We start from the raw sequence: 118,010 nt of genomic DNA, 5'->3' as shown, positions 1-118,010 counted from the left end.
GACTGGGGAGCTGCCCTAAGCACCTGGCCCGGGTCAGGCCAGGAGCCCCTCATGGGCTGCAGGGAAGCCGGTGCTCTATGCTGGAGTTTGGTGGTCTTGGCTGGCTGGCACCTGGGCCCAGTGCCTGCAGGTGTCCAGTATGGGTTCACTGTGGCACTTAATACTACCCCCCAACGTGGGTCCCCTCAGGACATTTCCAGAGCCTTTCTGTGTCTGCTGCTTGGCTCCGATTCCTCTCGTAGAGGATATTTTCTTTCAGCTGAATCCTTAGGAGCCTTGGGCCCCATGCCACTGCTCGCACGCCTGCTGCACATGCCCACCCAGTCTGCAGGAAGAAGCCTGGAGGAGCTGCAGCGCCCCCTGCAGGTAACCACAAGCCTGCCACAAGTCCAACTTTTTCTGTTTAACGCCGTGATCATCCCTGCCAGAGTCCAGCTATCCTCCCAGGTCCTGGGGTGAGGGCATCCTTGCAAGGCAGCACATTCTCCCAGGAAGTCTCCCTGCAGGGCTCAGTGGTGAGGAAGTAGCTAGGATGGGTTCCTGGAAGTGCTCACGTAGCTCCCAGCCTGGGCATGGCAGGGCCATCCAGGTCTCCATGGACCAGTGCCCTGGGCTAAGAGGCAGCAGGGGCTCGCCAGCCTTGCCGCCCACGACCCTGTAGCCTGGGTGGGTGTGCCAGCAGCTTCTCCCCTTGGATTCACGGAGCCCTGGTCTGTGCAGCCAGGGAGCCCCAGCCAGACCTTTGCACCCAGCCTGCTGGCTCCGTGTACAGGGGCGACCCCTGGATGACCCATGACCCCAGATTTCTTGTGAGCCTAATGAGCTGAGTGGTATCTGCCCTTCCTGCCCCTCCCCCCATTTTGTGTCTACTCAGAGCCTAGGAGGAACTTTCTGGAAAGAGAGCCTTTGCAGATAGTCATTTGCTGGTCTGAGGATGCCCTCGTCCCAGGGTGGACTCTCATCCGAGTAGGCGTTAGGCCAGGGCTGGGGTGATGCAGGAAGACCCTGGAAGGCGTGAATGGCAGAGACACCTGGATCCAGAAGCCACGTTGTTGCTTGAGATCTCCCTGGCATCAGCAGGTGGCCTCGTCAGAGCTTCAGAGCACCCGGGAGTCTCCTGCTGTGTGCCCTTGGGGAGATGTGCACACTCCCTTGCCCTCTTCCCCCGCCCAGGTGCCCTTCTGGCTGCAGGTGCCCGTGACGATTGTCCCTCTGCCTGTAGCTGCTGAAGACAATGTGCAGCATGTGAGTACAGGGCCATTCCCAGTGCCACTGCCTCCTTTGTCTCCTTTCCATCAAGAACCAAGCCTTCCTGACTTGGGTCACCTGAGTTCTGTCCCTCCTGCACCCCTAACTCTGCCTCCCCTTCCCACCCCCAGAGCTGCTTCCTGAACAACACACCTGTCAGGCAGGTGATGCTGGGACACCTCCCGCGTGGCTCTGGCCTGGGGTTGGCAGTGGAGGCTGAGGGGACTCAGTGGGCTCTCCTGGTAGGAGCAGGGACTAGGGAGAGGAGAAGCTGGGGGTCTCTCTTGCTGGAAGTGTCTCTCATACCTCCTGGTTGTTTCTGTTCTGGCTGCAACAGCGTTGGGTTGGCCACCTCCCCCTTCTCCCCAAAGAGCCTTGGGACTGGGGCCGTGGCTGTCTTCTGTCCGTGGAGCACAGGCTGTGCCACCAAGCAGGGATCCTGCCACAGAGGCAGCTGGTGAGGGAAGAAAGACCCACAGAGGGGTCCTGGCCTGGCCCGGCCCTGGGGCTGTACCAGGCACCAAGTGCCTCTGTTCCCCTGGCAAGCCCCACCCTCCCAGTTAAGTGTCCAGAACACCAAGTGGCAGGCCAGGATGCTCTGGGACCATGAGGAGCAAGGTACCTCCTGGCCCTGACTGAAGACATAGCCATGTGGCTGTCATCCTGGCACTTGCTGGTTGGCCTCTTCGGCAATCTCATGATTTGTGACAACCCCCCCACACAAGGTCCAGAGTGACCCCTGACTGCCTCCTGGCGGTGTCCAGGCCCCAGCAGAGTCCTGGGAGAAGTGCCCCAACCTCACCACGCTGCAAGCTCATGGCGAGTCCTTCCCGGCAGGCACCTTGGGCTGAAATGCCGGGCTTTCTGTGCCGGGTTCCCCCTCCCTCCAGGCACGCAGCCAAGCTGCACGGGGAGAGATACAGAGGCGGAGTTGGCCATACCTGGGAAACACCTGCTTGCACAGAGCTGGACGGCGTGTCGGGGTGGAGCTGCAGGTGGTGGGTGAGGCAGACAGGGCCGTGCTCAGTGTGTGGGGATGAGGAGACACACAGGGGCGAGGGTCAGCTGTGCGATGGAGTCAACTATCAGAGAGGCAGAGTGCCAAATGGGAGTCGGGTAATGTCAGTGTTGTGACTGTCCACTGGGCACGGGGAGTCGTTTGGGCAGGGCACTTGCTGCCTGAGGCAGGCAGTGCAGGCTCAGTGCCATGGAAACAGTGTGGTCAGCAGGGACCCTGCCGGTTGTGATCTGAGCTGGCTTCTGGGAGAAGGAGCTGTTTGAATCTTGTCTTTTTTTTTTTTTTTTAAAGATTTATTTCTTGGGGCCCGGCGGCATGGCCTAGCAGCTAAGGTCCTCACCTTGAATGCGCTGGGATCCCATATGGGTGCCGGTTCTAATCCTGGCAGCTCCACTTCCCATCCAGCTCTCTGCTTGTGGCCTGGGAAAGCAGTTGAGGACGGCCCATAGCTTTGGGACCCTGCACCCGTGTGGGACACCCGGAAGAGGTTCCTGGCTCCTGGCTTCGGATTGGCGTAGCATCGACCGTTGTGCTCATTTGTGGAGTGAATCATCGGACGAAAGATCTTCCTCTTTGTCTCTCCTCCTCTCTGTATATCTGACTTTCCAATAAATAAATACAATCTTTTTAAAAAAGGCAGATTTTACAGAGAGAGAAGGAGAGACAGAAAGATTTTCCATCTGCTGTTCACTCCCCAAGTGGCTGAATGGCCAGAAATGAGCTGACCTGAAACCAGGAGCCAGGAGCCCCCTCGGGGTCTCCCACGCGGGTGCAGGATCCCAGTGACATGGGCCGTCCTCTGCTGCTTTCCCAGGCCACAGGCAGGGAGCTGGATGGGAAATGGAGTAACCAAATAAGAACTAGCATCCATATGAGATTCTGGCGCTTACCAGGCAAGGATTTAGCCATGGAGTGACCATGCCAGGGCCAAGCCTTGTCTTCAATGATGATTGGGAATGGCTGGCAGGTTGGGGAGAAGATTATTGTGGATAATCTCTGGAAGATGACTCAGGTTTGCTTGTGCAGGGCTTCTGGACACTGGCTAAAGAATTTGGACCAGTTCCATGGGTTCTAGGGAGCCACTGAGAGTGAGAGAAGCGGTAATCTGTGTTCTTAGGACAGGAGGGCAGCATCGGAAGTGATGATGTAACCTTGGGGCTGGGGCTCTGAAGAGCTGAGTTGGGGTACCACCTGGAGAGAGCTCCAACCTGGGGCATGCTTAGTTGTCCAGCAGGGGGCGATGTGCAAAGAGGGCTGGGGCCTTGAATACAGTGTACACTGGGCCAGGGTGGGTTATTACCCCAGCCCTGCGGGGAGCTGTACAGAGTCAGGTTGTTGAGGCTGTGCAATGACGCTGCCTCTAAGCGACGGCTGGTGGAGGACTCACCAGCCGGTTTCAGCGCCCACATTGCATGCTAGTTCACAGGAAATCAGGGGAATCTCCCAGGGTGGTGTGGGAGAGTGCTGGTCCCAGGCCAAGGTTAATAGTCTGCACGTGCAAGGCAAGGACTTTCGCTGCTAGGCCATCATGCCAGGTCCCAGTCATGTTCTTTAACTCGGCTTTTACTCCCTCCTTCATGAGAAGCTCTTGTCCTCCCTCGTCCCCGGGTAACACCTGTAGCAGGTCCTGGGCAGACAGTGGCTGGGGACTGAAGGGACCGAGGGGTCTGGTCCACCATGGTCCTTGCCTTCCCCAAGTGCTGCTGCTGTTATAGGTGCCTTGCTCAGTCCATCCTCAGCCTGAGCTATAGCACAACTGTGGGACAAGGGTGACACCCTGCCCTTCCCTGCCCTGCCACTCCCTGCCTCCCTCCCCATGGCCTGCCTGTGCTCAGTGTAGGGTCCTGGAGGTGGGTGTGCCCCAGAGACCCGATCTGGGCCCCAGCCCTGGCATCACAGGCCTCAGGGTGACCCCGTGTGTCACTGCTTCACCTCTCTGAGTCCCTGCCCTTAGGGAGGGTAACATGAAGGAGACAGTGATGTCTCCCTTCCTGGTGGGCTGAAGCAGTGGCTGGGCCTGTACACCTGGGTCCGCTGCATCAGTGTTTGTGTAAACCTAAGCTGCTCTAAACTAATATAATTACGGCTGGCACTATGGTGCAGTGGGAAGAATTGCCACCTACAATGACAGCATCCCAGATGGGTGCTGATTCAAATCCTGACTGCGCCACTTCTGGTCCACTCCCTGCTAATGTACCAGGGAAAGCAGCAGCAGAAGTTGGCCCTAGTGCTTGGGCTCCTGCATCCATGTGGGAGACCCAGAGGAACCTTCTGGCTTCTGCTTGACCCAGCCCCAAATGGCTGTTGTAGCCATTTGGAGAATGAACCAGCAAAAGGAATCTCTCTTCTCTTTCTGTGCCTACCTGCCTTTCAAGTCAGTAATTTTTTTTTTAAGATTTATTTTATTTTTATTGGAAAGGTGGATATACAGAGAGGAGAGATAAAGAGGAAGATCTTTCGTCTGATGATTCACCCCCCAGGCAGCCGCAACGGCTGGAGCTGAGCCAATCCGAAGCCAGGAGCCTCTTCCGGGTCTCCCACGCGGGTGCAGGGTCCCAAAACTTTGGGTCGTCCTCAACTGCTTTCCCAGGCCACAAGCAGGGAGCTGGATGGGAAGTGGAGCAGCCGGGATTAGAACCGGCGCCCATATGGGATCCCGGGCATGCAAGGCGAGGACCTGAACCACTGTGCCATCGTGCCGGGCCCAGTAATGTTTTTTTTAACATCTATTATCAGGTAGGTATTATCATCCAGCATCTTAAAGTGCAGGTTAGTGTGCCAAGGGTACCTGGTTTGTGTCCAGGCTACTCCACTTCTAATCAAACTCCCTGCTAATGCACTCAAGGAGGCAGTGGTGAAGGCCGCAGGGCTTGTGCCTGCCACACCCATGGGAGACCTGGTCGGAATTCCTGGCTGATGGTTCAGCTGACCACACTCCAGCTCTGGATTCCTCCTTTGGGACTAGCGTTCCCTTAGGCTGTGACTCCTCTTTCTCTGTCCCCTGGGCCTTAGCAAAAACAGGTGCTCAGGAGGTGTGTCCAGGTGTCCAGGTGTGCAGGAGGTCCATGTATGGAAGTTCTCTCTTTGTGCTACCTTGCCTTTCAAAGACAAACAATATCTGAAAAAAAAATCCATAGTTGGATGTCAAGTTCTCCATCTTGGGTTTGTCTGCAAATGGCAGAGCTTTCTGGGTGCCCCCTGTCCTGGGACATGCTGGGTAATTTAGGAACAGAAGTTGATCTGGTTCGTGGTTGTGGGTGCTGACCGAGGGGTCATGTCTGGTGAAGGCCTTCTGGCTGTGCCTCACGAGGTGGGTGGCATCATAAGGTGAGAGGACCCATAGGAGATGGCACTAGACAGGGTGGGGTGATCTTGTTTTTATGCCAGACCTGAGATGACTCCGCAAAGGACCCAGACAGCCCCACTAGGTCACCCGGCACTGCTGCATTGAACGTTAGGTTTATAGCACCTGGATTTGGGGAATAGTCAATCCAGAACATTAAAAAATATATATGTATTTCAAAGGCATAATTACAAAGAGAAGGGTACACAGAATCTTTCAGCCACTGATTAGCTCCTGAAATGGAGACAAAGACTAGGATAGGGCTGGGTTGAAGCCAAGAGCTTCATCCATGTCGGCCACAAGAGTGCCAGGCTCAGGCGCTAGGACCATGCTCTGCTGACTTCCTGGGCACGTTAGTAAGGAGCTGGGTCAGAAGTGGAATACTATGAAAAAAATGAACGGATTTTTTAAAAAAGTTTTGCATGTAAAGAAAATTAGATTTCAATTTAAAAAAAAAGTAAAAAAGAAGTGGAGCAGCCCATACTTGAACCCATGCCCGCAGGGAATGCCAGCATTGCAATCAGCTTAACGTGCTGTGCCACAATACAGAGGCCTGTCCTTCCAGTAATGCAGCTGGGAAGACACCAGGTGATGGCTCAGGTCCTTGGACTCCTGCCACCTGCATCAAAGACGGATGGAGCTCCTGGCTCCTGGCTTAGCTCGCCCAGCCCTGGCTGATACGATAGAGGCGTTTAGGGAAGAAAGTGAATCAATGAATGGAAGATCAATCTCTCTCTCTGTCACTCTGCCTTTCAAGTAGTGAAGACAAATAAACCTTTCAAATCCTGCAGCATTTCCTACTGGAGGTTTGGGAGTTTAGGTCACTTGTCACGTGGATAGGGAGAGATGGCCAAAGGCTTTTAGAACTCGCCAGCGTTGTAGCGCTGGAGGAAGGGGGCAGGGCGGAGTCACAGGAGATGACTTTATTCCTCAGAAAGTGGGGCAGCATTTCCAGAGAAGAAGAGGTTGTATGGGGGCTGCCAGGATGTGTCCTGAGGAGGGCCCTGTTTGGGTGAGCGGGTGATGGGTACCAACACCAGGAGGTGGGAGGGCACGGCCTGACTTGAAGGCCACACTGGGGAGTCCCCCAGGCCTGGGAGAGAGGCCGGTACTCCCCATGCCCGCCTCTGCCGATAGGTTCATGGTGGTGTGGGTGGTCTGAGGGGGATGTGGCTCTGATTTGGCTCTCAGCCTCAATTTTCTGAAGTGCAAGCTGGTATTGAGTTGAGACACCGAGTACATGGCCTGTCACCAAGGAAGGGAATCAGTTCAAACCACTGGCACTCTCCTGGGGCACCCAGCCCAGGTCTGTGCCAACAGGTATCTGATGAAGCCACCAGCTTGTGGGTGAGGGAGTGGGAGGCCGCGTCTCAGGCACAGTCCCAGGAAGGGCCTGGCTCTGGGTGCCCATTGGGCCCACAGCAAAGAATGCTGTGACCTGTAATTAACCCGGGCCGAGCTTGGCAGGCAGGCTGTCCCTGGTGCCCACATGATACTCCATCAGCCTTAATGAGTGCACGTGCCGCAATGTGAAACCAGCCGCGGGCGGGGACCGGTGGCACAGAGAATAGAACTGTCACAACAGGAAGGGTGCGTTTGGAGCCTGCTGGAGGGACAGTGGGAGGAGCCAGCCTGCTCTCCTGCACTGAGGCAAGGCACTGAGGAGCTGCCAGGGTACGGCTGCCTGGGGGCTGGCCACAGAGCAGGCTGATGGCTGCACGCTACAGTCAGACCTTTGTGGCCACCCTTGACCTTGGTCTGGAGGCTGTTGGCCAGCCCTGTCCCTCTCACTGCGCCCATTAACTGTTGCTCATATGTATCTTCGAGGATCTGCTCCAAGTTCTCTTTCTAGAAAACTCCCAGGACCACCCCACTCTGGAGCCTGGCTCGCGGCCTCTCCTCTGGCCCCTTACCGTGCATGAAATCACTTGGGAGGATGTGTGTGTAATCCTCACTGGTGCCTGTAGTATCACAGCACCTGCTGTCCTGGGTCTATTGGAGTCAAGTGGAGGGAGAAGGAGGGCTGGCTTAAGGGGAGAATCCTGGAGAACAAGCCAGGGCCCTGAGGGGGCCTCTGTTGTGGACATGTTGATGTGGGGGTTAGATCCTGTAGCAGTGTTGGAATCTGAGCGGCTTAAGACAACAGTTCTGGGGGCTCCTGTCCAAGGCCAAGGTGTTGGCAAAGGCGTCTGGCATGGAGGGGAGGCCCTGGAAGCCACAAGGGTTCTGTCCCAGTTCCCGTATCAGCTTGGTGGATGGGCATGCCAAGACTGGAGCAGGAGGAAAGCAGGTCCCCAAGGAGTCCCCTTTGGGGTCACAGGAGGGCTGGGCTCAGTGAACTCTTCATTCAAAGCTTCAAATCAGTCAGCTTTGAGTTTGTGCTCGCTGGGCACAAACAGTGGTAACCCTTCCCCATGAGCTTTCCCTCGTGTTAGAAGTCAGGTTAACGCATGCATGTGGGATGAACGCCTAGGAACCAGTGGAAGAACTCATGAACAGTGGGGTGTGCCCGACCCAGAGCATCCTGCTGGCACCTGCTTGGGAAGCCATGGCCACACATTGTACCCTATCCCGCTACTTGTGTGTAGGGAGTGGGGTAGGCTGCAGCTGAGCGTGCTGGACACGAGTGGGCTGTTGTACTTGCTGGGACACTTCTACGTGAGCAGATGTGCTCAACGTAGAAACAGAACAAAATAAAACCAAGCCAAAAAGGCCAGCAAAACTACCTCCTAATCAATGACACATTGATGAGGAATTCGGATCTTTCCACGGCTTGGCCAGGAGCGCTGCGTTCCGAGGTGGGTCCAGAAAGCAGAATCTAGACCCAGCCGTGAGTGCTGTGGTGCCTCCCAGCCTGAGCAGTGGGCACACAGCGCACCTTCCAGGCCGGACGCCGTCCCCAGGTCCTTTTATCTGTCCTGAAGTGTGCCTGCAGCATGGGTGGGTGAGTGGGGGGCATGGGGCCCACTCCGAGTGACCACAACGGACTCTGGGCCTGGCAAGGGTGAAGCTGGCACTACTCTTTCCTCACACGAGCTTCTGCCCTGATCCCTGTTACACTGCTGGAAGAGCTGAGGCAGGGAGGCACGTGAGCATGCGCCCGGCCCCCACTCGCTCTCTGCTTGGCTCATTTCTCCTTCCTTCTCCCCGGGCCTGCCGTGCTCTCCAGGCAAGGGCAACCCGTGTCTCTCTCAAGATTGGGATTTCTTGGGCCCGGCGCCGTGGCCTAGCGGCTAAAGTCCTCGCCTTGAACACACCGGGATCCATATGGTCACCGGTTCTAATCCCAGCAGCTCCACTTCCCATCCAGCTCCCTGCTTGAGGCCTGGGAAAGCAGTCGAGGACGGCCCAAAGCCTTGGGACCCTGCACCCATGTGGGAGACCAGGAAGAAGTTCCTGGCTCCTGGCTTGGGATCGGCATAGCATCGGCTGTTGTGGTCACTTGGGGAGTGAATCATCGGACGGAAGATCTTCCTCTCTGTCTCTTCTCCTCTCTGTATATCTGACTTTCCAATAAATAAATAAATCTTAAAAAAAAAAAGATTGGGATTTCTTTTGGAATGGCGAGATTGGCAGCAATTCGTAACTGTTGAACTATCCAAACCACTTGAGCAAGACCCTAGGAGCTAGCCCCACATGAGTCCTGGGATGGGTGGGAGACTGGGTGGGGCTTCTCCCTGTATCTCCCCCTTTACCCCAGATACAGGAAAAAAGAATGTGGAAATAATAGTCTTACCCACTTTCCTGTAGCCCTTGAACCTTTTTGCCCTAATTGACTATGTAAAGATTGTCAAAAATAAAGAAAAAATAAAGATTGGTGTTTTTAGCTCTGAGCGTCTGCTGTCTCCCTGGATCTGTCTTGCCTGCGGTCCCCTGCCCCATTCCATTCTAGACCATGTTCTTGCTGGGTTTTCCCAGGAGCGCCCCCTGTCCTGCTCGACACATTCCAGATCTTGGCATTAATACTGAGCGAGTGTAGCAGATTTCTTTTTTTCTTGAAAAATAAATATATTACCACATAAGACTTTGTGCTGGCAATACATGAGGCTGTTTTCATTGTTTTGACAAATGTTTATTTTTCTGTGGAAGCAGGTGTTACTCCGGCTGTGGCAAGTGGCCAGGAGGGGACTGCGCTGGTGAGCCTTGTATGCGGCTGCAGGCACGAGCTATGGGAAAGATGGGATGCAGAGATGTGCTCACTGCTCAGACCCTGAGCACCCCAGCTCCACGGGGTGGGCTGTGTCCCCACCCTGTGGCACAGGTGGCACAGAGGTACAGAACGCGGTAAGGAAGGTGACTTGTCCGAGGCCCCTCAGCCTCAGGCCTGGTGGAATCAGCCTGAGGAAGCAGGCTGGGTGCCCTTCTGTGGAGCAAAGTTTGGGTGTTTACAGCTGGCACAGGGGGCCCCCTTTGGGAAAAAGCACGGGTGAGGTGCCAAGACCCAGAGTTCAGGCAACAGTTTCAAACCGCTGGGCCCTGTCAAATAACAGAATCATGCTTTTGTAAATATATATATGTGTACATTTATACATGCATATTAGAGACAGTGAGAGCGAGGACTTCCATCTGCTGGTTCAGTTCCCAAGTGGCAGCATTGGCCGGGACTCTGCCAGGCTGAAGCCAGGAACCTGGAGTACACGTACTTGGGTCATCTTCCTAGGCACGTTGGCAGGGAGCTGGACTCATTACCATAAGCGCTGCTGGCATCACAGGCTACACCCAACGTGCCACAACACCAGCCCTCCAGGAAATGTATTTTGGAAAAAAGAGGGGGCGTGGAGGGCACTAAAATGTAGCGTGATTACATGACTAAGTAGACCGCCCGCCCCCCGCCCCGTGGGCTGTATCTGGGCTTTGAGCAGCCTCTTGTCCTGGCACCGCGTGTTGGCACTTCCCTTTTTTTTTTTTTTTAGATTTACAGAGAGATGGAGAGGCAGAGAGAAAGATCTTCAATCTGTTTCACTCATCAAGTGGCCACAATGGCTGAAAGCTGAACCAATCTGTCGCCAGGAGCCAGGAACTTCCTCCGGGTATCTCACGCGGCTGCAGGGTCCCAAAGCTTTGGTTCGTCCTTGACTGCTTTCCTGGGTCACAAGCAGGGAGCTGGATGGGGGGAAGCAGATTAGAACCGGCGCCCATATGGGATTCCGGCGCTTGCAAGGAGAGGATTTTAGCCACTGGCTACTGTACCTGGCCCAACGCTTTCCTTTTCAATTATGATCCTGTGACCACGCTGCAGAACAGTCTAGAAGGTGCACAGCCACTCTCTGGCTTTTCCGCTTTCCACATTTTGGTTTCTGTGTTGCCTCACGGGGGAGCCAGCCTGGGCCGGGGAACAGGGGTCGGGTGGGGTGGTGGTGTGTGTGTCGGAGTCACCCCTAGTCCAGGCTTAGTGTCTTCCCTCACCTGGGCAGAGCTGCACCGCCCTCTCCCCGGGTCGCCGGGAAGCAGCGCCCGGGAAATTCTGACAGAAATCCGTGGAGCGGCGCTCGGACCCTGGGAAGCGAGGTCGTTGTGAGCGCGACCACCCTCTTTCTTCCCCCGCCGCTTGCTCGGTTTAAACTGTGGGGCCTGTGGGGTCGCGAGTCGTGGGGTGCGGGCCTGAGGGGGCCCGTATGGCGTCAGCCCAATCGCCCAGGAAAGGGCACTTCCGAAGGACTCCTCTAACTCCCAGCCGGGTGCAGAGCCGCCCTGCCTTCCCCGACCTCGGGGAGCCGGAACACCTTGCCAGACGGAATCCCACCCCACACTTCTGAAGAGTGACGCCCCCTGGACTTTCAGCCGGTCATATGGGCATTTCTGCTTTGATGGACAGGGCAATTCACCAATGCACGCTCAGAGGAGTTCTCTTGCGCGCGCGAGGGGCGTGCCCCCTTCCAGACGCCTTGGTCCAATCGGGAGCACCGGCGGGGCCGTGGGGCGGGGCCAAACGTGCAGCAGCCAATGAGGCGAGCACAGCGGGGGCGGCGCGGTAGCGGCCGGCGGCAGAAGCGGCCGCGGTGGGTGTGGGCAGGGCAGGGCAGGGCAAGGTTGGGCGGCCGGGCAGCGAGAGGACACGGGAGCCGGGCAGCGCGGCCGGAGCCGGAGCGTCGAGTCGGGGACGCCGTCCGCGGCTGGCGTAGGGGTGCGCGGCGGATCCGCAGGCGAGCGGCGGCCGAGGTGAGGGGCGCCCCGCGACGGTTGGGGCGCCGAGGGCGGGACGCAGGGGCGCTGGTCGGCGGCGGGGCCCGCGCTCTGTCCGGAGGCCGCCACAGCCGGGCTCGGCGCCCCCGGCGCGCGAAACTTCCTGTCTCCGGGGAGAAGGGAGTGTGTTCGGGGACCGGGCGAGGACGTGTCGGCGGAGCGGGATGGGGTCGGCTGCCCCGGCTGAGGGAGCTGGCTCGGGGGCGGAGGACTTGCAGGAACCGGGGTCCGGGAGGGTCGCAGGGCTGCGCACGGGGCCGGGGGAGGTGCAGGCGGCGGGCGGCTTTGGGGCTTTGATGACCGGCCTCCATTTCCTTCCTTCCTTCCCTCCCTCCCGGGTGCGAGTGGGGAGGGTGGGGGAGCAAAGCGCTGACCCCCGCGGACCGCAGCAGCAGCCGGAGAGGCCGGGCCGGGGACCAGGGGGAAGGTGTCCCTTCGACCCTGGGAGTTTCCCCGCCTCATTGAGTCAGCAGTGCGAGCTCGCTCCCTCCGCGGCCGGCGGCTCCAGGAGCGGCCCGATTCCTGCTCCAGTTCAGGGATTCTTTGGGTTTTGGTTGCATTGCGAAGGTCGCTGTGCTCCCCAGGCGGAGCTGGTTGCGGGGGAAGGGGCAGGCAGCGGTGGACACGCCCTTGGGGGGCCCTGGCAGGGCCGGAGGCCTCCCCCTGGGTGGGGCGGGTTTTCCCTGCTCTCCTCTCCCCGCGCTGTCCGGTGTTTGTGCGGTTGGGGACTGAGAGGGAAGGCTGGGCCGAGTCTCCACGGCCGCTCCTCACACTGTTTACCAAACACTCCCCGGTTATGCCGATGGAAATGTAGAGAATGTCTAGCCGGGCTGCACAGGCGCTCACGCCTCGGGGCCCTCCTCTGCGCTCCCACCCCGGTAGTTCTGCCCCGTGTGACCCTGCTGGCCTGGCATGGACCAGAGGCCGGGTCAGGCTTGCCCCCACCCCCGCTCCTCTTCCTCTTGTTTCACAAGCCCTCCCTGCAGCCTTCTCGTATAGGTGTTTAGAATGGGCGCCGGTGCAGCTTGGGTCACCTGCAACTCGTGGTCCACATGCGTGCACACTTGATGGTGGAGTTGGACAGTCCCCCGAGGAACTGTTCGGCTGAGATACAGCTCCCCTCCACCGCCTTGGATGCGCTCTGTGCTATCACAGGCCAGTGGTCCTGGGCTTTCCAAGGAGCCGGCACTGGGCTGACCTGCTCTTTATTGCCTGGAAAGTGTTAAACGGAGAGTGGTTGAGTGATTAGGCGCCCAGCTTGTTTGGGTGAAAGTGGTATTCTTGGCACCTGCTGTTTTGCCAGCTGGAACTTTCCTACTTTTATTCTCAACGTGAAGAGGTCACAATATTTGGGGAATCCTGTACCCAACAGGACGTGGGCTTCTGGCCTAGCCAGCCCTGATGGGGGAGAGCAGCTTTTCCTGGCCCCTCGTACCCAGGCCCTAAGGGGCAGAAGTTTCGGGGTGGGTGCACACAGCCGCGCTGACTTCAGACCAGCAGCCATCCCTGCTGTTGGAAGGAGACATCGTTTGAGCGCCAAGGATGTTAAGGAATATCAATCAGAAAGATGGCAACAGTATGAATCATGGAGTAGCTTCCAGAGCAGGGGGTAGCATCTGCTGGGTGTTTTCTGGCCACTCTGGCCAGAGCTCCCAGCTGGCTCCTGCTGCCTTATCTGCCACCGCCTCAGATGATGTCCTGCCGGGGCGGAGCTTTTCCCGTCAGGTGCTTTAGAACCACCTCTGCATGCCTGAGGCCAGGTTGCATTCCACTGGGAGCACTCCTGCTCGAACCTGGACGCTTGGCCCCCTGCCTGTGCGCGCAGCACGGTCACTGGTCACTTGCTGCTTCTGCCGGGAGTCTGCGGGGTGGCCGCCTAGGCCCTCCTTTAGATGCTTAGGGTTCTGGCCTGCTGACTGGAGACAGGCCTCACAGGAGCCTTCTGCAGCTGGTGACATTGCTGGTGTCTGTCTGATCCTGAGGTGACCACTTGAGGGACAGCAGCCATCTGAGAGGATGCGTTTTAGTGTTTTGATGACAAGTACCAGTGAAACCAAGATGGCTCCCTGCCATGCAGACCCTGAGGGCAGCAGGAGGCTGCTCGAGTCCTGGGTACTGGTCACCTGCGAGGGAGACCTGGTTACGGTCCCAGGGCCAGCGTCTGCCCAGCCTGTTCCAATCCCAGCTGCTGTGGGCCAGTGGGGAGAGAGAGCCATGGGACAGAAGGTTGACCTCTCAAAGGAGTACAAATGGAAAAAACATGATTTGCATATTTCTTGGCCCAAGAACTGAACTAGACAGATGTGTCTGTGGAAGTGAATAAAATTGTCTGTCTTCAAAGATTGTAGTGAGAAGCCTTGAAGAGCTCACAGGGCTGGTGGCTGCCTGGAGTGCCACCTGCTCTGCGCTGGGAGGCTGTTGGCATTGTGTCCCTCCAGCTTTCCGTCAAGCAGGAAGAGCGGGGCTGGAGTGCAGGTTCCCAAGACTTTGGGCCGTCCTCTGCTGTTTTCCCAGGCCACAAGCAGGAGCTGGATGGGATGTGGAGCAGCCGGGACAGGAATCATCACTCATGGAATGCCAATGCTACAGGTGGAGGATTAGCCAGTTAAGCTAGCGCTGACTCGGTTAAGAGATTCTTAACCTTTTGAGACTCTGATAATGACTGTGGCCCCTTCCCAGAAGGTGCGTCCATCCGTGCGTCCATAATGGACCCACAAGGGTCACAGGATCCCAGCGCTAAGCTCCCTCCTGCCTCTGCTAGTCTGTAATCCAATTTCCCCAGTCCTTTTTTGAGCTAATGATAATGATGACTGGCATTTGCAGAGGACATGCATTCCGAAGCTCTCTCGCCTCTCGGGTTTCCGGTCCTTCCGCTACTTCTGGGCGGTGCCACTGGCAACAGACGCTCTTTTTGGGGTGGAGAGCGGGCAGCGACTGGCCCTTGCCTTAATGGAGTGCACCGAGAGCTGTGCTCTTGGTTGCCCATTTGGAGTTTTTTCCATGATGTTTTGTTGCTTGGTGGCTGTCGTGTTATGCTTGGCAGGGACGGACCACAGACCGTGTCGCCTGCGGAGGAAGCTGCCCGTTCACCTGCTGAAGGGACCCTTTGCTGCTGTGTTTGGGTCAGCAGCCACCTTCCTGTCCACCTGTGAAAAGCTGCCTTGTTTTCCTTTTTCTTTTCAAGATTTATTTTATTTTCATTACAAAGTCAGATATACAGAGAGGAAGATCTGTGCGATGATTCACTCCCCAAGTGAGATAATGGCCAGTGCTACGCCGATCCCAAGCCAGGAGCCAGGAGCTTCTTCCGGTTCTCCCACACGGGTGCAGGGTCCCAAGGCTTTGGGCCGTCCTCGGCTGCTTTCCCAGGCCACAAGCAGGGGCTGGATGGGAAGTGGAGCTGCTGGGATTAGAACTGGCGCCCATATGGGATCCTGGTGCGCTCAAGGTGAGGACTTTAGCCACTAGGCCATGGCACCAGGCCCAACTGCCTTGTTTTCACTGTTGCTTTTTCTGCTCTGCTTTCTGTGGGACACGTTTGTAAGGGCTCGGAGTTTGGAGCAGGTTTGCTTAATCCTGACGGATTAAAGAATACATGGAAATGCTTGCCTCTCAGTGGCTTGGCACTGAGCGAGTTGTGAAATAAATGTTAAGTGAAAGTTCCAGAAGCTGGGCTTGTCGCATCCACAAGTGTCCTCCTAAGCAAGACGCTCTTTGCTGCCCGGGAGGCCCCACCCTGGGCAAAGCCTTGGGGTGTGGATGGTGCTGTGCCCATGACCATTTAACAGTGGCCTCGTGCAGCCCCTGGTCCCATTGCTAAGAGCTTAGTGTGGTGGCAGGGCAGTGTGTGCTCCCGTGTGAAGAAGGTGGCTGCTGAACCTTCGGGGTCCATAGTGGCACCCAGAGCGTGCAGTCGGGCTCACTTGACACCCGGATGTGGCAGGTGGCAGTGTCAGACCGCAGGGATCAGGTGTGGGGGTGGGTGGCTGCACCCCCCACGCTTCTGCTGCATAGCGGCTGCTCATCATCTGGGGGGGCTTGGGAGAGGCTGTTTTTCTTTCCAGTGTGTTCTAGGACACTTGAGAGGCACAGGCAGACACAGAGCCCCACGGGTGTTCCACGGGAGGAGCTGATGTCTGTCAGCGCTCCCAAGGGAGGGCCTCACCCTGCTGGAGGGAATTGGCGGTGGCTCAGGGCCGGCAGTGAAGTCCAGCGTTACGCAGTAGAAAATCTCCCAAAGTACAAGGTATCCGAGGCGCGGCCGGAGTGGGCTGTGAGCACCTGGCTTCCTCGCTGGCCCCAGAAAGCCATCAGGGACCTTGTGAGCGTGAGCCGGGACCTGCTTCCTGCATCCTGCATCCCGCAGCTGGTGGTGGGGAGCAGGAGCCTTGCCCAAGCAGGGCTGGAGACCGGGAGAGCTCGCTGTGCCAAGTGCCGGTCGCTCCTCCCGCGGGAGTGCGGCGGGCAGCGTGAGATCGCAGACCCCAAGCTCAGTGCGCATGTCTGCTGGGTGGTACCTCCTGCACTCGCAGATTGGGTAACATACATTTTACAGTGCCCCGTGTGGTTTTATTCTGTCCGGGTTAGCCCTCCTGCAATGCGCTTTTCCAGCCAGTGTTTTGCCAGGTGGATGATGTGCTGCAGGCTCAGGCCCTGCTGCAGTCCCCTCAGGTTCTGGAACTCGCTGTCTCACCTCGCTGAGCTGCTCAGGCTGCAGTCCCCTTGGGAGCACAGTCACCCCTCTGGGTGTGGAGGACAGCTGTGGCCAGTGGAGACCTCACTTGGTCCAGACTTCACGAGGTGGTCAGTGAAAGCCTGACGTGGCTGGGACAGCGCTTAATGGCTCGGGTGGAGGAGAGGGTGTGAGACGGATGTGACTGCGCGTGCATGGGTGGTGAAGAGGACTGGACGAGCGGAGTGAGAAGGCTGCAGGTGTGAGATGCAACCTCACGTGTAGGATTATGGGAACTTTCTCATTTCCTAAGCAGTACCATGCCCTTGTACTTTTAATGTTTAAGTCGTAACTCAGTGTCATAATTAAAGTAAGTATGAAAACTACTTGGTTGGGACCAGCACTATGGTCTAGCAAGTTAAGCTTCCACTTGTGGTGCTGGCATCCCATGTAGCCACTGGTAAAAGACCAGGTTGCTTCACTTCTGATCCAGCTCCCTGCTTAGGACCAGGGAAAGCCGTGGAGGACAGCTCAAGTGCTTGGGTCGCTGCACCCACGTGGGAGACCCAGAAGAAGCCCCTGGCTTCAGATCAGCTCAGCTGCAGCACTGCAGCCATGTGAGGAGTGAACCAGAGGACGAGAGATCTCTCTGTCTCCCCTTCTCTCTGGGACTCTGCCTTTTAAATAAAATAAATCTTTTCCACCTTCCCCCCACCAGCTTAGTTGTATAGGCATTTTCAGGTACCCATAAAGTTCCATAACCCTGATTTTAAGAGTAGCCATGTTCGGGTGGGTGTTGTGGCACAGTGGGTTAAGCCATGGCCTGGGGTGCCTACATCCCATCTCAGAGTCATGTTTTGAGCCCTGGTTGCTCCACTTCTGGTCCATGTTCCGGCTAATGCATTGAGGCAGTAGATGACGGCTCAAGTACTTGGGTCCCTGCTACCCTTATGGGAGACTTGTCTGGAGCTCCTGGTTCCTGGCTTCAGCCTGGCACAGCTCTGGCTGTTGCAGGTCTTTTGGGAGTAAAATAGTGAATAGAGATTCTATCATTCTGCCTTTTCAGTATATGAAAATAAGGATTTTAAGAAAGAAAGAGGAGCCAGTGCGGACGAGTTCAGCCGCAGCTTGGGATGCCAGCATGTGGCATGGGAGTGCCAGCTTGAGGCATGGTGTCCTGCTTCGCTGAAGTAGCCGTTTGGGGAGTGAGCCTCATGGATGGAAGGCCACTTTCTGCCTCTCCCTCTCACTGTCATTCTGCTTTTCAGACAAGTAAAATAAACCCTTAAAAACAATTAAATAAAAAGAATAGCTTTGGTTTGCTCTCTGCTCTCCACCGCTGTGAGGAGAAAAGCAGGTGAACTGGAAGGGCAGTGGTTTTGCCTGAGGCCACCAATCTGGTCCCCGCTGTCCTTGAGCCCAAGCCTGGGCCCTCCCCGGGGCAGGTTAATTACAGGGCAGCTGGCCTACCGCAGGATGCCCTTAAGCATAGCAGAATCCACTGTAGTTCCTATTTTGAAGTTTCCTATTCAATTAGAGGAAAATTTATTATCCTAAAGCAATGCCCAGCTGTAGTTTGTGAACATCTATGTGTTTAAAACTACCTTCATGTTCCATTATCCCAAATTATATTGTCGCCGACCGAGCCTGCCAGGGTATGAATTGTGGTCTTTGGAGGAACCACGGAGTGGGCTCTGCTGCCCGGGCAGCGCTCTGGGCCTTCTGTTAGTGGCTTTTAGAACTGCCTGATTGGCTGGAGCTGGCCTGGTAGAGCGCTGTTTAGCTTGGACAAGATGATACTTTAATTAAGCAGTTGTGACCTCTGCACCAACAGATGTGTTGTCAGATAAGGCTCCTGGGCCTGTGCCATCAGGTAGGAAGTGTGGGGCAGGATCTGTGGTGAGGGGTCACCCACTGGGGACAGTACCTTCCCCTGGGGCAGGTTTCCATGTTGCTTTGGAACCTGCTGGAAACTTTACATTGCAACAAGATTACGTTAACCGCATTTTACCTTGCTGTCCAGTCACTGGCAGAGCAGGGCCTGGGCTCTTTCCACCCGCTGTGCCGCCTTGATGGTGAGTCACTTGTCCTCGAACGTGAAAGTCATCTATACAAGTTAATCTTCCTTCCCCACCTCAGAGAATGCTAAAAAAGAGGCAAATTATGTTTGGTTTAAGGCAGGATCTACATGTGTAATTAACCTGGTGGAGATAATCCTGCAGGGAGATAAGAACAGGAAAGGGAGGGCAGCTGGTGTGTGGTCAAGGTAACCTGGGCATTTGCATTCTGCTGCCCCCAGCCTGGATGGGGCTGGAGAGTGTAACCCCGCACCTGTGAGTCCAGAGGCCCTGGCCCAGGGTGTTGTGGCTGTGCCTTCCACAGCTGTGTTCCCGGAGGTGTGGTAGGGCGCGTGCATGGCACCTGTGAGTCCAGAGGCCCTGGCCCAGGGTGTTGTGGCTGTGCCTTCCACAGCTGTGTTCTCGGAGGTGTGGTAGGGCGCGTGCTGTGGCATAGTAGCTTCAGCTGCTGCTGAGGACACCCACATCTCGGGTTTGAGTTCCAGCTGCTCTGCTTCTGATCCAATTCCTTGCTCAAGTCTCTGGGAGGCCAGCTGAGGATGGCAACCGGAGTCCTTGGATCTCCGCCACCCGTTTGTGAGACCAAGCTGGACTTGGTGGCTCCTGTCCTCAGCCTGGCCCAACCCTGGCTGTTGTAGCCATTTGCAGAGTGAACCAACAGGTGGAAGATCTTTCTGTTCCTCTCCTGTGTTTCAAATAAATATATTTAAAAGTAGGTATACGTGCAAATAAAAAGCAGGAGAAGAAATGCAGGGCTCAGTGCTTTCGTTTGGCCAGGGCTGTGCTGCTGCGAGGGCCTGCATGGCTGTTGGACGGCGGCTACTGCGTGGGCACATTAGAGCAAATGCTTGTTTTTAAGCTGTGGTCATTGCCATTTTTGTGCCAAGTAACTTTTTAAGTTTTTAAAATACATTTATTTTTATTGGAGAGGCAGATTTATAGAGAGGAAAGACAGAGACAAAGATCTTACATCCGCTGGTTCACTCCCCAAGTGGCCACAATGACCAGAGCTGAGCCGATCCAAAACTAGGAGCCAGGAGCCTCCTCCGGGTCTCCCACATGGGTGTTGGGTCTCAAGGCTTTGTTCCATCCTCGACTGCTTTCCCAGGCCACAAGCAGGGAGCTGGATGGGAAGTGGAGCTGCTGGGATTAGAACCGGCACCTGTATGGGATCCTGGCATATTCAAGGTGAGGACCTTAACCATTACACTATTACGCCGGGCCCCAAAATATTTTTAAAATAAAGGTTTAGTTGTTTTACTTTAAAAAGTTTCAGAGGAGAGAGAGGGAGAGAGAGCTCTTCCATCCACTGGTTCACTTCCCAAGTGGCTGTAATGGCCAGAGCTGGACCTGGCAGGAGCTTCTTCCGCGTCCCCCATGTGGGTGCAGGTTCGCAAGGCATTAAGCCATCATCTACTACTTTAGCAGGGAGCTGGGTGGGAAGTGGAACAGCCAGGATTAGAGCAGGCACCCATGTTGGGATCCTGGTGCCACAGGCAGAGGGTTAGCTTACTACACCGCCAGGCTGGTCCCATGCATTGGAGTTTTCATGTCTCTTCAGAGGGTGTCACAGAATCCAAGCTGGCACCCTTTGGCTGTCCGCCTTGTTCCAGACATGTCAGGCAGCACCAAGGAAGGCAGCTCCCTGCTGCACTTTGAGGCTGTTGGATGGAGCACCAGGAAGCTGCAGGTACTGCGGCTGTGTGTTTCGTCCAAGGTCGTGCGAAAGCGAGCGGGGAGAGGATTTGAAAGGGGCCAGTGTTCGTGTGCTCCTGGGAAGGGGGATGGCTTCAGCATAGGGCTGCATGACCCGGGAGGGAAGGACGTTCTCGGGGGAGGGTCAGTTGCTTCATAGCACGGGGATCTGACAGAGCGGGGGACTGTAGCTTGCAGCATGTGACCCTAGACTGGCCACCACCTGTCCCATTTCGTCCCCCTCGGATTTCTGACCCTTAATCTGAGGTTTACCATTGTCTTTAAAAAGATTTTCCATGGTTGTGTAATCCTGCTGTTGAGATGAAAGCAGCTTCTTATGCTGGACATTTTAGGTTATTTCCACTTTTTTTTTTTGCTAATGTAGATGAATTTGTCATTTAGAATTTCATTTTTCATTGCTCATCTGTGTAATTAGTTCTTGCAAATAGCTCTCAGGAATCAAAGTCTGGGGCTCCAGGGCCGCTCATGCCATTTGAGAGTCTCCTTGGCTGCTCCCGAGTTTATGTTTTGGGCTTTGGGTGGGAGGGTGGGAGATGCCTTTGTTGGACAGCAGGTGCTGTGCCTTCAGCGCTTGCAGGCGTCTGGGTCCTGGGGACCCCCTCCCTGGGCAGCCTTCTGGGTGTCACTTCCCTTCAAGGAGCAGGGGAAAACTGCCCTGCTGAGCTAGAGCCTTTCCCTCGCTGTCTGTGGGCACTTGCTTCCGGTGTGTGTGCCCTCGGAACAGCCGGCACCCACTGGCCTCTGGGCTCCAGCGCTGCGGGATGGTGCTGTCACGCGTGCCGTCTCCACCCCGGGGGACACGCTGGGAACTTTACGTGATGTGCACCCTCCTCGTTTTCTTGTTCCTGCTTGGCAATCTGTGTCCCTCCCTGTCTACTGATGCCATTATGGTCACACTGTAGTCTGGTGGCTCAAAGGACAAGGCACTGTGCTGGGTCACGGAGGGGCTGGGGGGTGCTGTGGCCAGGCCGTCGCCCCTGGGCTCCCTCCGTCAGAGGCTTGCTGGGTCCACAACCCCCACCCTGGGCTGTTTCCCCTTTAGTTATTTGGCCTCACTGGATGTAAAACTTGCTTTTCTTGGTTCCTCTTGTTCAAAGAAAAGCTGACGTAGCCAACAGAACAAACGGAGTTTACTACATTCTAGGGCAGAAGTAAGAAGCACCTGTCAGGGACCTAAGAGGTGTGCTGTTTCCCTAAGAGGTGTGGGTTTGCATGGCAGCTTTCTGGCTAGCCTGGCAGCTTTGGCTGGCTCTGTGAGGCACAGCCCTGCTTCCTGCCTCTCCCCTCCACCCCTGTTTATTCTGTCCATAAAACTGAATTTGAGAGTCATGCTTGGCTCTGTTGACAGGCTGCGTTCTTACCACAAGCAGGGAAATTGTACTTTGCCCCGGTTCGTACAGATGCCGCAACACGTCCAGGGTGCTGTTGCCCAGACAACCAGCCAGCCTGTTGCTGCGTGTGGCGAGGGCCCTGGCAGGGGCCTGCTGGAAACCCCACATCAGCCTGGCTTCTCAGCTGAGGAGAGCGGCCATCGCCAAGGCCCAGGGGCAGCACGCACTCAACCTCCCCTGGCCTTCCCAGCCTTCCTCTTTCCTTCCCTGGAGATGTCCCTGCTTGGGAGAAAGGCACAGTATGGAATGGATGGATTTATTCCGAGACTGGGCTTTGGGAACTGGCCGTGAGGCCTGGGCTTGGCAGCCCCCTAGTGCGGCTCTCTGTCACGCTCTTCCTCCAGGTTTCTCCTCACACCTGGGGCTGCTTGCTGGAGGCCAGAGCTGGGCCGCACCGGAGTCGCGCAGAGCCAGAGCCCAGTAACTTAGCACTTTCTGATGGGGAAAGTGAGGTGGTTGGATAACAGGGAGACAGTGTGGAGGCTGCCCTGCTGTTTCAGTCAGATGTTCTCTGTTCCTTTGGGGCCCCCTTGCTGTGGCATGGGTGGCCTGGGGCTGCCGCGTGGGGCTGGCTGCGGCATTGCTTCTTCTGCTGCTAGGAACAGTGCCTTGCTTGGACTCGTGTGTGCTCGTTTCCAGAAGTGCTGTATACCTGTGCTTCTCTGCTGCTTGTACCACGAACGTCCAGTTCATGGAACACAGAAACGCTGTGAGAGAACATGCCCTGTCAGCAAGAAGTAAAGGGGCGGCTTAGTGGAGGCTGCTCCTGAAACCCCGTCCCCCACAGACTGTGTCGGCTGAGCACTCGGCAGAGGTGGGGACCAGCTCGCAGCCTCCCTCGCTGGATGGAGCGCTGTCAGAGCCTGCACCCCATGCCCCTGTTAAGGAGGGCCTGATGTTGGGGCCCTGACCTGGGAGCCAGGTACTTTCCCCTTAGGAGGGCTTCCCTCGGAGCACAGGCAAGGGGCAAGGGGCAAGGGCCCCCTACTCCCACGTGAGCCCTGGCTGAGACGCTCAGTGGCAGCCGGCCTGCCGGGGCTCGAACCCAGCCCTGTAGCTCATGAGACCTCCGTCACCTTCCGGGCATGATAATGGCAGGGTTGCAGTGCAGATTGGCTGTGTGGGATGTATTCGGAGCTTGACCCAGAGCTGGCTCGAGGAGCTCCGTGCACACGCAGCCTCACAACCCCTCGGCTACCTGCCGTGACCCCACAGTCCCACACATGGGCTTAGAGAAGCTGGCGAGTTCTCAGGCGTTGGTGGTGCCCACACAGGGCGTTAGGGAGAGACTGCACAGGGACGGCTATGACCAGCAGGCATCATTTATACACACACTTGAAAACATGTTTGTTCGCTTTATTTAAAAGGCAAAGCAAGACAGACAGGGAAAGCTCCCATCCTCTAGTTCAGTCTCCGCTGCCTGCGACAGCCAGGGCGGGGCCAGGCCAAAGCCAGGGGCATGCAGCTCCAGCTGGGGCTCCTGTGTGGGTGGTAGGGACCCAGCTTCTTGGGTACCTGGTGCCGTCTAGGGGCTGCATTAGTAGGAAGCCGGCCCTGGGGGGGGGGGGGAGCCAGGACTTTGGCCCCTGGACCGCACCATGGACCGCAGGGTGGAGCATCTGTCCGGCCCACCCTCACCAGTGTCTCCTGAGTGCCTTCAGGGTGCCAGAGGCTTTTGAATAAATTCCTGGAATTGTTTCACCTTGTTCCCTCTTCCCTCACCCCTGTCCCTAGGCTCTGGGGTTTTGTTTGCAAAGTCTATTCCCAAATCAGCCAGGCTTAAAGCTGGAGTCCTACCCCTGGCCAGTCCAGAGAGCTCTTGATGACTGGCCAGCCCTGGCCAGCATCTTTTCCAGCAGACTTCTGCTGATCAGGGCTGGCTCAGTGAGTTCCTGGCATTGGTGTTATATATAGCAAAGTCAGATATACAGAGAGGAGGAGAGATGAAGAGGAAGATCCTCCATCCAGTGATTCACTCGCCAAGTGACCGCAACTGTGCTGATCCGAAGCCAGGAGGCCGGAGCCTCTTCCCGGTCTCCCACAAGGGTGCAGGGTCCCAAGGCTTTGGGCCGTCCTCGACTGCTTTCCCAGGCCACAGGCAGGGAGCTGGATGGGAAGTGGGGCCACCGGGATTAGAACCAGCGCCCATATGGGATCCTGGTGTGTGCAAAGCAAGGACTTTAACTGCTAGGCTACGGCACCAGGCCCTGTTAGTGTTTGGTGTGTGGGTAAGACTCAGCAGTTTTTTTGCTCTGCCTTTGGTCTCATGTCTCCTCCAGGAAGTTGTGAATAACAGTCTCTCCCAGAAATAGATGCAAGCACTTTTGCATACATTACAAATCTCCATTCATTTATTCAACAAACATTTGAATATGTGCCAGGCACTGGGGTCACGTCAGGAAGGAAAGGATCTCACAGCCTGGCTTGGGAGGCCGGTGTGGGCCAGCACGGAGGCGGGCAGCCTCAGTGGGCCGGAGTGTCTCTGCGTCATCACACCCCGACCACAGGTTCCTTCCAGTCTCTTCCTGAGTCGTTCTAACTTCACGTGATTATCATGACAGTTTTCAGATGTGTTTGTCAGTTGAGGCCTGCGTTGTGCCAGGCACCCTGCTTCTCACCGGGTTCTGCTGGTCCTCAGGCAGCTTGGTTTTGCAGGTGAGAAGGCGGGGCTTCCAGGCCTGAAGGCAGGCCTCGGGGCTGGGGAGTGCAATGTGTGAATTTGATCAGCGTGTGCTGGGGGCTGAAGGAAGCCTGGTGAGGCAGGCCCAGGGATACCATCAGAAGGACCACGGGAAGTGGGGTGTTGTCATGTCGGCTGTCGTGGGTGTGTTTTGGTGATGGACAGGGAGTGTTCACTGCTTGTCATGTCAGGTTGCCTGGCGCATGGAGGGAAGCATGGTGGCAGTGTACTCCGAGGCTGTACGTGGAGTCCGCTACAGGTACGCATTTCCTGTTGGCAGATCTGTGTGGTCCCCCCTCAGTCCCTGAGGCCACCTGGCCAGGGGCACCTGCAGTGCAAGTGACTGGGCTCTTGGTGGAGGGGTTTTGAGCACACTGGGTTTTCTGTACCAGATAGTTGCTTTCTGGTGATGTTGAAGGAAAGTTTTCACTGCGCAGAGCAGCTTGCTGAGAAGTGGCCTTCTCTGCTGTGGAGGAGGAATGAGTCAGTGTCTGTAGTGTGGCTCCGGCCTCTCCCGCGAATCCTTCTGCTGCCTGGCAGTCGGCAAGCTGCCACCCTCTGGCACCTGCAGCTGCCAGCTCTGTAAATATTTGCATTGAAGAACTGCATAGCTACCTTTTTCCAAGGCTTGCCATACTTCGGCCAGAGCCAGGGCTGTCCCTTGGGAGTTCCTTGGAAGCTGACCCATCACCGGAAGTAGCTCTCAATGATCAGCTCACGTTACGGATAGACAGTTGGACTGTGATGTGCTTGCTGCTAATCAGACATGATAGTGTGCCCACCTGGCAGCTGGGGTCTGCAGCAAGCTCCAAGGATGGGCTTGGGGTGCGGCAGCATGTGTAGGTTTCACATGGGACCCCCTCACTGTCACTGCCCACGGAGTAAGGAAGATGAGGCCAAGGGATGGTGCCTTCCTTTCCTTTCTAGACTGCATGTACACACAGGCTCTGGAATTCCCTGTCCTGGCGGATTCACACAGTCTTTTTCCTGGGTGACTCCTGCTGAGACTGGACACTGCCACACTGTGCACGTGCCTGGGGCTGAGGGAGACCGGGTAGTGTCCCTGTGCAGTGTGTATGTGCGTGCAGCTGGGCTGTGCTCCGTGGTACAGGTCAGGGCTCTGAAATTTTTTTTTTAATTTATTTTTTATTTTCACAAAGTCAGATATACAGAGAGGAGAAGAGACAGAGAGGAAGATCTTCCATCTGATGATTCACTCCCCAAGTGACCGCAATGCTGATCCGAAGCCAGGATCCAGGAACCTCCTCTAGGTCTCACACATGGGTGCAGGGTCCCAAGGCTTTGGGCCGTCCTTGACTGCCTTTCCAGGCCACAAGCAGGGAGCTGGATGGGAAGTGGAGCTGCTGGGATTAGAACCAGGGCCCATATCGGATCCTGGCGCGCTCAAGGCGAGGACTTTACCCGCTAGGCCACCACGCTGGGCCCAGGGCTCTGAATTTCTGTGTTTGCTTGCTTTCCCTGTTCTTTCCTCCCTTCCTGTGTTCTTTACTGTATTTCTTAATTGAAAGGCAGGGAGCAATCTTCCATCTTCTGATTCATGCCCCAAGTGACTGCAGTGGCTGGAGCTGGACCAGGTTGACGCCAGGACCAGTATCTGGTTCTGTGTGGGTGCTGCAGCTTTCTCATGAGCGTTAATGGGAGATGGACCCAAAGTGTTGCAGCCAGGACCTGGATTGGCACTTAGATGACCTGCTGTCATTTTAGGTGGCGGCTTTGCCCCCACACCACAGCACCAGCCCCTGTGCGCTTCTCTCTTCAAAGGATTGGTCCACATGGGTTACTTGGCATGCTTGGCCATGTCCCTCCCTGTCTGACAGAGGGCTCAGGCTGGTCTAGAGGCCCCAGTGTCTGGAGAGGCGGGTTGGAGATGAGGCCTGCCCCAGCACAGTTAATCTTACCAGTGAAGCAGTCGTGGGAGCAGGACCACCAGTCGCTGGGCCTTCCGGGCCCGGTGATACCATCCAGGGCTTTTCATTCTGGCGCAGCAGCTGTGGAGTGAGTCCCGCTTGCACTGTGGTCTGGAGAACTCGGCTTTTATTCCTGCTATAGCTCAGCAGACTTATCCTGGAAGAATCTTCATGTTAACTGAGCCTGACTTACAGTGAAACACAGGTGAGCGGCAGCCCGGGAACCTCTTGGGTGTGATGTGGTGCATTCTGTTCCCCGGTCCCCTGGTGCACGGCGCTGCACGTGGAGTGGGAGACACTGCCAGGCTGAAGGTTGGCTGCCCTGAGGACAGTGTAGTCTTCGCCGTCCACACTGCTTAGTGTGATCTTGGCGTGTCTACCTGTCCTTGGGAAGACCTCTCTCCCTGTAAAATTGTGACTGTTGTGTTCATGTCTCTTAGTTCTAAAATGTCTTTTTTAGTGTTGGTGATAAAAGCTTTTTGTAAAAGAAAAGAACAGATGTGTGTATATGTGAAAGGCAGACGCAGAGCTCTGTCTTGGCTCACCCTCAGCTGCTCGCACAGCGGGCGAGTGCTCAGAAGGGTGCGAGGAGTCCTGTTTCTTGGCCGTTATTTTCTGCCTACCAAGGTGTGCCTTAGCAGGAAGCTGCATTCTGGAATGGACACTCCGCCTCCCCCGTATCCTGAGCAGTGCTGTAACCACTGTGCCAAACACCTGCTCTTGAGTGGTATTTTTTCATAAATGTTCTTTTTTTTTAAAAGATTTATTTTTATTAATTTTTTTTATTGGAAAGGCAGATATACAGAGAGGAGAGACAGAGAGGAAGATCTTCCGTCCGATGATTCATTCCCTAAGTGAGCGCAACGGCCGATGCTATGCCAATCCGAAGCCAGGAGCCTCTTCCGGATCTCCCACGCAGGTGCAGGGTCCCAAAGCTTTGGGCCGTCCTCGACTGCTTTCCCGGGCCACAGGCAGGGAGCTGGAAGGGAAGCGGGGCTGCCGGGATTAGAACCGGCGCCCATATGGGATCCCGGGCGTGCAAGGCGAGGACCTTAACCACTGCACCACCGCGCTGGGCCCCATGAATATTCTTACTTGGCAAAATAGAAAGCTATTCGCCTTGGGTTGTTTTTCTCCCCATAAACCTCTAGCAGTTTTACCGAGTCACAGTGAAGAGAGTGAACTGCTTGTGGGTAAAGTGAACAGCTTGGCAGTGTCCTTGTGGCACAGTGGGTGGTGACATCCCATATTGTGACTTTGGTGTCCCATTTCAGAGTGCCACTCTGCTCCAGCGTCTGGCCTGACTCCAGCCTTGGCTGTGGTGGGCGTTGGGGGAGGAATCAGCAGATCGAAGATTGATCCCTCCCCCCCTGCCACCCTCCATCACCCCCATCTCCCTCTCTCTGACGTCTGCCCTTTAAATATATATGTATTTTTAAAGTACAGTTTGGTAAGTTTTGGCAGTATGTGTGTGCTGTTGACCCATTACCATAGACAAGCCTGTGAGCACAGCGCTGGCACCCATGGGTCTCCTGCTGCTCCACAGTCCCTTTGCCTGCTCCACCTGCCACAGGCAACCACTGCATTGCTCTGTGCTCTGTACCTTCTAGAATGCTGTGTGAATGAAACCACACACTGGATACTCTGCACTGGCTTCTTTTATCTTACAGCGTTATTATTATTAGTTATATTTATTTCCTTGTTTGAAAGGCAGAGTTGCAGAGTGAGGGAGGAAGAGACAGATCTTCCAAGTGCTGGTTCACTCCTCAAATGACCAGGAACTCCATCTCGGTCTCCCACAGGGTGGGATGGGTCAGGAGCTTCTGCCGGCTTCTGCTGCTTTCGAGGCTCAGCAGCAAGGAGTTGGGTTGGAAGCAGAGCAGCCAGGACTCGGGTTGGTGCCTGAATGGAAGGTGGGATGGGTCAGGAGCTTCTGCCGGCTTCTGCTGCTTTCGAGGCGCAGCAGCAGGGAGCTGGGTTGGAAGCAGAACAGCCAGGACTCGAATTGGTGACTGAAGGGAAGGCTGGTGTGCAGGTGATGGCTTAACCTGCTTCCCCATGGGCTCGCTGCTGTTTGTTTTCTTGATGGGGTGATGGAGAGAAGAGAGAGGAACGAGCAGGTCACATCCTCCAGCTGTTGGTTTGCTTCTTAAATGCTGGCAGCGGGCAGATGTGGGCTGGGAAGCCGGAGGCACTCTGATGTAGGGTAGGACGCAGGTGTCCTAACCCTAGTCCTGAACTACAGACTTGAGGAAGTCCTGTTTTTTTAGTTTGTAGTTTAAAAAAAAAAAAAAAAAGCATTGGTTTGGTTTTGGCTGGACTCACAGCTAAAATCTTTACTTAATCCAAGGCCACAAATGTTTTCTCAATTTCTTCCAGACATTTTATAGTTTTAGGTTTTATGCTTAGGTCTATAATCAGTTAGGAGCTACTCCTTGTATATGGTATAAAGTGTGAGTTGTGGTTGTTTTTCACCCGTGACTCTGCACCTTTGTCGGAACTCTCCCACATTTGAAGGACATTTTCTGAGCATGGGCTCTGTAGTCCAGGAGTGATGGCTTCGTCCCCAGCCCTCTTTCCTTTCCCCTTGCCTTCCTGGGCCTGGCTTTCTGTTCGCTTCTCCTGGAAGTCCTCAGCCACTTGACGGGGGTTGTGGGCAGTGGCGAGAAAGGGCCCAGCTGGTGCCCGCTGAAATGGCTCTCTGGACCACACAGGGCCTTGGACACAGAGGCTTAATGAGTTCCTTGTTGGTAACTCCTGGGCAGTGTTTCATCTTGGGAGGTGGCTGTGGAGCGCCAGGACAGACTGGCCAAGAAGGGACAATAAGCCTTCTGTGCCTGGGTGGGCGGGGTGCGGGCCGTGGCAGAGGAAGGAGGGAGGGGCTGTTCCTGGTCCCGCAAGGGCTGTCGCTGTGTCACCTCTTTGGTGTGCTGTCTGAGCCTGTGTGTGGTGTACTGTGTGTTAATGGACATTCACAGAGCAGCTTGGGGCAATCCTTGTGCGCATTCTGCTCGTGGCCGCCGCTGCACACAGCTCAGTGTATCTGCATTTGGACCGGTGGACACTGGGCTTTGATTTGAGTACTGTAGATCCTGCTGTACTAGAGTCAGCACTCTAAGTACTACGTGTGCTAATACAATAATACTAGCACTGAGTACTCTGGGTCCTGCTCTACTGGAGCTGGCGTTGTGAGTAGTTGCATGGACTAAACCATGGAATTTTCCCTCTGTTTCCAGCACCTGATCTGTGTCTCCTGTTTAGTTCCCATCAACCCTGTGAGGTGTCTGCAGCCTTTTTCGGATCAGGAAATTGAGGCGCAGAGAAAGCAACCTTGTATAGGAAGTCTTTGGATCGTGTTTTCCATTGTTCAAGCGTAGAATCCATTGCACGTTTACCCTCAACCTTTGAACCGGATCTGAGGGATGGTTTACGTGGCTGTTTTCTGAGGCCTGGTGAGTTCCCTGCCAGGGGAGGGAATTGAAATTCCCAAGTAGTTCCCTGTCTATGCCTGTTTTGGTTGGCTGCCCTTCTGGGATCTGCCCACTTTCCACAAACATGGCTGCCTCTGCTGCAGCTACTCACCCTTGGGCTTGTCTGCTGAGCTCCTGTGCAAACTTCAGTGTTCAGGGGATGCTGCCTCTGGGCCTGTGGAGTGTAGGCCTCTGTCCCTGTCCGCTCTACCCGACCCCAGGGTACGGACTGCCTTGCTCCCCTTCCCCTGCAGGGCTGGGAGCTGGCCAGGAGGGTGGCAGGTGCCTCCTTTCCCGTCTGGAGCCACGGTTCTCAGGTCATGCTGGTGAGAACCTTTCAGTGCTGCTGTGAGCCATGTTCCTGAGGAGGGGTACCAGTCCTTAGCCGAGTCTGCCGGCGTGGGGCCCTCTGTCACTGCAGGGGCCTGCGGCTGCCATCCAGCAGGAAGCAGCAGGGATTAACCGCAGCAAGTCGGCACGTTTAAAAAGCATCCCTCAGCACTTTGTCCAAACCCTGAATGGCTTGCCTAGCTTACTTTTTCTCTTTTGGAGAAAAATAAGTCTTCTGCTGTGTTCAGAAATATGCTGATCTTTAACCATATTTCAGATTATGGATGAGTTTCTATATTTCCCAAATATGTGTGATGCAACTGTAGTTTTTATGATAAACTTGAAGAATAGTTTGTTTTTGACAATTTTGTTTTTAAAGATTTATTTATTTTTATTGGAAAGTCAGATTTACAGAGAGGAGAGACAGAAAGATCTTCCATCTGCTGGTCCCCAAGCGGCTGCAATGGCTGGAGGTAAACCAAGGGAAGGGGCCAGGAGCTTCCTCCAGGTCTCCCACATGGGTGCAGGATCCCAAGGCTTTGGGCCACCCTCTGCTGCCTTCCCAGGTCACAGGCAGGGAGCTGGAAGGGAAGTAGAGCATGAATTGGTACCCACGTGGAATCCCAGCAATGCAAAACGAGAACTTTAGCCACTAGGCTACCACGCCGGGCCAAGCACTATTTTTGGTTTGTTTTTGTTTTTATTTTTTAAGATTTATTTTTATTGGAAAGGCAAGTTTACAGAGAGAAGGAGAAACAGAAAGGTTTTCTGTCTGTTTGTTCACTCCCAAGTGGCTGCAACTGCTGGAGCTAAGCTGATCTGAAGCCAGGAGCCTCCTCCAGGCCTCCCACACAGGAGCAGGGTCCCAAGGACTTGGGCCGTGCTCCACTGCTCTCCCAGGCCATTAGGAGGGAGCTGGATGGGAAGTGGGAAATCTGGGATATGAACCAGTACTGATATGGGATCCCAGCATGTGCAGGGTGAGGATTTAGCTACTGGGCCGTCCCACTGTGCCCTTGCCATTGTGGGGGCTGGCCCCACTGTGCCACCAGAATGGTGTCTGGTTAGGTGGAGGCTCGGTGGCATCTGTGAGCTGAGTTGGGTTTAGCATTAAGAGCTGTTGAGCAGCGTTCACTGCCTGTCCTCGTACGCGTGGCTGCAGTTCAAGGAGCAGGCAGACTTTGGAGCAGTGGACCCTGAAGCCGGACTCTGTGGATTGGAACCTTTGAACTAAGGACTGGTTTGCTGCATAATGCATTTTCCCTTTAGTTAGTAGGAGGCAGGATTAATTGCTGTCCCTTCTCTGCAGGGCAGGAAGGGAAAGGAAGTAGAAGGCTGGGTGAGCTTTACTCAGTGGTGCTGCAGTCCTGTTGCTGGCCCCTGCTGGTCTTCTGAGTGTGTCTCCCTCCTGGGGAGCGTCCTTGCCCTGGTTGGCTCTGTAACTGTGAGGGGCTTGGTGATATCCAGGAATGGAAAGTGTCTGGGGACCCTCTGCTGTCTTGTCTCAATGTCTTAAATAGTTTTTATCTGAATGTTCTTGGGAAACAGTGTTTTAACATGTCTCTCCTGGAGGCTGTAAGATACAGTGTGAATGTGCTGCTGTTCTCAGCAGGATGCCGTGGGTGCTTCTGGACTCACAGGAGATGGTCTGAATCAGCAGGAGCAGGGGTGGCCAGTGAGGTCCCTCGGGGGAAGGGGCCTTGGTGGAGTGCTCTGTGACAAGTGAAGCAGTCGCTGTGGAGAGCGGAGTGTGAGCACTCCCCAAGTGGCAGTGCCTCGCGTGTGGCGGCTGCAGGTCTCCCTGCAGCTCCGCAGGGTCCCAGCACTGTGACCTTTGAACAGCTGGAGCAGTGGTGAAGATGTTTGCTCTCAGGTGTCAGTGTGGTGTGCAGCGAGTAAGGCCTGCTGCCGCGGTGCCTACATCCCTTATGGGCACTGGTTTGTGTCCCAGCTGCTGCTCTTCCAGTCCCGCTCCTTGGTAACATTAGACCTGGCAAAAGCAACAGAAGATGACCCAAGTGCTTGGGCTTCTTCCATGCACGTGGGAGACCTGGATGATGCTTCTGGCTTCAGCCTGGCCTAGTGGTAGCTGCTGAGGCCATCTGGGGAGTGAGCTAATGGTTGGAAGATCTCTCTCTTTCTCTCTCCCTCTCTCCCTTTCTGTAACTCTTTCAAGATAAATGCTTACATACATACACAGACACATCTCTCCCCAACGCCCCAAATAATAGCTGGGAAGGGCACGGTGAGAGTTTGAAGCCCGCATGGCTGACCTCGGGTCCTCAGGCGTGCAGAATGTGTCCTGTTGACTAGGGCGGAGGGTCTGGCGGTCACAGTATTACTGCTGGCCCAGCAGGCTCGTGGGAGGAAGCTGAGGGTCTCTGTCTCTGTGTGAGTGCCTGCAATTCACATACAGCATTCACTCACCAAGTTTGGATCCCGAGGACTTTATCTTGGATAGGCAGTGGCTGTCCACAAAGGTTTTCAAGCAGGAAGTTGAAATGAGTCCCTGGGTTTCAGGAAGGATTTTCTGCAATGGATAGGAAGGAATAGAGATTGGACTTAGACAAATGTTGATGCAAAGCTTCTGCTTAGAATGTTCTTTGCCTGGCTGGCTCCTCAAGGCATGGAGCCTCTCTGCTGCGACCACTCAATGGAACGGGCTCCTGTCTGCTGCTGCTTGCTGCTGTGTGTCTGGTCACTGTGTCCCTACCTGGAGCCCAGTGTGCTCACTTCACGCCCCCAGCAGAGGCTGCCTGCTGAGGCCAGGGTCTGTTTGTGTGTCCTCTGCTTTCACAACAGGACCTTGGATAACACGCCGTGTGAATGAGCGGCTGTGTGGGGAGGTGGAGTGGGTGGAGGCCAGGCAGCGGGGAGCCCAGCCGGGTTTTGAGGTATTCAGTTTCATTTGAGCAGATCAATGCTGCCCTTGTTTCATACTTGTGGCTATTTGAGACGGGTGGCTACTGCTGTTTCCTAAATAGCCGGGCCGCTGGCCAGCCACGCTGACCACTTCTGCAGTGAGCGGCTGGCAGCGGCTTTGCTTGGATCACTCTGCCTTTGCAGTTGGGCAACTTCTCCTTTGTCCACTGTCGTTTCCCTCTTTTAGCTCGCCCAGCATCGTGCCTGGTCTTCCCCCTTGTCGAGTGCCTGCTCATTCTGTGTCACTGCCAGGAAACGGTTGCTAGACGGAGACTGCAGAGCAGGAGGACTGTGTGCGCCGGCCCAGGACCCTGAAATGGTCTTGATGGCCTTGCTGTGGCCTCTGCTGGCAGGGGGGCTGAAGCCAGAGGCTGCCGGTGGCTCTGGGGTTGAGTCCCCATATCTGGGGGCAGGCGGGCTCGGAGCACTGGGATCCCTTCCTGAGGAAGGGGTAGGAATGTGGACTCCTGAAATTCCTGGACAGGACCGGGTTGAGGGGTGGGGCACTTCTCAGCTTTCCAGGACTTACTTTCTAAAGTTTATATATTTGAAATTTTCAGCAGAAAGAGAGAGGGAGAAAGCAAGCCACCTGTTGGCTCACACCCCAGATGTCTGTAGCAGCTGGGGCTGGGGCTCGCCAAAGCCACAAGCCTTGAGCTCCACCCACGTCTCCCACAGCGGTGGCAGGATGCACAGCTGAGGTGTGGCTGCTGCCCTGCCGGAGGCTGGCATGGAAGGGAGGCAGGCTAAGAGGTGTCTCAACCACTGTGCCCAATGCCCACCCCATCCGGGACTTCTGTAACCTTACCTCTCCCTTCAGAAGGTGATTGGGTGAAGAGGCTGTGTGCGTGCATGCGCTGTTCTTTCCACATTTGTCAATATTTCAGGACAGCGAGTCTGTCTCAGGGGCTGACGGGCTGGTGGATGGTGCTGGTTAGTGGGTGACCCCGCTGAAGCTGGCGCTGTGTGTGGCTGTGAAGGGAAGTCAGCAGGTGTCTGGGGATGGGGCGCACCAGGAGTGGCCTCTGGGCGTGAGTGCCCTGTCCTGAGAAGTGGGCAGCCCAAAGAGGCGAGGGCCTCTGTTGGTCACGTCACCCTGCACACTTCCTGATTGCAGTATTTGTGGGAAGTAGCCAGCCTTCCTGACCTTTGGTTACAAAACAGAACAAAGCAGCCCTCCTGCTCACATATTCCTCTCCAGGAGTTTATCTGGAGTCAGAAAAACTGAAGCATGGGCCCCGTTTTTGGTTTCCAGCCCCTCCCCCAAGCATCTTTTGGAGCAGTTAGTCAGAACTGCTGCGCTGCCAGCCTCCTGGCTATTGAGGGGTGGGTGTTGTGGATGTGCCAAGGAGAGATCTCTGTCTGCAAGGGGGAGGTTTTCCACCCTTCTCCAGAGTAAACCAGTCTTGGAACAATTCAGCAGGGCTCAGCGTTGCAGCCTCATGGCGCAGGCGAGGTGGAACAGTTTCAGGCCTGCTGTGGTAGAGGGTGGGGTGTCTGCACTGTCAGGTGAGCTGATCTGATTTGGGTCAAGTGCGTGGTGGTCTCCGTCACTGTGCTGCTCTCCCTGGCTGGGTGGTGCTACCGCGCATTTGGCAGTGAGAGGCAGGAGTGGTGAGACTGGCATCAATGTTGGTGTCGCTTCAGGGGAACCTGGGATGTAGAACTTTTCCTCTAGGCTGCACATTAGAGTGCTGAATTATGTAATTTTACTAGTTTGTCCTGGTCTGTATGCAGATTAGGTACTTTTTCTGTTCCCACTGCGTTAGCCAGGAGCTGGAGCTGAGATCGCACCGAGTACTACTCTGACAGGGGACACATACCCTTTCACCTAAGTGCTCCCTGCCACTGCCCCTTTTGAGTGACATCTCAGCTGTCTGCTTGAACTTGTCTGTGCGTGGGCCAGGCAGTGCAGCACATCATTCTTAGTGCCTCCAGATACACGGCCAGACTCTCGCTGAGTCCCCAGGAGCCTTTCCTGGGCTCTGCCTGGGCGGTGGGGGTGAGCTGCCGCAAGGAGCCATCGTCCTGTGGGCGCCAGGAGCCCAGCCTTGCTGTTAACGGAAGGCGTGTGGGCTGCTGGCTGGTCCCCAATGCCAGTGGGCCGCCATGCTTCCTGTGTTGTGTGTAAACAGAGGCTGTTTGCAGTATTTTTGAGTTAGATTTCCCAAAGCGCCAGGTATTGCATTTGTTACCTTCTGTTCCTGCCAAGTGAAACAGAAAGGCATATAAACAGCGGGGTGGCTATGGAGCTCGGGCGCCAGCCCGCAGACGATCCACAGCCTTCTCTGCTTCTCTGGTGTGTGTGCTTCAGAAACTTGGAGCACTCTGTGTGTCACTCAGCAGCTTGGTGTTTTAGTTCCCACGAGCTGAGCTGTCTGGAGAGCAAAGATTTCAGCGCTCAGCCTGGTGCAGCTGCACACTGCGGGAGCGCTGCTCAAGCAGGCGGGCCGTGGTCACTGCTGCAGCCTGCCCGTGGACTTGCCCCGCCCTGGCTGAGGACACCCCTCTGTGTGTTTGCAGCAGCATTAGGTGAGTTTGAGCTGGGCTGACGGGCGAAGCAGTGTTCTGTAGTGCAAGCTGTTTTATTCCCGAGTCCTGTGACCTTGAGCAGCATTTGCCATGTCGGTCATTTGTATTTTTCTAGGAATAAATCCACATCCCTTGTCTTCCCCCTCCACTGGATTTCCTTTTCAAATTTTTAGGAGTTCTTTGCATCTCAGGGTTATAATAATTTATTTTGTGTATTGTAAATATGTCCCTGTAGCTATTATTCTGTAGTTTGTTATTTTGTTTAGGTATACTGAGCCATAAAGTTTTCAGATTTTTATGTAGTCAAGTCTCTTTCCTTCCTTCCTTGACTTACATATTTGATAGGCAGAATTACATAAAGAGAGAGACAGAGATCTTTCTTCCACTGGCTTATTCCTCAAATGGCTGCAACAGCTGGTGCTGGTTCATATTGAAGCCAGGGGTCAGGAACTTGAGCCAGATCTCCCACGGGAGTGACCACACTCCCAGTACTGGGACTATCTTCCCTGGCGTGCATTGGCAGGGAGCTGGACTGGAGGCAGAGCAGGTGGGACTCGAACCAGCACTTACAGGATGCCAGCACTGGCTTAATCACCATGCCATAATGCCGACCCTTCTATTTCTTTCTTTTTTTTTTCTTTTTAAGATTTGTTTTTATTGCAAAGTCAGATATACAGAGAGGAGGAAAGACAGAGAGGAAGATATTCTATCCACTGATTCACCCCCAAGTGGCCGTAACAGCTAGAGCTGAGCCGGTCTGAAGCCAGGAGCCTGGAGCCTCTTCTAGGTCTCCCACATGGGTGCAGGGTCTGAAGGCTTTGGACTGTGCTTGACTGCTTTCCCAGGCCACAAACGGGGAGCTGGATGGGAAACGGGGACACTGGGATTAGAATTGGCACTCATATGGGATCCCAGTGTGTGCAAGGTGAGGAATTTAGCTGCTAGGCTACCACACTGTTCCCCTGTTTTTGTATATAAGTATTTTACTTTCCTACTCCATCTGTACAGAAACTGTGTTTGCGTTCCTGCCTGTGTAGTTTCGTAGCATTTTAAAATAAAAGGAATTTAAATATAGTAGTGCATTAAAGGATTAATTCTCAGGCCCAGGGTAATAGCTTAGTGGCTAAATCCTTGGATCCCATATGGGTGCTGGTTTGTGTCCTGTCTGTTCCAATTCCCATCCTGCTCCCTGCCTGTGGCCTGGGAAAGCAGTTGAGGACTGCCCAAAGCCTTGGGACACTCATGTGGGAGACCCGGAAGAAGCTCCTGGCTCCTGGCTCCGGATCGGTTCAGCTCCACGTTGTGGCCACTTGGGGAATGAACCAGCAGATGGAAGGTCTTTCACTCTATATCTCCTTTCATCTGTATCTCTGGCTTTCTGACAAAAATAAATAAATCATAAAAGAATAATAAAGGCATACATCACTCATTTTATATATATATGTGTGTGTGTGTGTATAAAGATTAATTCTCCGCAGTCAAGCAGAGTTTATTCCAGAAATGCAAGGCATTGTGTTAGTTGGAGAAAGTTCTGGCTTGGCTCCTGGTGGCCCAGCCCTGCCATCTGCTAATTACCTGTGTCTCCCTGAGCCCTGATCTCATGAATCTGCCACTGTATACAGGTCTGAGAGGACAAACAGAATTTTTGTCAAGTGTTTAGAACAAAGCAGGGAGCATAGTAAGTGCTCAGTGTTAAACATAACACTTGACTACATCAAACCGAAGACAGTATTAACTGGTATTTAAAAGGCATATAATTAAAATTCTCCAGCTAATCCTAGTGAGAATCTAAATAAATCACTCACGGGAGGCATTGGTGTAAAAGCAGAATTTGTCAGCAAAGCCCAGCGGCAGGCATGGGAAGTAGCCATCCCATCTCAGTGGCAGGTTGGCCCAGATGTGTTTCCTGGTGGCTAGGGACTTGCTAGGCTTGTGTGTCTGTGGCCTCTGCTGCAGCTGCACCTGGAGCAGGTGACCACCTGTGCCCCGAGGCATGCACTGCCCGTCTGCCCTGCCTGCTGCTCCTGGAGGGGTGACCACCTGCGCCCCGAGGCATGCACTGCCTGTCTGCCTTGCCTGCTGCATTTCCAGTGGCTTCTGGCCTCGCCCTGCCGGAGCCAGGAATGTCTGGGGTTAGGCAGGAAGATTTCTGATGTGGCCCAAGGAGCAGTTTTGTCGCTGGAGGAGTATTGGAGGGCAGGTGTGATGTGCTGCACCTGAAGGGTCAGTTGGTCAGCATGGCAGGGGCTCTCGTCCTGTGCTGTCCTTGGCGAGGCGTCAGCATATGCACCATTTCCTCCTCTGCCCTCCTGTCCCTCTAGCAGGGGAGTGCTGGAGTGCCGATGCGCTCCACCTGAGCAGCGCGGGAGGCCTGCTGGCTGCAGATCAGCGCGGCCTGCCGCCCTCGGCCTGGGAAGCCACGGTGGGTGGAGTGTGCCCTAGCCTTGGCTGTGGGCTGGTGTATGTGGAGCCACCTGCATTCCGTTCCCCATGTTTATGGCGTGCATGTCATTCACATCTAGTTGAGAAATGTTTTATGAGACAAAATTCCTAAGGACAAAAGGTGACAGCTCTATATTTTGAAATGAAATGGTAACGGCCTGGCTGTCAGCCTTCGCACCTGACACCCAAGCTGTCATGCCCAGGGTAGCAGCGTTCCCAGGTGTGCGTCACGTCGTTTCTTGGCCTTTTCTTCTTTGGATGAACACCTGCAGGTTTGTGTATCTGTAACACATTCAGCTTTTGAATGTGACCTTTATGGAGAAGGAGCCATGAGTGTTAGGGTTCTCCAGAGAAGCAGAACCAATAAACAGACGTTTAGGATAGAGAACTAGCTCGTGTGGAAGCAGCGAGGGCTGCAGGTGTCAGGCAGGTCCTGCCCCAACTGTGCAGGCCGAGAATTCCCGCAGACCCTGGTGAGGGCCGCGGCTCAAGCTGCTGTCCTTCCGACCCTTCCGCTGATTGGATGAGGCCCACCTGCAATAGGAAGGGCGGTCTGCTTTACTCTGCTGCTGAAAGCACCCTTGGGCAAACATCCAGAGCATTTGGCCAAGGATGGGGGCCTCATGGCACGTCCACGCCGACAGAAAGCTGTCACGCGCTGTTGACAGCTGATTTTCCTGCAGTGAGTAGATGCGGAGTGACTTCCCATCTGGCCCTCTGAGCACTGTGTTTCTGCCCGCTTCGTGCACAGACATGTTGATTTTGCTGAGGTTTGTCCTCGGGCTCTGGCTCGCTGGGAAGTGTGCACTCCCCGTCGCCTGGGATCGAGTTCCATTGCCCACATGCTCTGCTGTGCTTGTTTTGTCCCCTCTTAGGGGTGCCCGTCTGCCTGGCATGATCCCCTCTGGCTTTCATTCACTGCTCCCGGCTCTGTGAGGCCACGTTCTTCTCCCATGGGTGCTGCAGATCCAGGGCAGTCCCGGTCAGCTCTTTTCCTGCTTTTCTCATATGCTATATGTGTGTGTCCTTGCTCCGTTATGTGTACCAGTATATTGGTTATAAGAAATACAGGTACTGGGCCCGGCGCAGTGGCACAAGTGGTTGGGTCCTCGCCTTGCATGCCCAGGATCCCATATGGGCGCCGGTTCTAATCCCGGCAGCCCCGCTTCCCATCCAGCTCCCTGCCTGTTGCCTGGGAAAGCAGTCGAGGACGGCCCAAAGCTTTGGGACCCTGCACCCTTGTGGGAGACCCGGAGGAGGCTCCTGGCTTCGGATTGGCATAGTATCGGCCGTTGCGCTCACTTGGGGACTGAATCATCGGACGGAAGATCTTCCTCTCTGTCTCTCCTCTCTGTATATCTGCCTTTCCAATAAAAAAAAATAATAAAAATAAATCTTAAAAAAAAAAAAGAAATACAGGTACTGTCTTCTAGTTTTATTTAATTTTTTAAAAAATTTATTTATTCATTTTTTTTGTTGGAAAGGCAGATATACAGAGAGGAGAGACAGAGAGGAAGATCTTCCATCCGATGATTCAGTCCCCAAGTGAGCGCAACGGCTGGTGCTATGCCGATCCGAAGCCAGGATCCAGGAACTTCCTCCATGTCTCCCATTCGGGTGCAGGGTCCCAAGGCTTTGGGCCGTCCTCGACTGCCTTTCCAGGCCTCAAGCAGGGAGCTGGATGGGAAGTGGAGCTGCTGGGATTAGAATCAACACCCAAATGGGATCTAGTGCGTTCAACGCTAGGACTTTAACTGCTAGGCCACTGCGCTGGGCCCAGTCTTCTAGTTTTATGAGATACTCATTGTTTCCTAGCTTTAATATGTATGTTTTTCACTTTAATTATGTTGCCATTTAAAAAATATTTTAACTTTCAGTGTAGTTGACTATATTAATCTTTTATAATTTCTTATATAAAAAAATGTTTGAAAAGCAGAGTGTCACACAGATCTTCCATTCCTTGATCACTCTGCAATTGTTGCAAAGCCAGGACTGGGCCAGGCCAGAGCCAGGAGCTCAAGCTGTCCGGTCTCCCATAGGAGTGACGGGCCTAAGTACCCGAACCATCACCTGCAGGCTCCCCGGAAACAAGAGCAGGAAGCTGGGTCGCAAGGAAATTAGCTGGGACTCGAACTGACACTCGGTATGGGAAACTTCCCTACCTCAGTGTCATAGTGATACGCACACACCCCACGCCCTCTGTATTCTGGCATCTCCCCAGACATCCACAGCCGCTGGAGCTGGGCTGGGCCAAAGCTGGGAGCAAGACCTTCATACCTTCATGCAGGGAGCAAGCCACTGGAGCCACGACTGTTGCCCCACAGGCTTTCCTTTGGTAAGAAGCTGGGAAGAGGCACCAGATCTCAAACCCTGTTATGTCGGCACTGGATGTGAGTGTCCAGCTGGCTTCTTAGCTGCTAGTCGCAACACTTTCCCCTAATGCCATTTGTAATTTTTGTAAAATTTGCTTTTCAAGTGAAACCCTCATGCATCTGGAGTTGATTATTATAATGAGTGATTAATTACATCTGTTGAGTAGACCTTCCTACATCTTTGGACACAATTTCTATGGAGTTTAGAAATATGAAGGTGAACTATGTCAGCCAGTGGATTCTGGAGAGATTTCATCATGCTTGGAATGGCGAGATTGGCAGCAATTCAGAACTGTCGAAGTAAAATAATAATTAAGATGAAATTTAGAAATATGTATTTTTTTCCTTTCTCTGTAATTTTTGTTATAGTGGAACGCATGTATAACATTTTCATTTTAACCATTGAAATGTATAGTTCTGTGGCTTTAAGTGCATTCATATCCTTGCCATTGACACCATTTCCAAAACTTTTTTTTTTATCTTAATGGAACTTTGCATCCATTTAGTAAGGAGATTTCATTTGTCTTTCCCTCTAGCTTATGTTTAATGCATTTCTTTAATGCATTTCTTCCCCTCACCTACTTAATTTTAAAAATTTATTAGAAAGTCAGATTTACAGAGAGAAGGATCTTCCATCCGCTGGTTCACTTTCCAAGCGGCTGCAGTGGCTAAAGCCGAGTTGATCTGAAGCCAGGAGCTCGGAGCTTCTTCTGGGTCTCCCATGCAGGTGCAGGGTCCCAAGGCTTTGGGCCGTCCTTGACTGCTTTCCCAGGCCACAAACAGGAAGCTGGAAGGGAAGTGGAGCAGCTGAGATTAGAACCGGCGCATTCAAGGTGAGGCCTGTAGCTGGTAGACTACCATGCTGGGTCCACCCTCACCTACTTAATAAAGGGTAGGGTCTGGGAGGGGGAAGAGATGCATTCAATTAATTCATTCACTCCCTAAGTGTCTGTAAGCGTTATGGGTGAAGCCAAGAACCTGGAACTTCCTCTGGGTCTCCCACCTGGGTGGCAGGGACCACATGCTCCAGCCATCAGCAGTGGCTTCTTAGGAGTCATTAGTGCGGAGCTGGATGGTAGGCAGAGCAGTCTCAGTCTCAGCTCAAACAGGCATTCTGGTACTGGACGCGGGCATCTCAAGTGGCAGCTGCTAGTGGTGAATTTGTAATGTCTTCATCTTCCTTGGTATTGAAAGTTATTTTCTTGGGTGCATAATTCTATAGGGATGGAATTTCAGAGCATTTTGAACCCCTGGTGGGTTCTTCCTGAGGCTGAAGTCCCAGGCCAGCTTTCCCACAGTGGTGTCCTGGCCGAGGCTCGGTCCGTTCCTGTGGACTCTCGCTGTTTGCGTTTGTCGCCTTCAGCCTGGTTCCTTCCTTTTGTTCCGACAGTCCCCCTGCCCTCCACTCTGAGGTTTCCTTTGCATCCTGGAAGCCGAACAGTTAACTTGTGTTTATGTATTTTATCCAGGGCCCGTCATAGTTCATGGTCAACTTCACCACCCAAAGAGGAAACCTTCTTCCTTATTCTACCTTGTAATAGAACTATTACTCTTATTTTTCTTAAAAGAATGGTTGCCTTGTCTCGTGGGTTTCTGTCTCTTCAAAGCATTGACCTTTTTGTGGGCCTGTGTGGAAAGCTATGCCATGAACCAAGTATTGGGGTTGGGTGTGATTGGGTCAGTAGGTTCACCTTATGAAAGAGACATAGGCATGTCTGAGCAAAAGCACAATACCACCGCTACTACAGGTTTGGTCAGTGGTGGCCCAGAGCCCATTGGGGGTGCCAGGAGGACATCTTGCTGAGTGCACATTACCACCTTGTTGCAGCCTTCTCCAGTTAGTGTAAGCTGCAGAGTGGGTTCTGGCTCCACGGGCTCTTGTGCTTTGTTCTGAGTGGGGGAGGGGTAACTTTCCTCCTGCCTGCCTGGACAGGAAGGCCTGCCTGGTCACTGCCTGCTTTCTACCAAGAGGAGGACTCTGTCACACTCTGTTGGAAAGAGTTAGGTGTGGCCTAGCCCTGGGATATTGAGAAATTCTTCCTCGTCATCAGTGGAGAGAGGCAGGCAGGTTTTCCTATGCTTTGGAAGTGGGTGGGGTAGAACTAAAAATCTTATCCGTTTAAAGGTGAATGTGCTGGGGCTCTGTCTGCCTCTGGTGCTCATGGGAAGGGCTGTGGGTACAGAGTAAAGGAGCTGTCTCATCTGTGGAATGGGCTTTGTCCGCTCACTGTGCCATGCTGTTGGTGGGCCAGTCAGGGGTGTGAAGGAGATTGCTGTGGAATTTGGAGGGAAGGCATTTAGGTGATGGTGTCAGGCACCAGGTTGGTGTATTATCTTATTGGATTTTCTTGGCGAGCTGTGAGGTGGGCGGTGCTCGTCCTCTTTCTGACAGCTGAAGAAGTAAGTGAACTTGCATTGCCTAGCTGGTAGGACAGGAGTTGGGGGTGAGCCGTGAGCTGGGGATGAGCCCTGAGCTGGGGCTGAGCCGTGAGCTGGGGGTGATTCATGAAAAAGGGGTGTCGTGGCTCTGGTCGAGGCTGCACTTCCAACCCTCAGGACTTGGAGTCTGCATTTGTGCGAGCAGAGGTAGGGCTGTCACTACTGCTACCCTCCTGTGCCCACAGGTGCTAAATCCTGTGCTGGGTACCCAGGGAATGGGCAGCGGACATGATGGAGACAGTGTGGACAAGCACAGGCCTGTGGCATGTGGCAGGTCAAAGAAGGGTGCCACCAGTCCGGTTTGGGGGACTGTGACTGGCACCATGATGAGGTTTGCTAAACCTGTGTAGAGAACAGACATGTTGGCTCAGGAGACTACCCCCCAGCTCTGCAGTTGTCACGTGTGGCTTGAGGAGCTTCTAATTAAACACTTGAGAAATGATTGGAGGGGTTGTGCTGTGGTGTAGTGGTAAAGCTACAGAAATTGATTCACTAATTCATTTAAAATGTAGAATCTTCCATGCACTGGTTCACTCTCCAAAAAGCTGCAATAGCTGTGCTGGGCCGGACTGAAGCCAGGAGTCAGGAGCTGTACTGTGTCTCCTGTGGTCGGCAGGAGTGAGTGAGCCCCCACCTGCTGCTTCCCAGGTGTGTCAGCAGGCAGCCGGACACGAAGCAGAGTGGTCAGGACTTGAACTAACGTTCTGACATCCCAGGTGTCAACTGAACCCACTTTGTGTCGATGCCCACCTTTTAATGCTTATGTACTTAATTTTCATGTGTTGAAAGGCAGGTCATGGGGGCAGAGGAGAGCTCTTCTGTCTGCTGGTTCATTCCCCAAACACCAGCAGGAGCCAGTTCTGGGTCAGGCTGAACCCGGTAGCCCCAAGTGCTTGTTTGGCCCCATGCTAGCTGCCAGAATCATGAGCAGGAGACAGGGTGGGCAGTAGCGCAGTGGGGACTGGAGCTGGCATTCTGAGGGAGAACACAGAATCAAGAACGGCAGCTTAACTTGATGTGCCACATTGTCTCTATGCTGAAGTGTAAAGGAAATGCAGAGGGAAGTCGGTCTGTTGGTACAGTGGGGTAAGCCTCTGCCTGCAGTGCCAACATTCCAGTCTAGCTCCCTGCTGATGGCCTGTGAGAGTAGTGGGAAATAGCCTAAGTCCTTGGGCCTCTGCCCCCTATTGGGAGATATAGAAGCTCCTGGCTTTGGCCTGCCACAGCCAGGGTTATTATGGTCATTGAAGGTCTCTATCCCTCTTTGTAATTCTGCCTTTTAAGTGAGTCAGTTAACATTGGTCCAGTGTTACTAACCGAACCACAGACTGTATTCAGCCAGACGCCTCAACCTCTGCCGGAGTTCCCCCGACTGCAGTGTTGCTCCTGGAGCCCCTGTGCTTCATTTAGCTGTCATATTATGTCTCCTCTGATGTCTCAGTTCTATGACAGTGTCTTAGATGTGCCTGCTTTTCATGCCCTGGATAGTGAGGTGTGCCGACTTGGTTACCTCAGTGTAGGTCTGCCTGATGTTTTCTCATGGTTTTGGTAGGTCTGTGCTGATGTGTTTTGAGAAGGAGTGTCACGGAAGTGAGATGCCCTGGTCACATGGCATCAGGGGCTCATGCTGCCTGTTCTGTGTGCCTGGTGATGCTCACTCTGCAGGTTTACTTACTGCTGTCGTTACTTGGGTACGTGGCTCTGGCTGCCATGCAGCTGGTTGCATTGGAGCAGGACTCCTGCTGCTGGCTCTGGGCTCCTTTCCCCGTGATGGGGATAAAAGAGTTGAGGGAAGCCTGCCAGGTCACAGATACACTTTGGTGTATGATTCTGAGTAGTGCTGAGTTTTCCCATCACAAATGTGTTGGTTGACTCCCCAAATGGCAGCAATGGCTGGAGCTGGGCTGTGCCAAAGCCAGGATCTTCCTCTGGCCGTCCTCTGCAACTTTCCCAGGCATATTAGGAGGGAGCTGGATCGAAGGTGGAACAGCTGTGATTTTAGCTGGTATCCATATGGGGTACCAATGTTACAGCAGCTTAACTTCCTACACCACAACATTAGCCTCATGTTGTCAGTAACTTTTGAAACATTCTTGTCTTGACTTTCCATCTGAGACGTTTTAGAGAGCAGACATTTCCAGTGTCCAGAGGGAAGCAGTCCAGACGGCCTGTGCGGGCCAGGTGTTGGGCTGTCGAGTGTTTCCTGGGTTGCTGAGGCTGTTACTCATTGTGAGTGTGTTCGACTCTTCCCCAAGGCTCTAAGAACTTGCACCTAAAGCAGCATTAATTGGACATTGCTCATAACAATGTAGTCATCACATTCCTGAGCAGCTTTGAGGAAGAAAAAAAACCCTTGATGTGCCATCAGGAAAGAATTCCAATGAAAAGGAGATTTAAAATTAGTTGGAATACATTTATAGACTAGAAACACACAAAACCTTTCCCGTGTCATGTCATGTTGAAGAGGAAGCACTGCGGTCCACTACTGCTCCCACAGCAGCCAACATGGGAGCCAGTTCAATGCAGATCTTCCTGTGGGTGTCAGGAGCCAGTTTCTTTCTTTATTTTCAACGTCTATTGATTTATTGAGAGGTAGTGATTTATTTATTTTAATGACAGACATACAGAAAAGCAGAGATTGGTTAATTGATCTTCCTTCTGCTGTTTCACTCCCCAAATGACCACAGGAGTTGGCTCTGAGTCAGACCCTGGCCTGGATGGAGAAGCATCTTCAGTGTCTCCTGGGTACCTTCGCAGGAAGCTGGGTTACAAGTGGGGACTCGTGCTAGCTCTAGTTTGAAATGCTGGTTTTACAGCAACAGCTCTACTGACTATAGTGCACGTCTAGCCCTCAGGACCCCAATTTCCCGAGCTGTCAGTGCTGCCTCCCAGGGTTTGTGTTAGCAGCAAGCTGGACTCAGAAGCTGGGATTTGAAACCTGGGACTTTGATGTGGGATGTCATGATTGCTGCTTCCCAGGAATATTAGCAGGGATTGAATCGAAAGTGGAGCAGCTGGGACTCAAACTGGCACTTTAATGCTAGAAGAGGGCTTCCAAAGCAGTGGATTAACTCCATCTTTAAAAAATGTCTGTACATGTGTGAGAGCTGAATGGGATGTGGGACAGACTGGACTAGTCTGCTGCACATACTGGCCAACCAGGGCAGGGGGCGGGCCTCGGGGGGTTATTGTGGGTCGCTCTGACTGGGCTGTAGCTCCCAGTGGTTTATGTGAGGGCCAAGTATGTGCTGGGCAGAACCAGGCTGGACTGCAACATCCATTGGTTCCAGTGGAAGTCAGGGCTGGAAACAGAACTGACCCAGCAATTGCAACCACCAGCTGATTGGGCCGATGGACAGTATTGGGCCCTGTACTTGCAAGTACACACAAGAATCTGGTCTGGGAACACCTCAGACAAAGTTTCTTTGGGGATCTCCCCAACTGAACTGCCGGACTCAGAAACCTAACCATGAAAGGACGCAGGATAGAACAAGTCAGTCAACTACCTCAGCCACATGCTGGCAGCGAAATACTGGGCAAACGGAGACTGTAAGATGGACTATGTCAATCAGTAGATTGTTCAGTGACCTCACTGTGTGGAGAGGTTGGCAGCAATTCATAACTGGTGAATTATCAAAACCACTTGAGCAAGACCCTCGGAGCCTGCCCCACATCAGGGACCTGGAGTGGGGCTTCTCCCTTTATCTCCCCCTTTACCCCAGATACGTGACAAAAACAATGTGGAAATAATAGTCTTACCCACTTTCCTGTAGCCCTTAAACCTTTTTGCCCTAAGCAACTATGTAAAGAATGTCAAAAAAAAAGAAAAGAAAAAGAAAGTGTACATTATGAAAAAACAGTGCATGGGTTTCAGAAATTTCTGTACCAACATAAACGTATATTTTAATTTCATTTTCCAGGAACTTGTTGAAATACTCTTATGCAATTATAATGTGTTAATTAAAAATAAAACTTGAAAAAGGAAAAAAAATGTCTGTAGAGGTGGGGTTGGCACCAGGACATGTTAGGCTAAGCCTCCACATGAGCTCTTTGTCCCCATCGCAGCCCCCCTTCAGCCCTCTCCCCACAGAACCCTGCTGTAAGTCTCTGGTCTCTTGGTGGGCCTCTGGGTGCTTGTCCGGCTACTTGGCTGGACTGGACGCTGCCGGAGGACTAAAAATGCTCACACTGTCACACTACTTGCTCACTCTCTTTTGAATAAATTTTATTTATTTGAGAGGTGGACAGCAAACCAAAGATGGCGCTTGCCGCTGTAGGCCATTCCCCCGAAGGCCCGAGAGCCATCACTGTTTGCCTCCCACATGCATGTCGGCAGGAGGCAGGGCCAGAGCCTCTTGGGCAGCGCCCAGGCCGAGTGCCTGCGCCAGTCTCCTCCAGGCGCATGTCCTGTCTCCGGAGTGCCATCTCTAGGACTGTGGGCCTGTGTGACGTCTTCACCACTGAGGTGTTGTGTGAGAATTCAGACTTTGCTTCTCCCAGTGACATTTGAAGATATTATATAATGAGTAAGAATGTTTCTTATTACATTGCTGCTTTGAAATCTTTCTTCATTTGGACTTCCTGCTTTAATTAGTGTGGCTTTTCCCCTGACATCTTTAGACAAGTGCCAGAGAAACAAAGACGCTGCGCAAGGGTGTCTGCTTCCTGACTTTGTCAGAGGTGGAGCTGGTACTCGGCCTCCCTCTTGATGGTGGGAGTGAGAGAGCTGCTTCACTGAGTCCTTCAGGGGTGCTGAAGAGTAAAGGCAGGGTGGCTGTTTACATCTCGGTGCGTGAGAAATCAAAAAGCGAACAAGTGGGGCCCGGCGCGGTGGCGCAAGTGGTTAAGTCCTCGCCTTGCACGCCCGGGATCCCATATGGGCACCGGTTCTAATCCCGGCAGCCCCGCTTCCCTTCCAGCTCCCTGCCTGTGGCCCGGGAAAGCAGTCGAGGACGGCCCAAGGCTTTGGGACCCTGCACCCGTGTGGGAGACCCGGAAGAGGCTCCTGGCTTCGGATCGGCATGGTATCGGCCCGTTGCGCTCACTTGGGGAGTGAATCGTCGGACGGAGGATCTTCCTCTCTGTCTCTCCTCTCTGTATATCCGCCTTTCCAATAAAAAAATAATAAAAATAAATCTTTAAAAAAAAAAAAAAAAGCGAACAAGTGCCTTTGAAAAGAATAGTACCTTGTCCCCTCGACGTCTCCCTTGCCATCCCCCAGTGTACCCCAGTAATCTTATATAATCTGTGACTGTGGTTTCTAGAACTTCAGGTTCATGTATCGTTTGAAGACAAATGCTAATGTGTTCGGTTTTAGTGGTGTGCTGTCTGTCAGCTGCCGTGGAAACTAACCACCAAAAGTCTTTGCTGCTAAGTCACTTCCTGGCACTGTCACACTTTTTGTTGCATGACAGTAGAAGCCTGGAGGTGGCCTGGTGAGAAAGTGGGTTATCTGGGTCCACGAGAATCACTGTGTACGGAGGCTCAGCTGCCTAGAACTGCAGCTGATGTGCTGTGACGCCGCGCCGTGGATCTTGTGCTCCCCCCACCGCACTGCAGCCACAGGTGCCTGCCCTAGGCAGAGGTTTTCTTTTTCTCTCCTCTCCCACTTGCACCCTCTCTCCTCCTTCGCTGGTTGACATATTAGTTTATATAGTGGAATGCTGTATAAACCCTTTTAGGGACTGGGACAGGACAAGATCCCAGTCAGAGGAGCTGTTGTGCCAGCCAAGCCAGACCATTTCTGCTGCTCCCAAAGTTCCTTGTGCCAGGGGCCAGTGTTGTGGCTCAGTGGCTTAAGCTGCTGGGTCGTTGGCATCCTGCATGAGTGCCAGTTCAAATCCCAGCTGCTCCTCTTCTGATCCAGCTCCCTGCCGATACACCTGGGAAAGCAATGGAGAACGCCTAAGTGCTTGGCCCCTGCACCCATGTGGGTGACCAGGCCGGAGTTCCAGGCTCCTGGCTTTGGCTGGGCCCAGTCTCATTTGTTGTGGCCATTTGGGGAGTGAACCCACAGATGAAAGATTTCTGCCTCCCTCTCTCTGCCCCTCAAATAAGTAAATAAACCATGAAAAGTTCCTTGAGCTTCCTTGTAGTCACTCTGCATCTCCCCTCTTGGTCCCCACATATATGGATCTAGTGTTACAGTGGCGTTCCGCCTGGTTTGGGGTTTCATACACAAGTAGCTAGGCATAGGGTGCCGTTGTGATTCACTTGGGTGGCATCTGTCCAGGGCTCATCCCTTTGCGTTGCCCCATTGTCTGTTGTCCTGAATGGAGACGTCCGACAGGCATCTGGGGGTGTAGGAATGTGCACATGGGCTTTCTGCAGTCACCTCCCCACCGGGGCTTGCACAGCGTTCGAGGGCAGTTGGGAGGATGAGCAGATAAGCCAGGTCTGGGGAGGCATCTTCTTTTCCTCCAAGCCACAAGTCTTGCTAGTTCCTGTACAGCCTTGCCTCTCAGAAGCGTGTGGTCCTACAGCAGCTCTACCCTCTGGCTGCCCACCCCTCCATCAGCCTGCTGGCGATGGGCCACCTAACTTGCATTCAAGCCTTGCTGTGTTTGGGAGGCAGTACACAGGCCCTGTGGGGTCTGCTCTGCGCCAGGCTGACATCCATCCCTACCTGCTCTCCAGGCCGCTGCCACCAAGGTGTCGTGTTAGCTCCTGCCCTGTCCGGAACTGCTGCCTGCATGCTGCGTTAAGTCCAGTCAGTGTGGACTGTAGCCGCTCTACAAGCCCCTTTGGGAGACGGCAGCTATCTAGAGCTGGGGAAGATCAGTCGGTGATTGTTAAAGAGCAGTTTATTTTTGAGATGATGAAAATATCTCTAAAATGCTGTTTCCACCTATCTGTGTGTCTATAGAATATTATTGAATTGTGTACTGTAAATGGGTGAGTTTGCATGGTATGTAAATCATGTCTTAGTGAAGGGTTTTTTTCTTTTTTAAAGACAGAGTGGTATTTGAGTGGAGGTATTGGGTGAAAAATGACGTAGTAAAAATTTGCTTGCTCTCTGACATGTGCTGCAGCCAGGGTCCGGTGCCCGGGGGTCTGCGGGTGCTACAGGGGTCTAGAGTGTCTGGTGGATGTGGGTTTGAATCCAGTGTGCCTGTATTAGCTGGACGTTAGTGGCTCTTTTAAGAGAGCGAGGTGAGCAGCCACTGTTCTCAGCATGTGACAGTCATGACCGGAGCCCTCCAAGAGGTGGCCTTGTTGGTCCCTGTGTGCATGGTCTCCCTGTGATGTGCTGACGTGTGTATGCAGCCGCTGTGTAAGGGTGAGGTGATGGGAGGGGCTGCAAGGCTCCAGCTGCCTTGGTGGGCTCTGAATTATTATTATTTTTACTGTTGTCCACGTGGTTTGAGCGTGTTGGTGACAAGCTCTTGGTGGTCCAGCTCGTGTCCTTGCTCTTGGACACCTTCCCTGACTTCCCCACCCTGGGTCATTGCTGCCCTGACAGTGTCACCTGGTCCTTAGGACATGCTGCATTCTAGCAGTTATCCATATGTACTTTTTTTTTTTTTAAAGATTTATTTATTTTTATTGAAAAGGCGGATATACAGAGAGGAGAGAGAGGAAGATCTTCCATCCGATGGTTCACTCCGTAAGTGGCCGCAATGGCTAGAACTGAGCCAATCTGAGGCCAGGAATCTCTTCTGGGTCTCCCACACAGATGCAGGGTCCCATAGTCTTGGGCCACAGGCAAGGAGCTGAATGGGAAGCGGGGCCACTGGGATTAGAACCGGTGCCCATATGGGATCCCGGTGTGTTGAAGGTGAGGACCTTAACCGTTGTGCTATTGCGCCGGGCCCCCATGTGTACTTTTTATTTATACTTGGGCAGATTTGGGTGGAGACCTGGCTTCTGGTGGAGCACTAGGTACCCAAGCACCGTGCCTAGCACGAACGTGTATTGAAGGACTGCCCGGTGATTTCCACTCTGACGACAAGCCAGCTCAAAACTGGAAATACCGGTTTAGGTACAGAATGCCTGCCAAAGTCGGCAGGTGAGTTTCCTGGAGCCCTGTTTCTGTCCTGGGTCTCCTGAGTGGGTTGTGCCCGTGCCCTGGGGCAGAAGGGCTGCTTCAGGAGATGAGGAAGGGGCAGGGTTGTCTGTACCCCAGTGCCGGAGTCTTCAGGTACAGTGCAGCTGACCTGTGGCTGGCAGAAGATGCCCCCCCTCCCCACCCCTACTCCCCACCTTACTAGGAATTTGCTCTTGTTATGTCATGGCCCTCATTCTTAGTTAACGTTCAAAGGTTTATTAAACAGCAGTTATCCAAGAGCCAGTTCTGATCCTTTAGGAAAGCCAAGAGCAACAGGGTGTGGCAGCCTGGGTTAACTCCTTGGCTGTCACAGTACTGGCTGTGAAACACCGGGCAATTTACCAAGGTTCTCTGAACCCCAGGCATCCCGCCTAGGAAACGGAACAGAAACACTGCAATCTTGATAGAAATGGTTATTGGATTGCCTGGCTTGTTGGGTTAATAAGAGAGAATTAGATTGTTAAAGTGACACAAATTAGAGGGAAACACGAATGGCTGCACCTCACTGTGGAGTAGCCCTGTTGGAGTCCGGCCCTCTGGCCAGCGGACAGTCCATTTCCTGACCACAGCCCGGGGCCTCGCGCCTGCTCTGGGGACGCAGTGCTGCAACTGACTTAGCAGAGCTGCTGACAGAACAGGATGACATCTGCATCTTGTCACTTCTCTGCTTTTGGGGTATGTGTGTATGTTTGGGGGTGGTGAGGATGTAATTTTCCAGGTAGAGTAAATTATCATGGGTCACATGACGGAATCACATTGCACTGTTGGTGTTGTTTTTTATTATGAAATTTCTAGATCCAGGATTTTAGAAAGAGATTCTTAACCTATTTTGTTGAAAAGTGAGACCTACATGGTTTTTTTTTTTGAGCATCCATTCATTTATTTGAAAGACAGATCTTCCATCTTTTGCTTCAATCTCTAGATTATTACAACAGCGGGGGTGGGTGGGCTGGGCCATGCCAGCTAATGTCAAGAGCTGGGAGCTTCATGTGGTTGTCCACCTGGGGGTCCGGGACCCAAAGTCTTGAGCTGTCACCTGTGGTCTCTCCGAACGCACATCAGTGAGAAGCTGAGCTGCAACCTGAGTGCAGACACTGACATGGAATGTAGGAAGCAGCGCATGCCTGCCCCGCACAGGCACCTGAACCACGGCCACACGACACGTGCCTGCCCCACACAGACATTTTTAACCTAACGTTTTTGGATGATAGAGTGCTGGTTAGGTGTCATGTGTCCACTTAGCATGGTTTCCCCTTGTGTATTCTTTGTCACTTACACGTTTTCCCTTTGCCCTGTGAGAGTACTTCCCTTGTGTTCATGTGCCAGGAAGAAACTGCCCTGACTCATTGGGGTCCCCACCACTTAACTGGAGCATGTGACTCAAGGCAGTGCTGGGTGTATCTTTTGGGGAGTCCATGCTGGGTAATTAGCCCTCACAATATTGTTTTTTGTCTGTTTTTGCAGGTTGGTTTCAGTATTGACTCCTACACAATTATATTACAATGTATGGAGTTTGTCCATGACAGTGCTAGGCCAGGCCAAAGCCAGAAGCGTGGAAATCCATCCAGGTCTCCCACGTGGGTGGCAGGCTGCAGCTTAACTCACGACGCTGGAACACCAGATTCTAAGGACTTACATTTTTAAGCGCCCCATTGAAGTTACACTATTACCCTTTTCGTCCACTTTCTCTTCTTTTGAAGAAATAGGGGGGTGTCTTTCCTTTCTGCCTCTCAGTGATCACACTCGCCTATTTGAGAACCCCAGCGACCAGAGGGTCCTCTGCCTGTCTTCCTGCCCACGGGCTGCTCTGCCTCGTGGCGTGTCTTGCAGTCTTGTGTGTAGGGACAACGAGCGGTCGTCCCGTGCAGTGTGTCCCCGACGCTCTGACTTCAGTGTCTCGGGTCTCTTAAGCCTGGAGTATCTGGTTTTCCTCTCCCTAAGCAGGAGGAGTCTACATAGAAGAGGTTCTGTGCCCCTGTAAATTTGTAGATGAGTTTATCTTCACATTGGTTTTTTGTGGGGGCAGGATGAGGGGTGATATCAATTTGGCAGTCAGGCCCTTCTCTCCTTAAGTACCATGTTAGCAGATTTTTGTAAGAGCTCGTCAGCACTGGCCATGGCAGGCAGGAGCCAGCGAGCTGCCCGGGCACCTAGTGCCTACGGTGAATGCAGCAGCGGAGGGAATGACCTTATCTGGGCATCTGACAGGAAATGATGAAATGTGCTGGGAGAACTGGCCAGGAGACGGAGGTCAGGCTGAGCAGCCTGGTCGGAAGGAGGCAGGTACGGAAGCTGGGCCGCAGCCGTGGGCCGCAGCCTGCGCTTGGCAGAACCTGCGAGTGTGCTGTTGGAAGCGTGCACTTCCCCTAAGGTATTCCTTTTTGAAAATGGACTTCCATGGATTTCTTCCCCCTGCGAGCAAGTGATCTAACAGAGGGCTCACCTTGCAGCTCGCACGCCGAGTTTGAGTTGCTTGACGGAAGTGTCGGACCAGTTCAATATTAACCAGTGGGGGATGTTGTATCCAGAAGGCTTTGAGCAGGTGAGGCAGTGTGTGGCTTTCTCAGTGAAATAGTTTTTGGTCTAAACAAATGAAAACTTGTGCTTTTATAATTTTCCAATGCTGGTTTTAGAATGTGTGTGCAGGATTTCTGTCAAGATAGACGGGTGACTGGCACTTGCTTTCCTGTGTTTTAGACTACCTTCCAAGCTTCTGGCTGTGCGTTTTGTTTTACTTGGTTACTGAATGACTTACAGAGCCGCCCCTTCCCACTAAGACATTGTGTTTACCTGTGGCCGTTTCCTTGCGTCCCAGGCAGGTCTCCCCACTGCATGTGCGCAGGGCTGGGGAGGCACTGACCCCAGTGCTGTTTGGTGACCTCAGCCCCAGGCTCCCCAGGCAGCAGGCTGCCAGCTCCCAGTCCGCCCCACAGGCTCCTCCCTGGAGGCCGTGCCCAGCCTCTCCTTTCTCAGCTCCGCTGGACCCTTGCCCTTGTTCTGTCTTCAGGCTGTCACTGAAGGTGTTGTGTATGTTGTTATATTGGTTAGTGAGATGTTAAAAGCGTTAATAACTGAGCAGTCTTGTGTGTGTTTTGAACGGTTTCTTCTTTTGAACATAGTATTCTGGACTGGAGGAACCCGGCCTCCCCTCCTGCTTCGACGTGTAGCACCGTAGTTCCCGTTAGACTTTGTAGGAAGCACTCCAGATGGCTCAGTGAGCTGTGGTTTGGGTTACTTGTTTCTGTGGCTTCTTGCCGGGTGGCACACACAGCGGTGTGGTGGGTGGGCTGGCTGCTGCGTGTGCCCTGTGCCTTTCTGACACGTACAAAGCTGAGTGTTCTAGAGGCCCTGTCTGTAGTGTGGCCTTTGGGCCTCCACCAGCCCGCCAGGTTTGTTACTGCTTTTGTAACTCTGAATGACTGAATTCTGCATGAACTCTTAGATGTATGAAGATAATAGAGATGTTATAACTTCAAAGCATGTCAGTAAGGTTTATGCAACTAAGTAAAAATCGGTCTCCTTTTATATCTCTTCCTACAGCTTTAGTCCTTGACGTCTTGCCGTCAGGTTATTCCACTCTTCATTTGACGTACAATTTACAAGGCAGGAACCTCTAGTCCAAACTGTAGTGGCTCTGAGCCTGTAAGGCCAGGTCTCCTCATCGAACAAAGGAATCGCGAGGGAGAGGCACGGCTTGTCCAAGGCCACAGGGCTGTGTTGGCTGAGTGCGCCAGGAACTGCGTCTCCTGCCAGCCAGGTCATTTCCCATTCCCTGTGGCTGGAGACTTTTCCCACATTGTTAGGTCAGGAGTAACATAGCAAGAGTGCCTTTTTCTCCTGATGAGCTGATTTGAATTTGTTTCATTTTCTTATGCTTAGCTTTTCTTCAGTTACAATTTCCTTATATGTGCTATTTGCATAGATGTAACGTGAAAAATACATGAAGTCTAACGAAATTGATTTATGAGTCAAAGAACATAAGATTTTTTTTTTCTAAAATAATTTCTCTAGTTTTCCTTGCCTGTTCCCTAAATTAGGTCTTAGTCATTTGTAATTGATGTAAGTGGCCTCATTATGTGATTATTTTCTGGACAAGAACTCAAGACTTAATAAAATCAAACTAATAAAAGAAGTAGACAAGTCCTGAAGGTCTTCATGGAAAGGCTTCTTGTGGGTGTGACAGCAAGCCCTACCTGGCCAGCCCCACCCCTGAGCAGCCGTGGCTCAGAGTCCTCCTGGTGACAGTGTGAAGTGAACTGAACAGATTGGAACATATGGGTATGTCCAAAATAATACATTGTAATGGAGTTAAAGGAGGAAATGGCTGAAGTCGGAATTTATTCATAACTGCTCTAGAATCCTTAAGAACAGTCTGTTGGAGCGTTGCGTCTGGAGGGACTGGCCTTGCAGTTCAACACTAGCGTTTTCTATCAGAGCATCAGTTCGAGTCCCAGCTGCTTCACTTCTGGTCCAGCTCCCTGCTGATGTGCCTGCAGAGGCACTGAAAGATGGCCAAGTGCTGGGCCCAGCAACCCTGTGAGAGACTCAAATAGAGCTGAAAAAATTCATAGGAAATGTATACTAAGAACAAAGTGAATAGATTTTTAAAAACTAGTGACAAAACACAGAGTGGAGCGTGGCTGTGGCACGGTGTGTGGCTGTGGAGAAGTGCATGGCTGTGGCACGGTGCGTGGCTGTGACGCGGTGCATGGCTGTGGCACGGTGCATGGCTGTGGAGCGGTGCATGGCTGTGGCGCGGAGCCTGGCCGTGGAGCGATGCACAGCTGTGGAGTGGTGCATGGCTGTGGGGTGCTAGTTGCATTTTGTGAAGCAGCTGGGACTGCTTTGAAGAATTTCTGAACAGAACTTTGGGGAAATGGACATTTTATATTTTATTGTATTTGGAGTTGAGGTTTAATTTCTATAGCCAGGATTTCTGAGGACACAGGAGCAGTTGGGCAGACCCGTGTCATCTTCTTGGAGTCCCTGAGAACCTGCAGCCGCTGGGTTGGTGACGGCGTCCTGGGCCCTGGCGAGGGAGAATGTTCCTGAGTACCTCATCACTGCTGTTCCCACGAGCACGAAGTAGGAAGTATTTCAGCCCTTTCTTAGTGTACTTGACATCTTTGTCTCTGTTGTTGGGTGCCCTTTCCCAGCCCCCAGCTTGTGCCTGTGAGATTCAGGGCCACGACCAGGGGCTCCTTGACTGCCTCTGGGCAGGCTTTGCTGAGGGACAAGGGCAGCTGGGAGTCTAAAAGGTGGGGCTGTGGGCAGGCCGTGCTGTGCAGCCCTGCTGAGGGCAGCAGCCTCAGGAAGTCCTTTGACCTGGGGAGACCTGTGCGAAGTGCAGTGGTGACCCCTGGGCTGGTGAAGGAGCAAACAGTGGGAGAACTGCCGTGTTCCTCTGCGCAGCCGTGGCTCTGGGAGGTGCCGTGCCGGCACTTCCTGTGACACCTGTGCCTCAGTGCCAAGAATTCTGAGGTGTCTGACGTGTGGGACCTCCGACCCACAGTTTTTTCTCATTAGACTCATTCATGATTCATGGGCCATGACTGTGTGGACTCGAGATGCTTTCGTATGTTGGGAAGCCTGAAGACTCTCACAGGAAGTATTTGAGATGTGCGCCTGCGGCCATCACAGCAGTGCGAGAGTTAGTTCTGTTACTGCTGCCAGTGTGAAGCTTCTGTCCTTGTTTCCTGCTGCGGTTTGTTCCACAGTGGAGTCCTTGATGGGGATCAGGGGAGAATGACTTTGCTAGAAAATACTTAGCTGACAGAATGTTGCTGATGTCATTAGCAGGCCTAAATACTGGCCTTCTGAGTTTGAAATTCTCTTAACACATATGTTTAGCGAAACAAGTGATGCATGGGGTGGCTTGGGGACAGGACAGTGATGTCCACGACTGTGAACTGACACATTGGCAGTACAAGAGGTGTTGGGGATGAGCCCAGGGCCTCTTAGTGAGTCAGCTCCACCCTTCCCAGTGTAGCCAGAGTGGAACCGTAAGACCCTGGGGTGAGGCAGAAAAGCATCAGAACCACGGTGCAGAATTTTGTCTTTTTAACGTTGAACTGTAAGACCCCCACTCGCTCCTAGGTGCATCTGGTAGATTGTCAAGGTTGAGGAGTTGGAGGGTGGGGTGGTAGCAGCTGTCGAGCGATGGACAGTCGTGTGAGGCCCAAGTGAACTGTCCTCATTCTGACCCTGCTGGCACTGGTGGGCGTGCAGGCACAAGTGAGCCCCGTGTGTATTTCCACTGCGTGCTGGAACAGCCACCCGACTGACCAAATCCATTTGTTTAACTTACCTGCCTGGCAGCTGCTGCCATTTTTCCTCCCCTCCCCAAATTTTTATTTATTTATTTATTTGGAAGTCACATATACAGAGAGGAGGAGAGAGAGAGGGGAAGATCCTCCATCCGATTATTCACTCGCCAAGTGGCTGCAATGGCTGGAGCTGTGCCAATCCGAAGCCAGGAGCCAGGGGTTTCTTCTGGGTCTCCCACGCAGGGGCAGGGTCCCTAGGCTTTGGACTGTCCTAACTGCTTTCCCAGGCCACAAGCAGGGTGCTGGATGGGAAGTGGGGCTTCCTAGACATGAACCAGCACCCATATGCGATCCTGGTGCATGCCAGGAGAGGACTGTAGCCACTAGGCCTGTGCCTGGCTTGTGGTTTACTTGTTTGCATCAGGAGCTGGGGAACCATAGATGCTGAGATTGAGTTTTTGCCCCTAAGGGACACATGGTCCAGTGGGATAGAGACTTCTAGCAGCAAAGGTGAGGCTCGTGGAGCTGTAGGACTGTGTTCTGTTGAGAGTAGGGGTCGGGAGGCCTCCCAGTTCGCCTATGAGTTTTGGAGAAAAAGCTCACCAGGCAGAGGAGGGCAGTCGGGCAGACGTGGGCCAGCCTGGGTGCTTGCTGTGCCTGTGGCCTCTGTATATCAGGTCCAAGCCAGTTCCCTCTTGAGAATTCTGACTTGGTGATGTCGCTACAGCACGTCTCATATCAGACATCAGAATCCCTCCTTCCGACCCAGTCCCTGGTGTCCTCCATCTCTCTGTCCTGTCTCAGCTTCCTTGTGAAGATCCTCTTTCCCAGTCTCCTAACCACATCCTGTCTCCAGTGTTGACCCCTGGACTGTGCCGTCCACTGTGGCTGCCGCTAACCATGCCCGTGGCTCTCTACGTGAAAATGAGTGCCAGTCTGTCACAGTTGTTGCACTTGATGTTCATCGGCTGGTGTTGCTGTGTTGGACGCTGGGGCCATCTCCAGCACTGTCCAGGGAACTTCCCGTCACAGGCTTTTGTCTGACCACACCCTGGAGCGACCCAGCAGGCCCCCAGCCTTAGCATGGCAGTCAGGCCCCTAGCCTGCTAGCCTCTCTGCTTCCTTATTTTATTGTTATTTTTAAAAGATTTATGTATTTTATTGGAAAGGCAGGTATGCAGAGGGAGGAGAGACAGATAAAAATCTGACTGGTTCACTCCCAAAAAGTGGCTGCAGTGGCTAGACCTGAGCCGATCCGAAGCCAGGAGCCTAGAGTTTCTTCCACATCTCCTACATAGAGTGGGGGGCACAGGGTCCCAAGGCTTTGGGGTACCCTCGACTGCTTTCCCAGGCCACAAACAGGAAGCTGGAAGGGATGTGGAACAACCGGTGGGCAAGGTGGCGCCCAAATGGGATTCTGGCACATGCAAGGCAAGGACCTCAGCTGTTAGAGCACTGTGCAGGACCGTTTGTTTCCTTTTATTCAGTGGCTCCCTTTGCTGTGTCCCGGCTGTCAGTCGTGGTTCCATTGTCTTGTTACCTGTGCGCCTGCTCTTCACACTCTCCACAGCGCTCCTTTTGATTCAGAGACTTGGGAGAGTGCACAGGAACGCACTCCCCTCTGCAGTTCACTCCCCAGATGCCCGCAGTGGCAGGGGCTGCGCCAGGCCAAAGCTGGGGTGCAGGCTCCCTCCAGACCTCCGTGTGCATCCAGGGTCCCCGTGCCCGAGTGTCTGTGACCTCACTGAATGGGAGCCAGAACCACTGGGGTTTGAATCAGCTTTCTGATGTGGCATGCTGGGGCCCCTTGCAGCAGCTTAACTGACTGTGCCACAGTACCCACCTTTCCCCCTTTCTTCATGTTATTTTTTTTTTAAGATTCATTTTATTTTTATTGCAAAGTCAGATACACAGAGAGGAGGAGAGACAGAAAGGAAGATCTTCCGTCCGATGATTCACTCCCCAAGTGACCGCAACAGCCAGTACTGAGCCGATCCAAAGCCAGGATCCAGGAACTTCCTCCAGGTCTCCCATGTGGGTGCAGGTCCCAAGGCTATGGGTCGTCCTTGACTGCTTTCCCAGGCCACAAGCAAGGAGTTGGATGGGAAGTGGAGCTGCCGGGATTAGAACCGGTGCCCATATGGGATCCCGGGGTGTGTTCAAGACGAGGACTTTAGCCGCTAGGCAACCGTGCTGGGCCCGTTATTTCTTTCTTGAACTTCGCTGGTTGGTTGTAGCCTTGACTTTAGGCTTATGTAAAGCTGTCCTCTCAGGTAAACCCTGTCACACTCTTGCACCTGACTTCATGCTTCTCCCCAGCCTTTAACACTGCCTGCCCTGCCTTACTGGAGTGGCTGTAAGTTGCCTGACCCCACTAGAATGTCTCCAAGGGACCCCATGCATAGTGCAGTGCCTGGCACACCAACCTTGAGCCTTTGAGGACTTTATTATGTGAAAACATTTCTGTTCGTTTCTGGACTTCTTTATTTTTTTTTAACCATTCACTCTTGAATGTGTATTTTTATAATAAACTCAAATGTCCAGTATTTCAGACATTCATGCTGTGGTAGCTTTGAATGCTGCTCTTACCCATCCTTGCATTGGCTGGCCATTGGACCGTTGGCTTCGGGTCTCCGGAGCCTGCACCTGCAGTCTCCCTCCAGCCCCCACACTGCTGCTGTGTCTGCTCTCTAACCCCCGCAGTTGGTCCAGTCAGGTGTAACCTTGTCTCTTCTTCGCTATTGTCCAGAGTTCTGGGCTGTGGAGCCAGGGGCTGGTGTTGCAGCTGGCAGCTTTACTTGTTATGCTACAGTGCTGGCCCCAAAAATATTGTTTTAAAGTTTAAAACCTTAGGCCCAATGCAATGGCCCAGTGGCTAAATCCTCACCTTGCAAGTGTTGGGATCCATATTGGTGCCAGTTCATATCCTGATTGTTCCACTTTCCTATCTAGTTCCCTGCTTCTGGCCTGGAAAAGCAGTAGATGATGGCCCAGAGCCTTGCCAGTCTGCACCTACGTGGGGGACCCAGAGGAAGCTCTTAATTTCTGATGGTCTCCGCTCCAGCCATTGCAGCTATTTGGGGAGTGAACCAGCAGGTAGAAAATCCTTCTGTTTCTCCTTCGTAATTCTGATCTGCCATTCCAATAAAAAGAAATCTTAAAAAGATTTTTTTGAAAACTTTATTTGGGTTGGGGTTGAGGTGGGGACAGTGGTGCAGAGAGAGTGAGCCAGGGCTCCCATTTGATAATTCATTTCCAAGCAACTAGACCTGTTAGACTGAATGCTTATTCCTATTAAAAGTATTTAAATTGGAGACACAGGCTGTTTCTTAAGCCAGCCACAGGGACAGATGGCTTATTAAGGTAGGCTGTGTGTGTGTATGTTTGAGAAACAGTGTGTAGGTAGGGGAATCTTGCAGTAGAAGCTCAGATAGTAACCAAGGTATTTTGTTGAAGGAGACTTAGAGTGACTTCTGTGTTCTGTTCTGGAGTGTGTTTGGTGCAGCAGAAGAGCCCGCTGCTGAAGTGACATCTGCCCTGTGGGGGTGGGAAGTGACCAGAGAGGCCTGGAGGCTGTGTACCTGTACGTGGCACATATTTGCATTCCTGCTAATGGCCCAGGAGGCAGACCACTCAGGTGTATCCTGCTGGCACAGGAGGAGGGGTGAGGCCTAGCTTCCTGTTGGCCGTCCCTGGTTCTCCACACTCTCCTTGTGTAAGGGAAACTTGCTGTTTATTTCATGCTTGGTTTTAGCATGTTTGTTTCAGATTATCAAATGGGTGCTTGTTTGTTTTCCCAGCTTGCCGCATGGTTGTTGGTATTTTGTGGAGCTTTCCTGGAATGAATCACGGTGGAGTTAGAATGTCACGTCCAGTGTGTCCCACCGTCCAGTGTGTCCCACCAGGTCCACGCTGGCCCCTGGTCCTCTCGCAAGGAGAATGTTCTGGGACCAGCTGGAACATCTGAGTGAAAGTGACCCCAGAGGAGAGTGCAGAGATGGTACAAGATATTTAAAACACAAAGCCTTCTGTGGTTTGAGTGACTTTGTAACTTCAGAGATGCACATGTTCAGGTTCTGCCTGAGAAGAGGTGGAGCTGCTGTCTGCGGTGCTCCTGGTACTTCCCCAGTCGGGGCTCTCAGCAGATGCCGGGGGGCCTCAGGCTGTGCCCTCAGTACCCATGAGACCTGGCTGGGCTGGGCTGGTTTTCATTTCCCTTTCCTGGAGTGCCTTTCCCTGTTTCTCCCGCTGGTGTTGGCCCCGGATGCCCTTTCTGGACTTGCTGTGTATCCCCCCACAGCCTTTTTAAAGAATTCTCTGCTGCCTCTGTGTCTGTCGGCCCCTTGAGGGGTAGGGAGGCTGGCCCAGTGTCCTCCTGAGGGCTGCTGACCCCAGGCCAGGTCACACACTTGCCTCGTGAGCCACCCTTGCTTGGGCTGACACACCTAGACCTCTTAGGTGTCCTGCCTGAGGCGTCCAGCCCATGGAGATCCCACCCGGATGCATCATTCCCAGAGGGAGCTTTCTCTGTCTCGGATTTTCTGCTCAAGAACTCTGGCCCTTCAAGCCAGCTTCAGCCCCTCTAGCCGGTTCTACCTAGACTTCCGGGCGGGGAAACAGCTCAAGACTGTGGGCTCTGCCGCCCAGGAAAGGAGGCCGCTGTGGACAGAGGGCCACAGAGGCCCTTTGTGTGACAGGAAGTCCTGCTTCTAGAAGGGGTTGCCTCCCGGTTGAAAGAAGGGCTGAAAGAAGCCGGGGTGCTTGACCTGAGGCCGCTCTGACTCATGAGTGGTTAATAATGTCCTTTGTATGGCCTTGGGAACCTGCTAGGCCGACTCAGGGGCTCCCCACAGTGCATCCCTGGCCTGGCCTCAGTGAATGCCTGCATTTTCTGCCCTGAACAAAGGGTAACCTCCTGACCCATCTATGTTTTACCCTTTGGCTTTGCCAGAACAATCTGTCTCATGTAGGAGGATGTGACTTTGCCTTCTTAGGGTTTAAGTACATTTCTTGAGTTAGAAAACTTGCAGTTTGAAGAAGAGACGCCCCACCCGGCCAGAGCTTCTGGGAGAAGGCGTTTCTGGGAAGTCTTGACTCTGCCTAACAGTGGCTCTGGCTGTGTTCTCCAGGCATGACCGGAGGGCAGTGGGCCTCAGAGGATGACGATTCTCCCACGGCCAGTCCCCTCCCCCTGAGGTGACCTGATGTGCCTGCTGTGCTCTGGATGCTGGGAGAACCGCAGGGCCACGTGTGTGATGCCCACAGCAAGGCAACGTTGGAGTAACCGTGCCACTTGGGCCCTCGACAGGCAGCCTCGCCTGCGGTGCGGTCAAGTGTGCGTGGAAGCAGATGAATGAGCACTTGTTCTTCAGAGCTGGAGAACCGGTCTCTGTAGGAAAGGATTGCCTCGGCTGCGAGTGTGGGGCAGAAGAGGCCACGGCTGTGACAAGTGTTAAATGGAGCTCATTGGCACTAGATTGAACCATCCTGGACCAGAGCTCCTAGACCTTCCATGTTTACAACAGGATAAAGCTCCGGCCAGGAGCAAGAAGACACTGACACTGTGGTGGAATCCTAGAGATGGCAGAGAAGAGGAGGCCGGTGGTGGGGGTCAACGGGCCAGTGACTTCCACAGGGTTTGATATGGCCTTGACAGAGCTGGGAGAGGACATGTCCTGGGTTCAGGAAATGAGAACTGGGGTCCTGGGCATGGCACAATAACCTAGGTCCTCACCTTGCATCTGCTGGGATTCCGGGAGTTGGACATCACAGAGCAGATAGTGTTAGTATAGGAGCCAGGGGAAGATGGTAGCACTGTTAACTAGAATGGCAGCGAGAGGGCCCGATGCAGTGGTTGCCTAAAGTAAGTCTTTAAAATGGCAGAGAGAGAGCCTTATGTTAGGAGGGTCTGTCTGCTATAAGATGCCTCTGAATTACTGCTAAAACATTTATGGTAAAATTTCCCCAATATAAATACTAGTTCAAAGAAAAAAAAAAGAACTTGCCCTTTGTAATTACAGGAGACTGCACGGTTTGTTGGAAGTCAGCTCTGGGGGTGGCTTGTGTGCCAGCAGGGTGAGCCACCACTTGTGATGGTAGCGCTCATATGAGCATGGTTTGCATCTAGGTTGTTCTCCTGATCTGGCTTCCTGCTATTGCACCTGAGAAAATAGCAGAAGATGGCCCAAGTAAGTGGGCCTCTGTCACCCACCTGGGAGATCTGGATGGAGCTGCAGGCTCCTGACTTTGGGCTGACTCAGACCTGGCCATGTGGGGAGTGAACCAACATACATAAAAGTGTCTAGATATTCTTGGTGATGAAACATAAATTATATGGGCCCACCATTCTGCAGGACATCTGCCACCCACAAAGAAAGATGTCAATCAGGGAGTTCGTAGGGCCCACCCGCTTCTGTCTCCCCCTGCTCCCGCCCCTCCCATGTCACAGGTGGTCTGCCAGCCTCTGAGCTGCAGGAGGAGTGTGTGTGTAAATCTTCTTTAGAGCTTTCCTTGGTTTTTAAATTTTGCTTGAAAAGGTTACCGAAGGAAAGGAAAGGGAGAGAGACCTTCCATCCTCTGGATCATTCCCCAAATGGTTGCAACAGTCAGAGCTGGACTGGTCTGAAGCTGCTAGCCAAGAGCTTCTTTTCAGTTTCCTACATGGGTACAGAGGCCCAAGGCCTTGGACCACCCTCCACGGCTTTGCGAGGCCATTGGCGGGGAGCTAGATAAGAAGTGGAGCACCCGGGGTTGGAACCAGTGCCCATGTGGGATACTGGTGCTGCAGGTAGGTGGTTAGTATGCTGTGTCACTGCGCCAGTCCTGCAGGAGCACCTCTTACTGAGCTATTCCACTGCAGTGTTTCAGGAGTCACAGTGACGTGGCTTTGCTCAGGATGCCCTGAATTTGCTCAGGGTGTTATTCTGAGACGCGTCCTCAAATGCACGCGCTGAAGCCGCTTCCCAGAGTGGAACAAGGATTGCTCTTCCCTCTCCCTGCCTTCCAGCCCTTGTCCCTCACTGACTTGGTTATTCATTGGCTCAGACGTTTAGTCACTTGGTAAACATTTGAGCATCTACCTCACGCTGAGCAGTGAGGATGCAAAGATGAAAATAGCCCAGGCGAGGGGTTTGTAGGGTGGATGTCTGCTGGGCCCTGCTAGCTTCAATGCAGCCGGTTCCTGCGCGGTGACGTCCACTCAGTCAGCCCATCGTTGTCTTCTTGGCTTTTGAGCATTTGGTCTCCAGTTTTTGCCGTTATAAATATTACTGTCATGAACATTTTGTTCAAGCTATTTTTACTGCGAGTTTATTTGCTTGGGGCATATTCCCCAGAGTGGGACTCTGGGGCCAGAGGCTGGTGTCTCTTCTCTGCCCTATTTTGTGCTTCCAGATTTTTCCATGAAGCGTCTCGGCAATGTTGGGGTCTGTTCCTTCTGCCCTGTGGCCTTGCCAGAATTGGCATCGTCATGTTACTGTGTCATACTTTGACATGTTTTTTCCGTTTGTAAAGCAAGGTGTGGCTTTCCCCGTGTGGTCGGTGTCCTGTTATGTCTGGCTCGGTCACACTAGACAGTGGTTCAGAGGCCAGGTAGGCTCAGGGTGCCAGGCTTCCTTAGTGGCTTCTCCTGGGGGGAAGCAGTGGAAGGGCTGGGTGTGCCAGAAGGCCCTTCGTGGTAGGGGACCTGCTGTGAATGGCCCTGCCCGATCCTGTTTGTTCCTCCCTCACCTCTTCTCTGTGTGCTTAAGCCTGGATCCGCAGTCTTCACCGTGTCCCTTAATGCAGTTTGGGAGGTAAGATTTTCATGAGTTGTGTCTTTCCTTTCTATGTGTGATATTGTGCAAAGTCTTAAATAATTACATGAGTTTTGAGCACCTCCATGCTTTTATCTAATGCCTCTTGCTTCTTTTATCAGATTTATCTTGTTCACACAGCCAGAGCGCCAGCTGTTTGGAGTTGCGTACAGTGGCTTTCACTTGGCTCTTTAGGGCGCTCTCAGTTCATGCAAGTAGAGACGGTAAATAAAATGGTGGGCTGAAGAAGTGATCTGTGCATGCCCAATGCGTGTATGCCAGATGTCCTTGTGGATAGATGTGACGGCTCGGTTGGGCAGACAGCACAGTGACAGAGACCTGTCTGGCTGAGGCTGGTTAGAGGAGCCTGCACAGAAGCAGTGATTGTGCCTCACCTTCCCCTTTCTAGTGTAGGACACTCCAGGTCCCCTCATTAGCATGCTTGATTTCTGTCCCAGCGAAACATGGGACATAGGTAACATCATTGAGAAACTTGGCACCTTCCACCACATAACCCTTCTGGGAACTTGCATGTATGTGTAAATTCTCTAGAAGCAATGCCTAAAACCAGTAACCCCTGGCCGTTGGGAGCACCTGGCCTTGGGCTCTGGCTGGGTTTCCCGCTGTGCAGCTCTGAGCTGAGGGGCTGCAGCGACCCATGAGCTCACACTGGACACTGACCCTGAAGTGCCCTTCTCTCCCGGCATTGCGTGGAGCACAGAAATCTGTGTGGGGGAAAGTGGCTCAGTTACGGTGTCGTTAAGGAGCTTGGCTTTTGGTTCCGTTTAGTTTTTACTTTCAGTCTTGAAATGGCTGAGTGTGTCATAACAGTACCAGGTGGCAGTGTTACGTGGTCACAGGCCATGCTTCTCTCACAACCTTCAGGGGAGACTGCAGGTTGGGAATAGTTGATTTGTCTCGTACGAGACAGGCTGTTCCTTCACTCAGCGGTTTATCAGCAGCCTGGTCTTTATAGACCATACTGACAGGCTTTTTTTTTTTTTTAAGATGTATTTGTTTTTATTGTAAAGGCGGATTTACAGAGGAGAGACAGACACATCTTCCAGTTGCTGGTTCACTCCCAAGTGGCCACAATGACCAGAGCTGAGCCGATCTGGAGCCAGGAGCCAGGAGCTTCTTCCAGGTCTCCCATGTAGGTACAGGGTCCCAAGGCCTTGGGCCATCCTTCCGCTGTTCTCCAAGGTCACAGGCAGGGAGCTGGATGGAAGTGGGGCAGCCGAGACATGAACCGGCACCCACATGGGATGCTGGTGCTTGTAGGTAGAGGCCTAGGCTGTAGTCTCCAGGCCCTGGAACACAGGAGGTACTGCTCAAGCTAAGCTAATTAATGACAAATTGATTGACTGGAGGGACTGACCAGGCGGCGTAGGGCTCTTGAGAGCCAGGCTGGGCAGGGCACGTGTCTGTGCAGGAGACTGAGGCAGGTGGTGAGGTGGCCTTTCACAGTGCCAGCTGCACTAGTGTAGCAAGGGTTGTTATGTGTTTCTCTGCCCTGAAAGCATTGCCCTGTGGGCCTGGATCCCCCTCGTCCAGCACAGGCCTCGGGGATGGGCTCCCGTGAGCGAGGGTGTGTGCTAAGGCGTCTGCGAGACCTGCTCTGAGTGGATCACCTCTAACAATTCTCCTTCAAGTCTTCACGCTCTTTCTCTGCGTTTTCTTGCCCCCTCCCCAGCCTGCCTGCCATTGTTTGCATTCTTACCCTAACATCGGGTTTGAAAATTTGTCAGTTTTGTACTTTTAAAAAGTAGCTTTTTTTTCTGTTTTAAACCTGTACAACATTATCTCTTTATTTAGGTTGGGGAAATCTTCAGCCTGAACCCCCACATTCCCAGGGCTCTTGCCAGCCAGAGGTCACAGCAGATATTGCTGTAAAAATCCATCCCAGGCTGGATTTGTCAGCTGACATGTTTTCATTACATAAGAGAAACGAATTTCGGGGGCACATCTCATTTCACTCTTACTGCCGGCTCATCCTGGTACCGGTGCCTCGGGGAGCTGGTGCCTTGGGGAGCTGGTGGCACCGTTGCTGCTTTCTGTGCCCCAGGAAGTTGTTTGTACCTCAGAGCCATCTGGAAATGTTTTGTTTTGTTTAAAAAAAAAAAAAAAAAGCTCAGCATGGTAGCCTGGAGGCTAAAGTCCTCGCCTTGCATACATCAGGATCCTGTGTGGGTGCGGGTTCATGTCCCAGCTGCTGCACTTCCCTCCCATGCAGCTCCCTGCTTGTTGTCTGGGAAAGCAGTTGATGACCCAGGGCCTTGGGACCCAGCACCTGCGTAGGTGACACAGAGGAAGCTCCTGGCTTTGAATCTACTCAGCTTCAGCCATTGTGGCCACTTGGGGAGTGGACCAGCAAATAGAAGATCTTTCTCTCTGTCTCTCCTTCTCTCTGTAAATCTGCCTTTCCAATGAAAATAGGTAAATCCTTAGAAAAAAGAAAAAACACTGTTGGGAATAAGGGCTTCTGCATGAACCCACATCTAGTTTATATGTATTTTTTAATGCTAATTTCTCATATAGGCAACGTCTCCCCCGGGCAATGCTCATGCTGTAGGTGGCCCTTGGGGGGCACACACCTGCCATGCCACAGGGCAGCTTGTTCTGTTACTGGCATCCATTGCTCTAAGACAGGGAGGAGGGGAGGAGGCCAGGCCTTGGGGCAGTGCTGTGCATGTCGCAGAGCCATGTGCCTCAGGAGCAAGAATGGAGTGAACCACTGCACCTTCCTCTAGAGCCTCTGGGACCATCATTTTTCGAGTTTATTTGTTTTGAAAGGCCGAGTGAGAGAGAAATCTTCCATTTGCTGACCCACCCTCCCAGTGGCCACCATGACTAGATCTGGGCCAGGCCAAAGGTAGGAGCCATGGCTCCTGCATCCGTGGCAGAGGCCCAAGCAGTTGGCCACCTTCTGTTGTCTTCCTAGGCAGGTCAGCAGAGAGCTGGGTTGGAAGTAGAGCAACTGGGATTTTAACCAGTGCTCTGGTAAGAGAATTCAGCATTACAGAGACAGCTTAACGTGCTGTGCCACGATAGCAGCCCTAACCGGACCACACTGACAGTCTCCTTCAGGTCTTGGCAGCACCCTGCTCTTCCTGCCCAAGCCTCTGCTTCCCTTTAGAGCACTAGTGGAGATGGTGATTCCGAACCTGCCCCAAACTGGCCTCGGGTGGCCACTGGTGTCGGCTTTTTTTTTTTTTTTAAGATTTATTTATTTTTATTGGAAAGGCAAATATACAGAGAGGAGGAGAGACAGTGGTGTGCCAGATTTTGAAATCCCCAGAAAATCATCAAGTCTGAAGTCGGTGCTGAGGCATAAAGGTGGTTTATTCAGGTTAGCTTGGGTCTCCCAGCCCCCTACCCCAGTCCAGCAGGACTGGGCAGGGGAGGGGCAGCCGCAGCCAAGGGCAAATAAGGAGAGAGCGCAAGCCCCCAGTTGAACAGCACAGCGGTTCTTATACATTGCAGGCTATTAATTATACAGTCATGACTTAGCAGGCTTCTGTTGGTGGGTTTGAAGCAAGCAACTTTCAAAAAGTACAAATCGATGAGCTATAGGATGGTGGATCTTATCAAACACCAGGTACTTCCTTCCTGAGGCGTGGTTTGCCTATGTGACCTGCCAGGTGTCCTGCGGGTGTCACGTAGACTATCAGGCCTGGAGTTCACACAGCCCCCAGCCAAGCCATTAAGGCAGAATCACAAAAGCAGAAAATGTCTAGGTTCTTCAACAGAGAGGAGGATCTTCTGTCCGATGATTCACTCCCCAAGTGGCTGCAACGGCCAGAGCTGAATTGTTCTAAAGCCAGGAGCCAGGAGTTCTTCTGGGTCTCCCACGCCGGTGCAGGGTCCCAAAGCTTTGGGCCGTCCTCGACTGCTTTCCCAGGCCACAAGCAGGGAGCTGGATGGGAAGTGGAGCTGCCGGGATTAGAACTGGCACCCATATGGGATTCCCTTGCGTTCAGTTGAGGACCTTAACCGCTGTCACGCCGGGCCCCTCTAATGTCATCTTAAAGGCATTTTAAATCCTGGTTGAATGAACCTGGCATTTAGCACAATATGTTTTACCCTCAGCACAAGTGTGCATAAGGGCAGGGAGGAAATGAGCTGGGAACATTGATTGGGCAGGAGTCTTGTTCTTAAGTTCTTGAGTAGAAGACCAAGTTTTCTGGATTCGGGGATCCAGAGATGCTCAAGCTAGCCTGGAGGGGAAGCTGCTGAGAGCTGGTCTCTGGATCGTGTGGCATCCCAGACATGCTGAACTCCACTGCTTCGTGGAGCTGTGCGAGTTCCCTTCTCAGGAGCCAGGAGAGGTGCTGGGTGTGACGGGGAGGCACGTAGCAGCTGGGAGCGCCAGGTGCCCTGGAGTCCTGCCGGGTCTGCTGCCTGCACACAGCAAGGCACTGAGCCCTGTTAGAGCTGGAGTTGGACAGTCCCTCCTGAAAGTTGGGGTGAGCCACTGGAGGGAAAACAGACATGGAAAGGAGGGCGTTGTCCTGTTAAAGGTGCCTGTGATCACTTCACTGCTGCCAGCCTGGTCTCGGCCACCATCTTCCCCCCGAGAACCACATGGAAGTGGCCTGCTCAGCGGCGCCTGCGGTGGGCTGTGCCCCTCCCTCTGCGGGGCTGCGGCTGCTCGCAGCCTGCGCGCTCCCTACCTTCCATGTTGCACATGTCACCTTTATAGTGTGACCTCCGCTCACTCCATTTTCTTTCCCTTTTCCCCTAAGGATTTATTATTTAGTTTTACTTGAAAGTGTGTGTATGAGAGAGAGAGAGAGATCTTCCATCTGCCAGCGGCCACAATGGCCAGAACTGAGCCAGTCTGGAACCTGGATTCGGACGCGTCCTCTGGCTCTCTCCCATGCGGGTGCAGAGACCCAAGGACCTGGACTATCTTCTGCTTTCTCAGTTCACTGGCAGGGAGCTGGATGGTACTAGAACTGCCACCCTTTGGGTGCTGGAGCCACGGCAGAGGATTAGCATGCTACACCACCATGCCGGCCCCCATGGTCATTCCATTTTCTTCTCCAGCCCTTCCCTTTGGCCCCATTCTTTGCTTTACTTATGCATGTAACACCTACTGGCAAGGGTTTCCACCTGTTCTGTACCTGTGGGATTCCCCAGCATCCACAGTGCTGCCCGGCTGCATGACCCTGACTTCATGCATGTTGCAAGCTGGGAAATAAAATGATGGGCTGAAGTGATCTGTGCATCCCCGATGAGTATATGCCAAGTTATAAAGGCTCTTCTTATTTCCTCTTTGTTTAGATTTTCTCATTTTGACACAGTTCATGGTACTTATGAGGGTACTTCAAGAAGTTCATGGAAAATGAAAGAAAAAGATAGGCTTATTTTGGCACAGGAAATTTTTGAAATCTGTGCACCAGCTTTTCATGCTCCTGTCGCAGGCTGTGTGTGCTCCATCGCCCCCTGCTGGGGAAGTGCCCAACACGCAGCACGCCAGGGTCAGCTCTTCCCACAGTTTTTAGAAGAGCCCTCATGGTTTCTCTAGGAGTTGCAGTCTGCACACCCTCTGACTTAGCTGCTGGTCTCCCACTGCAAGGTCAGGGTCTGGAAAACCAGTCACCTGCCCTTGGAATGAGGAAGCGTTAGGCCTAAGGAGTCCAGAGCCAAGTCCAAGGTCATTGTGCTCCTCCCATTAGATTTATCCCAGAGCAGGGAAGGGACCAGTGAGTGCTGCTGCCAGCCACGAGGGAGGCCCCTCCTTGCTCACAAGTGTGCTGGGGCATGTCAGTGTCCCCCTGTGGGGGGTGTTCTCAGGTGTCCCGGGAGGGGCGGAAGTAAAGTGGGCAGCTTGTGAATTCTCAGTTGGCTGCATCTCCAGCATTCAGGCTTCTGGTGTTGCTGTTTGCCTGGCATCCGGTTCCTGGGCAGCCGGCTTTCTCCAGGGCCAGTGTCCCCCAGGCTCCTGCCGTGGAGTGTGACCTCAGGTTGGCTCACTCAGGAAACACTTCTCTTCAGAGTGGGGGGGGGGGTGTGTCTGCATCTGCCTGCTTCTACTGAGATTCTGGTAACAACCAAACTGAAGTCTGAGTGGTTATAGAACTTGATAGTTTGTATTGTGAAAGGTTGAATTAGTCACCTTTCAAGGGTCCCCTAAGTGGGGTTTCTGCACTACACCTGCCCTTTGCTGGTAGGTTTCTCTGGGGCTCTGAATCCAGACAAGATTGGGAGCATGTGAAACAGCCACAGCTAGTACAGGAGAACGGTACTGTTGTCCTGGAGAAGGAGAGCAGCCCTGCATGCATGATGGCAGAAGAGAGGGCAGCGGGAGGAGGCAGGTCCTGAAGCAGTGAGATGTCCCGGGAATGCTTGCTGCCTCCTCCTCCTTCAGCGGCGGTCCTGTGCAGCTGCCAGGCGAGGCCCTGGGGATGCGGCTGGCTTGAGCACAATCCCCCAAGGCCAACACCTGCTTGAGGAAATGGGCAGGCAGGAGCTCTGACAGGACAGGGGGCAGAGGGTCACTGGGGTGGTGAGAGGCTGGTCAGTGGAGGTGGCACAGGAGCTGGTCTTGCCCAGTCGGTAGAAGCTGGCCAGGGCAGTCCCAGGCAGTAGTATGTGGCTGCCATGTTGGAAGGTGTTGTCAGAGCATGGTGGCTGAAGTCGGGTCCAAGGGAGGAGGCCTGCGGGAGAGCCAGGACAGGGCCCAGATGGCAGCGTGCCCACAGCTGAGAGGGCTCGTGCCTAGGTTCTGCCTGTGATGCAGAGCATTGCACTTGGCACTCAGCTCGGTCAGGTTTGTGCAGTGTAGCCTGGTAGCTGCCTCACTGCTGTCTGCATGCGCGTGTTCCCCCAAAGTCAAGGTCTCTTTTACTTCATTCCCATCAGCCTTCTGAGGTGTGCTGTTATAAGGCCTTTTGTGAACTTGCAGGAAAGTTAGAGGAAAGCCTCTAAGCTGCTTTTCACTTGCTATGTCTCACGTTTCTCCAGCGGGAAAGAAGCCTGGAGGACAGGGGCATTAGGGAACTGGCCAGTCCAGAAGGGACCTGAGAACAGTGTGAGTCATTGTAGTCTGTGCGCTGAGATGTTAGTATCTTCTTTATTTTTAAGTATTTCTGTGCAACTGGGCAACTGGACTTCCCTCTGTGGTTTCTGTTACCATGGCACCACAACATTGCCTCCAGTGTGCCTGTTCGTACGCGGATGGCTTGAGCTTTCACTGCCGTTCTGTAGTCTCACAGCAGCGCCTCTGCTTCACAGTCACCGTTCCCTCCAAACGGGGAAGGCGGGCACAGGACTGTGTGTGTGTGTGTGTGTCCGTCGCCATCCAAGCTCGGGGTCAGCCGGGGTGGCCTGCATGGAGCCCCTTGTCCTCTGGCCCCTGGGCCTGATGGGCTGCAGCATGTGCTCGCAGGTGTATTGTGCGTCTACGTTTTGATCCTGACAGCTAACACCCTGGATGCTCGCTTCTCTTCCAGCCAGTGTAGGCCCTTCTCGTGCCTACGTGCCTTGGAGTTGGGGACTCGATGGAGTGCTCTCCCTCGGCTAGCTGTCTTGAGAATCGCATGTCCTTCCAGCTGGCCAACTCTCTCTGCCAGGCCCCGAGAGTTACTGGGGGTGCAGTGGCCCCCAGGTCCTTAGGTCCACAGGCTCTGCATGGCAGATTCAGCTCACTGAGGAGCTTCAGTGTTGGCGGAAGTGAATTGCTTCTGCCCTGAACGCGCGTGCCTTTTGACTCTGGTCACTGTTGCCCGAGGCGTTGAGTGTGGTGACTATGTGGCAGTCATGTCCTGTCAGTGCTCGTAACTCACCTGGAGCTGAGGTCAGGTGTGCAGGGTGTGTGCTGACGTGCGGCTTCACTGAGGCCCTGGAACCCCTTCCCTTCAGGTGCACAGGGACACGCACTTCCCGCGTGTCTTTACTTCTTAAAGGATTGCTAGTGAGTTTGCACAAAGGCAGACCCAGGAGGGTGTGGAGCTGTGTGGAGAAGTCGGTAGCCTCCTGGACAGCTCGGTGTTTCTCCAACACAGGCATGCCATGTCAGGCTGCTCTCACCCTGACAGTGAACTTGGGCTGAGGGGAGCTCCTCTGCCACGTGTCCTAGATTCTCCTGTTATTCTAGAGGCCGCCCCAGCGCAAAGCAAGTCCTGATGCTTGAGAATTTACAATGTAGCCTTACAGACTTTACACACTTGATTCCTCTGATTCAGAGTGTTTGGTTTTAAAGATTTATTTACTGTCAAAAGAATTTCAAGAGATGTATTTTTGAACAGCAGAGTTAGAGGGAGACACATGGTGGTGATCAGGGGAGAGTGTCTTCCGTCCACTGATTCCCTTCCCACATGGCCCTGGCGGGGCGGGGCGGCCGAAGCCGGGAGCCAGGTTTTCATCCTGGTCTCATTCTCCAGGTGCATTAGTGGGGAGCTGGATTTGGAGGTGTGTAAAGAGCAAAAACAAGGTGTGGGCTCCTGTAAGTGAGGCTCTGGGGTGCCTGGGGGCTGCACCAGAAGGCCATCTGTGGAAAGAGTGGCTTTATGCTTTGTTCCTGCTCTAAATGAATTGGCTTTTAAAGAATCACTAAAAATGTAAGGTTTGCTCTCAGCTAAAGGAACATTTGTGGCTAATAACCTGAATCCTGTCGCCTTCGCTGTGTCTGTCATGGCAGGTCAGCAACACTATTCTTTTCACCATCATTTCACTTTTAAAGATCTTGGTGAGTATCCGTGAACCTCAGCAGACTTCAGGAGACCCTGGTGTGTGTGAGATACGCTGCCGAGTTCCTCTTCCAGAGGAGAAAGCAGACTGTTATGGAGATTGTGTGTTAATCCAGGTTGGGAACTGATGCTGTGGCATAGTAAGCTGAACTTCTACCTGTAACTCTGGCATCCCATATGGGGGACACATGGCCAGGTCCCCCAGGGTAACCCAGGGCCAGCGAGTCAGGGAGCCCCAGGGACACCTGGCCAGGTCCCACGGGCTGACCCAGGCAGGATGATTGCAGTGTTTATGAAGGCTGTCCAAGGGAAACCTCTGTGGATGAGGCCGGTGGGTCAGCAGGTTAGCACATCCTGTGTAAGTACACAGATTCAAGTCCATCTGCTGCCTTTTGATCCTGCTTCCTTCTAAAGCTCCTGGGAAAACAGCAGAGAGTGACCCAGACACACCGTGGGAAACACGGATGGAGTGCCTGCTTCTGACTTCAGCCAGCTGTTGCAGCCTTTTGGGAAGCGAACCAGGGGACTGAAGACCTCTGACTCTTCCTTCTCTCTGTAGCTCTGCATTTCAAAGGAATACACTTAGTGGAAGCTAAATTGGAAGCAAGGATGATCTTTCCATTTTATCTGATATTATTTAGATTCTTGAGAAAACGTTTTTTTGGGGGGAAGTTGAGAGTTATAGCAGCTGCGCCCTGTGGCTTGTGTTGGGTCTCCTGCGCTGGGAGGAGAGGGCCCGTGGAGCACAGCTGGGTTGGTAACGGTAGTGGTGACCGCGTGAGTTGTGCATGGCCCTGCTGGAGTTACTCATAGTGTGCAAAGTAGTTCTCAGCCAGATCAGCAGCTGGAAGACCACAAAGTGAGAAATTCATCAAGTGGAAACTACATGGGGATTTTTGATGTAGAAAGATGCCAATTCCTCCTTTCTGCGTCACTTCCTGTTTCAGGGCAGGCAAAGAGCTTGGCTGCCAAGACTGATTCTGCAGGTCCCGATGGCACTGCCTGTGCCCCTGCTGACCCCCCCATGCCCATCCTCAGCAGCTGCCATCCTTCTGGAGTCTGGAGTGTCCCCCGGTCACCACCATTGCCTCCTTCCTGCGGATCCTCTGGATTCTGCTTCTTCTGCATGCTGGGGAGAGCAGCAGCTCCGCCTTGCAGCAAGCCCAGGGACTGGTAGTTCCATAGTTCCTGTTGCTGGTCCAGGAAGCCGAGGCTCATAGCGGTTGAGTGACTCGCCCCTGGTTGTCTGGCTGCTTGTGTCGCTTGTCCATTCCCTCACAGAACATTGGCTTGTATGCTAGGCGCCGTGCCCAGCCTCGGAGATGTGGGGTACGTGTCTATTGCCCACCATCCCGAGTCCTTGGGACGGAGGCAGTGAGGCTGTAAGGACTGCCTCGTTTAGCTGTAATTCAGAGCCGCAGCATGCTGGTGCTTATGGAGAGAAGTGCTTGCCTCACCCCCAAAGCCTGGAGCTGGCAGGCACACCTTAGTGTCAGGGCCTGCAGCCTCCTCTCTGTGCTGCCTGGCTCTGTGCCTCAGGTGTGGTGTGAGACGGCAAAGTATGGCATTCATATTCCAGATTGCCCGACTGGGACCAGAATGAACACCATGCAATTCCTGCTCTCGCGGCCTTGGTTTTTTTCACCTGGGAGCAACAGGCATACAGGTGACCGTTGTTCATGAGAGGTCCGCCAGTCAGCAGAATTGTTGCTGCTGGAAATGAAGGAAGGCTTTCTGGAGGAAGCAGCAGCTGACCTTGACCCTGAAGGATGATTAGACCTTGGTAGCCATTTGGGCAGTGATTCGTGGAGGTTGAGGACTGTGATAGAGGCAGAGTCTGAGAGGACAGGGCCCTTTGGGAGAGCTGAGGTGCTGAGTGACCTTCCTAGCTGTTGGAGTTGGAAGTGGGTCTTCATTCTAGAAAGGACATGACTTGGTTAGCAAGAAGTCCCTAGACGTGTGGCAGCGTGGCAGCTGTTCTGGGAGGGACACAAGGAACGCCTGGAAGGAAGCCCAGCGGCGTCATCTATAAGGCACAGAGATGCACTTCCTCCCAGGAGCGGATGCCAGAGCAGGCCGTGTGTAGGGGCTCTGCTCCCTCCTGGTGCCATGCAGTCCACTGGCTCCCAAGAGTCCCCAGGAGAGTCCTCCGTGTGAAGTCCGGGGACCTAAGGTCGGAGCACCTGTGCAGTGCTGAAGGCTGTGGTGCCTGCGTTCTGCTTGACCTGGGCAGCGTGCATGTTCATGGCTGCGGAGTGCCACTTTGCCCTTAGCGCTCCTGTCGGAATAGAACTTGGGAGAGCTAGGGAGGTCCTGCGTGGGATTTCTGTGATGTGGCTGCTCTCCGGGGACCGGCACTGGACGCTGACTAGGTCTTGGTGAGTAGATTGATGTCTGGACGTCAGGCCCGATGTGAGTGCCCTTGAGGTGACCATGAGCTTGGAGCTGGAGGAGCAGGAAGGCATGTTGCTGCTGCAACCGTCACCGCAAATGTACTCTCTCGTAATTACTTGGCTTCAGTCCACTCAAGCTCTCCCAAGTCTCTTGCCAGTAGGAGACTCCTTTAAAGCATTTTAAGCTCAAAGAAATCTGAAGTTTGTTTAATCCTACTCTTTAAGAAAATGAAAGTGGTGTGACACTAAAAGGCTAAGGGACACACTCGAGGCCCCCACGGCTGTTAGTGGCACATTTGAGGCAGGCCTCCCGAACTGGCTCTGGAGGTCAGTAAGGTAAGTAAAAACTGACTTGGGGCTGGCGCTGTGGCTCTACAGGCTAATCCTCCATTTGCAAGCGCTGGCATCCCATAAAGGCACCAGTTTATGTGCTAGCTGCTCCATCTGCCATCCAGCTCCCTGCTTGTGACCTGCACCTGTGTGCAGACGGGCGTGGGCTCAGAGGGCACTGCTCTGTCAGGGTATCCGTAACATGCAGTGACACCGGGTCTGTTGAGGGAGTTTCCTCTTTAACGCTGTGAATGACTCTTATTCCAGTTTCCTCAGGTTGTGCATGGTGAGGCCTCTTCTCAGTCCCCGCTGCGGCTGAAGTCTTTCTCATGCAAGCACACACTCTTCCCCTCTTCTGCCCGTTTCTGTCTGAGGGTACTAGTCCAACTGACGTTTGGTTTGCCGCAGTGCTGTCTGGTTGATTGTGCAAAGCAGCTAGTTAGCCCCCTGGAGGAGTGCCAGGGATGTGCCCATCCTTGTTCAGGGGTGTGTGAACTGACCCTTGTGGAGGGGCTAGTGTTGGGTAAAGCTGTCACTTAACAGCACTGGCATTTCACATGAGTGCCAGTTTGAGTTCTGGCTGCTCTGCTTCCAATCCAGCACCCTGCTCATTCTCCAGGAAAAGCAGCACAGGATGGCTGAAGACCTTGGGTCTCAGCACCCATATGGGAGCCCTGGTGGAAGTTCCAGGCCCCTGACTAAAGCCTAGCCCGGGCCTGGTCATTGTGGCCATCTGGGGAGCGCAGCAGTGGATAGAAGATCTTCTCTGTCCCACTCCCTTTTTCTCTATAATGAATCTTTTAAAACTGTAAGAGTGAGATCGTGTCCCATGAACTGTGTCGAGCATGTATAGCCAAGAGCTCCCAGTAAGATTCTGGGGCAGAAGTGAGAGGCGGTACAGCTGCCTGTTAGTGGGCTGGTCTCTAACCCCTCGCTCTGGCTGTGGGAGGTCCTGGTGTGGGACCACTACATGGCATTCTGCAGCCACTGAAAACGTCCGGGCACAGTGTGTGGACGGCCCGGGACAGGGGAGGTGCTTGTTGGGGACTGAGCAGGGCAGGCGCTCTGGCTGTGATCACGGTGGAGCCAGGCCATCAGTGACTGGGAGAAAGTGCTGAGTAGAGAGAATGGAGTTTGGCAGAGCAGGACCTGGTGCTGAGGGCCCTGGTGGCACAGCCCAACCATAGGGCTTAGCAGTGGGGAGCAGCTTGCAGATACCCAGGGGTTCCTGCCCAGCTTCAGTTGCCAGGGTGCCAAGGACTGGTTGTGCTAAATGGCTTGCCTGGGAAGCGGGACTGTCCTCATACAAGTAGCTCCTGATTCCTCTCCCCGCTCACCTTCCTTCAGCTTGCAGCCCATGCAGGGCAGAGTGGGTGTCCGGCTCCTGGCCCAAGTAAGGCCTTGTCGAAGTGACCACAGGCACAAGCCAGAATTCAGTGAGTCTGTGGCAGACTCATTTCTCTGTGGATCATTCGTGTGGCCTGAGAATGATGTTCTCAATAGCCAGCTGGCCTGTGGCAGAATGGAGCTTGCCCAGCTCCTCAAGGGGCAGCCCCAAGCCCTCTCCAGCTTGGGTCGCTGGCCGCTTTCCCTGTTTCTGGAAGCCCCTTGGCCTGTGTTCAGCTCCCGCTGTCCACATGGGGTCCAGGGGTTGCAGAGCTGGGGCCCGGTGCTTCCCTTTGGGGCGGCCTTAAGGCTCAGCATCCTGCAGAGCACAGGCTGTTTCCCGTGGTTGAGTGAAATGTGTAACACAATGTCCGGGGACACGGAAGTCAGTTGCTTCGCTGATGTCCATCGCTTCCTATGAGGAATGTTCACTTTCCCAGATGAAATAATTGGAAACGAAGTTGGCCTGTCAGATAGCCGAGTATTAAAATGCTCCTGCTTTGCCGGTGGCCCAGAGTGGTGTGGTGTGTTGCCTTAAAGCTTACTCCAAGAGCACCTGCACGGAGGAGGCATCAGGGCCAGAGGGGAGCAGGAGATGCCACCGTTCTTATACGGCTCGGACAGGTGGCAGGAGGGCTGTGGGGAGGAGCGGGCCTTGGGGGTGTCCAGCTGAAGGGCAGAGGTAAGCCCCTGGTGGCTTAGCCAGGTGCATACAGTGGTGTTTGAAAAAGAATCCTGACATGTTTAAACAGACAGAAACATTAGCCAGTGTGAAGCAGAGACGGCACGTTCCAGGAAATAGGAGAGGACAGAACGACAGCAGAGGGGCACCTGGAGACTGACAGACACAGGAAAGCAGCGGACACAATGGTGTTGTGTTGCAGTGACCAATACCCCAACAGCATTCAGCAAGTGGCAATCTGAACTGCACCAGCCAGAACTCCACCAGCAAGAAGGTGGGAAGGGGCATTCACCAGGAGCTCAGGAGGTGAACCTAGACAAAGAACTGACTGTTTGCTTTGACCAGGAGCAGACAGAGTGGCAGGTCCCACATAGATGGTGCAGGAACAGGGTGGATTTCACAGCCTACTCTGCCCTCTAGAGCCAAATTGGGTATCATTTTTGTATAGGGAGGCAAAGGCTGTGGATAGCACTGTGCATGCACTGAGCTGGGGGTGAACCCATTTCTGGCTGAGTGCATTACAACAACACGGCATCCTACAGGTTCCACCCAAGATAGGTTTGGGTAGCCGTCAGACCTGATGGCCAGCAGGTTAAGAACTCTAGTAGTGACGCATGAGCTGCCTTTTTATACAGTGTGGAAACACTTCAAGACCGCAGGGACAGCAGTGAGCTGTGCATGTGCTGAGCTGGGAGTGAACTCCCTGAGCTCAGTGCATTGCACTGGCCGTAACTTTGGCAAACAAAATAGGTCCGTGTGGCCCTCATACCTAACAGCCAACAGATTCTGGCAAGATCAGCATTACTAACAATCTAGTTATGTAGGACACCTGGTGTCTCCCTAATCCTGGGAACTGGATGTAGGAGAAAGGTTGTATGGACAACGGTGCAACCTCAGCATGGTATAACAGGGGTGAAGAGTGGTGAACCAGGAGCTGGGGATACAGAGACCACTGTGAAAGTCTAACATAAGAACCCAGACCTGGCACTCACTGGAAGGAGTGGCAAAAGTTGCTGCAAACAGAGAGCTGTGTGCCAACCACAATAAGTAAAATCGAATTGTAGATCTATGCGTGACACAGCTTAGAACCTGCCCCCGAGGAGAAGAATCTGATAAGCAGAAGTACAATGACCAAGAGCAAAAGAAGAGACAGAGGCACAATGAGTGTTACTCAGGACTCCCCTGCAAAGGAGCAAAACCCTTTACCAACCTCAGAGTTCACTGAGGAAGACATTGAGAAAATGGGGGGTACAGAATTCAAAACACTTGTTATAAAGCTTCTTATTAACAACAAGAAGCATGTAATTCAGGAGTTCAAGAAATTTAAGGAACATGTCACACAGAAAATGAATCAAATGAAAGCTGATATATCACAAGTTAAGAGTACAGTGGAGCAAATTAAAAGTACAGTGGAGAGTCTCCAAAATAGAATGAAGGAGGCAGAAGAAAGAATCTCAGAATTGGAAGATATTTCTTGTCACCAGGAGGAAACAAACAAAAAGTTGGAAGCAGAACTGGGTCAAGCTAAAAAAAAAAGTGTTCAAGAACTGAAAGACACTATTGAAAGGCCAAATATAAGAGTTATGGGAATCCCATAAGGTGTAGAAAGAGAAGCTGGGATTAAAGGTGTGTTCAATAAAATAATAAGGGGAAATTTCCCTAATTAGAGAAAGAATTGGGAAACAACATCCAGGAAGGGGACAGAATTCCCAACAGGGTTGACCAAAAGCAATCTTCACCATGACACATGATAATCAAGCTCTCTTCAATCGAACATAAGGAAAAGATCCTTAAATGTGCACTTGAAAAAAAATCAGTTGTGGGTCATTTGGCTCCCTAGTGGGGTTCCCCATACTTCCCACTCCAGCCTGGCTTGTCCTGAGTCTGGTGGGTTTTACTGGAGCGAGTGCTGCACACATTGGTCGGGCACTGGCTGCCAGAGCCATGCAGGACACAGACCCAGGCCCCTGTCTTAGAGCATGCATTCCTGGGGGAGATCGTAAAGTCAGTGTGTAGCGTGTTAGGAGGCCATGGGTCCTAGAGGGAGAAGAATAAAGCAAGGCTGAGGCTGGGGCCTGGACTGGGGTGGGGTGTACGAGAAAGCTACATCGTGGGAAAGTGCCTGGTACAGGAGGAAGGCCACTGTTGGGGATGGGATGAGTAGGTGAACTGTGCCTGCTGAGGACCAGCTGACAGGGCCAAGAACTGAAGGTGGGCGCTTGGGGAGAGCACAGGGCGGGGCAGGCAGGAGTGATGTCTGAAGACCGGTCTTCCATGGTAGGTAGAGGTGTTATGAAGTCTGGACCCCTGTGTCCTGGGAGGCTAGCACCTTGGAGGAGCTTGAGAACGTGTCCTGGGCTACCTTGCATCTTTAAGAGAGTCGCAGTATTAATATAGACTGAAGTGGAGGAGTGCTGGGAGAGACCAATGCCTGTGAGAGTGGGGGGAATCCTGGGGTGAGTGGGGGGAATCCCCTCTCTTGAAGCCACAGTGCTGTCCTGTGCCTCCTGAGCATGCCCAGGGTGAGGTATGCTGGGATCCTTCCTGCTCTGCAGCACAGGGCAGTTCAGGAAACCAGATGGAAGTTTTACTAATCAGTTCTGTGCCAGTAGTCAGCATTTCAAGTGCCTTAGGGGGTTACCCCAGGGCACCCCCAGAGCCTCGCCTGTGTCCCTGTCCCACCAGGACCTCTGTGCCGTGGGGAACTTTGATCCCTGCCAGTGGGGTCAGCCTCTCTGTTGGGCTACTCTGTCCCGTTCTCACAGGCTGGTTGCCCAGGGTTCCGTCCCACAGATTGGCTGGCAGTTTTTAGTTTTTGCTGGCAATTGAGATAGTTTTCAGTGCTTCTTGGTTTTGTCTGTTGCTACTGGATAATGATGTTGTAGTGATGAATCCTTAGGGGAGGTCGTTGGGTTAGAAGATAGATGTTTGCTAAGTGTGTCATGCATTGAGGAGGCATGCAGCAGGGCACACTGTTACAGTTCTGAAGACAGACATCCATGGAATCCAGCATGTATTTGGTGTTTAATCACACATCCTATAAGCTTTTGAGGTCTTAGCCCCTTAAAAATCTTGCTTATTTAATTAGAAGCCAGAGAGGCAGAGATCTACCTGCTGGTTCCCTCCACAGTGCCCTTAAAAGATGGGGCTGAGGCCCAACGTGGTAGCCTAACACCTCACACCGGCCGTGATCCTATACGGGCACTGGTTCTAATTGCAGCAGCCCTGCTTCCCATCCAGCTCTCTGCTTGTGGCCTCAGAAAGCAGTCAGTTTGGCCCAAAGCCTTGGGGCTCTGCACCGGCATAGGAGATACGGAAGAAATTCCTGGATCCTGGCTTCAGTTTGGCTCAGCACTGGTCGTTGCAGCCTCTTGGGGGGTGAATCAGCAGACAGAAGATCTTCCTTTCTGTATGTCTGACTTTCCAACAAAAATAAATAAATCTGAAGGAAAAAAAAAGATTGGATTCAGGGCCAGGGGCAATAGCCTAGTGGTTAAATCCTTACCTTGTGTTCTACAGAATTCCATGTGGGTGCCAGTTTATGTCCCGGCTGTTCTACTTCCCTTCCAGCTCCCTGCTTGTGGCCTGGGAAGACAGTTGAGGACAGCCCAAAGCCTAGGGACCCTGCACCCCCGTGGGAGCCCCAGAAAAAACTCCTGGCTTCAGACCAGCTCAGTTCTGGCCATTGTGGCCACTCAGGAAATGAACCAGCAGATGAAAGATCTTTCTGTCTTCCTTCTCTCTGTAGATCTGCCTTTCTAATAAGAATGAATAAATCTTATTTTCAAAAAAAGGGGATGGGCTGAATCTGGGAGTTCAGAATCAGAGGTCATCCACATGAGTGGCAGGGAGCCAATTACTGAGACCATTGCCTGATGCTTGCCAAGGGGTGCAGTAACAGGATGCTGTAAGGACGGCTTTGCGTTGACAGGATGCTGTAAGGGGTGCGGTCACAGGATGCTGTAAGGACGAGACCCAGGTTGACCCAGGCGCTTTGATATGGGACATTGGCATCCCCAGCTGCGTGCTTTAGTTTTTATTTTATTTATTTAAAAACCAGAGTCACTCTCTCTCTTTCTCTCTTTCTCTCACTCACTCACTCTCTCTCACAAACACTCACACACAAACAGAGGAGAGAAGAGAGGGAACAGGCAAGCAGGCAAAGAGAGATCTTCCATCTGCTGGTTCACTCCCCAAATAGTTATAACAGCCAGGACTGGGCCAAGCTAGGAGCCAGGAGCTTCACCTGCTGTGTCACAATGCCAACTCTACAAGCTGTCTTAACCACTGTGCTTGACGTCTGCCTCTGAGCCTTTACTTTTTAAACCCAGTAGCACAGATTTAAAAAAAAAAAATCAGGATTGCTCTAAAGCATATCTGATGTAGGATCATTCGATTCTGAAGTCCTTCCTGCCATCTTCCCTGCCCAGCCTCCAGGCACATGGGTTTGTGCCCTGCTGTCAGCTGGGACAGGCCCAACACTACCATCTCAGGGGTGTTTGCACCGTTCTCTCTATTCTAGTGCTTTCCATACTCTGCAGCTGTGTTTATTTTTACCATGAGCCTGTCTTCTGCTCTCCCCACAGAAGAAAGGCAGCCCTTTCTAAGGGGCAGGGGCCAGGTCTGGCTAGCTGGGTGCTCCATCCCCAGGGTTAGAAGGATGCCTGGAAACCATAGGTGTTCAAGATACATCTGTTCCTGTTTGTGAATTTTTAAGTCCCTACTTAGACAAGTGAGTGGCTGCCCAGTGGTGGACGTATGCAGAATGGATAAGTAAGTGAGTCTTTCACGCAAAGAACTCCTCCCCGCTTTGCCCCAGGCTGTGGCTGAAGAATGTCCACCTGGGAGCAGGACAGACTGCCAGCATTCCCAGCATTCCGAGCAGCCAGCATGGCACTGCTGCGAGCCCCGGGTGGGCCCCCAAGGACTGGCCCTGTACCACCTTCCTTGGTCCGTGTTCTCCAAAGACAGCTTTCTCCAAAGCTGACTTTCAGGAAGTCCAGCAGCTTGGCAGCATTGCTGTTCACAGCGTTCTTGCTTTGAGGCAAAAGCCTTGCAGCCTAAATGCCTTGTTTTCTTATCTTTGGAACAAGTTAAGGACATTTAAGGGGAAGCAGGGCTGGGAGGTGCTTATGTAATTCATATCTGTTGTTTACTTGATATTTGTTATCAGGCCGAAGGTGGGGCGGGGAGGTCTTGCCACCTTCTAGCCTAGGCCAAGGGCACCCTGGCAACCTCTGATGACCTCCAAGAGGCTGTGGTTCTGACTCAGTGTGGGCTTGAGTGGAGTCGCTGCCATTGGATCCGGAACCGTCTGCCCAGCCCCTGTCATTTGCAGAGTCCACGGGGGTACTTCTTGGAGCACCATGTGGACTGCTCTGTCGAGGGCCTGCCTCGTGGCAGCGTGGAGGGCCGTGGGCTCCTTCCAGGAGCTGGGACGAAGGGCTGATTGAACATCTTACACATGGGACCTTCTGAGTCTCAAGTTACAGGCTGCTTGCTTGTCTTTTGGTGGGACAGACAAGGTCCCAAGAAGGGCCTGCTGTCACCGCTGGAATTTTAAGTTCTCTGGATGGAGCTGACCTGAGGGACTATCCCTGGATCCAGCCATGATGGGCAGTTTGGTGGGACCTCCGTAGGTTTGCATTCAGACCACCTTTATGGAGCCCTGAGGAGGGGCTGTCCCTGCAGGGGTGCTCCCCTACCTGTGTGTCTGCCTGCTGTGTGCTGGGGAATGTCCTGTCCGTTTGCCATGTGGATCGCCAGCTTCCTCTTTGATGTTGTCCACTCTAAGAGTGTTATGGAGACGATTATTAAAATGCTTAGCTGTGATTAAGGTTCTTATAAATCATGAAAAGCCATTTTCTAACTTCCTCATTCTGTCCTTTTCATAGTAGCCTGTCTGGACTCCCCTGGAGAGTTCTTACTGGAACTTCTAGAATTTCTCTCTTGTCCCCTGAAGGACAATCTATTATCCCCAGAGGTCAGTTCAAGGTGGAAGTTGCCCTGTTGATCTTGGTCCTTCTCTTCTGCCGCCTGACTTTTACTTTTCTGATTATTAATATATGTTTAAGAATCCCTAGCTCTCAGTTCACGCTTCGGAAGAAAGAGCAGGGCTGTTGGTACAGGAGGCTGAGCTGTGTCCCCTGACTGTAGGGAAGGCACAGTGCTAAGAACTGGGCACTACACCAGGTGGCTTACCCTGCAGGCAGTTTGCTTGATGGTACCAAGGGCAGCTTGGTTGATTGTCCCCTGCAGCTCCCTGTCCCGAGTTGTCTCATCCAGTGGCTCATGTCGGAACTGGCTGTTGGGGTTCAGATGGCATGTTCTTGTGTCAGCACATGGGCTGGAGCACGTGCAGGCAGGGTGTTTGACCAGAAGTTCAGAGGTCATCACACTTATGCGTTGCTCAGTATTGGAGCGCCAGAAACAGCAGCTCCTAGGGGCCAGGCAGTCTGAAACAGGCAGAGGTGCCTGGCCAGTCCCTGTCCCCAGCATGAAAAGGGATGACTGGTTGTGACTTTACAACTCCCAGAGTAATTTCACACCAGTTATCACCTCGATATCCTGCCTTAGAAGTGGACAGTGGCTCTGTGGGGACAGCTGCCGAGTTCCCAGAGCTCAGTGTCCACTCAGTGTCATGCTGCCTGCCCCAGTTCATCTTGAAATACACGTTCTCTGTTTTCTGGCACTGATAAACAGACTTCAGAAACATCCAGTTCTGCAAGGCGCTGGAAAACAGCTTGAGCCCCAGCACGTCCACGGGCCTGGTGGTCAGGGCTGGCCCAGCCCCTGGAAGGATGAAGGGAGCAAAAGCAGAAAGTACCCTGGCCCGTTGTGCTCCTTTGGAGGTCCTTGACCTGCCAGGCACTTGCAACACCCCCCGCCCGCCTGAGTCTTCAGCCTAGACTCATTTTTATGGCTAAGGATGTTTACGTGGAAAACAGAGTCCCCAGTCATGTTGGCGGCAGCCTGGGGCCGCTGTGGACAGCAGGACTGAGCAGAGGCCTTGTGTCTCTGTCTCCGGACGAGCAGGCCTGGTGGCGGCTGCATGTGCAGTCTTGTGCTGAGGTGGACAGTGTGGAGAGTGACAGCTGGCACTGAGTCCTGGCCTCCCATCTGTGAGCTGATGGGCCCAGCCTGCTGCTCTGAGTCATTCCTGTGAAAACAAGTGCAGTTGGAGCTGCTGTTGTGGCTCCCGGGTCATGCTGCTGCCAGGGATGCCAGCATCCTGTATCAGAACCAGTTGGAGTCCTGGCTGCTCCGTTTCTGATCTAGCCTTGTTGGGTGTGATTCATGAGTCGTCAGTGAACACCTGTGCAGTGCCATCAGCCGGCACTTCCGGTTCCTTCCTTGATGGCCTTGGTCTCTGTGGAGTCAAGTGTGGCTCTTGTGGGATATAGCCACCTGAGGGGGGTACACATGTGTGAGAGTCCACACACATCAGTGGGGAGAGGGTCAGCGTCAGCCTGCATTTGAGGGGCCTTTTGTTCCAGAAGATTCCTTCCTCTTAGAGAGAGGCTGCATCCTGCTCCCCCTCCTTTTCCTTTACCTTAGAGCTATTTATCTGTAGCTCTAGGTCCCACTATCACGTGTGGCCCCAGCTCAGCCCAGTCCTGGTAACTGGCCACCAAAAGGCAGGACTGGGCTGCTGGGCTTCTGGGCTCTGGACAAGCCTGCCTCCCTTCCTCCCACCTTCCCTCCCTCCTTCCATTCCTCCCTCCCTCCTTCCCTCCCTCCCTCCTTTCATTCCTTTCTCTGCCATACTTGCTCTTCTGAGCCCTCAATGGGGATCATGAGTGGTTTTCGTTTTTCTAAGTTGTGTGAATGCATTAAAAGAACGTCCAAATTGATTGGAACCTAATACCTTAACGTGAAGTCCTGCCGTTTTTCTTATCTTGCGTAAAAATATGAAGCAGAAATCCTGAGGTTTGATTTTTTTTTTTGGCCGCCAAGCATATATTATGGACTTAAGTGTTAATTATAGTGTTGAAAGGGCACTCTATTTATTTGACAAAATCTAATATTTGTGCCTTTTTAAATTTTCCCATTATCCTGATGCAGTTGTTTTTAAATTTTATTTAAAGCAAATTGAAATCCAGTTCAAAGATTGTTTGCATCCCAGCACTAGCTCAGTTCTTTATTTAATTGAATTTATTTTGCAAAGTAGACAGGAAGAGGCACAGAGGTCTTTTGTGCTGCTTCATTCCCCTGATGCCCACAGTGCTCAGGCAGGACCACATCAAAGCCAGGAGCCGGAAAGTCGACTTTGGGTCCCCGTGTGAGCGGCAGGAGCTCTTGGACCATCAGCACTGCCTCCCAGGGAGTGGAATCAGAAGTCAAGGCAGTGCCCAGCATGATAGCCTAGTGACTAAAGCGCTTGCCTTGTGCTTGCTGGGCTCCTGTATGGGGACTGGTTCTAATCCCGGTAGTACCGCTTCCCATCCAGCTCCCTGCTTATGACCTGGGAAAACCTGCACCTGTGTGGGAGGACCCGGAAGAGGCTCCTGGCTCCTGGGTTTGGATCAGTACAGCTCTGGTCGCTGCAGTCTCTTGCACTTGAACCAGCAGACGGATCTTCCTCTCTGTAGTTTCTCCTTTCTGTATATCTAACTTTCCAGTAAAGATAAAATAGATCTTTAAATTAAAAAAAAAAAAGTCAAGGCAGACATTTGACCACTGCCATTAACTCACTTCTTGAATGTTCAGTAGTTAACGGGCTGAAGGAGTAAGATCACCAAGTCCAGCTGACAGAGCCAAACGGCAGCTCTCTCTCTGTCATTTGGCACAGTTGGCCAAGGACCATGGGGTCCATGAGCCACAGGATACCCCCATCCCCCCTGACCACTGCTGAGCCTGGGTGTTACCAATGTGACTCGGGGCCACAGGGACTCAGGAGTCGTGACTGCTGCTTGGGCCGTTGAAGTCGGTGGCACTGTCCTTGCTGGGGTGCCCTGGTGATAAGAGCCTGCTGTCCAAGTGTGTATCTGACTGGCACTCTTGGCTCTAATCTCTTCTGTCCTTGGTACCTGTTGTGCATGGCACTGTGCTTGCCTTGGGAAGCTGATGGGCCCTGTGGAAGTCCTTTGTTGCAAACAGACTTCAGGACACCCAGTATATTTAAACCTGAGAACAATTTTACATGAGATCTTGGTGGAATGAAGAACACGGTCTCAAGGAGCAGTGGCAATGACGTCAGAGGCTCACGTCCACCATTCATCACAGACCATCGGCTGCCTCCACGGGGAGGCAGACGCACATGACAGCAGTGTGACCATGGCGATGATACAGCTGTGATGGCGCCATTCATCAGGGTCACAGTGCACACTGTGCCCCAGGTGGCATTCTAGGTCCTAAGAGTCTTGCCAGGTCTCATAGGCAGGCAGGGGTCCCAAGGGGGGTGGGCACCTTGCCCACACTGCCCAGCTAGCAGGTGACATGAGTGGGAGTGAAGCCTGGACAGCCACCCCTGGAGCTGCCCTGCCGGCTGGGGTGCAGACTGTGCTGCTGCGAGCCTTGGGGACCAGCATGAACCATATGCAGAACCTTAAATAGGTCTGGCCCCTCTGGGTGCTCACATGTGCCTACCGCTCTGTGCCACCCCTGCCCCTGACTTGGATCTCAGGGCTCCGGAAGCATGACCTGAGCACAGGGCGAGATAAGCAGAGTGACACGGCCATTCACATCCAGGCTGCGGTGTGAGTGAGCTGAGAGCCCTCCCGCTTCTTCCTCTGGCACAGGCAGCTCTCACCCAGCTCCCGTTGTCCGGCTTGGTGGCCATTGCCTCTGTGACTCAGACCATTCAGCTAGTCTGTTGTTGCTTTTTCTGGTCACGCTTCACAGTGTCCTAACAAAGTCATCTGAATTTGGGATATCGGTAACCGATATGAATCAGCCAACGAGGGGTTTGGTGAGATAGTGCCCAGCTAGCTGGAAGGTAGAGGAAGGCTCTTGAACAACCTACAGTCACCAGGTCTCAAGGGCAGGATTATTTGCATTGACATTTTATCCCGCTCTTAATCCCGCCAGGCGGGTGGGATGGGCTGGCTGGGACCTGCCTGCATCTGCATGCTCTCTCTCAGTCTCCATCCCTTTCCCCTGGGAGGGAGGCAGATTACTGAGGCTGCCACACACTGACTGCTCTTCAGAAGACTCCCTGAGCTGTGCATGATGCTGCTGGGGTTCATCAGTGCCCAGCATTGGTTGGGCTTGTGACCTGCTTCCTCCCAGGGGAAGGCAGTGATGGAAAGGCAGCTGTGTTGGGGGAATGGCTGGCTGGCGTTAACCCACTCTCTTCCTCGTGTGCCTTTCTGTCACAGGTTTGCAGATTGTGAGTGTCCGATCCTGAAGCGTTCTCAGCTGCTCCTTCGCCTTGGAAGACATGTCTGTCACTTACGATGACTCCATTGGAGTTGAAGTGTCCAGCGACAGCTTCTGGGAGGTAACGCCCTGCAGCCTCCCCGGCTCGGTGCCTGGCCCCTGGATGTTTGCAGGGTGCAGCCAGGTGCATGGGCATTGGAGAAGCTGTTCAGCCAGCTCACATGTGCCACAGCCATCACGAGGGCAGGAGCCCACCTGGCCACTGGCCAAGGCTGGGGTGTTGATTCAAGTTCTTGTTAGTCTGTCTGTTTCAGATCTTCTGTGTTTAGGAACGGTGCACATCCTGTCATTCCTGGGCACGGCCCAGGGGGCAGCTTCCCTTGTGAGCTCAGTGTGTAAACGTGGACGGCCAGCGTGGCCATCACACCCACCCCCTGCCCCCTGATTGTACCTCCTGCAAACTCCCTGTCCATCCTGAGTAGGCAGTGTTATGGGCGTCTTCGGTTTGTTAGAGACAGAGAGAGGCTAACTCTACCTCCAATGCCTACAGTGGCCAAGGCTGGCCAGGGCTACAACCAGAAGCTAGGGACATGACCAGTTCTCCTGGGAGAACGGCCAGGGTCCAGCCTCCTGGGCCGTCGCCATTACCTCCCCGGCTCTGCCTCAGCAGGAAGCTGGAGTTACGAGCTGGAGCCAGGAATTGAACCCAGGAACTGATGTCATCAGTGTCTTAAGGCCAAGCACTGCTTAGGTCTACTTAGTTTTCTGCCTTTCAGTTAGAGCAAAGTCAAATCACTGTTATCCTTAAGATCTATTTTTATTTGAAATCCAAAGTTAGAGAGAGGGATAGAAAGAGATAAGGAAAAAGATTGTCCATCCACTGCTTTACTCCCCAAATGGCTGCAGCTGTCAGGGCTAGGCCAGACTGAAGCTGAGCGCCAGGGACCTCATTCTCGCCTCTCATGTGCATGCAGACACCAAAGCACTTGTACTAACACTACTTTCCCAGCTGCATTAGCAGGGCACTGGATCAGAAGCAGAGCAGCTGGGACTTAAGCCACTGCTCATGTGGGATGTTGGAGCCACAGGCAGAAGCTTACTGTGCTGTGCCACCAATGCCAGCCGCATAAAGTGAAGTCAGCTTCTGCCTCAGGTTTTGTCACCATGGCAAAACCCTTAAAGATTTTTTGGCAGTTGTGGGCTGCATAGAAAGAGCCTTTAGTGCTGACTCTTGGCAGATCATCCATCTGCCTGAGTCTCAGGTGGTTACCTGTAATTATTGACAGATGAGTAACTTTCCTGGAGGAACCAGCTGCTGGCAGGGTCCTGGTGTTCACCAGGGTGCCTAAGCTGGGTGTGTGTCTGAATCAAGTTCCAACTGATGGTACCATTCATATGGACAACTTATTATAACTACCAGGTTTTTTCAAAGATGGCCTGGGAAAGCAGTTGAGGATGGCCCAGAGCCTTGGGATCCTGCACTTGCTTGGGAGACCAAGAGGAGGCTCTTGGCTCCTGGCTTTGGATTGGCAGAGCTGTTTCTGTTGCTGCCACTTGGGGAGTGAATCATTGAAAGAGGATCTTCCTCTCTGTCTCTCTTCCTCTCTGTATATCTGACTTTCCAATAAAAAATAAGTCTTTAAAAAAAAAAAAAAAGGCCAGGAAGCTCAAAATGCTTCCAGCCCTTTTCTGTTCATGTATTGGGTTAAGAGCCATCACTGACTCCATGTGTTAAGGTTTGTATCTGTTGAGCACCAGCTGTGTGCAGGGTCCTATGAGAATGACATGGGATGCAATGGACCGAGTCCTTGGCTCTCGAGCTGCTCCTGGGGCGGCAGACCGAAGAGGCACCCAGGGAGCAGCTGCACTCCACCCCTGCCCTTCTGACGGCAGCCATCGTGTGTGGTGCCAGCCAAAGCTCGGGGCTCAGCGTCCAGAGAGGCACACCTACACTGGAACTCTGTCCCCCAGGGCAGCAGAAATGGCAGGAGCTGCAGACAGACATGCGACCGGCTGCCCTGCAGCAGGCTGGGACGAAACCAGAGGAAGCCTCATCCAAACTGGTAGTTATGAGGAGTCGTTCAGAGTGCCCTGGAACAGTGTTACTCCTGCCCGCCCCTCAGCCCCTAGCCACTTGTGCAGGCGCATGTACAGGCTGTAACCACTGTGGTGCAGAAGCCCTCAGGGAGCTAGTGGTGGCAGTGCAGAGCTGGCCTGTGGGCTCCTGGGATGCCGACCTGTACAAAAGTGGTTCATCTTAACGCTGGATCCCCATGGCAGATAGGAACCCTTGGAGCTTTGGTGCCTTTTTGTGAACTGTGGTGACATTGTTAAACTGGTATTGAGCAGTAGCTTCCTTACCTCAGTGGTGGCAGATAGGGCCTTGTGGCTGACAGGCCTGAAGATGCCATGGAGCAGGTGAAGACGTGGCTTAGGAACCAGGGGACCTTGGGTCATGCCTGCCCTTATTAGTTACCGCCCATGTGGGGCTCAGGACCAGACTTTGCCTCAGTTTCCCAACTGTAAGACTGAGGTAACAAGCATGCCTGTACCTGGTGTGGTAAGGATCGAGGGATGAATACAGGCAGGTGGCATGGGGTCAGGACAGGCCTGGCCGCAGGACCCTGCAGTGCCCTTGGCGGTGTTGTCGTCACCCCATTTAGTTGCTGAAACTGCTGGGGCTTTTTTGTAGCTGGATAGAGTGATACCACAGGAACTTTCATCTGCGCATTGTAAGTCTTAGGTGAACATTGCTGTGTGTATTGTCAGCACATAATGAAGAAGGAGCCATAGCAGGTGTGGCTGTTTAGTTAACAAACTCGTGCGCCCCGAAGAGTTCTCAGCTGCCATGCTGTCAGGAGTGGGCTGACTGCTGGCACTCTCTGTGGGGACTTGCTGGTTGGAGGAGAAGCTGCGAGGCCCTGCTGGGCCCAGAGCTCAGGTGTGCACTGCCAGCTGGATGTCTCTGCAGGCGCCAACAGGGCCTCTTCCAGAGAGGCAGCTTTCCTGAGCAAGCCTTTTGGTCTAGAGCTGGAAACCTGCGTGGTATGTTACCCCCAGCTCCTGTGCCCTCAGGGGAGGGGCATAGGTCTGCCCTCTGGTGCCTTTGGCTAACATTAGGAGAGAAGGCAGGTGTTAGGCAGTTTGTGGTGCCTGGGGCTGTAAGACCTGCTGCGCCCTGGGGAGGAGACAGGGCGGGGTGGCACTTACTAAGCACTCAGGCATTTGCAGGTGAGTGAATAAGCAAGCACGTGCAGGGGATGACCCTCAGGGACAGTGCTGGAAGGGACCCAATGGCTATTGGAGAGGGCGTATCCTGCACTACCCACTAAGAGATTTAGAAAAAAGGGAAGGCGAAGGGCTATGGTTTCTGCGAGGGACATGCTTAAAACTAGGAGAAGAGGTGTGTGGGGCAGAAGTGTCAGAGCCACACGAGAACCCCACGGTGCAGGGCAGGAAGGGCTGCTGGCCAGAGTTGGCACGGGGCCTGTGGGTGGTGGGAAGAGCCGGGCCTTGCGTTGAGAGCAGGAGAAAGGACCGTGTTCTAAGTTAGAGCAGAGTCTGGAGCTAAGGGGACAGGCCCACACAGAGGGCCAAGGCCCCAACCTCCCGGGGGCCAGGGGCCTGTTCCAGAAGGAGGTAGGAGGCTGTGCTGGCTGGAGTGGCAGGGCACATGGAAGCTGGCTCTCCACGGAGGCTATTCCTGGGGCAGCTGGAACCTGAAACAGCCTCCCCAAGGAGGCTCCATGGAGCGAGGGGCAGGTGAGACACATCAGTCTCCCTGCAGGAGCCTGGGCACCCTGTCCCTGGGGTTCCACGCCTGAGCCTGGAGCATCTCTTTGGCTTTCCAGCTGAAGGCTTTTCTAGTGTCGCCGGAACTTCCTAGGATAGCCTCAGTGGGCTCTGGAACACCCCACTGCCCACATCTCCAGGGGTTCCCTGGTGGTGGGGACAAACTTCACCTACACCTGGGGCCAGGGCCTGCCTCATCCCAGGTTGGCCACTGGCATTCCTACACTGCCGTCAGCTGCATGCACGGTTAGGGCCCAGGTCTCCCTGGCTGCTTGCTGTGCTGATCCTGTGTGGCTGACTCTCAGGCAGAGCTGATTTTTCGAATTCAGAACAGGGCTGTGTGGCCTTCAGGTGCTGTGAACACAGATGGAAGTTACGTGAATTGCTGCCAGACATTGAAGTTTAAACAGAAAGCTCCCATCTGCGCAGCACTGGGATTTGTTTGATGGGGATAACAGGCTTCTTCCAAGCGGCCTCTTTCCTGGCTCAGCCTGAGTGGCTGAGTGGGTCCCAGCAGCGTCACTGTACACGTGCCCACCTCCTGCAGCTCTGTGTGGAGTGCTGCTCGTGGGGGACAGTGGAGGTGACTGCATTGGCTCCTCCAGTAGGCTGTGGCTCCCACCGAGTGCTGGGGCTTCGCTCAGCGTTTACCTTGGCAGAACCAGACGCTCCAGGGTTTGTGTCATCAGGAGATGTCATGCTCAGCTGCACTTTTGTTTTCTCATCTGATGTCAGCAATGCCCAGGTAACAAAGTAGCCCTCCCAGGCTGCCAGGGTAAACAACCCGGGCCCAAGATTCTCTGCCAGCTTGCTAGGCTGCAGGGAGGAGGTGAGGCTCTCCAGCTGGTGCACTCCGGCACTTTCAGTACTGATGGGAGTGCTTGCCATCTCTGCAGTTACTGCCTAACGACGGGCCACAAGATGACTTCTTAACCTCTGTGGAAAGGACCAGTGGTCCTTGTCCTTGTCTCCTCCACTACATGCACCATTTGGGATTTCCTCTGTGAGGCCAGAAGCATGGGGAAGAGTAAAGACACAATCTTTGTCCCTAGAGCCCGCTGTTTTCTGCATGTAGGTGTGTGACAGTAGACAACCACACAGGGTCACACGTCAGGGATGGCCCTCCTGGGAAGGCACTGCACACACTTTGGGCCTCGTAGCACCCTCCCTCTCACTTCCTGCAGGCAGCACGGGCCAGTGCTCCTTCTTAGGATGTGTTACCATCTGACCATCAGTCCATGTGGGTGGGCATCAGGCTGGTTCACCAACATATCCCTGTGATGTCAGAAGCTGGACATCCTGGGTGCTTCAGAGAGTGGCACTGACAGATCTGCCACTGTGTAGGGTCCTGGGAGGTCAGCCAGTCCCCACGGCCTCCTTTTCCCAGTGTGCAAGATGAAAATATCGGGCCCAACACAATGGCTCAGTGACTAAATCCCTGCCCTGTATGCACTGGAATCTCGTATGAGTACTGGTTTGTATCCTGGCTGCTCTACTTCCCATCCAGCTATTGCTTCTTGGCCTTTTGGCTAAGATCAAGTGTACTTCCCTACTTCCCACCCAGCTCCCTGCTTGTGGCCTAGGAGGGCAGTGGGGGACAGCCCAAAGCCTTGGGATCCTGTACCCACATAGGAAACCTGGAAGAAGCTCCTGGCTCCTGGCTTTGGACTGACTTAGCTCCAGCCATTACAGCCACTTGGGGAGTGAGCCAGCAGAGGAAGATATTTCTGTATCTCTCTCTATATAAATCTGCCGTTCTAATAAATAAATCTTAAGAAAAATAAAATAAATGAATGAAATTGTAAAATTTGAAAATAAGTAGATCTTTTAAAAAAAAATGAAGCTGTGACCAGTGAGAGGCCAAGAGTGTGACTGACCAGGAAGAAGCCAGTGGGTCCTTGGCCCTCACAGGTTCAACTATGTTTGCCCAGAACATAGATACACTGTGGGGAGGGGAGGAAGCCAGCAGAGCCCACATTACAGGGCAGTGCCAGCTCCGTGCCGCTCCCCTGTGAGGAGGAGTCCAGGGCAAGAGGCGGTGATGGAGATGCCGAGGGGTGCAGTGGAGTTGGACCAGATAGCAAGCTCGTTGGACCCACCTTGGGCTACCGCACAACTGTCATGAAGGTATCCCAGAAGTATCGTTTTCTGTACTTCTCTTCCGGGCTGACAGTGAGAACTGTACTTTATCAGCTGTGGATAAGACTTCAGACTCTGAGTGCCCGACTCCTGAAGGACCCCGCCAGCAGTTTTTCTCTGTTGCTCACCTTGGCACAGCTGCCTTGCCCTGGAATCTTCCTCTGTGCAATGTAGAGGAATTCACTGTGGCGCTTGGGCCTGGGGTAATGGTCAACCTAAGGGTATAACTCGAGGTCATCTTTGGCCAGTAGCCCTAGCAGTTCACAAGCTTGGGGTTCCTGGGGTGAGTCTTGTCAGCACGTGGCCCACAGGAGCGGGGCCTTTGCTGGGGCTCATGGTCTGGGGAGACACACACACATCACTCAACATTGACCCTGAACTCTCTGCACTCTAAGACCTTGGCCCCAGCAGGGCTCTGGCAAGACAGCTCTGTCCCTTTCTGGCTGTGTGATCTTGGATGACTGCTCCTCTTCAAACCATTGTTTCCTGTTATGTAGAGTAAGGAGCCTGGTAGCAATGACTGAGGTGACCCCAGCACCCTGCCCAGCAGAACACAGTCCATTGTGATGCTGCTGCTGATGGAAACCTGTGTTGGAGCCACTGGCCAGGGGTGCACTGTCCAGCCTGACACGAGGCTCTGGAGAGACCAGCTGAGCAGCATGGGGACAGTGCTTAGAAGGCCCCTTGTGGCCCCCAGCGGGTGCAGCCAGGAAGGGCCCTTCGTGGGGAGTTGGTCTCTGCAGGCCAGTGCAGGTGATGCAAGTTGTTCCACGTGGTGGTCCAGCAGAGCCGGGTGCTGCCAGGGAATCCTCTGCAGGGAAAGGGAGCCAAGCCATGGCGTGGCAGGACAGGGGCAGGTAGGATGGTGTACACTCACCAATTCCATCCTGCTGTATTTCCCTGCCTTCCGTGATATCTATACTACAGCCTTTTCAGACAGTCCAGCCCTTGCCAGCACATCTGACCATGACCTCCCTGCCCTCTGTGCACATGATGTGCACCATGTGGCTCTGTTTGTGCCCAGGTATTGTGTCCACCAGTCCTGCTCATCCTTGCCACTGCATCGCTGCACCCTGTGTTGACCCATACCCAATGCTTGCCCAGGGCCTGAGGGAACATTCTGTGGGGGATGTGGGACACGCGTGTGCTTCCTGGCTCCTGGGTGGAAGCTGCCCAGGCCATTTTCCCACCCGCACACACACAGCATGGGTGAGATTTGCTCACCTCCACTGCCTACACGGCATTTCCTGCTCCCGGCTCTGCCAGGTGTCGATGCCGAGCCACCTTGCAGTTCTCAGGCACCACCTGCTCGTGCCCACAGCTCAGGGTGCAGGGAGCCCCTTGGTCTGTGTAGGACTTTGAGGGACATTCCACATTTCAGCGCCTTGTCAATTTTAAATGTAGACGATTGGTGGTAGTACTTACAGTCTGTTAACTGGCCAAGGTGTTGGCTTCTGAATAGAAATTCTTCAGGTTTGATGTAGTGTGTGTGTGAGCATTTTACTTAGAGCCTTACCGTAAATCACAGAAGTATTCACCTTGCTTCTCCTGAGCACCTGTCACGGGGTAGGGAGACAGGGGCATCACATCTCTGTGTGCAGGACGGAGCCCGTACAGGTCTGGGAAACAGGAAGTGAGGCTGACTGGGGAATCAGGCTGAAACCCAGGGCTGTTCACGCTGGGTTCTCAGGGCATGAGGCCGAGGAAAGCCACCGAAGTGACTCAGAACCCGATTTACTGAAGGGAAAGTGTGTAGCCAGGGGCTCCTGGGTGGGAAGTGGGGCAGCTAGACTCCAGTCCTCAGCGGGCTGAGGGGAAGGATGGCCCAGCCTGACCCCAAGCACCATGGAGGTGCCCCGTGACTGGCTTCCAGGCTCCCACAGCCTCTTCACCAACCCATCACCCCCTGGAGGTCAGTTCCTGTTCTGGCAGGTCCAGCTGGGCCCCAGGAGGCGGCCTGTTTACAGCTTCCCTCTAGGGTATCTCCATCTGTGGACACTTCCTGGCTTCTCATGCTCCTGTGTTGCCCTTCCTGAAGCTGTTACCTGGGATTGTTGCCCTCACCTCACCTTTAGTCTCCGACTCCTGCCAGGTCCCGCAGTTCAGCACCTGTGACAGCTGCTAGAATGCTGGGCCTGACACTTCCCCACCCCCAGGCCTGTAACTGGGTGCAGCTAGTAAATCTAAATGCTAGTGGGAAGGCCTGCAGCTGAGGACAATGCACCGTGCCTTTCTGCACACCCCGCACCCACCTTCTCAGGGTCCCTGTGGTGCTCTGGACCCCCTCAACCAGCAGCTTGAGGAAGGCACCCTTACTGCTGTTCCAACAGAATGAAGCCCAGTGTCAAACTCTGCTCTGGCTGGCTGGCTGGCTGTCCTCCCCCTGCAACTCCCCCACCCTGTTCTGTTCCCCTTTAAATAATGCCCTCTCTGCTTTAGCCACTTCCTGCCCTTCTGTGAACCCTAAAATTCTGAAACCTAACAGGGGCCAGTATGGAGAGGGCTGGCACTGGGTCCCTCAGGCTGCACACAGCAAGTGCTCCCGGGCCTCTGTTGTTGCCATTGGGGTTTGGCATCAGCATCTGAGTGTAGAGCTCCAGACCTAGTTCAAAAATAGAGATATTTTGTGACTGATTCAATTGACAGTAAACTTTGGAACAGAGCTGTTTTTTTTAGCTATTTCTGAATAAATTTTTCTACCATGTGGCCCTCTTGAAACAAGCTAGTACTAATTGTTACCAGTATTTACTAATTACTTATTATCTTTACTATGTTACTAATTATATGATTTGTGAAATATTTGAAACTTTTTCTTGCATTTGGAAATCATCAGGGTTAGGCAGTGTCCCCTTCCTTGATAGGGATGCTGTACCCGTGGGCCTGAGCTAAGCATATGCCTGGACAGCATGACTGCCTGACTTGATTCCTCTGCTTCAGGACAGTGGTGCCTGCGCGGGGCTGGATGTGGAGACTGAAAGCCATGGCCTATCAGGAGCCCCGTAGAGCCATTCCTTCAAATGGGACAGTGGGGTTCATGCTGGAGTATGTCAGAGCCTGGTGGGTGGGGCACTCCCTTTTCCACTGTCTCCGTGCCAGCTGGCCTGAGGTCTGGCCCCACAGGGGAGGCTGGGCCAGCGCCGCTGGCTCTGCTGCTGAGAGCTTGTGCAGAAACCTGAACCACTTGCTGCCTCCTCCCTGTGTTCATCACTGCCTGTCAGGCGTCAGGAGTTGGTTCAGTGTGGCCAGCAGTGACTGGAGGCTGCTGGGCTGCACTGCCATGTGGCTGGCCAGGAAGTGTTCTTTCTTCTGGGGACATCTTTTTCAAGGGCTCAGTAAATCTGAGGTGGGCAGGTTTCTGGATTGCCAGCTGATCCTGGGTCCTGCAGGCGGCAGCAGAACCACAGTGCTGATCACAGCTCTGGCTGCCTGCTTAGCAGGACTCAGGCTTCTAGAGTTAGGGTTTTGGGCTTTTTCCTCCGTTGTGATTTTCCACATGACAGCAAGACCCTGGTTGACAATGTCCCTTCTACTGTGTTGTAAAGATGCTTCACCCTCCTGAAAGGAACTGCTGAAGTGTGGGGTTGAAGCTCGGGTTTGGACCCCGTGTTTGGGGAGAGCTGCCAGGCTGGCGGGAGCTGGGGGGTGCCATCTGAGACAGTCCAGTTCCCGCAAGCGTGCTGGAAGTCACAGCAGGCTGCACACCAGCCTCGGGGAGTGAGAACGCCACAGAGCAGCGCTCGATGCAGGAGTGAGGCCAGCCCTCACCCATCTCTGGCAGCCTGTAGGATCTGTCACCGCCTCTTCCAGCTAGGCACCAGTTTTGGGTCTGGCTGTTCTTCCCATACAGTTGCCTGCTCCTGGTATATGCTGCTGAAGCGAGCACTGCTCTGTGCCTGGAAAAGCAGTGGAGGATGGCTGAAGTAACTGGGCTCCTCCCACCCACGTGGGAGACCCAGAGCTCCCGGCTCCCGGCTCGGCCTGGCCCAGCCCAGTCACTGCAGCCAGGTGGGAGAGAGCCAACAGAAGAAAGAGTTGTCTGTCCCTTTCTCTCTGTGACTCTGCCTGTTCAGATAAATAAATCTTTTCTTTATAGAGAAATCAAATAGGAAGGGGTCAGCACTGTGGCATAGCAAATAAACTTCCCATATGGGCACTTGTTTGAGCCCCGTCTGCTCCAATTCCAATCCCGTTCTTTGTTCATTCACCTGGGAAAGCAATGGAAGCTGGCCCAAGTGCTTGGGAGATGCAAGTCAAGCTGCTGGCTTCAGACATAGCCCTGGCTGTGTGAACACCTGGAGGGTGAACCAGCAGATGGAATGTTCTCTTTCACCCCTCCCCTTTTCATTATCCCTGTGTCTATGTAACTCTTTAAAAATAAATAAGTAAACCTTTTTTTTTTTTTAATTAAATAACATGGGCCTGGCATGGTAGCCTAGTGGCTAAAAGTCCTCACCTTGAATGCGCCAAGATCCCATATGGGCACCGATTCTAATCCCAGCAGCCCCACTTCCCATCTAGCTCCCTACCTGTGGCCTGGGAAAGCAGTGGAGGACAGCCCAAAGCCTTGAGACCCTGCACCCATGTGGGAGACCTGGCAGAAGCTCCTGGCTCCTGACTTTGGATCAGCTCAGCTCTAGCCATTGTGGCCACTTGAGGAGTGAATCATCAGATGGAAAATCTTGCTCTCTGTATATCCTTCTCTCCCTAAATCTGACTTTCCAATTAAAAAAAAAAAAATCTTTTTTAAAAAAAGTAAATATAATAGCAGTGGCAAGGGGTTGGCTGAGGTTTGGGGAGACCAGCAGGCCCCTCTGCATGCTCAGGCTGTGCGCTCTGTCCTCACAGCTCAGCCAGGAGCAGTTCCTCAGTCACCGGGTTCTGTTTGACTTAGTAGAGCTTGTTTCTCCTTTCAGACATGAACAGCAGGCAGTTTAGCACACTGTGACCCTGACAAAGCCACACAAGGCTGAACTTCGCCATCTGCGGGCCTACGTGGGGCTGTTTGGAAAGCTGCTGACAGCTCCCAGCTGGGCTGCAGCTGGCGGCCTCTGTGAGCGCCAGAACTCGGGCAAGCCTCCATCTCCTGTCTCTGAGATGGAGTGGTTATTCCAGAAGGTGCCCATGGGCCCGCAGCCCAGCAGGCTTGCTGTGTAAATTAAAAGATAGTTTGGGCCTGAGTTGCCAGTTAGCTGTTCTAGTCCCTCCAGCTGCAGGAGCTCTCTCAGCCTCTGCTGCTCACCTTCCTCTCTGCCCTCCCTTCCCTGAGCAGCTCGTGCTGTTCATCGTCCCTGATGAGCCTGGGGAGGATGGCTGGCCCAGGACCCCTGTGCCGTAGCAGGGGGCAGGTGGGCAGCCTTCCTAAGCCCCGCCTCACTGCAGGATCTGTCTCCCAGGTGGGGAACTACAAGAGGACGGTGAAGCGAATCGACGATGGCCACCGCCTCTGCAGCGACCTCATGAGCTGCCTGCATGAGCGGGCACGCATTGAAAAGGCATACGCGCAGCAGCTCACCGAGTGGGCACGGCGCTGGCGCCAGCTCGTGGAGAAGGGTAAGGACCTTGACCCCTGGCCCAGCAGCTCACAAGCTCATTCTGGATTCCCTGCTGGCAGTTGCTTCTGTGATGAGAGAGCAGCAGGTGCCCTCCCTGGAGGCCTGGGCTGTGTGAGCTTTTGTCTCTTGCCTTGAAGACTGGGGACTGCTCTTTGCACACAGTGGCTGAGTCTCATGAACCAGCCCTGTCATCCATAGGACACACTCCCTGTGCTGGCCCAATTCAGAACAGCTCCCACCAGGCAGAAGGCCTTGCTGCCCAGTTCCTTCATTTCCGGTGCCGGTCACTCTTCCAGGTGGCCGTGTAAAGGCAGGGGAGGAGGGGAGGCTGTGTGGCAACTTCCAGGCTTTCTCTATTTGGATGTGGCAGGTGTAGGATGGTGGTTTGGCCCCTCCTTCTCTCCATCTCAGAAGGTTCTGAAGCTTAGTTCTGGACGCTGATGTGCAGATGGTCAATGCCGAGAACGTGTTACACAGCAGAGGGGACATACATGTTGTTGGGAATGGGTTTCCTGGGCTGAGATAAAAAGGGCTTTTCCAGGGGTGGAGAACAGACCACTTTGCTGTGAGCCAGCTTGGTGGCATCATTGTGAGTGCCCCGGGGACCTGCCCAAGGCTTCCCCTTGGGGCACTCTGAACTCTGTCACTGCAGCTCTCCCTCCTAAGCCTCAGCCACTCCACACTGTCCTCTTAGCAAAAACCACAGCCTGGACTGAGTGGAGAGTGAGGGGACAGCCCCCACCCACTGCCCCAAGGCTTCCATCTGGGTGTCCACCTTCCTGCCCAGGAAAAGGCTCTCAGTCTGCCTGGGAGACAGTCCTCTCCCCAGAGTCTGAGTGGGGGACCAGAGGCAGCCACAGGGTAGGGCAGGGGATGGGTGAGTGTGTGCAGCATCCTTCTGTGGCCACCGTTGTGCTTCTATTGTGACTTCAGGACACAGAAGTTTGACTTTGTAAAAGCAGCACACAGGACAGTGCACGGGATTCCCCAGCGTCCTATTGGCAGAGCAGCAGAGCTCTCCATCACCGGAAGACCACAGCCAGCAGTGACCGCGCTCCCAGGAGCCTCTGTGGGCACTGCCCAGAGCCCGGCCAGTGCTGCGTAACACACTGCCTCTTCCCACCAGGGCCGCAGTATGGGACCCTGGAGAAGGCCTGGATAGCGGTCATGTCCGAGGCAGAGAAAGTGAGCGAGCTGCACCTTGAAGTGAAGGCCTCTCTGATGAATGAGGACTTTGAGAAGATCAAGAACTGGCAGAAGGAAGCTTTCCACAAACAGATGATGGGGGGCTTTAAGGAGACCAAAGAAGCTGAAGATGGCTTCCGAAAGGCACAGAAGCCCTGGGCCAAGAAACTGAAAGAGGTACTTTCCACCCGACGCTCTCTCCCTCCTGCTGGCCACCCCACCCGCTCCCCACACTTCCACAGCTGGCAGAGGCACTACCCTGCAGGCCAGCAGGTTGCCCTGCTAAAGCCCCTAGTGCCTGATGTTCAGTCTTTATTGGTAGTCCACACCCCCTCGTGTTGCAGGCTTAAAAACCAGGCATCAGAACCACGTGGTGATGGAGCTCCAACCCAGACTCCTGGCTGCTGACCACCACGGGACTGTCAGAGCCTAAGAGTGCGGCTTCTCAGGACGCCTTGTCTCTGTCCCCCAGCAGTGCTGAGCGCCGCACCCCAGTTCTGGTTCTGACCGTTGCCGGCCCCGGGAGGCCATATAGTCACTCAGATCCCAGCCCTGCCGCCCTCCTGGGAGGCCTGGATTTAGTATCTGGCTTCTGGCCTCGGCCTCACCAAGCTTCAGGCGTGATGGGCACTGGGCAGCAAATTGGCATACTGGGAATCTGGCTGTCCGTCTCCTCTTTCTGTGTCTCTGACCCTCAAGCTTTTTAAGTCTCTGTAGACTGATAGAGAGGATTAATTCAGGTGTTTTTCTTTCTCTTGTATGGGTTTTTCTCCCAAATCTGTAATTGGTACTAGTACTTAAAAAAAAAATACAGCCAGAGCCACTGAGTCTTGAAGGTATGGCGAGTCAGAGGCTGCTCCCCACTCCTCGTCCCCAGCCCCCAGCAGCAACAGCAGCTGAGCCACCCGCTTCTACCAGGAGCTGCACTGCCTCCTCCTCCCCGTCACCCAGTGCAGGCGCTTCCCCCTGCTCCCCTCTTCTCTCTGAGACCCTGGCTCCCACCTGCCTTTTCCCTTAAGAACCAATTGTGCGTGTGTGGAATGGGCCTCTGGCCTGCCTCCCAGGCACAACCCCTCCCTGTGCTGAGCTTTCTCCTGTGCAGCTCTCGGCAGTCACGCCTCAGCCGCCAGGCCCACAGCAGCCTTGGATCTTGCTCCCAGTGGTCTCAGGCTGCATCCCACCCTGCTGTGTCATCCCCATAGCACTTCGCAGCCTATGAGTTAGCTGAGCATTTAATTGTTCTCCTTTGCAATGTGAACTCCAGAAGCTTCCCGGAAGCCAGGTGCCTAGACCGTTGCATGATACAGAGCAGCCCCTGGTCAGTCCACGTTAGGACCCATTGTCACGATGGTCTGAGTCTTGGAGGCACGTGCTTCCCACACTCCCAGGGTCCTCAATAGCCAGCCGAGTGGCCGGTGCTCAGGGCTTCCTTCTCGCTGCAGGTGGAGGCGGCCAAGAAAGCCCACCATGCAGCATGCAAAGAGGAGAAGCTGGCCATCTCAAGGGAGGCCAACAGCAAGGCAGACCCATCTCTCAACCCTGAGCAGCTCAAGAAACTCCAAGACAAAATAGAGAAGTGCAAGCAAGACGTGCTAAAGGTACGCCATGCGTTCGTCTGCTCGTGGGGTGCTGGTGGGTCCCTGGTTCTTGTGTCAGGGAACCGCTGGGGGGTGGGGGCTGGCAGAAAGATAAATAGCAGTGAGTCCTGTATCAGGATGGACACTCAAGGGAGCACCTCTCCTCTCCACAGCCCTATGCCCACCTCAGGTGAGTGGGCTGCCAACCAGGCTGAGGGCAGGAGAGGAGCCTGTGCTGCACACGGGCGTGGGAGTGGGCAGGGGTTCATAAGCCAGGAGGAGGCTTGTGAAGACCAATGAATGCTGAGTTGAGAACCGACTAAGTGAGGAGCTTGGAGCGGCCTGGGGCCTGGGGATGGAGAAAAGAGCTCAGTAGGACTGCTCTGATGGGAGTGGAGGCCGGAAAGCCCAGTGCATGGGGCTATACAGCAGCAGGGCTGGGAAAGGGAATGGAATTGCCCTGCAGCCATCAGGGAGGACAGTGGCAATGAGAGGCCACGTGGCTCCTTGGTGCCCTCTGCTTCAGTGTCGAAGGAATCTTGTACAGTGTGGCATGCTCCATGGGCATGGGTGGTAATCACCTATGCAATGCCAGGGAAATGGAACCTGGCAACTGGGCAGCTTCTTGTAAGAACACTGTCCCGGGAAGCGAAGGCTCGGCCTCTTGGTGCTGTGTCCCTCATCTGGCCTGCCGGAGGGTGCCTGGCAAGCCCTGCCCTGCTCCGCTGTGCAGAGAGCCCTGCTCCATCAGCAGTGGTTGCCCTGAGTCCCCCTGATGGACACTGGCCTCCAGACATGTGGTTTGAGCCCTCGGCTGTGGGTCTGAGGTTCCTGAACTGGGGCCTCACCACAGCACTTCTGGCCCATCAGCACTGGCAGTGTGGAGGCACACTGTCCCTGGTGAGGCTCTCGCGGGCCTGACAGAGATGACTGTCCCCTGTGGTCCTTAGAGGCTCCTGAGCAGGTTGGGGAAGCTTCTGGAAGACACATTTCTGGAGGGTAAAGGGGAGTTTGCCAAGCACCAGTCGGAAAAGGGTGTGTGTGGGAGGGTGGGGCAGAGCCTGTGCTCCAGGGGCCTGCAGGACCTCGAGTCGGGCTCCCTTCGCCCCTCAGGCCTGTGTGTGATGCTGTAGACAGGGAGGTGTAATTCCCCATGGAGCCAACCCTGTAGTGGGAAAGCTTAGGATCCGTATGGCCAGGCTCCAGCCCTGTAACTGCCATCCCAGGCTGTTACATACCCACCAGGTAGCCAAACCCACTGGCCACCAGATGAGAGTGGAGATGACTGTGCTGGGTGACCTTGGATCACGTGTCTCCCAGAGGGACCTGCCTGCTCTGGCCAGTTCCTAGGAACCTCATGCATTTTCTGACTGTCCTTGGACACTGCTGAGCCACGCCACCACTGTGACTCCTTGAAAACAGTCTGGGAAGGACTGGCTATGTGAGGGGCCAGAATAGGGCAGAGTTCAAGGGACAAGGACTTTTTCAAGCTGTCCATCTGTTGCTCATATCTCAGAGCACTGTGAAGTAGGAATTGTCCCCATTTTCTGGAGAAAGAATGAGGCTTCAGGAAAATGTGAGCACCTTCTGGTGTCTGGCTCCAGCTCTGCTGGGACTTAGAGCTGTGCTGTTATCTCAGAGTCGACTCCCTGAGCCCTGCAATGTGGGGCCAGCCTGAGGCAAAGGGCCACCCAGCACAGCCCTCTCCACAGAGAGGACACACACACACTGAGCCCCAAGGTGGCCCTCCCCTCAGCTACGTACCTGGTGGTTCCTGCTGAGAGGCAGTACATGCCAGGAATGGAATTTGTCTTGCAGAAGCAGAGAGACCAGGATTTGAACTTGATATTTGTCAGACTCCAGAGCTTTGGGGAGCCCAGAGAGGCTCCTGGGGCACGTTCGGTGGGCAAGGGGCTTCAGGGATGTGAACCCTTGTCTGTGCCTAACTCTCACTCAGACCAAAGAGAAGTATGAGAAGTCGCTGAAGGAGCTGGAGCAGGGCACCCCGCAGTACATGGAGAACATGGAGCAGGTGTTTGATCAGTGCCAGCAGTTCGAGGAGAAGCGCCTGCGCTTCTTTCGGGAGGTTCTACTGGAGGTTCAGAAGCACCTAGACCTGTCCAACGTGGCTGGGTGAGTTGCTTGAAGCTGACAAGGTCTGTGGGAAGTAGACCCGCACTACGCTGGAGTTCCCACCCATAGGCTGTCTTGCCCATCTGTGCTCTCAATGCCCAAAGGCCTATGTCCCATGCCCTGCACCTGTGGTGGGCGTGGCTGGACCAGCTGACTCTGCCCAATCATCTATGGCAGGGCATGCTCTGCTCTCTGGGGCTGCAGCTAGGACCAGCCACCCCTACTGATTTGAGACCGCCTAGGGTTTTTCAGCATGCCCCACCCCCAGAGTGCTCTGAATTCCAGCTGTGATACTCAGCCCCTTTGGTTCAGAGCAGCTTACTGCTGGCTGGGGGCGCTGGAACCCCAGAACAGCATGGACCCTCTGTGATATAGACCTGGGTCATGTCAGGGCAGCCATGGTGTTTCTTCTGATCTTGCCTGTCTTTGGTCCCATGATGCCTTCATTGGGCAGAGAGCCAGACTCCCTGGTGTCACCGGCATCTGTTGTCTGTCTGCCAGGGCCACCGAGGCTCACTGCAGCAAGCAGTCCACTCCCTGTGCCTCCTGCTGGAGAACAGGAATCAGAGACAACAGTTACTGCAGCTGCTCTGTCACCTCTCAGTCTGTGTGACGGGCTTATAAAGGAGGCAGCATTTTCCCTCCTTTTTGAAGATGAAGCATAGGCCGGCAAGGGGAAAGGCTGTGCAGCGCACAGCGCACGGCGGCTGGGGCCAGGGCTGCGTGCATGTCTCGGCCGGGAGTCTGCATGCCTCTTGCCTTCCTTAGCGTCCCAAGGACACAGCCCTGGTGGGCAGTCATCCCTGTGGCAACTGCAGCACGCAGTAAAAGCTGGGTGCCCCAAGCCCCCAGACCTGCTCCCAGTGCAGAGGCAGACGGCTGTACTCTCCGAAGACCTCAGGTGGCCCTTGCAGCCTTTGGGTTTGGCACATCTGCCTGGTGATTTTTCTCTGCTCCCACAGTTGCCTGCCTCGTGTGTGTGGATCAGGGTACCCCTTGGTGGGTTACAGCCCACCCTACAGATCTTCTTTCTGTTTGGCTCTGTAAAGACCCTGGACCAGAACTCCAATGTACACTTCACTCCCCAGATAGTCACAATGGCTGGAGCTGAGCAGCTGATCAGGAGGCAGGAGCTTTCTCTGTGTCTCCCCTGTGGTTGCAGAGTCCCAAGAATGGAGGGAGAAGGGTTCTCCCCACTTGTCTTCCTCCGCTCCCAGCCTGCATCACTGACACAGGTTGCACAGGTGCACTGATGTGGCGTGGGAGCCACTGGGGGCCACGTGGTTTGCTTTGAGGTGTGTTTGTGAGAAGTCGGAGCTGTGGTGGCTGCAGCTGAGCCCTGCTCCGGCTCTATGAGGTCTGCTCTCCGTGCTGTTGAGATGGCATGTGGAGAGTGGGGGTGAGGGGGCTGGTCCTGGAGAGCCGCGTGTGTCTCTGTGCTGCAGCTACAAAGCCATTTACCGGGAGCTGGAGCAGAACATCAAAGCAGCCGACGCAGTGGAGGACCTGAGGTGGTTCCGAGCCAATCACGGGCCGGGCATGGCCATGAACTGGCCGCAGTTTGAGGTAAGAAGAGGCTGGCTGCACTATGACCCTCTTATCCTGGCAGGGGCCTGGCCTATGGGGTTGAGCTCGTGTGTGAGTTTCTGTGTGTGTTAGGCAGCCCCGGGCCTGGCTGCAATCCACACCAAGTTACTGTGTCCAGTCCCAGGGGCTTAAGGCTTCCCTGAGTCCCTGCTGAGAGTGTGTTCCCTGTAGTCTGTCCATCACTTATTGACCATTGACTGCTGGACTCCTGGAAGCTGATCCCTCTGGGGTGCCATGGAATAGCTGGGAAGGGGGCAGCCCCCTGACCCTCCAAACAAGCTTTTTTGACCCTTGTGGTCAATTCAGTACTTTCCATTCAGAGTGAACTTCTTTCCATCCTGGGACTAAGCCTTCCAGTGTAGCATCAAGTGTTATGGAACAAGGGGGCTATGCAATCTATGCTGGGATCCCTGGACTCCAGGGGACTCCCCTGATGGTAGCATAGCAGGTGGTGGCCCCAGGTCCTTTCCCCTACATCCCTGGGGAAGCGTCCACCCTCCTCATGACAAGCTGAGCAGGTGTAGTCGGGGGTACCAAGTGAGGGCTGGTAAGGGACTTGGCATGGCTGTGCTTCCTCTGGGGAGGATGCTGGAAGGACTGCCTCAACCTCCCCAGTGCGTTGTGACTTCACCTGACTCCTTCCCAACCGCTCACCAGCTGTGGGGACTGGGCAAGCCGTTTGCCCTGTGTTTGACTCAGTTTCCCTATGCATAAACAGGGACAGCAGTGGCCCGTCTCCTTAGGTTCTGGACCCTGGCCTGGGTCCTGGTAGGAGCTGTCCCTAGGCCCTGATTGGCCTGTGGCTGCCTATCCTACATCTGTATTCTGTTTTCTGGCTTCCACAAGGTTTCTCCAAATGGTAGCTGGGGTCTGTGTGGGACACACACTGGAAGGAAGTGTGCTGCTGTCATGTGTCCTGGGTACAGCTGGATTTCAACCCAGAGAGGCCCAGGGATCAGCTGTGACATTGAGCTGGATCCCTCTCGGGATGGGCCGGGCCAGGCAGGCCCAGTGGGAGGTGTCTGGGCAGAGCCCTCGCTGCTCCCATCTCTAGGGTCCCGGCTGTGTCCACTGTGCTCGTGTTTGCAGCTGTTACGGGACCTTGCCCAACTTCCACTAATGTGAGCACTTGTTTTGTTTTCCATGCCACAAGGATGAAGTAAGTTTCTGTTCTGCACTAACTTCCGGAATGCTGCCCCCGTGGTGTGTCCTCCTGGTAGCAGGTCGGCCAGGCGGCTTTGCTCTCCAGGTTCCTAAGAGCCTGCCTGGGAGGGCTCTGAGTCAGAGGGCGCTGGGTGGATCCAGCTGAGTTCTTGGCCAGCTGACTTCAGTCGAGACAGTAGCAGTAGACCAAAATGGGGCCTGGATTTGGAGGCCAACCTTCCACGCTGCATGGGCAAATGGTTTTCTGGCCACAGTGTCCTCAGGGGACAAATTGGCAGAATAGATTCAAAGTTTCTGAAATGGTTTCTAACCTTGAAGTTGTGAGACCAGTGAGAGCAAAGCTGTGCTCTCTCCCTCCCCCAGCCCCCGTACCCTCCCAGCTATAGAACTGTTTGATAAGGGTGGATGGGGGGAGGGGAGGAGTCACAGACACACCCCCTGACACACACAGCTGCGCAAGCAGATGTTTCTGCAAAGCTGAGGCCCATCCCCCTCCTGCCCAGAGTTTTACACATTCACTGCCAGGGACCCTGTGAGCCATAAAGAGGGGCAGCCCCTGCTCGCAGCTCTGATGGAAGGTGCAGCTCCAGAGTGCTCATGGCCCCATGGACTCCTGCACAGCCACTCGGGCTGATGTGCAGGGCTGGAGGGCAGAGGCCCTGTGGGAAGAAGGGCTCTGCTCTCAGGTTGGGATGCCGGCCCTTGGGCGTGCACAGGCCAGGGTTGGACAGTTCTAAGGTGCTGAGCCCCACTGAGAGCCAAGCGAGGACAGAGGCTGTGAGGCTAAGCATCACGCGTGGTCCAGGGCAGGGGCCTGGCTCTCTGGGCAGGTGTTTGGGCAGCTGTGGTTTCCTGTAAGCACCCCTACAGATGGGATTTCTCTCTCGGCACCTGCCGTGCAGGAGTGGTCAGCAGATCTCAACCGCACCCTCAGCCGGAGGGAGAGGAAGAAGGCCTCGGATGGCGTCACCCTGACAGGCATCAACCAGACGGGTGACCAGGCTGCCCAGAACAAAGCTGGCAGGTAAGTGCTGGGCACAGCCCTTTGGGAGAAGTTTCCTGGAAGACAGAGAGACACACACACACACAAAACCTTGCAGGAGAAGTTTCCTGGAACACAGACACACATACACATAGACACGCACCCACAACCTTGTGAGAGAAGTCTCCTGAGGGACAGATGGGGCGGACCGGCACACACACTGTAGACAGTTCTGTGGGAGAAGTCTCCAAGGACACACACACACCATGGACAGCCCTGTGGAAGGAGTCTCCTGGGGAACACACACCATGGACAAGCCGTGGGAGGAGTCTCCTAGGACACACACACACACACACACACACACACACACACACACACACACATACACCCCGCATGGACAGACTGTGGAGGAGTCTCCTGGGGGACACACACACCCTGGACTCCTAGTCTCAGGGCAGTGGCCTAGGGGATGACCATTGGCTGGAAGGTCAAAGAGTGGTCCTTCAATGAGGGTCCCTGAAGCCTGGGGGAGGGGCCACTGGGCCAGGGCTAGTCAGATCCCCAGGGTCACCCCATGAGGCTGGCAGGAGGCAGTGCAGATGCTGCCAAGGGTGGTATGTGCTTGCTCCCTGAACAGGTGCCAGATGAAGGGTGGGTCCTTGGCATGCATGTCTTCACAGAGGGTCCTACTGGTTTCTGATGTGGTCATTTTGGAAACCAGGCGTGGACGGAAGGGGCAGCCTCAAGACTGTCAGAGATTCCCAGGAGGTGTGTTCCAGAAATGCCTTCCTGCAGGACTGTCATTAGACCTCCATGCCACAGTGACTACGGTCACCTAGATCACCTCTAACCTGGGCTTCCTCCAGAGGCTCAGCCCCAAGCACTGAAGCCTCCCCAGCCGGGGGTCTCAGGCTAGCCAGGACTGCTGCACAGGGTCAGCAGCCAAGCACAAGACCCTCGCTGGGAAGTCCACATCCACAGAGGGAGGAGGCCTGCTGGTCTCCACACCCAGCCTGCGCGTCGGCAGCCTGCCAGTTTGGTTTTATGCGCTTCACAGGCAAAAGGCCCAAGACAGCTGCAGGCCTCTCTGAATGCTGTGGTGGGCCGCTATTTCCTTGCCAGCTCCCTTCCCTTGGGCGGCAGGTGGTGCTGGCCAGAGAGCCATGTGCATGAGCCCAGAGCTCCGGGGGCCCTGGCTTCTGTCTTCACTGCCTTGGTGTGGTCTCCCTTCCAACGCTTTGCACGCTGCCTTCCTCCATTGCAGCCCTGCCCAGCCTCTCCTGGCCCGGAGCCAGGGGATGTGGCGGGAGGTCCTCACACTGGAAGGGGCTTCCTACATTGCCGAAGCCCTGTGGTATCAAAAGCAGGGCTCTGTGCTGGGGGCCTGGTGAGCCTGGGAGCTCCCTATTTATATCAGGGCACAGCCTCCTCCTGGGGAGTCCCCCATAAGCTCTGCCATGCCATCTCACAGCAGCAGGAATGAAGGCTGGGGGACAGTGGAGCAGCCCAGCTTGTAGCACTGACTACAGTGGTGGCCCAGCTAGGGCCCCTTACTAGCTTGCCCGCAGCCAGTCACAGGAAGAAACTGGAAGCACAATTAGCAAAGCATTGCCTCATGTTCCTGTCCCGACACCATCATCCTGCAGGCAATCAAGGAGCCAGGTGGTCCCTTGAGTGCTGGCCCCGGGATCCTGCAGCTGAGTTCCAACCGCCGTAGGCCCCAGTGAGCCGGGTCCCCTGAAAGCTCTCTCTCTCCCCATAGCAACCTTAGTGTCCCGAGCAACCCTGCCCAGTCACAGTCCAGCTACAACCCCTTCGAGGACGAGGACGACACGGGCAGCACCGTCAGTGAGAAGGAGGACATTAAGGCCAAAAAGTTGGTGACCACGTGCTTCCCTCTGGGGCTGCCTCATTGTTCTGTCTGTCCTCTCTCTGGCGGGTGTCTCGGGGTCAGCGAGCACTGCATGACTGCCGCACAGCACACCTGGCCTGCTGCCTGCAGTGGACGGTCTCTCTCTCTGGCTTCTTGAGTTCTTGGGGAGGGTACAGCTAACACTTGCCGTGCTTGTCTTCTGTCTCATGGTAACTCCTCAAGGCCCAGTTGTCCTACCACAGGAAGGCAAATGCATGTGAGCTGTCTGCTCCCATGCTCTCCTCTGCCGGGCACTGCCGCAGTGCGTCCACAGCCCGCCTTCCCTAGGGACGCAGGATGAATGTGGATGGCCTACATTCTCGCCAGAGCCTGGCTCCATATGCTGTCATGCCAAGGGGAGCTGTGCCCTCTTAGGAGCCTGAGCCCCAAGCCCAAGGCTCCTGCACTGTTCCCTCTCTGGGTGGGGTCATGGACCGAGCCTCGTGCCCTGTGCCAGCCCAGGCTGAGAACCTGGCATCCCCACCTTCCCTACAGTGTGAGCAGCTACGACAAGGCCCAGAGCTACCCCACGGACTGGTCAGACGATGAGTCCAACAACCCCTTCTCCTCCACCGATGCCAATGGGGACTCCAATCCGTTTGACGAGGACACCAGCTCGGGGACGGAAGTGCGAGTCCGGGCCCTGTATGACTACGAGGGGCAGGAGCATGACGAGCTGAGCTTCAAGGCCGGTAGGTGGCTCAGCCAGTGCCTGGGGGCTTCCCACTCGCAAGGCCAAGGCTGGGCTCAGCATAGGACACTTCTGCCAGGACACTCAGGAAACAGCAATGCTGCAGGTCCCCAAGCAAAGCCTTCTCCAGGCCTCAGCTGCCAAATCAGCCCTTGGCATTGCCACAGCCTTGCCCTGACCCCAAAGTGGCCATGTGCCCTCCCAGGCAGGACACTGTCACATCACCTCCCCACACCCCTGTGTCCTAGGAGCTTCCCCCTGGCTCTATTGAGCAACCTGAACCCTGGCTGCCTGTGGCGATGTCAGGTGTGTGTGTGTGTGTGTGTGAGGGAGAGCAAGTGATATGCTGGCTGCAGCCCTGTTTGAGGAGCCCTGTGCAAGGGCCTAAGGAGCTGGAATAGCCTAGGCTAAGTAGCCCACAGGATCCCAGGTTCCTTTTTCTGCCATGCCCCTTCCTTGATGCCCCCCCTTTGCAACAATCATCTGTCCCTCTAAGAAGAATGAAGCCAAGCCAGATTCAACTGATCCTGGCCGCAGCGTACTCCATTATCTGAGGGCGGGGTGCTATGCCCAGAGGCCCAGCTCCTGACCCAGCTGTTGCCTGCCTTGGTTGTCAGCTGCCTCAGGCCCTTGTGGGAGCGTTTCCTGTGGGCCTTTAAAGTCTGCTGCGGTTGTCACCCCCTACTTCATTGATTTTCACTTATTACTCTTTTTCCATCTTGCCTGTTGGGTTTGACAGAAATTTTGTCAGTTTAAGATGTTTCCTCATGTCCCAAGTACATTGGCAAAAGGAAGTGAAATAAGTGGGTCTATTTATCAGTTCACATTTTGTGACCTGGAAGCATTCCTGTCCATCATGGCTGTTTTACATCTGCTTTTCTGTAATGTAAAATCCATGTAAAAGGCACCCGTGTGGCTGCCTTCTGCAGGTAGCAGAGCTCTGACATGTCTTGATCTCGGGCCCACGGGCTCCTCCCAGCATGCTAATGTCACAGCAAGTGCCTCCTCGCAGTCTCCTTGCAGACTGGGGCATCCCTGAGGCAGACGTGTGAGCTCCGGGTACACAGAGGCCGGCGGGATCGGAGATACAGGGACACTGGCAGCCCGGGCCTGCTCCTGGCATTGCTGAGTCACACCTACAGGGGGTCCCCTGCACACGGAGTGCAGCCTCTGCAGGCTGGGTGCTCGCTGCAGGCAGGCCCCGTCCCAGACACCAGCAAGCTGTCTGTAGAGGAGGAAGGCAGGTCCTGCATCACCCAGCCAGTGAGCCGAGAGCCGAGCCTTGACCCAGGCGTGCTGGAAGCCCAGGCTGAGTTCCACAGGTGTCTTCCTGGTTTGCTGCCACACACAGAATAAAAATCAGGAGGGAGGTGTTGCCAGGAGGATGAAACTGCCCAGGGAAATGGCACTTGATTGCACCAGACCAAATGCCAAGGACACGCAGAGCTGCAGGGTTACCCCAGGGCAGCCAGCTTCCCAGAACGGCTGTCAGAGGAGGCTACTTCTCAACATGCTGTCCTCACCACCTTGTTCCCTGTCCCCTGGCATGTCTCCAGGAGGGACCAGGCTCTCTCAATCTCCTCCTTCCCCCAGAGCCAGACCCGCAGTAGACTAACCTTCAGGCTGAAGCAAAGCAGATACAGCACAAAGCCCAGCAATGTCTGGAGCCGCAGTAAGCGCCATCTCAGGCTGTGACAGTGCTGTCCTGCCTGTCCCCGAGCCAGTTCTGGGGGTCGGATGAGGTCCTTTCCCTCACTCAGCTCCTCAAGCTGCAAGAAGTTGCCTGCAGGAAAGGTGGGGTAGCAGTGTGGGCCAGGGTCGAAAGGGGGCACAGACTACAGGGTGCCTCTGTCATCCCCTAGGGGTCTTGGTGACAACCGAGAGCCACTTGGCTGTGGGGTCACTCTGAGGTGCTGCTCTGGCAGAGGCCGTTGTAGGTCTGCAGGTAATTCCAGGCTACCCTGACTCACACACTGTTCCCACTTTGTCTTGCAGGGGACGAGCTAACCAAGCTAGAGGACGAGGATGAGCAGGGCTGGTGCAAGGGGCGCCTGGACAGCGGACAGGTTGGCCTGTATCCAGCCAACTACGTTGAGGCAATCCAGTGATGGGCCATGGGTGGGCTGGCGGAGGGACGGAAGCCACCTTCCTGGGAGCTCCGCTGGCCTCCGGCCCGGGCCACGGCACCTCAGGCACCCCCAGCTGGCCGTGTGGGCATCTGCAAGGATGGTGGGTCCGCTGCTCTTGGCTTCCCAGCGTCCTTGAAGGCAGATGCACTGGTCACCTGGGCCTGGTGCCCATCCAGGTGCAGCTGCAGAGATGCGTGCACAGGAGGCTGCAATGCCACAGAGGAAGATCCCCCTTTGCCCCCTCCCAGCTTATCATGGATCTGTGTGTCCCCCACTTTCCCAACCGCGCCTGCCATGGCTCCCGTCACCTGCGACTTCAGCGAACAAACTTCCACGCCATTTTCTGAGTGAAGATCTTGAGGTTTGAATTTAAAGGCTATGTACAGTTGTAGTTTTTGACATACCTGCTCTTCCAGGCGTTGACACATAAGTGATGGTGCGGATTGGCCTGCCCTGGGGTCGCTCCTGCGGCCAGTGGATGTTTGAGGCACAAGACGGGTCAAGAGGCAGAGCTTGTCCCGGCAGCTCTCTTCTGGGACTCTGCTGGCGCGGTTGGGACGCTGGGGTACGGGTTTCAGGAATGGCCTTAAGTAGAACTCCCCCACGTCACCATATTTAAAAATTATTTTCACTGTAGTCCCGCTTAAAATTATTCTTTTGCTAATTAACAATTTTACTGGTGATTTAGGAGGTTAAGAGCAGGACTAAGCCTGTCTGGCCAGCACCTCTGTAGATGGAGGTGCATTGTTCTGGGAGACTTTCACGTCTTGCTGTACATCTGTATATATTATTTGATACTCAGAGAATCTAAAGAGTTCACCTACTGTTTTAGCAAGATGGAACAGCGTTGAACAGCATGTTTCATTTGAGTCCCGTGGCACCAGGTGCAGACCTGGCTGTTGGGTTCGGAGTCCCCAGCTGTGGTGCAGGCCCTCCCACTGGCCCTGCCAAAGCAGAGGTTGGGGCTGTCAGGGACGGATTGTCCCGCCTGAGCCACAGGGCCCATGGCTGAGTGTCTCAGTCCTTGGGCCTGCAGAGTCCACTGCTCAGAGTCCTGTGAGCAGCGGGCAGCCAGGAATCACCCACAGCATGGGCCTCTGAGCAACCGGGCTGCACTGTGTCCCGTGGCAGGGGGAGGGGGAAGGGAGAGCCTTTATTTTGTTAACTCAGACAGTGGGCCATCCCCACCACCACAAGCTATGCATTTCCTCAGTGTTTCCGGCCAGCGAGGCTCGGAAGCTGTGTTGTGTCTTTGTGAAAATTACCAGCAGAAGCCCTTGTCCGTGCTGCAGGTTCCCAGGACTCTCCGCGCTCGTCGGTTTAGGAGCTCCTGGGTGTGTATAGTGCTTCAGGACAAAAATCAATAAACACTTGATCTTGTGCGTGTCAATATCCTTCTAGCAAGCACCTGTCCTGGGCCCCTATGGGCTGCTGGGTGTGTCTGGGGCTTAGCAACCCTGGGGCAGAGGAAAGGTACGAGGTGCCTGGCCTCCATGGGAGCCCTTTGTCCCTGTTCCTGGGTCCTGCAGCTGCGTACCTCAGGCTGCCTCCACGCCCCACACAACACAAGCCAGCACCCGTCACCCCAGCTGCTCTTCCGTGTACCCCTCCTGAGTGCCCAACCTGTGCTTCCCATTCGGGTTGTCTGCAGCCGAGTGACACATCTCCTACCTTCACTTCACAGGGAGGTGCCTGCCCCACTGGGCTGAGCTGGGGACAAAGGAGGCCTGGCTTGGCAACCAGGGCCGGTTTGGAAATGGGAGAAACAAAGTGAGGATTGGGGCTGGCACTGTGGTCCAGGGAATTCAGCCACCGTTTAGGACAGCAGAATGCTGCTCTGAGTTCTGACTGCTCTGCTTCCAGGGCAACTTGCTGCTGCACCTGCTGCTCAGGCCCCTGACACCCACATGAGAGAGCTGGGTGCAATTCCTGGTGCTTGGCTTTGACCTTGGCTGTTGTGGGCGTTTGGAGAATGAGCCAGTGGATGCAAGATTCTCTGTCCCTCCGGTGCCCTGCCTTTCAAATAAATTTCAAAAGGAAAAAAAAGTGTGGAAAACTGAAAATGGGCAGGAGCTGGGAAGTTCACCCAGAACAAACTGCTCTGCAGGGCCCCTTCTCCAAGCCATGGGAGTCCCCAGGCTCCTCGTGTCCCTCAGTTCTGGGCAAGCTTGGGCCTGTTTTCCTGTAGGGAAGGTGCATACCTTCCTTACTGGAGGGTTAGGGTTGCAGGTGCTCAGGAGGCACTTGATGTGGGAGGATGAGGGACCCAATGGCTGGGTGCAGCTGGGACCCTCTTGTGCATTGTACAGGACCACCAAGTCCTTTGGCCCCTCTTCCCAGTCTAAGCCCTGGGTAACCCTGTCAGCCATCCACACCTGCTCCAACCCGCCACCCACTGTGACCTGGGCTCTTGCCCTGCTGTAACCCAAGCTAAAATACTGGAGGTCCATGCAAATGGACAGTAGGCCTACCTGTGCTCTGCTGAGGAGCCTGAGCATCCAACATACAAGGCCAACCTCCCTCTACCTAGCCTGGCCATGGGCGGACAAGTCTTCAAGGCCAGACTATACCAAGCCCTTGAGCCCTGGGGTGTTGGGGAAGGAATAGTGGAGGTCTAGGAAATCTTGTGGACCCCTGATGGGTTCCCTCCTAGCTCCTGGAGAAACCTGAGTCCAAGCGAAGGGAAGACACCGCTTGCTGTTGGATCCAGAGCAAGTGCTTGGGGGGACTGGTGGCACCCTGACACTCCATGTCTGATCACTGGGCATTCATTCGCATACCAGGTATTTATTAAACACCTACAGTGTGCCAGGGCCAGGCAGGAAGAGCCAGATGGGATGGGCAGAAGTGCCTGCCCAGAGTGTACACGTGCATTGGACCGTAGAGGTCCCTGCCCAAGCCCAGACCCCATGGAGGCCTTCCTCCAGTTCAGTGAGAACTGTTCTCACCTGGGAGAAGGGCTGCAGACACACAGGGAGGATCTCAACACACAGAGCCCTCAAAGTCCCCTTTCCTGCCAAGTGAGGACAAATCAGGGTGTCCAGAAGCCAAGATGGGCTCCCTGCCCTGTGGACACCCTGCACCCGATCCGTCCTCTCCCAACCCAACCATCTGAGCCCTCGTGGAGTGGGAGCCATCCCCACTTTTTCTCCCTACCTTGGCCCACCCTACCCTAACTTCTGTGGGGTGGAGCGGTCTGCACCCTCCCCAACCACTTCCCCAGGCCCCTGCACAAGAGGTACCCTTTGCCGGACCTCGGTTTTCCCACGGGCTAGACTTTGGTGGTCCCTGCAGTGGCAGCATCAGGAGTGCCCTGGAATCCGACAACTCGAGGTGCCTCCAGTAGAAAGAACCACAGCCAAGCTGCCCAGATGATACAGCTGGGGGAGGGAAGGCTGGCAAAAGACCACACGGCCTGACCGAGGACGGGGTCTTAAAGGACCCTGACCCAAGGGTGTTTGGATCGCTAAGGCAAAACTGTCTGCCGGTCCATTGGACTCTTCCAGACACACCTCCGGGATGCTCCTGTGGCCCCTGTGAGGTTTTCTTGTGACAAACTTAATGGATTTTTTTAATCATTAAAGGAACAGAGCCACAGATGAAAACTTGGAAATTCAGTGGGAGTACTCAAACAAACATGAATCATCAACGTGCCTGCCAGCAGCGGTTGTGGGTGGGCTCCTCTCTGGTCTGTTCTGTAGGTGCGCGCAGAAGCAGGTCTGCCGGCTGCTGACGTCGCGGTGGGCGTGTCTTCTAGAACGGTAAGGCTGGTTTGGGGTCCTGCTGCACTATGCACACACCGGGGCGTTCTGTTCCTGACACTTGAGCCTCAAAAACATGCTTGATGGTTGCACAGCATTCCATGATGCTCAATGCCGGCTGCTCCCCGTACACACTGCCACACGCACCACTTTTATATTTAGTTCTTCAATATTTTAGGCAGAGAAAGAGGGCACATTTATCAGCGAGTTCACCCCCAAAATGTCAGCAGTATCTGGAGCTGGGCTACACAAAGCTGCGAGCCAGGAACTCCGACCCGGTATGTGGCAGGTGCTCAGCCACTTGAACCATCTCCACTGCCTCCAGGATGCACCCTGGCAGGACTGGAGCTGGGATGAGAAGCCAAGGTACCCTCATATCAAATGTGGGCATCCCAAGCAGCATGTTAGCCTTGACACCAGGGGCACCCACCCCTCGTTCTTTAAGTTTTATGAATGCACCCAGTCATGCGACCACAGTGAAGATACAGAACGGGGGTGGGGGTGGCAGTATGTAGCACAGCAAGTTCAGCCACTGCCTCTGACACCGATATCCCATAGAGTGATGGCTTGAGTATCAGCTGCTCCACTATTTTTTTTTAAAGATTTTATTTTTTCTTAGAAAGTCAGATATACTGAGAGGAGGAGAGACAGAGAGGAAGATCTTCTGCCCATTGAGTCACTCCCCAAGCAGCCACAACAGTCGGAGCTGCACCAATCTGAAGCCAGAAGGTG

The 118,010-nt window shown here is 54.0% G+C and overlaps 1 protein-coding gene and 1 long non-coding RNA gene across 4 annotated transcripts; one reads left to right on the top strand and one right to left on the bottom strand.

Annotated features, from left to right (window-relative positions):
• Positions 1–11,629: 11,629 nt before the first annotated feature.
• Positions 11,630–114,900, top strand: PACSIN2 (protein kinase C and casein kinase substrate in neurons 2). 3 transcript variants are annotated; one of them, XM_040987192.1, is made up of 12 exons: positions 23,801–24,304; positions 88,674–88,795; positions 99,999–100,155; positions 101,284–101,519; positions 102,785–102,940; positions 104,877–105,052; positions 106,498–106,618; positions 107,793–107,798; positions 108,706–108,827; positions 110,548–110,661; positions 111,193–111,389; positions 113,384–114,900. In XM_040987192.1, exons 2-12 carry the CDS (start codon positions 88,736–88,738, stop codon positions 113,494–113,496), a joined length of 1,458 nt encoding a protein of 485 aa, XP_040843126.1. In that variant the 5' UTR covers positions 23,801–24,304; positions 88,674–88,735; the 3' UTR covers positions 113,497–114,900. The 3 variants fall into 3 exon arrangements, with proteins under 3 accessions (XP_040843136.1, XP_040843137.1, XP_040843126.1); XM_040987202.1 differs by lacking the exons at positions 23,801–24,304; positions 107,793–107,798 and adding an exon at positions 11,630–11,768; XM_040987203.1 differs by lacking the exons at positions 23,801–24,304; positions 107,793–107,798; positions 110,548–110,661 and adding an exon at positions 11,630–11,768.
• Positions 27,221–33,877, bottom strand: LOC121160980. The gene is made up of 3 exons (XR_005884602.1): positions 33,788–33,877; positions 32,485–32,587; positions 27,221–27,236 (listed from the first exon to the last, which is right to left on the bottom strand). It is a non-coding gene; the product is annotated as an uncharacterized LOC121160980 (long non-coding RNA).
• Positions 114,901–118,010: the final 3,110 nt, after the last annotated feature.

The sequence above is a fragment of the Ochotona curzoniae genome, unplaced genomic scaffold, assembly GCF_017591425.1.
Source record: "Ochotona curzoniae isolate NIBS_2020 unplaced genomic scaffold, NIBS_Ocur_1.0 contig_1014, whole genome shotgun sequence".
In the NCBI taxonomy this organism is placed as follows: domain Eukaryota; kingdom Metazoa; phylum Chordata; class Mammalia; order Lagomorpha; family Ochotonidae; genus Ochotona; species Ochotona curzoniae.
Note: the sequence above shows the minus strand (reverse complement) of the source record. Positions and strands in the feature narration are given on the sequence as shown.

What these genes read in the sequence shown, in the direction of transcription:
- PACSIN2 (XM_040987192.1), top strand. Translation starts at nt 88,736, where the DNA reads ATGTCTGTCACTTACGATGACTCCATTGGAGTTGAAGTGTCCAGCGAC. An exon ending in GACCTGTCCAACGTGGCTGG is followed by an intron (nt 105,053 to 106,497) that starts GTGAGTTGCTTG and finishes TCTGTGCTGCAG; the next exon opens with CTACAAAGCCATTTACCGGG. An exon ending in GAGGACATTAAGGCCAAAAA is followed by an intron (nt 110,662 to 111,192) that starts GTTGGTGACCAC and finishes CCTTCCCTACAG; the next exon opens with TGTGAGCAGCTACGACAAGG.